General features: G+C 40.5%; 7 protein-coding genes across 14 annotated transcripts in view; 3 read left to right on the top strand and 4 right to left on the bottom strand.

The window, feature by feature from the left end:
- Positions 1-2,074: 2,074 nt before the first annotated feature.
- npas2 (neuronal PAS domain protein 2) lies at positions 2,075-53,541 on the bottom strand. 6 transcript variants are annotated; one of them, XM_038707942.1, is made up of 22 exons: positions 53,494-53,541; positions 20,131-20,329; positions 18,288-18,344; positions 15,889-16,043; positions 15,615-15,706; positions 15,262-15,351; positions 14,798-14,918; positions 13,092-13,205; positions 12,750-12,868; positions 11,331-11,413; positions 11,124-11,230; positions 10,859-11,006; positions 10,567-10,651; positions 10,341-10,467; positions 8,465-8,562; positions 8,249-8,335; positions 7,637-7,825; positions 6,812-7,015; positions 6,206-6,390; positions 5,729-5,821; positions 5,415-5,625; positions 2,075-3,287 (listed from the first exon to the last, which is right to left on the bottom strand). In XM_038707942.1, the coding sequence occupies exons 2-22, from the start codon at positions 20,184-20,186 to the stop codon at positions 3,072-3,074; spliced, it is 2,637 nt and encodes an 878-aa protein (XP_038563870.1). In that variant the 5' UTR covers positions 20,187-20,329; positions 53,494-53,541; the 3' UTR covers positions 2,075-3,071. The 6 variants fall into 6 exon arrangements, with proteins under 6 accessions (XP_038563870.1, XP_038563869.1, XP_038563871.1 ...); XM_038707941.1 differs by lacking the exon at positions 53,494-53,541 and adding an exon at positions 53,309-53,484; XM_038707943.1 differs by lacking the exon at positions 53,494-53,541 and adding an exon at positions 28,739-30,654 and having other exon boundaries at positions 8,465-8,559.
- A 3,996-nt stretch (positions 53,542-57,537) lies between these two features.
- brwd3 (bromodomain and WD repeat domain containing 3) lies at positions 57,538-74,881 on the top strand. The gene is made up of 40 exons (XM_038708742.1): positions 57,538-58,086; positions 58,263-58,321; positions 58,428-58,457; positions 58,644-58,703; positions 60,051-60,201; positions 60,379-60,477; positions 60,563-60,723; positions 61,416-61,637; positions 61,819-61,919; positions 62,060-62,130; positions 62,401-62,501; positions 62,616-62,656; positions 62,749-62,853; positions 62,945-63,095; positions 63,207-63,341; positions 63,432-63,560; positions 63,888-64,113; positions 64,227-64,367; positions 64,636-64,813; positions 64,935-65,028; positions 65,134-65,304; positions 65,555-65,628; positions 65,718-65,910; positions 66,093-66,203; positions 66,287-66,394; positions 67,370-67,494; positions 67,594-67,676; positions 67,769-67,880; positions 68,022-68,083; positions 69,064-69,219; positions 69,303-69,423; positions 69,545-69,670; positions 69,787-69,862; positions 69,962-70,012; positions 70,124-70,267; positions 70,392-70,544; positions 70,653-70,822; positions 71,117-71,205; positions 71,658-71,792; positions 71,888-74,881. The coding sequence occupies exons 1-40, from the start codon at positions 58,053-58,055 to the stop codon at positions 72,721-72,723; spliced, it is 5,385 nt and encodes a 1,794-aa protein (XP_038564670.1). The 5' UTR covers positions 57,538-58,052; the 3' UTR covers positions 72,724-74,881.
- Positions 74,882-76,922: 2,041 nt separating this feature from the next.
- On the bottom strand, positions 76,923-84,662 carry LOC119895735. Its single transcript, XM_038709029.1, has 2 exons — positions 84,090-84,662; positions 76,923-81,292 (listed from the first exon to the last, which is right to left on the bottom strand). Exon 2 carries the CDS (start codon positions 81,281-81,283, stop codon positions 78,974-78,976), a length of 2,310 nt encoding a protein of 769 aa, XP_038564957.1. The 5' UTR covers positions 81,284-81,292; positions 84,090-84,662; the 3' UTR covers positions 76,923-78,973.
- A 106-nt stretch (positions 84,663-84,768) lies between these two features.
- LOC119895736 (charged multivesicular body protein 1b) lies at positions 84,769-88,037 on the top strand. The gene is made up of 8 exons (XM_038709030.1): positions 84,769-84,944; positions 85,955-86,052; positions 86,170-86,316; positions 86,433-86,501; positions 86,612-86,719; positions 86,816-86,859; positions 86,978-87,050; positions 87,330-88,037. Exons 1-8 carry the CDS (start codon positions 84,929-84,931, stop codon positions 87,372-87,374), a joined length of 600 nt encoding a protein of 199 aa, XP_038564958.1. The 5' UTR covers positions 84,769-84,928; the 3' UTR covers positions 87,375-88,037.
- A 2,539-nt stretch (positions 88,038-90,576) lies between these two features.
- On the top strand, positions 90,577-94,854 carry rraga (Ras-related GTP binding A). 3 transcript variants are annotated; one of them, XM_038708959.1, is made up of 10 exons: positions 90,577-90,656; positions 91,046-91,168; positions 91,724-91,823; positions 91,930-91,996; positions 92,113-92,335; positions 93,467-93,562; positions 93,646-93,768; positions 93,864-93,955; positions 94,053-94,168; positions 94,265-94,854. In XM_038708959.1, exons 2-10 carry the CDS (start codon positions 91,142-91,144, stop codon positions 94,366-94,368), a joined length of 948 nt encoding a protein of 315 aa, XP_038564887.1. In that variant the 5' UTR covers positions 90,577-90,656; positions 91,046-91,141; the 3' UTR covers positions 94,369-94,854. The 3 variants fall into 3 exon arrangements, with proteins under 3 accessions (XP_038564887.1, XP_038564886.1, XP_038564888.1); XM_038708958.1 differs by having other exon boundaries at positions 90,584-90,741; XM_038708960.1 differs by having other exon boundaries at positions 90,629-90,741; positions 91,105-91,168.
- Positions 94,855-96,937: 2,083 nt separating this feature from the next.
- Positions 96,938-104,171, bottom strand: cnga2b (cyclic nucleotide gated channel subunit alpha 2b). Its single transcript, XM_038708957.1, has 7 exons — positions 103,249-104,171; positions 102,022-102,130; positions 101,469-101,579; positions 100,220-100,396; positions 99,410-99,517; positions 99,173-99,279; positions 96,938-98,470 (listed from the first exon to the last, which is right to left on the bottom strand). The coding sequence occupies exons 2-7, from the start codon at positions 102,120-102,122 to the stop codon at positions 96,984-96,986; spliced, it is 2,091 nt and encodes a 696-aa protein (XP_038564885.1). The 5' UTR covers positions 102,123-102,130; positions 103,249-104,171; the 3' UTR covers positions 96,938-96,983.
- Positions 104,172-113,165: 8,994 nt separating this feature from the next.
- Positions 113,166-121,896, bottom strand: part of LOC119895563 (plastin-3-like) — a 15,897-nt gene continuing 7,166 nt past the window's right edge. The window contains exons 4-16 of the mRNA XM_038708743.1: positions 120,470-120,599; positions 120,128-120,260; positions 119,048-119,129; positions 118,795-118,960; positions 118,542-118,684; positions 117,519-117,614; positions 117,220-117,415; positions 116,954-117,032; positions 116,680-116,797; positions 116,454-116,584; positions 115,437-115,560; positions 114,547-114,671; positions 113,166-114,450 (exon numbers count right to left, since the gene is read on the bottom strand). Of these exons, the coding sequence (XP_038564671.1) occupies positions 114,318-114,450; positions 114,547-114,671; positions 115,437-115,560; positions 116,454-116,584; positions 116,680-116,797; positions 116,954-117,032; positions 117,220-117,415; positions 117,519-117,614; positions 118,542-118,684; positions 118,795-118,960; positions 119,048-119,129; positions 120,128-120,260; positions 120,470-120,599 (1,656 nt within the window). The 3' untranslated portion in view covers positions 113,166-114,317. The remainder of the gene's footprint in view (positions 114,451-114,546; positions 114,672-115,436; positions 115,561-116,453; positions 116,585-116,679; positions 116,798-116,953; positions 117,033-117,219; positions 117,416-117,518; positions 117,615-118,541; positions 118,685-118,794; positions 118,961-119,047; positions 119,130-120,127; positions 120,261-120,469; positions 120,600-121,896) is intronic.

Here is a 121,896-nt window from a genome sequence, read left to right as displayed (position 1 = left end):
AATATTTCAATGATGAATGTACAATTGCACTTTTTCTTTTTTCACTTTTGCTACATAACTGAAACCCGTTCAACTGAAAAAAAGGAAAATAACTTTTTTGCAGGTTCACTTCAGTATGATTTGGCTGAATCACCTCATGACGACTTATCACTAGCAGTGACAACACAGCTGGACAGCTGTTCCTGCGCCCTGATCTGGACTCTTCAAGTGTCTGAAATTCTGCTTGACAGGGAATTGAGGATTCAGATTCTTCATTTAATCTTTTTTTCATCATCATGGTGAACATCATGAGCCTTTGCTCCAGAGTTTGTGCTTTGTGATCATGTCAGGGGGGAAAACTACCACTCTGCACCACATTCCCAAGCAGAAACAGTGTAATCACTGTAATCATCTTTTCACTAGACACATCTTGCACCCTTAAAAAGATACTGCTGATATCAACGGCTGAAGGAATGTTAGGACATTTGCATTACAAAAATACTTTCATATAATGTACATGGTACAATGGCTTATTATACACCTCTATATACATCGTACATCTGTTCTAAAACATTTAAAACAGTATAAATTAACATTCGTCTTTTCAAATTGACATTGCACATAGGAAAAATGTAAAACGGCACTGAACGTACATGTTGAAAGTGTTCTGACAGTTTAGTCTCGTCGTCCAAGATGAACAGCACCAGTCTTGAAAGGGACTACGACGTAGCTAATGTGAATGTGTACAGCGGAGGCGGCTGAGACCAAACTGTCACATCGAGTGTGAAGGACTGCTTTTTATAAAGTGGAGCACAAGTTCCACGGTGAGAATGTCAGGAGGGACAGAGTCACAAGAAACTGTTTTTTCATGCTGAGCCATTTGGGAACAACTTGTGTAACCCACGAACAAATTTAAAGATAGAAAGATTGTCAGATTCTGGCACAGGCAGTTTCTATCCTGCATACTGTTACAAGTTGTCTGTCTGATTGTCACTAACAGAAGAGACATATGTTTTTTTAATGTGTTTTCTAGACGCGTTCACCTGCTAAGCCGGCTTCACCAATACCTCATTCTGTTACCACTGTCGTTTCACCGTTACCGCAGTGCTGTAATCTGACAACACTGTCTTTAAAGAACGCAGCATTGCACCTTGAGCCAATAAATATGTTACTTTTTTATATTCGGTATGAATGTTTGAGATAGGAGTGCAGTTACAAGTGCTGATTAGCAGTTGCACTTATCGCAGCACGATTCCCTCCACCAAACCAAAAACCACATAAGGTGGACTGCAAAGATTGTCACACAAAGAGGTAAAACTAGCATAGTGAACCAAGATTGGAACATCTTGAAATACTGACAGGACTGACTCTGCAAAGAACTTGAGCAACTTCCAATGAAATATAGTGTTGTTAGTTTGTTACCACTGCAGCTGTACAATAGTTTGCTCAGAGATCACATTCATAGTAGGAAGCAGTGTATTGTTTACTTGTAAATGAGTTCATATGGTCATAATTAGAGTGTACATGTCGAGACTTCTCAGATGGTCAGATAGACAAAACAAATGAAGGACCAGAGCAGAATAATAAACGGGGCAATACTGAAGAGAAATAACCAGGCAGCAGGAAGAATCTCTCCCAAATAATTTCTCTACCAAGCTCACACGTACATGGGGATAAGACATTAAGACCAGTGTTGACCTTTAAATGTCTAAATGAACACATAAATTCAAATTATAACTTTTGGGTATAAAACAGATTTCGTAATCACATTTTTTCTTCTTCAAATTTCTATGAAATAAATCCGCATGAAATGATTTCATTAGGGTTTCAGTAAATAGTTAAATGAATCTTATTAGATACTATCATTACACAAAGAGTTTGGACTGACTAGTGTGAATGTTGCAAATAGCATCTTGTAATATATCCTTTACAAATCTAGATGTCTTTTGTTTAAATCTGATGTGGAAAATAATAAATTATGATCTATGAAAATATAAATTTATATTCCAAATGGACCTGAGCTGGATTTTTAAAGCCGTAATCAGACAAAAACCATCAAACTGCATGGACCGTGGTTAAAGGCACAATTCCCCCCCCCCCCCCCCCTCTGGTAGCTTGTTTATCACTTAAGGACTCGTGCTGCAGAGCTCATCAGAAGAACCTAAAATCAGGACTTCAGAGCTGTGTTGTTGTTTGTTCCCAGTGAGAAGTGATGGGATGGCTGTAGCACCCCTTCTTCAATCCCAGATTGAGGCTTTAAAAATCTAGATAGACCTTTCTACTTATTTAAGAACATCCCCCCACCCCCAGCGTAGAGTTTCACATCTAAATTATTACCAAACCTTTTTTTCAGATATGATGGCCATCTCACCACTGCATGTTTAATAGTAAAGCTCCTCTCTAGTGACTTGCCCTGAACATATCTGCAAGTAAATCATTGTTTTTGGGACAAAATGGGAGCGACGTCTCTAGTCTGTCGACTGAAATACACACTTGAGTTCCTGTGTACACAAATCCCCTTATGAGATGAACCACTGGAGCTAGAAATCTGATCAGTGATTTCATGTGACTGGGGAGGGGAGTCAAGCTGTAGGTTCGAAAAATAATCTCACTATTAAACCATTACAAGTGATTAAAATAGAATATTAATTCATGGGCAAAAATAAATATTCTGCTTTTGGGTAGGGGGTGGTACCAAAGTGCAACAGACACTTAGAAGGAAAAACTTCCACATGTAAACATGTGAAAGCGGTGTCTTCTTGAGAGCTTTGATAATCCACTTGTTTCGGCAGTTTCGCTGATTGACACGTGAGTGTGATCTGGGCCGCTCAGACGCTCCTCAGGTCCTGCAGGTGACGTCAGGTCAGTGCAGCCTCTGCTTGTGGTTTTCACTCCTGTGGTGTACACACCGGCTTCTTCGGAATGGGCAGCTTCACATCAGAAGTTACGTCACTAGAAGCAATTTGCCGCTCTCAAGCTTTTCCACTGCAGAACTTGGCATCAAGTTTGACTTCCAAACGCCACAACATGCTGCTGCCTACACGGCGAAAACACAACGGGGCAATCTCAGCGCTCTAACGTAGTTCACAGCGCTACCGAGTCAGCATATTTCCGAAGTCTGAAACACTGCCAGTCTGGTTTTGGGAATGTTGGTATTGCCTTTGTTGTTGCGCCTGTTGCTGCGTTGCTTGCGGTAGTTGCTGTGTTTGCGGCTGCTGCTGGATGTATCCCACAGTGCTTTGCTGTGGGACATTAGTGGTGTGTAAAAATGTTGGAGTAGATCCGCCATGTACGAGTCCTTGAGTCATCTGTGGACACAAAGGAGAATATGAGTGGCCAGTTGACAGAACAATCTTAACCAACTTTTATCTGTGACATTTATCTTGAACTGTTGCTACCTCTACATACTAGAATATCCAATAACAATCAGAGTGTAAGACTAGTGCACCAGACAAATCAGTGTGTAGTACAAATTAAGCCATTCCTGTCAGGTGAGGACATTGTTTTGTGTTGTAAAAAGAAATGTAAAGGTGTCACAGGTTTGGGGTTTTTGTATTTCCTGTTTTATTTTGTGAATCGTTCCTCATGTGTCTTTGTGTATTTCACTTCCTGTCTTTGTGTTTTCTTGTTCTGTATTTGACTTTTGCCCTTTTTACTTTATTTACCGCTCCTCTCAATTTTGGTCACTTCGTGTCTCTGGTTTTCCTGCTTGTTGTAGATGTTTGCTCCACCCTAATGTGGTCCACCTGTGTCCCTTGTTATCCTCATGTGTCTGTATATTAAAGTCAGCGTTTTCCCCTTGCCATTTGTTGGATTGTCTTCGTATCTTGTCAAGTGTCTCTGCCTGTCTCATGTGTTTGGATTTATTGTTGCCTTGCCTTTTTGTTTTGGTTGTAAACACTGTGAACTGAACCTGCTCAGCCTGGGTATCCTGCATCTGGGTCCTAATTCTAGTTTTCCTGTGTCAGTGCTTGTCAGTTGTGACAAGGTGTTTACCTTAGGGACTGTACAAACAAGCAATGTTTGACAATGTTTGACAAATCAGCAATGTTTTAAAAAAAAAAGCAAGACCTTTATTGATATTTGCTTTTAACTCTCCCCTTGAATAAAATGCATCTTAATCTTGATTTCAAGCTTAAAATGAGAATGGAACAATACTTCTTACAGTACACATAACGTCTATGAAGAGTCTCAGTCATACAGGTCATAGTTATCCAACGAAGGTTAAAATCAAGGGCAACTGGACTTGGTTGAAGATACTGGAAGACATTTCGTCCCTCATCCAAAGGACTTCTTCAGTTCTGACTGACTGGCAGTGAAACTCAGCTATTTAACCTCAGTGGGGTCGTTATCCCGGGTCATCGATACAGCTGGTTCGTTAGTGTTCCTTGTTGCTGATTTCGTCTGTCCCTGCCAGTCAGTCAGAACTGAAGAAGTCCTTTGGATGAGGGACGAAACGTCTTCCAGTATCTTCAACCAAGTCCAGTTGCCCTTGATTTTAACCTTCGTTGGAGTACACATAAAGACATGTCATTTGAGTGAATGAGTGAACAGGGCACAGGCAGCAGCTCTGACTGCTGAAGGTCCTGTAATATTTTTGTTTCACCCATTAGTGGAATAGGTGCTAAACATGCATTATATTTTAGGTTAACTCTATGACAACTTATAACAGAGCTGCTGTAGTTCTGTTATAATGCAGAATAAAGTGAAGTGAATCTTATAAAACTGACATAGCTATTAGAAAATAAAGCCCTGATACAGTCCCCAGTGCGCAGCACACAGAATTAATGTTTTTCATGTAAAATATCAAAACTGTTGGTTTTCTGGCGTGCAAAAAAATGAAGAAACTAAAACCCTTCTAGCTCTCCTTTAAAAGTTTAGGCCATCTTCCCTTCAGCAAAAAGAAGAAATGCATAACCCCCTACATCCAATATTCTTTGTACAGTCTCTTATGACTCTATGACTTAAACAATAATTTACAACACTAAACATGAGCCCTTCAGAGACTAAAACCAATAGTCTCTAAAGTGACTCCACAGTGCGACTCTTTAAGTTAGCTGATGTAATACTGTAGAGAGATTTAGGTAGGCTACTAGCAGACTAACACTGTTCATCTATGGTAAATAAATGTAACGGCTGGTCACTTGTGTTCTCAAAGACAAAATGTTTCAATGCCTGACCTAATGAATTTCAGATCAAATCACCGCCTTGTTACAAAGCTGAGGTTTTAGAGTGGTTGTAAATAACGCAGCTCTCTTGGTTAACAGCCTGTGGAGACTGCACAGTAGCTAAATGATCATGACCTAAAATGATCATAAATCGGTAAATATAAAGCCTCGGGTACTTACACTGATCAGCCTTATGCAAAGTCAAAGTCGAAAATATAAAACCTGAGGACAACAACATACACGCGCTAAATCGGATGGGGGTTGTACCTGAAAGAACTGCTGGGGCTGCTGTAGCTGCAGGGAGTGCTGAGAAGCCTGAGTCTGAGCGTGGTAGGCTGACTGGGACTGGTTTGAGATGAAACTGTTGTGTGGGATCATTATGGGGGACGTGAAGACCGGGGAGGGCACGAGGACAGCGTTGCAGTTGACCTGTTGCATGGAGAATGAAGGAGCGATGATCTGCTGCTCCAAGGTGTATCTGTGTGGAAGGCACAGTGAAGAACTTAGCCACAATATGAAATAACACCACACAAACAGATGTGTGTGTGTGTGTGTGTATTGTGTAATTAAACAGTCCTCACATGGTTTGGGAGATGCCCATGTTGCACTGGGAAGGCTGCGAGGTGACAGTGCTAGAGGGAACCAGCGTCTGCATTGGCTGGTTGAGGAGCATGCTGCAGGAAATACAATGTGTTACTGAAAGAACGATGATGTCAAAGTTTTCACCTTCACACTCTTTAAAAAGTAAGCAGTACAACACATATAACACTTGTTTAATCAAGGAGCTGAAGTGTATCTTTGATCTTAGCAGAAGATATTCATTTCTGTATTTGGTGCCAGACTCATCTACTTCAGATTCAGAGGTTAGAGCTAAAGTATGTGCCCCGCCATTTCATTCTAATGCTAAATTTATTTCCAGTTTATTACCAGCTGTAGCTAACTCTGTGCTGCTGTGTGGGATGGTAGAAAACTGACTGAATTTTCCACAGTGTCTGCCGCACCTGTGGTTTTGAGTATCAGAATGTGAAACATACTGTGTCTTTTTTCAGGGCTCTCACCGTAGTTGTCCGTCTTGGCTGAACTCGCTGTCTGTGTGTCTTTGGTTTGCGTCCTGCAGAGACCTCGTGTTGGTCTGAGAGAACATCATGGGGTTGCTGTAGAAGGGCATTGTCAGACTTGTGTTTGTCTGCACGGGCACACTCACCGACTGTGCCTGCCCGCTCTGTGCAATCCTCTGCTGGACCTACAAAAAATTGAAGGAAATACACAGCATGAAAAATCATAGAACCCACCAAATTAAATAAATATATAATATGCCAATACTTCCTTCCTACATGAAAATGCAGGATAAAGAGGCAGCAACATAAGCAGCTGTGTATTTCTGACAATTTAGGTTTCAGGTGTATTTGTGCTTGTTTACAAGCTGCATAAGAAACTGATAAGATTCTACCTGTTGTTGTGGTGTTCATATGTTTCAGACTGATATTAACTGCTGAATCCATAACCAGCCTACTTGTTGTGTTGTGAGCACAGAGGTAGGCTACGAGTTGCTATTTGCTAATGACTGAAGGTAATTTGATGCTATATCATCCTCTCATCATTAGTGGGTTTCTGACAGTTTTGTTGTCTCAGATTTGGATATATTTGCTTGTACCGCCGTTTACCTGTGATGAGGGTGAGCTGCTTTCCCTCAGGAGTGAGTGAGGGGATGAGCTGTGGACCCCGCAGGATGGTTGTTTAGGGTGGCCTGAGTGCTGCCTGATCACCCCCGACTGGCTCTGCTGGGCCGGCCTGCCCGAGCCCTGCTGCTGCTGGGGCTGCTGCTGGGACTGGCCAAAGTCACTGTGGGCAGGCTGCTGTAACAACATCTAGCGCACACATTACCGCAAAATATTTAATTTATCTTCCATTTACTAAGTAAAAACAGTTAATTTATAAAACTTTATTTTATTATAACATAGACAGTGAGTTCATTGTGTTTCAAAATCACATCTGTAACGCCTCAGATTTATTCATATTTAGGTGAAGTAACATTGGCAAACAAAAAGGAAAGTGTAGGTATATTTCTGATTGGCTAACGTTAATGTCTTGCACAAAAATGTGTGTTTGTATTCAGCTTCCCTCATGTCGCCTTCACACCCAGCAGGAGGCAATGACATTTGACAATTTGTATTTATTATACAAACACTCCCAGAGTCTCTTCTCTGTGCATACCACAGGATGTGGGTCATGGCTAGAGTACTTGTGGCTGAACCGGTTCATGCTGGCCTCATGGTGGAGCTATTCCACCATTACCGTGAGGCAAGCTTGGTATATGATGTTGACTTTCCTTAACAGCTGATATCTACAGCATATGCCCTAAAGTCTGTGGCTACATTTTTCTTTAATGAATTTTCCCAATGCAGAAAACACCACTTCACTTTGGGTTCACTTCATCTTACTTAGCTTGCCATGAGTAGTTTCTTTATTTTATCTTGGGGGAGTGTTACCTGGAGATTAGCGAGGTGAAGCTTCTCCTTTATGTCATGCAGCTCCTGCTGCTGCGTCTTAATGTCAGCTTGCAGAATGCGCGTCCTCTCCTCCAGCTGCTCCTTAAGCTGGTTCATTACACAGAGCTGAGGCTGCTGCAGCTGATACATGGACGACTGCTGCTGCTGCTGCTGTTGTGTTTGCTGTTGCTGGAAAGACATGATACAAAACAACAGTTGGGAACAGAGATGATAAAAGTCTGGCAGTTTTCTCTTGTACTTTTTTTCCAGTAGAAAAAGCTACTGTAAATGTGACATATGAGGAGAAAATCAGTTGCATCATAATGGCTTATGGATAAAGCTTCCCACCTTTTTGAGAAATATAGAAGCAGTGTGTAAAAAGATGCAACAAAAAAAACACGTTTCAGATTTATATCTGAAACTTTTTCCAGATTCAACTGTCTTCCTCACTTGGTTTTCTAACACAATCTTATAACTAGGCCTGGGGGCCCTGTAGGCACAAGCAACAGATGAAATAAACACATACAGTAGCAGCAGTCATAATAAGATATTGTATGTACACAAACAGAAGAGAGGAAGGCAACAGGCAGGAGGAGAAGTCTAAACACTAACCATTGCGGAGTGCTTGCTGCAGGTAGGAGAAAGGGGAAGGCTCATTTGGGGAACGAGGTCAAATGAATTTTGTCTTTGTGCCAAATTCTACAGGGGAAAATGACAAAGTTTTAAAATTTAGCACAATCTTTCTGCAGTTTTTGCTTCTAACCCACTGACATATTATCTCCAAAAAAAAGACAGACATGAAGAAGGAAAAAAAGTGTATAAACTGACCTTTGAACTACTAGGTTGGAGTCTGGCAGGTGTCTTCTCTGTCCCAATGGAAGCAGACTGCCATGATGGCGTGCAGGCCTCTGTGTAGGAGTTAGCTGCTGCAGAAGAGACAACAGGTGACCTCTAAACACTTCGGTAATTGTAGACTGAAGATATGTTAATTTAGATCATAGTCACTGTTTTTCTTTTGTCAAAAGAAAGATGATAACCACAACAAATGCAGAATATATTCAAAGTCTTGATGTCCTACTCTTGTCATGAGTGGGATACAGTTACACATCCTTTAATCTGCCAATCATCGGTGCAAGAACAAAGTGACACTCAAATTAAATAAATCTCAATGCTTACTTCAAATGCTCCTACTATGGATTTTTCTGATAGACAACAAGGGCATAACATAGCCCCACCTTCAACAGAATTTGACAGTTTCACTTTGATTTCCTCACTAAAATCTCTGTAAACAGGGTCTTATTACTGTAAAAAAATTCAGAGGAGAGGAGGAAAGAGGTAATAAAATTTGCTTCCAGTAATTGTCTTTCCACACAATCTTATTCCTTGCAACAAAACTGACGACACTTTGGCCAGGGATTCAGGTGTGTTATGCTAGTAGCGGCTAATGTAGCCGCTAGCTGCAAGCATCAAGCAGAGATGAGGAGCGGGCTACAGAGGTCTGGTAAGCTCACTTCTTTCTAACTCCACACTCCTAGATTTTCTTCATTTTCAAACATGTAGTCTTCAACCCCATGTGATGCTAAGATTTATACTTTTCTATCACATATGCAACACCTGTAAACAGAATTTTATGTGTAAAATCAGAGTTCCCCTTTAAATTTAGATTTTAACTAAAAATGTGCAATCTTTCCTCTTCTAAAAGGGGGGTGTCCATACTCCACAGTTTCTTCCTAAACAGAGTAACTATAGCGTTTCTGGGGAAAAGGCAGAACAACTTATGAAATGCATTTCTTTTCTGGTTGTATAACAATACTGCTGATTCACTAGCTGTTGATTGCCACCTCATTCTGCCTCTGACTTAAACCCACAAACTGTGATGAATTCAGTGGATGTCTTTTTCATCGACGCAAAATGACGAAGCAAAGAAAAATCATTAACTGACTATTTTGACAGATGCAGTTTTATGAATATGTCTGAAAATAATGATAGTGGATAAAATGTGTGGGCTAAGGGAAGGCAGCAGCTATGTTATGAACAGCAGCTGTAATAATTCTGCCATTGTGTATTGTTCATAAACATGCAGATGGAAGTGTAGTGTTTTAGTACTTTAGACGGTGGGTGGAAGAGCAACTGAAGTCAGAGAGACTGGAGGCTCAAACAAACAGTGCATGCTAAACTAAGGCTTGGAAACATTTCATTACAGATGCATTATCACCCACATACTGTATATGAAGGTCTGTGTTTTATTGACTTCTGCTCTGCTTAGTTACAGAGGTTTTACCTCAGATCAACTATAGGATTTATCAGTTTTTATTCTAAATTTTAAAAAAAGGATGATCCATCCCGCCCTGCGATGGACTGGCGATCTGTCCAGGGCCTTGCGCCCGATGTCAGCTGGGATTGGCTCCAGCCCCCCCGCGACCCTGTATGCAGGATAAGCGGTTGACGATGGATGGATGGATGGATGGATGATCCATCCCCATTATTTACACCCAGTAAAACCCTGCGTGTTATCACTGTTGCTGCAGTGAACGGCAGGAATCACATTATTTGCTGCCTTGGAAAGTGACGCCATCTATAACTCATCAACAACAGAGAAAAATCAACATTTTCCCACTAAATTTAAATAACAACAGCAGGATTTCTGTACATATTGACCTGTTGTTGAGTGAGTTAGCACTTTAGGGAGCAACGGATGACTCACATGCAGAGTCTGACAGCGCTGTGTGGGAGGACTTCCGGGAGCTGTGGGAGGATACCGAACGTGCGCTGCTGTTTCTGTCCCGTGGAGGGTCCAGTGTGGAGCAGATGTCCAGGTACAGCTCTTGAGCCTGGAACACAGTGATGTTTAACACCCAGGGTCAGATTTGAAGCTAACATAAAGACTGACCTTGTCACATACTGTACGTAGAAGAGCACATTACTCTTACCTTCACTGAGGAGGGGGCTATCTCCGGTGGAGACAGCTCCTCAAAGCCAAACGCTCTCCTCCTTTCAGCTCGCACTTCAGCATAACTGAAAAAAAACACACAGAAAGAGTATGTGTGATATATGTGTATATGTAACGAAATGTATTATACAAATAGATAAATTATATATATATATATTTTTTTTTTTTTTTTGCCTATGCTTTACACATCCCTAATCCCAGGACACTGACATTGCACACATTCCTCCCTGTGTAGACGTTAGAGGACCCCAAAGTGCAACAGCCAGGCTTACCTGACAACAGTGTGAGTGCAGACAATAAACTCGGGTTTGGAGTTCCACTGGTGGTAAGTGATGTAGTAGTGAGTCTGCAACCAAATCCACTGTTGACCTTTGGTCAGGAAGCGATAGTAGCAGGACTTGCCCTTTCCAAACTGCATTACTGAGAAGAGAAAAAAAGAGAAAGCGAACATCAATGCTGTGTTCAGGTGTCACAGAGGTCAAGGCTTTTTCTGTGCAAGAAAAATGCTTGTAACTATATTGGAGATGAGTTACTTACGCTGCTTATGACACTGAGCTATAAGCTCCAAGTCATCCACATGATAGTAATCATAGCCAGAAGTTCCAAGAACCTCAAAGGGTAAATAGCCTATGATTGGTGAAGCTCTGAAACAAAAAAGAAGATGATAAACATGTATGGAAGATATTTTCTTGCAAAAATCTACACTGCTGATTGACAGGAGAAGGAACTGTGGCAATCTTTTACCTGTGGTCTAAAAACAGGAACTTCCATTCAAGGCTGTGTCTGGATGTGAATTCATCACAAGGATCTTCCACATTACACAAGTCCTGAACAAACAAAGTCACAGTGTAAGTAAGAAATTACCAGTCTTACAATATTCTCTTTTTAGGTAATTGGGAGATTTGAAAGACATTCGCTAAATTTTGCTACTCTAATGTGAAGCAGGATTAAGTTATGCCTCATTTTGTTTTCAAATCATCAGCTTTGTTCATACGCAACAGCCAAATGGAGAAATGAAATTCTTATTGCAAGTTTGGTACAGTAGGTAAAGTTTTGCAGCTCTAGCATCAAACATTTAGTGCCTGACAATTTTATTTACACATAAGCATCTTGTAACCATAACTGTCTGCGTCACAACAGTTTGCATGTTTTGAATGTTGCCTGGGAGCTGTAACCTTGAACATTCAAGTATATTGTGACCAAAATGTTATGACAACTGAAACTAGTCTGTGGGAGAAATGTGAAAAATATTGTGTAGAGTGTGGAGTTTAAAAACTCAGTGTAATCAGTGTCTTTTACATTTTGGAATAAGTAGTGGGGGAGAGTTGAAACCTGTCCAATGGATCGGGTTCTTCTGGCATGTTGGCTCTCTGAGCTCCAGCACATTTTAAGGCAGAAAAGATGTTTTTAAAGAATTAACAAAAACGTTGCCTTTTTGGACTTTGGACTTCCCTTAGATTCTTCATAGAAAAATATCATGTGTCTACAGCTTTTGCCACACATGAGAAAACAAACATTTTAATGAGACTTTAATGTCCACGCAATACACTACTTATTGATTGTACTCTCGTAAATGCTACTCCGGCCTGAGCCATCATGGGAGATGTGTGCCATTTTATACCTTTCCTCTTATGTTTGGAGAGGGTAAATGTAAATATGAAACTATTTATGTGATCTGAGTTGATCTTAACAAGTTCTCAGAAAGGTTACAGGAGAATGATTGTGACTTTAATTCACTTCAAGAACTTGCCATATGTCCTGATTTCAACTTTGAATGTGTAGTGTACCAGAAGAGGAGAACTCCAGAGGGTGCTTGACATGATGGAGTATATTAGTATGGACCAGAATGTGGGATCCTCCAGACAAAATCCCCCTCATGATTGTTTTCAATACCCCTTTAAGGATTCCTTTGAGAGTAGCCACACACATGCAACATAAACTGAGAAACAAAGTCACAAGTTGGGGTGGTGATGGTGCAGTGGATAAGACACATGCATTTGGTGTGAGAGACCTGGGTTCAATCCCCCACTGTAACACCTGGGCAAGACACTTCACCCCTAGTTGCTCCAGAGGCGTGCGACCTCTGACATAAATAGCAATAGTAAGTCGCTTTGGATAAAAGCGTCAGATAAATGGAAGTTTTAAGATCCAAGCTGGTCTCACCTTTAGAAACTGTGGAGTGACTAATCGTACAGTAGCAATGAGGCAGACCTGCTCCTCCAGCGATGACTGCAGGCTTCTTGGCAACGTCAATTCTAGCCCGTTACAAGAAGATGTAGGCACTGCAAGACAGAAGACGAGGTACAAGGAGGGAGGCCTACAGTTAATGCGACAACTTAATTTATCCCATAACTACTTTTCTTTTCTATTTTTTCTCCCCATTCAGTTTGTTAAATGAATGCTAAATCAGAAGAATTCATGGACCTTAACCACACTGTTTACTAAATGCATTCAAGTTACACATTTTACTGAAAATTTTAAATAGAGAAAATACAAAATCCTTACCATTGTTATGAAACTTGAAATCTCCAACAAACTTGACATACTCGTATACAGGTGGTTCCTTTGGGTCAATGTTGCTTCTGGCTAGATGACAGCAAAATTCAATATGTGCCTCACCTGAAAAACAGATTTTATGTTATGTTTAGGTGCTTCTTCTAAAGTCATTTTTATTCTACAGAAAAGACATATGAAACTTTACGTTAAGACACATATTTCAGCTGTGCTCCCGATTGCACTGAAGTGAGCTTTTTTCAGTCCATAAAAGTTGCGATTATCTGGCAGGACTTGCTACGCCGACCTAACGTCATGTCATTTATTATGCTGTGCATCAACAAAGTATGCTGGAAGAGAGAACTTCTGTTTACATTCCTGGACCATGGCGGACCGCAGCTAACGCTTGAGTGTTTGGCTCAGCTTTAGCAGAAAAGATATCAACACAGCAAAATGCAACACCTGCAGTAAGAATATTTGGTGCAAGGGAGGAATCACCCGAATCTCCGATATGACAAAGTATTAAGTACTGTAGTAAGGAATACACTGTGTTCAGTCTCCCAGCTACAATGACGCCCCAGATACAGCAAACACTAACAGCAGCAACATCTCACCACAAAACATAGGTGAGCTGACATTCACCTTTTATATTGAAGGTAAACAAATGATGTCTACAAATAATTTCAATATATACATTTCTTAGATATGAGTCCCCAAAGAGTCCTCTCTAGTGCAGAAACTCCTTTCACATTAACCATGAAGGGGAAGATGAGCAACGAGAAAGTGGATGAGTGTCACCGAGCGCGCTGATAAGATTTGCAGTGAAGGGGTTGGAATCAGAACCGAGATTCGATAACAACCGTATTCGATAAAATTTAAAACCCACTCTATTAATCTGACAGGTAGAGTTAAGGTTTGACAGCATAACAAATGCACTTTAAGCTTCAGTCGCTTTCCATTGTGAACTCTATGAAGGAGAAACTTACTGACCGAATCCTTTGACCTCGACAACTTTTGAATTTCCTGCACATGTATTATGTATGTATGACTCAGCATCGTTTGCAGTCAATTTGCTTAAAAGCCAGCCAATCCTTTTTTTATGCAAAAAAGACAATAGATGGATGTTTCTTTTTGAATGTGGCCCAGAGATGCTGATCTCTCCAGACATGGCACTGTGACAGTTCGCTATTTAGGCTTCTAAAGATAGACAGAGACATTGGCGACTCTGTTCCTCAGAAAAGTCCAATAGTAACACAGGATTAAGGTCAGAGTCTTGAGCCCCTGATACTACATTGCTTTGGATTACTGTGCTAACATAACAGTGATTTAAAGTCTTAACTATGATACTAAGCTAGCTCCTATTATTAGCTAAAAGGCTAATCATAGGCACACGCTAATCAGCAATCCAATAAACTTTAGACCCCAATTCAGCAACCTGCTCTATAAATAAAAAATTTTAAGTGATGTTATCAGTGTGAGAACAATCTTTGGAGATGTTCTGAAACATTGAAATGTAAAAGAAGTCAACAAGACATATCAAGACAGATATCAAGAGTCAAGTGTTTTGACCTACAAGTGAACACTGACTATCGTGTTCAGTATTTCTCCCACATACTGAACTTCTGACCTCTTGTATGGGAGACAACCGGACACAAGTTGGTGTTAGAAACACACAAGGGCCAGACGTGTGCTGAGTGGCCACACAGTAGGATACTCACTGTTCATGAAGTCAGCAGCAATGGGGTCAGTCATCAGCATGTGGGATGATAGCAGCTTATACACCTCCCCATGCTCCCGCTCAGGGAGGAAATTCAAGATATTTTGGTCCACCATATCTGACTGGTGCAAAAGGATAACAGGTGTTTGAAGGTCAGTCTTTTTGGGGTGTCATATGCAACAATGTTGCTGTAGAAATAGCATTACAGGTGACATAATCAATAATTACACACTGGAGGATATCTATTGCTGAGCATTTTAAAGTACTTTCAGATACATGCAGGGCCTGAAGCAGCACATGCAGTGATAGATGTAATTATTTTTCATTCATTACAAATATTACAAAAATGAAATAAACATCGAGGCGGCATCAAACATGTAATTTGTTTCTAATCAAACAGCATGTATACTCAAAGTAGTGTTACCAAGAGAATAGAGGTACAGGTATTTAAGCTTTCTCACTTACCGGTAAATGGCCAATAAGTGAAGACACGCTGTCAGATACATATATGATGTTGCCATCTGTAGTTAATGCTATCAGGAAACCATCTAGGGCCTGTAAGAAGGAGACAAGGAGGTTATAATGTGTTATAGTACTCTTACATTGTAATATATCATCATTATCTGTGGTAGTTAAATGCATTACAATATTATATTGGCATGTGTTGAAAATATAATTCAGCTGAAAATTTCATTCTCATCATACCATCTTGCCCGGCTCTCCATGGACAATGTTTCCTTGTTTTATTATCAATATTAGTCAATGTCAGAGCTTAATCGACTCGGCCTGTTCTTCAAACACATCCTCCTGAGCTTTACCTCAAGCATTAGCTGAGTGAACTCCTCATTGCTGAGGAATGAAGGCTTCCAGTCCTGTCTCACATCACAAGTTTCATTCTGTGCAGTCATGTCTGAAAAAGACAAGCATGAGGATCAAGTCCATTAAATGATAGAAACAGAGAAGGAGTGTATTAGTTAATAACTGAAATAAAGGGGAAAATGTGTAAAGGTTAGGTTAGTTAGTAGAAACAGTTCTAATACAGTCTTTTAAAAATTTTCAAACATATAAAAATATGCTGTTACATTTTTCTACCTTTCTGTTTCTGCAAGAAGTCAATAGTTCTCTGCAGAATGGTGGACTTATCCATCTTGCGCGGATGACCTTGACCCTGCAGCATGGTGCACAGCTCCTTGATGAGCACATTGAATTGGTCTCTCCTTTTCTTTTCCGATTTGTTACGAGATGCCCTTCAGCAATGAGAACAATTCAAAATCAGTGGAATTACAGGTGGAATCTGAGCCAATCAAGGTGTGGGTAAAATGACTATGTTATAAAAAAAAGAGCAAAGAACATAATTTGGACAATTACACATTACGTCATGAACTCCATACAAATACAAAATTCAAATTCAGGCTCAAACAACAAACAATATGAGCCAGTTCATTAAATACAGAATATAGAAGTCTGGTTCAGTGAAATTTACACTGTACAGCTTACTTTGTGATTAATTAATTAATATTGAATCAAGTGACTGGGAGTGTGGTGTGAGAGGCAACGCTCGACGTGATGAAACCGCAGAGAATTATCAACCAACTCTGCAGTACAATAGAGCTTTTAGCCTTTTTTAGCTCACTGTTTCGGATTGACAACCCACACATTTACTGTCTAGTATGACAGCTGTTTTCAGCTAACAAGCTCTGATAAACCCGCTGTAAGCTTCCTGCTACAAACCAATCTACCGGACAAAGATAGTGACTAGCTAAACAAAACAGTCAAGCTAGCAAGACTGAGATATGTCTCTCAGGAGTTGGTGGAGAAAAAAGGAGAGGTAAAAACCTGTATATACTGGATTTACATTCAACAGGTGACCAAAAACACAACTCCTAATGAATGCTAATGTTGCTCCATGTCTGTTAAATGTGTAGGTAACAAACTCTTTGCTATCACAATAACTCAGGGCTGCGTGTCTGTCAGCTTGTTTGGGATTTCCTCTGCCCCTTGTGCCCAAAAGTGATTAATACAGCATTATGTTGTTGATCTGAGATGGATCTTTTATTATTGACTAATCTGGAATTATAGAAAGCTGAAATATTTTAGAACATTCCCATCTACCCTTTTTAGTGGATTCAAGGTTTGTGAAATTAGAAATGTATTTCTACAAATTACACAATTCATCAAATGGGTCAGAGCGGGCATTTTGTAAGAACTGGGACAAAGAGATTAGACTTGGCTTCCCCAACATTAAGGCCATTACTACATTTTTTCATATATATTAAAAAAAACAAACTTTTCCATTGTCAGACAAATGTATTACACATGGGGCTGTACCACTGAGAAATTATTTTACTATCCTATTAACAGAATAAACAACAAACTATTGGCACTAGGGTTGGGTATCATTTAAAATTTTACAATACTAGAACCAAAACCAGTACCCTTAAAGTGATACCGATACCAACTGAGTACTTCATTCGATACCTTGCATAAAATGCCACCTGTTGAAGCCATAGTAGTTGATTAGTAGCCAATTATTATTTTTATTGTTGTTATGGAAAAGAAAGGTCTATTTTATGTTTTTCTTGTTTCAAATAGGGTAACTGCTAAATGAAGTATTGGGAAATTGTATCAGATCGCTCCTCATCCTAATTAGGTCATCATCACGGGTAGTATTATCCGGGGAAAGACTACAGCTTGCAATTTGTTTTATATTTGAATGTGAGAGGAGTGACCAAACAAGCTGTGGGAAACATATTTAAGGTATTTTTTGATACGTGTGTTGAAAATTAAAAATGGAAGACTTCGATCAATAAACGTTTTAAATGACTAAAACGGCGAAAACGAAGACCTAAAACGGAGAAGTTTGGAAGCGCTGCTGACCCCGTTTTGCCTTTCAAATCTCCGGAGGACTTTAGAAACGATGATGCAGACGCTCACGCTCGGCTCTCTGATTGGGTCTTACAAGTCATGCAAAGCAGAAACACAATGCTACTGACGAAGTTCTGGAGTTGGTCTTTTTATTAAAATATTTTGTATCGTGCAAATAACACTTATCTGCCTACACTTGTACTGTGCGTGTCGCCGTTTCCTTTGCGTCAACTCCCACTCTGTTTTCCGCCGCCGCTCTCCCGTGTACATTCAGTAACAGTCCCACCTCGTTATTGGTGCATGCAAAAAAAAATCTGGTCTGATTCTTCTGCATTTCTTTCGCCAAATCATCTACGGAAGAGACCATCTGCTTCATGTTTACACCGGCACGCGCATGCCCAGTATACATGAACGGCCACTAGATGGGCGTTTTCACTCCTTTTAATGTAGACGGAGATCAACTCTGATACGCAACTAAAACGCTGGTGTGGACCGAGATCATATTCGTTTTAATTCTCCATTTGTAAACTAAAACGGAGTAGTGTGGATGGGGCCTTATTATCCGTACGTGTATCTACAGTCAGACACAAGTCCAAACTGAAAGACATACGAGCATTCACACATACCTCTTAGCCCTGTCTTTCTCATCTTCATCCATTAAATCATCCACGCAGCTGTTGGTGCTGGAAAACACAGGGGTACAAGGTAAATGTAGTTTCTTTGATAATGTAATATTGTCATCAGACAAGGCTAACAACAAATAATAGCTTATCAGGTGTTACTTATAAGGGCTCTGTCCCAGTACGCCATGACAGTGTGACAGTGAGCCAACATTTACAACACCAGGATCCTGACACTGAAGCAACTAAATGGAATTCAGCCATCATTAATGTTGTCATTTACACTTTTTTTTTCCGCTGTAACATGTCAAAATGTCCTATGAGCATTAACTTGCATCTTAACCCGGTTACACAGTTGAAGTACCTTGTTTTTCTCCTATATTATAAAGATTACTGTGGCATGTAAACATCCTACTCCATATAGATATTTTGGTTTATGCTGTCTGCACACACTGAGGTTCACACAGTTTGATAATAGCAAGAAGTGGAGAAGCAAGTTTAACATTTGGAATCACATTATATGGCACTTAAATTAGAAAATACCTTCTGCTCTGAGCAGAGGGTGGGCTTAGCCAGCGGCCAATGTTATTGTTTTTACACATTATTGCTTGTAGATATTTGCTATCTGAGGTCAGAATGTGTGGACTTTTATATAGTATTTACAGGTTTATTAAAGACAACAGAGATGATCAGTCACAAGGCATTGAAGTTTGTGTAAAAAGAAATTTCAAATTCTGTGTGAGTGCTGAAGTTATTTTTATGTTATATCAATATTAATAAAGCCACACAGGGATTCATTAAAATGCTTAATTACCCCTTGCATATGCAAGTGCTTTGATCACATCTGTGAGAAATGTTCTCTGCTTTGCAGAGAAATGGGAAATGTATATGCATCTTAAAACTGTAGCACTCTCCAGCTCAAACTGTGGGGTAATATAATGTGGAAAGGACAGATGCCTTCAATTATTCAGAGCCTAAATTTACTAAATCAATTCTTAGAATGTGTTTTAACACTTTTGCTTATTTAATATTTCCCCATATATTATAGACTGACAATTAAAGACTACAGAAAAGTGCAAAATTCTTAGAAATCATCTTATTCCTTAATCCATAGTCAATCCATACTCTCATCCATTTCTATTTAACAGTAACTTTGCACTGGTTTGACTGAAAAACGTCTTTTCAGACTTTCTGATGAGCACAACACCCCCCCTTTTTTAACGCCATTCATTTCACAGAAATAATAATCAAACTGTGCAAGGCACTGAACTATTGTTCAGCCACTATGAAAAGAATAGTGGCGTGAACATTTTTTAAAGTTCTGATGGTGCTTACCTGGCGAATGAAAAGGTGAGATGAGGTATTTTAAGGAGGAAATAACAAAAACACCTTGCTATCTATGTTAGCTTGCCAAAAGAAGCCAGTGGTACTATGCTGGATGATAGATGTCCAATTAAATTTAATAAAGCTTTGATCAAGGATATACATGCATTTTGTATTCTAGATTATTTTAATGATTAACCAGTAATTAACCATTTACACATTAATGCTTACAATCTATAGTGGAAACTGCTTAACATTTGTATCCAAAAGCCAAATAATTCTATGTTTTTTTTATTACCTTTGTCACTGGACTCATACAAGATATAAGATGGACGTTAAAGCAGGGTAAAGGAGGTCTCCAAAGCATGTCTGACTACATTTACATGCATGCCTTACATATACCAGCTTAGGTTTCTTTCACCCTTTACATGTTGACAAACTACTTACACATTTTCAAATGGGTAGTTATAAAGTATATGGAGCAGAAATAGATCACAAAGTCAAGTTAACTTGTTTTGATACTCACTCCCATTCCCTGCGGGTGGATGGACAGGGGCCACTGAAGTCAGAAAGGTTGTCCATACTCACTCCCTTTCCCAACCAGGCCCTTTCTGAAGTCTTATAAGTCCCATTCGCGCTGACCTCGTCTGAACACTCTTTTGGAAAAACCTACTGAGGACCAGATGCCCAACGCCTCCTTGAATCCACCACAGAAACGCCAAATCCTGTGAAAACAGACAAAACTGATTACAACATCCTGAAAGTGGCCATTTTGTTGTGGATGGCGACAGTTGCATAAACTCATGTTAACGTAAGCAGGTATTTTCTTTGGGCTCTGCTTTAAGTAATATACAGAGAGATACTCCATTCATCTGTAAAAAAAAAAAAAAAAAACATATCTGGCCTTTTTTTCCTTCAAGGGCTTAATGTGTTTTGCTGGATAACCATTAATAATACAATATAAAGTGCATTAACAATCTTCATGTACTACCTGGGTACAGTACTTCATCACAAAAGAAGTGTTTTTGCACAGGAGGAGCTCCCCTGACCTAGAAAAATGTCTGAGACAGAAACCTCTTTTGATAACCCATCATAAAAAAGTGAGTGTAGAGCAGCCACCTCCTTCACATCCTCTGTACAAGGCAAGCTCTAACAACATGGAGCAGACACCTCTATTATAAACCAAAGTAGGAACTCATAGACTGCTGCCTTGGCCAGCTGCAATGAAAAATCATGTGACTGTATTCAATTACAGATATTAATATAGTCTACACTTCAAAAAATTTGTTTTCTGTTTGTTTTTTACTTTATGTGGTTAACAGAACACACATCATCTCAGACACAATAACAAAGAGTAATAAAAAAACTAAACACTACTTTCCTCTAACATTAATTAAAACTTTGATTAAAGTTCATGGTTTTGTGGTCTGCTGATATTTTAGATTATGTGGCAGTTATACCCAAGTTATTATTACAGTTGGTGGGTAATGTGAATTCAAGCAGTCGTCAGTGTTTTTGTTTTCGTGCCTTGTCTTTATTCCACATGTACACTGAGCAATGCACAAGGTGCCTCAGGGGAAGCTACAAGTTATTGCATTTTCCATCATTTTCAATCAAAATGAGTCCCATTGTCAGAGGGGGGAGTACTTTCATGGAAATTCAAGAGTAATGTGGTGCAGACCTGAATAATTAACTAGGAAAAAACTTCCTGCACTTTACTTCAAAGTAGCCTGAGCTGACAGCAAGTCTTTTTGTAATGGAAAATTAGGTAACAGATGGAAGTATTTCATTATAGGAATAAGTTTTTATCTTAGGTTTCAATATCTCCTATTAAGTCCTGCTTCTCTACTCCAATAGTGTGAACACACAACTGTATGTCTTTAAGCACCACTTCGGTTAATAATCCCCAGCCAAAATGACGTGAGCCACAACTCGCTCAGCAACGCTGTGTGACTTGTAAAAATGTAAATATGTGAATGTGAGCATAAATGGTTATCTGTCACTATGTGTCAGCACTGTGATTGATTGGCGACCTGCCCAGGATGTAACCCGCCTCTCGCCGAGTGTCAGCCGGGAGTGGCTACAGCCCCTCCTGCGACCAACAAAGATAAGCTGGTGTAGCTAATGGATGGATTGATGTGCAGACTTATTTGGTACATTTCGAGTGACAAAGCAGGGCATTGCGGCTCAAGATATTTCTCAGTGGTTCAACATATGAGAAGAGGAAGAAGCACGGCAGTGACGGCCTGCTGATTTTAGAAACTAAGGGGTCAATTTCATTTACATCTGATTGATTACCTCATTCCCCATGTAACTGCTGATAATGTCTATGGATTAATCTCAATCAATACATTTTATTTCGAAAGAGTAAACTAACATATCGTCTTAATGGCAAAAAACATGTTTAATATCACTTTACCTCAGACTTCATCTTTAGTTAGTCTTAATAAACATTCACTGAAATTCTGAAATTCGTGCCCTCATATCAGGTGATATAATATGATTTCAAATCCTCATGTGTCAGATTTGAAAACTGTGAAGAATGCCCCTCACAAATTATGTAACGTCAGTTAATATGGCAAAAATGACCAGTGTCAAAATTCATATCACTTGTGTTTTGATCTAAGGCTAATTCATGTAAAATCAATTGCTGCTTTATGCTTTAAAACCAGGCACTGCTGTTCACAGTTTTGATATGCCCATATGTCCCCGCTTCTTATTTTTGATTCACAGACATAAGCATCGCCATTTTTCTGATTTGCTCCTTTTTACCATGCTTTATTACAAAATCTAGCCTATACTCTTCAGTCAGATCCTTCTTAGAAACAAAACTCCTGCTCGGCAGGCATATTCAATTATTTAGCCACATTTCCTTCTTGGTTGCTTCATTGCTCTGTAATGAAAGTGCATATATTGATTCCCGTTTTCTCTACACAACAAAATCAAATAGGTCAGAGACAGCTGAGAATCTAAAGAAATCAAACAGAAGGCATGAAGCAGGGAGACATTCCTGAAAGGCTTTTACTGTGAAGCAGCAAACTGAGGATTTTTGCCAGACATTAACAACCAGGAGACAACGCATTGCTCAACCATGTCTTCAACAGATTATGATCATATAACTAATTTGCAATTGTAATTACTTTTTCTTTTTTTTCTAAACCTGTCCTGCCCAGCAGCCTGGTATAGAATATGATGACCTGGATACCATATTGTGCCAGACAGATTTTACTTTAACAAGAGAGTATTAATATACTCCTTTGTCTGTTTTATTATTTATTTAATTATGTATTGATTTGTCACCAGGCCGGACAGAGGGGCAGACACGGGGATAGGGGGCACAAACACACAGCGCAGAGAAAAGACAAGACCTGCAAGAGAAGGGGGATAGAAGGTGGGGACAACAGGGAAAAGGAGAGGGAAACACCAGTTGCAGAAAGCAAGGAAACCTGAAATAGAACAGAGAGGGGGGCTTGGGGAAGAGAAAAACAACAACAAACAAAAACAAACAATAAAAATAATAATCATAGTAAAAGACAAGCAGCCGAACAGCAGCAATAAACAGCTGACATAGTTGACAACTAAGAGAAAAATGAAAACAAGAAACAGTCACGCACAATAAATAAGCAACACAACACAGCCACGAGAGCTGGAATAATAACAATTCATTTAAATAAGTAACTGAAAGAAAAGCATCAGGAATAATTCTACCAGGGACAACCTAAGTTTGTTTGTGTCTATGTGTGTGTCTGTGTGCGTGTGGGTGAATGTATCTTTATGTGTGTACGCATAAGCCTGTTAAAGAATGTAGATGTTAGTGAGAGTGGGGCGCCACGACTGTGCCACACCTACCCCAGCAACAGGCAGGCAAGAACCCCAGTAGCCAATAAGGGTGGGAGAAAGAAAAAACAAAAAAAAAATCAAATAAACAAAGACTTCCAGATGCACCGCGATGCAAACACCCAATGCCCAGCAGCCCCCCGCGAATCCCGCGTGCGAGGTCGGGTAAACGAGAGAGAGCAAGCGGAATAACACAACAGCAAAAGCCAGCGGAGAGAAACACCAACAGCAAGTCCCAGCCCGGCAACAAACGCGCCGCACAGGTCACCGTGCACCTGCAAATAAAAGTCCGCCGTCCCCCCAACCGCCGGAAAAAACTAAGGCCGCCGGCGCCAGCCGACATCCCCCATGCCCAGCACACCCCCAGGCCGCCGTGCAACACCAGCCAAACCAGCAAGGAGGCAAAATCAACTAGCTCAGCTGCATGCCACCACCAACCCACCCACCCGTCAAGGGCCGAGAACTCCAGGCACAAACCCAGAACAAACCGGAGCACAGCCCTGCACCCACACTGCACATCCCGAAAACTAACTTTATACTTCAGTATCCAGAGGGGTCCAACAACTGGCCGACAGACAAATGGGGAAGCATGGATCCGAGGCCAACGAAGCAAACCAGGGACGCAAACAGGTCCCTCCAAGCCAACGAGGAGATGCCTCCCCCGGACTCCAATGCACAAACTAAACGCCCAGCAGCCATCCAGAGACCCTGCCCAGGGAAAAAGCACAATGCATCAAGATGCATCGACAATTGCCCCACAATCCCACCGCAGCCTTCCAAACCGCAACCGGATCAACCCGTGCAGCGCCCAGAGACCACCACCCCCAGAAGCCAGGGCACCCTGCAACCCCCCAAAGCACAAAGGACCCCAGACCACATGTCCCGGGGGAAGCCGTACCCCGCCCCAAGAAAGAACAGCAGAAAGCCATGCCAGGAAGCTCCCCGCCGCCAGGGAGCGATAACGCGGGAGAACCAGGCCAACAGTCCCCCAGCCCAGCCAGAGGCATCCCTCCCCAGAGTGCAGGCAGAGCCAGCAGCCCCCGAGGGCGATCTCATCCCCGGACGGGGGCCCAGCCCCCCCAGTCAAGCAGACCCAAAGAGGAGCACCAAAACCTACCCCGACAACACCGGCCATGTGCCCCAGAGACTCCCGAATGCCCCCATTGTGAGAGAGCTGGCAGGGGGAAGCAGCGGGAGCCTCACCCCTGCCGAAGAGGGCCCAGGTGGGGAGAGGAGACAACGGGCCCCCAGGCACACCACCCGCCCAGAAATGAGCAAAAGCCACAAGCCCGAGTCCCCAGATCCCTAGGTCATGAGCGGGCCCCCACGCCAGGGGAGCCCCGACCACCCCCAGCCCACCCCAGATCAGGCAAGGCCGTCACCAACCCCACAGCACCCCCGACGCCCGGGGCTCCAGGGGCAGGACACGAGGCCAATGAGAATCTCCCCTACTCCTATTAGGGAGTGGGGACTGTCAGCCAAAAGTAATTGTAATTACTTTTGACTGACAGCATTTAGTTCCAATGCACAAAGTAGCGTGGATGGACATATAAAGTGTTTGAGTTAGCCTAAGCACAAGAGGCCCAGTTTCACATCCCTTCTCCTACTTCAAGTCAGCAATTTTGAACCTCGAACACAGTCTTTACCCAATTTGAAGCGTTGACCAACCTTAACCACACTTAATTGTTCTGCATTTGCCATGTTCCAAATCTTTCTCAAACCTTTCTTTCAACTGGGACCTGCAACCTTTCCATTAGAGACTTAATTAATGTAAACAAACCAATATTTCCTCCTTTCTTCCACTATCCACACAAACACACGAGACAAAAACGCAGGAAACGCAGCAGGCTGAAAGAGTAAAATTTATTATTCAATTAGGCCATTGCAATTTCTATGTCTCCCAAATTGATCTCGACATTCTTTTCATGTTCAGCAAGAAAAACATTTGCTATCACTGAGGGAAACACTAATGCTTAATCAGAAACGTAACTTCTGCATTTGTTGCGACCCTGTCCGCACTTACTGCCAAACTACCGTTTAGACAGATTGCAGTGTTGTAGTGTGAGAATGAAACCTCCTAATTCCAAAATAATAACTTCATGAAAAGTTGATACAGTAACAAAATATCTGATGTGCAAATGAATTTCCTATTTAAGCAACATAAAACTAATTATTGAACACTGATAATCTAATTTAACCCACTTTGAAAAGGTCTATTTGGAAAATTAACTAAAAGATATGTAATTTTAAGTGCATCGCTTTTTGCAGCTTTAACTGTCTGGTCATTCTGCAAAGCTGTGTAAAATGACACCTCACATATCAGCCTGCATTCTTTGAAGTATTGTGGTTAAACCACACTTTGCAAGGTTAACAGCTTAAAAACACCTGAGTCTAGTTAAACTTGTGCTCTCTGGTATTTAAAGCCTTTAACTAGAAACCTGAACTCATGACACAATTCAGTACACTGAAGTTCAAGTTCATGACCAAACTCTGTATGTAAACAGGCTGTAAAATGGATGGAGACTACTGCTCTGGCAAGAAATTACTTTCTTCCAAAGAAGGTTATGTACAGGTAAAATTAATGTGTTTCTGTAAGTTTAATTTTACAGTTTAAGTCGAGACACCAGACAGCTTGCTTGCTGCTGAAGATATAATCCTCCACTGCAAAAAAGGACATCTGAAAAGCTCTTGTTTCCTCTTCACTTTTGCTTCTTTCCTGTTTCATACTGGCACAAGTGTTTGAACATAGTAGCTATTTGTCATCTTGTAAATGAAAATTAAAACTATCTGAGAAACTACAACACCATACGCCGTGTTATCTAACAGATCCTCTTTTACGGATTATCAGCACCTGTGTGCGGCTCTTAGTTAATGATGGATTATAGCTCTGAAGCAAACAGGTGGTTTTTGATGCCATCAATAACTTTACAAAAACAAGAACTTGTAGAAACCCTGTACACAGGTAGGAGATACTGAGATCAGATATTTCCTTGTTACTGTCAAAGTCAAAATACCTGTTTGACATCAGTGATTGGGGTGTGGCCAGTGAGCCTGTCAGTGTCACCATGTAAGCATTGCAGCTGCAATGATTTCCTGTTAGATGTGATTTATTATAGATTATTATTATTATAGACTCTCTCACTTTGCACATACTGAGCATTTTATTAAAATCTGACACAGTATCGTCACACACACAACTTAAGACATTATTGTGCTGCCTTACAATCTTTCAAGTGTTACCAAAATCATGAAATAGATAAGAGCAAAACACAGACCTTTTCCCTCATAATGCTTTAAATTGTTTTAGCATAGATGGTGTTTACTGGGCAATGTGTACAACAGTGTACTTTATTCTTAACCTACTGCAAGACCACAGAAAACTTACTTTGTGGGTTAGTATCATACCGGACAAGAACTGTATTATAATCATTTATTCTACAACTCATAACTATAATTAATGTTTGCAATTAATTACATTGCATAGAAAGACCCAGTTTATAATCAGCTAGAGAATTTTTAAGACCGTGAAATGAAGGTAGCCATCCCTTTAATATCTCTGGGCATATTAAGCCATTTTGGGCAATGTTATAAATCAAGAAGCAGGACCACTTTATGGCAATACTGGATTTTTGCATCAGTGTGATGAGGCAACTGGTGTTTAATCAGATGGATCAGTCAAAAACACACAAGCTCAGACACTGGCAGCAGTTTCCAATTTCTTGTTATTTCCAAAACAAAAACTTTAAAGCTACAGGCCATGTCTGATTCTTGAAATCATAAAAATGCACAAAACATCTTCAGACCATAAGCAATCTCTATGGTGTAAATAATGGCCCATTAATTGTCCCCAGACTGAAAGCTCACAATGAAATAATTGTTTACTTTATTACTATGTTGTTATTTTGTCATGAAAGGAGCAACAATTCATAAAGCCATTAGTTATAACTTGTAAAGTTTTTGACAAGGTTCATCAAGCTTGTGCTAGTGTTTTACCTCACAAATACTATGGTATTCCAGCCAGAGAGCTCACAGTGTTTTTGCTGCTTGTTGATAGATTAATTTAAGCCACTTTCTAGTCTGGGGTGGTACTGCTACTGCTTGTGTAAAAGTGTACATTGCCTGACCACCTCCACCTGCATCTGGTTTTGAGCCGACAGCTCAAGCTGTCAGGTAAACATTAACTGGGCCTGGACAAGCTTAGTTTCAGTCAATCTGGGAAGGTTTGTTTTAACATGCATCTAGGTCTGCTAGCTTTAGTTGCATATAATCTGAAATCATGTTAGCTAATTTGCTTTACTTGCCCATGAGATGGTTATTATCGTAAAAAATTTAAATTGAGGTTATTTAAAAACTGATAATCTCACCAGTATCCAACATAAAGACAACATCTCTGCCAAATGACAAACATATCTGCTGGATCTTCCTTTTCTACATATTAATCAGTGTGCATACACAAACAAAAAATCTAAATGCTTTAAAAGTCTATTTAATAGATTCTAATAACATGCAAGGACAAGAAAAGGGCTGTGTGTGTGTATGTCAAGTTCCCCATGATAAGAAAACAGGAAACACTTCAATTGGATACACACCTACAAATGAAAAACAGGGCCAATAGGTACTCCTTGATCCTTTAACTTCCCAGTATGTGCATGGTGAATAAGTAATTCTGCCACACTTAATCCTAGGGTCAAACAAAGGAAATCTCACTCTCCATAAACCATGTCAAGTGCATTAGGAGAAACCCCAAATGCTCAAACAGAGGGGTTAGTCAGAGAAATGTGAACTTCAGCAGACTTAAAGCTGCCAGGTTGGGTAACATCAGCTTGACCTAAGCCCGCTGAGAAATTATTTAAGGATTTCTTTTCCTGTGACATTTAACATTTTGCTATCTGGCATCTTAGAAGAGACACTGACGAAAATCATTTCACTGCTATGCCATGAATGTAATCAGCAGTGGTACGAGAGAGAGAGAAAAAAATCGGTTATTTCAACCTTGTAACCAGGGCACTTCATGACTGTGAGCTAGAAACATGTAAGCAGCATTCAAGAGCGCTGGGTATATATAACGTTACTAATTTAGAGTCCTGTATTTAGTAGTTAATATACATTCAGGCCAACACAGTCTGGCTCTCGTAGATGATGATGAACTACGTCTTGAAAAGGAGTCTAATCGTGCGGTCTACATTCATTTGCAAAGAGGCCGCGCATGAACTTTGATGTAATAAACAGTGTAAACGAGCGGCGGCAACATTTTGCGCTCGTATGTCAGAGTGACGCTTAAATTAAATCTCACGTACCTTGAGAGCGGGTCTCCAGCAGAAATAAAGATCCACACTTAACTTTAATCAATCTCGTCATTTTTTAAAAAAAAGAAAAGAAAAAACTACAGCATAGCAGCTGATCGCAACTACCAGCGTCTGACTGACCGGGCGAAAGAACTGAAAGCGTTAAATTACACAACAACGCAAGTTAATAACGCGCTGTTATTAATCGCCGGTGAGCAGTCTGTGGCTTTGGCGGTCCGAACTGATCGACAACACACGACCAAATATCCAATTCGTGGTCTCTGCTGGTTGCGGGCTGTGTCCGTCTATTTTCCAGTCACTGTACTCCACATCCTCCGCTGGCAGTGGCTTGTAAACAGGACCGAGTGGCTGAGAGCAGAGAAAGTAGGTCAGCTGGTAGCTCAATACTCTGCTAACGACGGCAGCAGCATAAGCAGTCGGCTGCGCAGCACAACCGAAAGAAACCTGTAGTGACCGGGAGGAGGGGGCAGATTGTAATCTTTAACACGTGCTCAATGCAAAATAGCCCCCCACTTTATGCCACTTCGGGAGAATTACCTATATGTGTAGTATGTGTGTGTTCATTCTGGGTGAGTGACTGTGAATGCTATGGTCTTAAGTGTAGCCTAATACCACTTGGACAAGTAGCCTTTAATCTATAAGGTCGGGTCCATATTTATCCACAAACAACAGGCTCGCAAATTTAGTGGCCAGACATGATGAAAAAAAGGTGCATTCATTGATCTACAGTAAGGCAAATCCCATGCAGAGGAGGTGAGGGTGACTGGTGTCTCCTCCTTGCCAGCAAGACAGAGGAGATTAGCCTGTCTGACCCTGTTCATAAGTTTATAAACCATTTATTTCAGTCTGGGATAAAAAAAAAAAAACATAGGCCATTCAAGAAGATTGCACTCAAATTCATAAGAAAAACAAGAAGCTTCAGGCTTTTGTTTTTCCCTTTAAGTGCTTCCCCACTTCCTATGTGTGTGTGTGTTGGGTTTTTTTTTCTTTTTTTTTTTTTTTTACAACTTCCTGGTTGCGTTTCCCTAGTCCCAAATGTGGGTCAGCAGCATTCATGACTAATTTCAAGTGCTCATAATGGACCAGTTCCAAATGTTTTGCTTCTGTCAAATGGCCACAGATGCACACATACAGTAAATCCACCTGTTGGGAACTACCAAAGCTTTAAAACAACCTAAAGGGAGCATTTAAGAAAATCTGTTTACTTAAAGACACTTATTTTGAGATAATGAGGTGAAACTTTAGACTAAAGCAACCCTATCAGTATTTGACTGTCATAATTACCAGTATGTTAATCATTCCACAGTTAATCTAATTGTGCAGGCTCCGCAGAGTCCACAGAGCATGTCAACAATTGTAGACAGGTCCTGAATTGACAGTTTTGTTTTGAGGGACTAAAGCCAGGGACCCACTAATACTGATTATAGCAGTAATTTGGATGTAATACCCGATTCTCAATAGGCAGATGGCAGAAATTAACTGCTATTTTGTTATTTTTATGACAAACCTGTGATCCTGAGCTTTTGCTGATTAAAGAACATCTGAACAGAAGCTAGTGTAATCTTGGAAAGTTACTTGCTAAATATGTGAACCCGACTCTTTTTACAGTTGACACTGGAAGCCCATTTTAAAGCTGCGTATTGTTGTTCATAAACAATTTATCAAAATAGATTTTCTGTTATATTAGAATTTTTTTAATGTCAAGTTATGCAGTGTTTCATGAAAAAGCTACTTTTCTTGATTGGAAATATAACTGCTTTGCTAAGTCACGCCCCAAATATACAGCTGACCAATTACAGCGCAGTACAGGACTCGCTCTAACTGAGGTCCGACACTTTTGTGAATGTGCCCCATTGACTCTAATGCAAAAAGAGTAGTTTTCTAGCTTTTTTTGGCTGTATTTTTCTAAGATATGGTCAAAGCTGTCCCTGGAGCACTTGTAATAGTTACAGTCGCTACCCAGAGAGGTTGAAAGGAGAAGTACGATTTATTCTCTTTCCAATACCTAAAATAAATCCAGAAAAATGTCGACTGTGGATTGTTCCTAATATAATGTTAGTTAGCAAACGCTAGCTTACTTCCTACTTAATGTAACGTTATATAGCCCTACTGTTGTAATAATGAATAGAGGCCTACCCAGCTTTACAGGAACAGTGTTGATATCGTTGTCTTTTGTCTCAATCGTTGGGGGATGCGGTGGTTCACTTGTACTGTGTGATCGGTAGGCTTTTTCTTTTTATCTTAAATTTTTTTCACATCCGTTTGACATCCTGAATACAACCTTCAAATGTATAATGCAACTGCAAAACTGTCTGCTTCTTTCTGAGATCGCTTTTTCCAACAAATTTGGCAATATTTCTCCGGGGAGTGCAGTAATAGACAGTGGCAGCGGCGGCAGTTTGTCGGACTTAGCAACAGTAACTGGGGGGGGGGGCAATTATGTTAATATTACATTTTGAAATAAACAAACAAATTTAAATTTTGACTTGATGATGGCACTAGATGAAAAGTCAGGGAATCACCAAAGTGATTACAGTTGAGGAGAACTGAATGCACAAAGCCTCATGGCAATTAATCCAATAGTTGATGAGACATTATACTCAAAACCACAAATGTGAACTTCATGGTGGCGCTTGGAGAAAAGTCATTAGGATTCACTCTGTGGGGACCACTAATGTCTGTACAACATGTCATAGCAATACCATCCATTATTGCAGTGGTTCTTAACCTGGGGGTTGGGACCCCCCTGGGAGAATGCTGCTATAGACACAAAAATAGAAAAAAAATAACCAGACAGACTACAGTTGTGAATGGAATCACTTTGGGTGGACACTGTAAATATTTTGCATTGTTTAATCCAGTAGGTGGCGGTAATGCCAACCACTATAAAATGAAAAAGAAGAAAGAAAGAATCAGGCCCCGATCAGACAGAAAGCGCTTTGCAGGTTTGAAAACGTGAGGCACACAGCAATGGCGTTTTGGTTGAATTTAGAAAAGAGCAAAGCGCTGCTGGTTTTTTAATGTTGTTAGGCAACCACCGAATCAACTGTCCTGTCAGTCTAATCAAAGATTACAGCGCCAGCGATCTGTAATTTTTGGTTTACTGCTAAGTAGGCCTAATAACTGTCATACTAGCAGAAACTTGATCACAACTCACAGGTCTGTGTCTTTTAAAAAAAACAGACAAACGGAGGGCACCTTTATTGTTTTGAGGTGTACAAACATACAGGAGACAGGGAAAGGGAGATCTTTGTGGGCACATGATACCAGTTGGTCCAGGGTCTTCGTCTTAATGATGGTCGGTTTAAAGCTTATTTTAGGATGAGTCGGGGACAGACTGTTGCAGTCTCTGGACAATCTAAGCAACTGTAAACTTCCGTGAGCACAACTGAGGGCCCGTCTCTCCATTCATTAGATTGGACAATGGTAAAAAACGGGGGTATTTTCAGGGGTCAGACTGCCAGAAAGGTTCAGAACCCCTGCATTATTGGTTGTTGAGATATTTCAGTCTGGATCAAAGTGGTTGACTGAATGACAGGTTGACATTGCCATCTATAGAACCAGGCCCCTAACATGTCTACAACGCACCGTGTGGGGGGTGACATGCAACAATGGTCAAGAGTCTGATCCAAGAACATCACTGTAACTATACATGCTATGACTCTAGTGACACTGAACCAGGACATCTGCTGCTAAGCTGTTTGTAAATCAAGTAATTCCCTTTTTCACTGTATTGACTTTTTGACTAAGAGAAACTTAGTTATGTCTGACAGATTGGGTCTTTGATATTTAGACAAAGCTTGTGTTACAGTGCTGTGTGTTACAGGATGATTTTGTAGCTCCTATTTTGATGCTGCCATCTCTTATACAATCTCACGTTGTCCTTTCTTTTTTGTTTTTCTGTCTATAGATGTTTAGGTTGCAGAGAAGAGTTTCCCTCACAATAAAGGCGAGTGAAGAGCACAGACAACAAAGCACATAAGAATCGAATGTTTTGACAAGTCATAAAAAAAAAACCTAAGCACACGTTCCCAAATAGACAAACATTTTCAGCAATCATCTGTTTCCCTTTCAAACACATCCCATAAAATGTCAAGTAAAAGTTGTAAGAGTTGTAAGTTAGACATATTAGATAATATGTTTAGTGTTTACAGTTCAACCTGAGCTGCACAGGTGACACATTTTAAGTTCCCTATATATGTGTTTATAGCATTTTCCAACATTAAACTTAAAACAGAAAACAGTCTGTGGGATCATGATTTCAAAGCCAAAGCCAACCAAATGGCAGCCTCTGGCTCTGCCAGCCCTCATTATTCAACATTTTATGATTTCTTTCCAGTAGTCCATGAGCTTGAGACAGTGTATGTAGCAAAGCTACATTTGCAGACCACTTGTCTCAATGGCTGTCTTCATGTAATGAGTCACAGTTTCCCACAGCTGATTCAGACTGCAGCTGTTGTAGTAGTCCAGATTTTGATGACTGATCAGGCTTATGATGTGGTACCAATGTGATGCCAGTTTATCCAGCTTTTGTGAGACATGGAGCAACAGCAGCACAGCCGATCTCTCTGGTCCTGCAGTGAACTGAATGGCTGCTTCTTTGTGCTCAATGGAGTCTTAAATCTTTGGCAGCTCCAACAGGTACAAAATTAGAAGAATCTATGACGCCTATAACTTGTGAAGTGCGCTTAGTCCACGTTTATTATGAAAGTGTTAGCTGATCAAGTACTGTGTCTGCTTCTGATGTGGAAGTAAATGTAGACACCTGACAAAGACACAATACAAAACGTGCAGTCAGCCAGTGTAAACTAAGAGCGAAAACAAACTATTCCATTCAATCACCTCGAATAGACACAAAGAGTATGAAATTACAGGCCATGCATGTTTTAGTAAGCCTGTACTGTATCTGGTGTCAAACTTGTTACTATTAGCACTTTTTCTATTGATGTGGGACCAAAGCAACGATCAGTTGTGTACTTGTTTGTGGCCTCATATGAAAGCCATCCTTGCGGAGTTAAATGTTAATTATAGGCCTAGGTAAATGATAGGCATCATTTATATTTCAGTCAAGTGTGATTACTTACCAGAGTTTTGGCTGTTCTGCTAAATAAATCAGATTTGAAAGCAACCATTTTCTCTTCATTTTCAGATTTGTATTTTTTGTCATGTAAACCCATGTTTGCACAGTTAAATGTTTTCTTTTAGCTTATTCAATTAGTCAAATTAAAATATTTTATGTTTGGATTATAACGGACGATAATGGTTTCTTGAGGCTTTGGTTATTGTCAGAAAGTTCTTGCAACACTGCAGTACATTCCCTTGTGTTTTGATAACCATAAATCCATATCTAAACACTGCAATAACTAGATCAATCCAGAATTCACTGCTAAATTGATTTTTCCTGTGAAATAGCAAAGCATTTGCAGATTTTAAAGTTAGTTTAATTTAGTAAATAAAAAATAAATAGGTCTTAGTTATTCTCAAACTCTAGAAGCAAGCAAACTCAAATGATAACATCAACACATCTTTGATCATCAAATGTAAAGATGCTTGAAGCAAGAAGTCAGATAGCAAAACCTGACTTGGTTTATCATGCTATCAGATTTTGAAAACTCCTAAGCCCAAATGAAAGTACTGAAGTTTTCATGAGTTATAAATATAATATAATACATGTTTCTAAGACATTTCATACAGACAGATTCAATACAATTTGCTTCGTAGAAATTACAAAGTGATAAATAAGTGATGCAGAACTGCAAAAATGAAATTATAATTAGACCCCAGAGACACAGTGGCTCTATTGGGTGATGAGACGTTAACTGTCTAAAAACTATGACCTTAATCAGCCAGAAGACATGCAACGTGATGTCAATAAACTGCACACAGCACACTTTATTTACCAACCTGTCTGGTTTGTGGTTGTTTTATACCAAAGGATGCCAAACGGACGGGAAAGGCAAATGACCTATCAATTCTTTTTCAGTACAAAGACTTCCTCCTGTGGCCCTTCATGGACATAAATAAGTGTCCGTACCTGACAAATATTTTTCTTTTTTATTTAGCAAGGATGGGACCCTCTGCTCTACTACAGTTACACTTGGTGGTTTACCATGATTAGACTAGTGTACTTTAGCCACACTAGCAGCATGGCTCTAAGGTAGACAGTGTTGGTCAAGTTAGGCAGTCTACCAGTTTGGTCCACGCTTGGTCACGGCTCCCAGATGATGTATCCTAATGACATTGGCAATGTGACTTTTCCTTTCAGGTTCACATTTGTGGCTCAACTATACAAGACGGATTGCCGTGAAACTGAGTATGTTCATGTCCCTCTCAGGATAAATAGTAATAGCTAGTTATCAACACACAGTGAAATGTGCCATTTCATCAAGCGCCATCATCAGGTCAAAAATATAACTTATTCCAATACTTTGATCATGACCAAATACTTACGAAACTAATGACTTCCCCATCAGCCTAAGCTGTACTGTGTGTTTAATGTTAATAAGCAAATGGTAGCATGCTAACACGCTAAGCTAAGTTAGATCTTAGTCTTGTCACTTAATGTCAGCTAACATGCTGTATATCTAAAGTGATAGCTTTGAATAACTGGTATATTAATGCAGGAACAGCTGCCACTTGTTAACATAACAAAATCATTAATGCCAAAATAAGTAAACTAATGAAAGACTGTTTTAATCAAATGATGGTCAAAATAATAACCTACCCCATAATATGGTTGCTTACAGTCCACACTGTATACACAATATGGTACCAAAACAATGATAAGAAAGTGAACAATACCACAATGATTATATCATTCTGAACTAAACTGTTGCTATGCCAGCAACCAACAAGCATGAGACATCTAAGATTCATAAAGATCTCCCACATTTTACTGCATTATTCACCATCCGCCTACATAGAGATTAGTTCCGCTCTTTTATGTAGGTCATGCTATTGGATGATGAGATGACATTTAGTGCTCATAAGCAGGTCTCACTACGTAATAAATGCTCAGTGCTGGGCGATTTACATTCTGTACCTTTGTCCAGACTGCTTATCTTTCCTTTACATCAATAATCTACTTTATTATGATAACCTCCCATACGTTAAGCCATATTGCCTCTAGCTGCATCTGTTATACTGGTATTGATGATGTCATTGTGGCCCTCTGCTGAAGCACTGACTGTCATTAATTGGACCATGGCACTGCTGTTCGCTCTGTGTTCCCATGGTAACAATGTGTGGTGTCTACCCTACCCCACCCCCCCCAGCCAAGGCAGCTATGACCATCAAGTCACTGGTTTACATTTTCTTCAGGTCTAGGCGATTTTTCATACACACAGCAAACACCAATTTTTTTAGTCTGATGAATATTAATAAAGTGGCAGGCAACTGTTCTCGCTGTATGCTTTGGTTCCTCATTATAACATCCTAAATCTTCTCAGCACACAGTACGCTAAAGCTATACATGATTTATTACTGGAATACAAGATGGGCTAAAGAGATGATCTACTGTTGCAGCTTTGAAGTAACAATTCCCTGTTTTCTTTTTAATATTAAATAATATTTGATGTAAAGAATGTCCCAAAAGACATTAATAAAATAAGACATGAAGTGCAGCAGGGTGGTCTGAAAATATGAATAGGTAAAAGGACAATAAGTAACGTAATTCACAGTTTCTCATAGCCCTGTGTAGATGAGGTAAGATAATAATAAAAGCTTATTTTAGATAATTGCCGATAATAACTACACAATAAAAATACTGACATTGCTGATTAATGCTTCAAACTCCTGGGCTCTGTCTTTACCCAGAAAGATAAGAGCATCACATCAGCAGATGTTCTTCCTGCAGCAACTGAAGAAAATCACAAGAAATGGTGTCTAATTTTTACACAACCATTCTTCAGCCCATTGTCGCTGTTGGCTGGTTTGAAGTTACACAGTTTTCAGGTCAAGGACATTTTGCACCATGTAATTCAGTATAGATGGAGAAGCAATGGTTACAACTTCAGACGTTACCCAACAGCCAAGCAAGGAAATTGGAAAAAAAAAACAACACATAAGGGACAATTTGGTACATTCTCCTCCTGAACAGCATTTTCTTCCATAGTACTCAGTGGAAAAAAGGCACTGGTTGGAAAAGAAACAAATCAACATGCCCCTCCTTAGCAGTGCTTTCCCACGAGCGTTGTCCGTCTCAACCAAACATCAGCTTCACACTAATCCTCCCCTGGGCAACAGCTGAACCCCTGCACTCACTGAGCTCTACACACTGGACAATCCTGTCACAGTGCAGTTTAAAAGTAAATTAGCAAGCAAAAATACCAGCGACATATGCTGGCTACAGCTATAGACAGTATTCCAGCTATGGACACTTTGACCTGATGACATAATTTCTGGGCTCTGATTAAAATGTCATGTCAAATGACATTTCATAGACCAAATGAATAATACTTAAAGCAACCTTATGTAAGATTTGTTTTTTTGTGCGATTTAGAGCCCCTAATGTTTTGAGCGTAATTCACCACTGTTGTAAATAAGGACAGCCGTACACGTGCATTTGTTATGATTTGCTAACACAGCCAAACATCAAGCAAGTGTGACAACGTAAGATATAACAATATTACTTACTAGTCCAACTGTGTACACACAGAAGGACTGCCAGCTCTGTGTTGCAGCTCTTTATTTCACAAAGCTCTCACCAACATCCTGCAGTCTCTTGCTTGGTCACACTCCTTTTCTCTCCTTAGCTTCCTCCGTCAACGTCCTCTTCCGTCTCTTCACCTCTGCCATTAGCTAACGTTATGTCCATTGAAGCTGCTGAGCCTGGTTAAGGGTTACCCTAGGGCATGACACGGTAGCCACTCACCAACAGCAGCAGCATAACGTTGCTTGAAACTGGCAAGCTAGCCAACAAAGCTAGACAGCAACCGATGCAAGAGCAATTACAATAATGTTACCGATGTCCGAGTGTGTTATCTAGTACATTTACTAACATTAACTTGAGATTTATCGCTAGTGGCTTAACCTCTATCTGTAAAAACTCTGGCTGATTTTGCTTCAACAACTTTGCTAACACAGGCAAACATCAAGCAAGTTCAACGACACAAGATACAGCAAGCTAGCTAATAAGTTAGAACTTACAAGTCCAACAGAAAGAAGGCAAGCTCGCATCTGTCTTGCATCCATTCAGAGTAAAAGCCAGTCCGATATTTACTCTTGTCCAGTCTCTTGTTCATCACTCTCTCTTTTTCTCTTCCTTACTTCCTCAGACAACAGTCTTCTTCGGTCTCTTCGCAGCCTCTTCCATGATATCCATACTGAGAATACAAGTTAGTTTCTTCCTAAGAACTTGCACTGTAAATTAAAATACTTTTTGCTTCTTCTTATAGCTTGCATGCTGAAGAGATGTTTTGGTGCTGTAAAGCTTTACACCTTTGTTGTGATAAATGTCCTGACCGGGATTCCAATGTTACATAGTGCAGTAGCTGGCAAAGCAAGCCCGGAGTGGTGACAACAGAGACGCCATTCACTCTATTACTTGTCAGGGTACCATCAAAATAATTTTGAAGCTGTTATTTAAAGATATAATTACAACATAATGTTACTTTAATAACTAAAAACAAGTGAATTACTCCTAATTAGTGTGCAGTGGTCAATGCTGTTCACTCTAACAGTACATTTCATGTAGGTTTCTTTCAATAGTTCTATGTTTTCTTTTCATGCTTATACAAAAAACATTTGTGAATGATTTTGGTGATGCTTTACCCAATGTGCCTTGTAATTACACATTCACCACACAGCGCAGCCTCAATGTGGGTGGCCATATTCTTTCAATGAGAAAGCAGACCTATAAAACAAACATCCTTTCACCAGGTGTAGCTACTCTCAAATTTCCTCATAATTATATTCTCTTCAAAAATTCTAAAGGAATCATCAAATTATCCCAGGCCTTATTGTCTGCTGCTGGAAGAGATACAATTGCCTAAGGCAGTGTGTGAGCAAGTATGTGGGTCACAGTTCTAGGGCATGGGTGGAAAGGGCAATGCAGCTCTTTCTTTGTACCGCTGTCTCAAGCTCACACCTCTGATTAAATTCCTGGCTGTGGAAGGGTACTGATTATTTTACAATGCCTTCAAAGAAACATTTCTAGCTGATAATCAGAATAAGATCACTGTTATGAATTAAACAGTGAATGCTTGTGCACAGACTCTGCAAGTGAACTCAAGTAGACCTTTGCAGGCAGTCCATGGAAAAAATTACCGTATGTCTCCACTCTATCTATTGCTATTTCATTTTCCTTGTTATGAAACACTGCCGTCCATATTTCCAAAGCTTCTTCCTAAAAGCACACAAATCTCTCTTGTTAAATTCTGGTTTCTCTTTGGAGAAGAAAGCAGCTTATAATAAAAGGCACTCATCTCTTTCAAGAAACAGGTATACAAATAGCTGAATATTGAATAGCACTATGATCAAATATCCATTCTTTCTTATTTGTAATCCACAGAAACCAAAAGTACACAACTCTAGACATTTTTTCATTCCCCTGATTGAAAGAGCGGACACTACACGATCCTTTCTCATATATTTTTTTAAGGTAATTAACCTTTTTTTGTTGAACAATACGACACAAAATCAGCTGTAGATGGCATCTTTTTTCACCTGAGGGCCTGTTAACGGAAAAAACGAGTTCACTTATAATCACAATAGATGCCTGACTAAGGAAGTGGGTTAATAACATCTACATTTTTAATGATAAAAGGCTGGATCATTAGCCGTCTGGAAAGAAAATAATTACACTGACTATTTTTCACATTTGCTGAGTGTTGACTCACTCGGTTTATACTTCATCCCTGATTAAAGTATGGTGAAATACAGCTAATTTGGATGCTTAAAAAGACCACAATCTCTGTGAGTGCAATTGTGTGCACACATTATTCAGGATAACAGTTCATGCTCGCAGGGAAGCAGATTGCTGTCGTGAGGGTAGAAATCATGCTTCACTATGATAATGATTCATGAATTTTTCACCCCGCTGAAGTGTCCCTGAGCAAATCTCTTCTAACCCTTTAAAAGACCCTGTCCTCTGGCCCCACTGCGGACAGAAGAACAAAATTTCCCTACATGTTTCCCGAAAGTATCACTGGTTCTTGTGTGTGAGATACAACAAAATACTTCAATAGATGCTGAATATAAATCACTGAAATCCCCAGGAAATGGGAAAACCTGTACATTGTATTGTATGTGCCGGCATATCCATGTCACAGTATCAGTTTGTCTTGGCTAAATGTAAGAAATTCAGGTTTCTATTGATGTTTTCTGGAACCAGCCTGAAAATAAAATCACAGAGGTGGGTCACACTGGTTCAGCGTCACTAAGCATGATCAGGTTTTGCCTCTTGACATTACAGACTGCAGATGACCTACTGAACATAAAAGGAATGAGGAATCCATTTGGGAGTGCCCTTTTCATTTCAGCATCAGACCTGATATGCTCGTTTATCTATCTTCTTCGGTGTTGTGTATTTTGCTCCACAAAAACAAACAGAGTCGTAATGCACATGCAGGCAACACCCTGGGCTAAAGACGTGAATCACATCTATGTCAGACACAGGGGCCGGGCCCACACATATTGTGAAACCATTATTTTTTTCTATTTTTCATCAACAATACATAGTGTAGCCACACCCGATTCTTGAAAGTGACGTTTTGTCGTGAAAGAAAGATAAAGGGCTGAACCTCAAGTCCTGTAAATCAGCTATATAAAATAAAGAGTCTTCAAGACAAGAGAGAAAAATGACTCTGCAGCCGACAATGTAGCACTTAAATAGTGGCTAAATTGTTTTCACCTGATACTTAATGAACCTCATTTATGTAGATGAGATCTTCGCTACTTTGAATGAAGTCAACTACCTTAAAAGCCACTCAGAAAATGTCAGGTCACCGGCGTGAATTTTGTTTTTGCTTAATAGAGATCCTAGTGTAGTTCTGCAGCGTCTTTGAAAAGGTTTCACACATATTGTTCACGTTTTTCTCTGGTAATGCCACTCATTCCATGCCACAAATAAAAAGAAAGAAAGCAGATTCACATAAAGTTTTTTTTGTAAAGCAGCTAAATGTCTTAATCATGCCCCAGTGGATCTGAGCCTGAAGCTACTGAGGACAATGAGTGTGTGCTTTGGAGCAAGAGATCAGCGACAGCAGCAAGGACGATGACGTCTGTAGAGGCAGTTATATAACTGGAGCTGAACATTTTGTCTGTCATAGTTACAAGGTTAAAGAGGGTGACATGAATACCAGTCATAGTCTCAAGAGTCATGTGCAACATACTGTAGTACCACCGGCCAAATGGAGCCAAATTAACCAAGGCACACATCAGTATAGTGCAATATGGAGCAAAAGGAATATCCAAGGTTGATGTTAATAATCAGCATGTCTGTCTGTCGTACTACTTGCTTCTCTTCAAAGGCTCCTAAAATAGTACATATGTCTTTACTGGAGATTCAACAACTATTAACTTTTCAAAAAATGTATGACAAGCCATGTAGAGCCTGCAATCCAGTAGTGTGTCTCAATTTGCACCCTTCTATACTTACACTTAATATTTTGAGTTTACAAATGCGTTCACACGGAGTACTGTGGCAATATGCAGTGCACTAGGAGTATCAAGTCAAACACACACAAATTAAGATGTAAAATGGAGCAAAGCTCATAAAACAGTACTATAAACTATTTAAAGTCCCGCTCCACTCAGAAATGTGTTCTGCTCATTGACCGTCACCGTGCAGAATGATGCACTATGTGCAGAGTTTGACACCAGAAGACATCTGCTGCTTAAAGACGTGTGCATACTAATTCATTTTGTGACATCTGGTTTCGAACCAAATCAATGTCCCCTATAAAAAACTTGATGTAGAAACTTTAAACCTCCAGAATGGACTTGGAATGAATGAACAAGGAAGAAAGAGTAGATGTTATTTTGAGAACTTTTTGTGGGAAAACGAAATTAGTATTTTATATTAAAACATGTCTGGAGGGGACATTTAAGGACTACATCATTCCCCTGTCCCTAACACATAAAACCCACCACCCAGCTTCCTATCCCCTAAGTACCCCAGTGAGTCCATTAAGGGACCAAAAGATGTAGTGTATAAAGCAACTTGAACCCAATATAGAAAGATCTATGAAGAAATGAGTATGTAAATATGTTTCTTATTATGAGAAGCTTGCAGGCACTCATCATATTGTAATTCATTAATTATTATGTTGTTCCTTTGATTTCAGTTTCAAGAGGTACATAGTGTCTTTTATTCATCTTCTGAAGTTAAGTAGAGACGATTGCTTCCAGCAGAGGAGGATAAGTTCTCTAACAATAAAGTAGGTAAATGCCCACTCAAGCAGGCTTTTGATATAAATCCAACTGTAGCACAAGATGAGTTGTGAGAGACTGCATCAAAAACACTGAACCAGAATGTAACAAGGCTGGTGCAATACCAAAACATATGTATGTGGTCTGTGGGTTGGCCTTCACATCGAGGAGAAGAGGTTTTCTAAAACTTTTAGCAATCCTTATTCTAAAAGCTCAATTCAGATGACAGCCTTGGACTTACAGAGTACATGCCAATAGTATTTTATACCAGCCTCCGTATTGAATTAATCTTATTTAAACCCAAGAATTATGATGATAATAACAGCACATCACTTTATTATACTTCTATTACAAAATGCCACTGTATCATTTTTATGCCAAATTTATTGAAGTTACCAGTACTTAGTGAATTTGTTCTGTTCTGCCTTTCTTACATCAATTTATCCATCCAACCATCCATCCATCGTCAGCCGCTTATCCTGTGTACAGGGTCGCGGGAGGGTTGGAGCCAATCCCAGCTTACATTGGGCAAAAGGCGGGGTACACCCTGGACCGGTCGCCAGTCCATCGCAGGGCTACATCAATTTATGGTGGAAATATTTTCATTTATGTAAAGGGAAACACAAAATTCAGGTGGCAGGTGACAATTCAAAATCTGTAAGTATTACAGAATCTAATGCAGTGCAGCTCTCAGGCATTCTATATTGCTTTCACATATGTTCCTCCTGTAGATCAACTTTCCTCATGTAATATCTTCTCTGCTGAGTCAGCACACATGCAGGCATGATTTAGCCCCCCCCCCCTTTCGTCATGTTCACAGGGAGAGAATGGAAAATTTGGGCAAAAAGAAACGAAAAGAAGTTGCTAAAGTTACTGACTGGTGATGCACATTTTGGGGTCATTTTATAATCAGTAGCTTGTTTATTCTTACTTAAAAAATAAATAAATAAGTGCAAATAAACCTTTCTCAAAGCACTTTCATTTGTTCTTTACCATTTCATGTTGCAAGCTATTTTTCAAAGCAATTTTACCAAACATGTCCCCATCCTCCTCAGTGTAAATAACACAGATACCGACACGTTTTATCTTGTTGACGTTAGCCTACATTACATCCAGGTTGCTGCCACTGCTCTGAACAATTATCTTAGCTAACATTACTGGCAAATAACAGCGGCTATAAACTTAACAACCTTACTGTATCCGGCAGGACAGTTAACATTGTAAGCAAGCTTACTTCTGTCTTACATCAGGCTTGTTTCCGATGGACAGTTCGTTCGGCAGTCTTTTACCGTCATCACATGTTCAGCTGTCAGACTCCACAGTGTAGCGGACTAGAAAAAAACCCTGCTTTATGGTGCCTCTGATTGGCTGTTGGTTGAGGCATTAGGAGTGACGATTGGTTAGGCACAGCCAGTTGTAAAGTTGCAAAGCTCATGTTAGAGAGAGGACTCGGTAGAGACCTAAATGCGGTCTTAGAAACGACGGATCCCACCCCCTTCAAATATTTTCTCATCGGATCTGCACAAATCACGTTGATGACCCATTTTGGTTTCAAAACGGCGAATTTCCCAAGAAGGTGAGGAGTTTGCATGCCTGACAAAGGAAGGAACACAGGATGTTTTTAGGAAAGTGATGAGGTGAGGAATAGGATAATGTTACGCACAGCCTTAAAGAGGTGGAATCATGCTCATTTTCAGGTTCAAAATCTTATTTAGGGGTTGTACCAGAACAGGTTTACATGGCTTTAATTTTCAAAAAAACACCATATTTTTCTCATACTGCACATTGCTGCAGCTCCTCTTTTCACCCTGTGTGTTGTACGCTCCGCTCTTGAGCTACAGAGTGATGCATCTTACTTGTACAAAATCTTTGTTGGGAATTGCACATGCGCAGTTCCCAGGTAAGGACTACTAGCCAATCAGAAGCAGAGAAGGGCGGGTCGTAAGAAAGAAGGTAGTGTGATCCAAGTCAAAGCCGCTTCAGACTGAGACCGTAACCTAGCAGATGGTATAAGTTACTCACAAGTCCACAACATCATTGTTCCACATCTTACCATCAGGACTTAACGTTGGACTGTAGCCGGTGTTCTGACGATCTATGCTGCCTGGACGGAAAAATGCTACCAAAGCGCAAATCGATAGACTCGACTCTACTCGGCCCTGCTCCGTTTTCCATTGCAGATAGTACCCAGAGATAGTACGTAGATTGTCGTCATAGCGGCGGCACACACAACTGTCGCAACGTAATGTTCAATGCGACACACACACCAGCGATCCAGAAGTGAAGAAGTCCTTTGGATGAGGGACGAAACGTCTTCCAGTATCTTCAACCAAGTCCAGTTGCCCTTGACTTTAACCTTACTTGGATAACTATGACCTGGATGACTGAGAATCTTAATAGACAGCGATCCACACAGCTTTCTTTTTTTTAAGTTAAAACGTTTCAACATTACTCAGAATGTAAAGACAGATAAGCGGTATGAAAACCTTCCAGCTGTGTTTTCCTCTGCCGTTGTTGCTGCAGCGGTCTGTGTGACGGCGGGAGCAGAGGGCTCTGTGAGCGGGCGGCTGGCCGGCCTCACACGCTCCTCCCGCAGGTTGGCACAGGCTTCCCCCGCAGCCACTTGCGGAGCTCCTGACTTCCGGCAAGATGGCGCTCTAAGCAGCAACTCTTTCCCGAGCTCTTCCAACGGTCGCTCAAAAGTGCGTATTTATACGGGAGTTAGTCACATTTGATTTAAAACATTTAAAACAGTGAATAAGCACTCTTAAAAGAGTAAGAAAGTGCCTTTCTCTCCGGTGTATGGATAAACGGGATCATAATTATTCGCTAGTAAGTGACGGTGCTTTCAACATGAACAAGCGCAACGCACCACCAGCTACTCCGGACATGCTACAACTCTTGAAGAAAACCAAACCAGGGGAACTCAAAGACCCGGCTGAAGACGTCGGTATGAGTAAGAAAATGCTGGAAGCCGTAAATAAATTCCAAGAAAAAATAATGGAAGAACTTTCCAGAAAGGTGGAGAACTGTAGCTTGGTTGCCGGGTTACGAGAGGAGGTGATCGAGTACATGGAAAAAATGGCGGAGCTACAACAGCAAGTGGGCACACTCCGGGAGGAGATGAAGGGGCTGACAGAGAGGTGCAAAGAACAAGAGAGATACAAGAGGAGGTGGAATTTACGTGTTAAAGGCTTGAGAGAAAAGGAAAATGAAAATGTCAGGGCAGCGTTGGTCTCTCTGCTGTCCAAAATTGCTCCCGGAGTGCCGTGGAACGTGGAAGACAGCGTTCATCGCGTCGGTGAGAAAGAACTGAACCGCTCAAGGCAAGTGCAGACATGACATCTGGAAGCTTTCTAAAGATTGTGATGTTTGCAAATAAGCTGGCATTCGGTTTGCAGAAGATTTAACAAGAGATGACAGGGCTGCAAGAGAGCTGTTGTGGCCAAAGATTAAAGAAGCAAGAGATCAGAAGAAGAGGGCTTACTTTCGTGGGCCCTTCGGCTTTATAGAAAATGTTCAAATATTCCCATAAAAGGTAAAAATGGACAAGGAGAGTATGTGCTGTAAATTCTTGAAGTGACTGAATGAGACAAAATGTTTGGTCTGGAGGGACCAATATAATATTTCCGTTTCTTTAGTTCGATTTGCGTTTCTTTAGTTCGATTTGAGCACCCTCAGGGAGGGGGTGACTGTTAACTTGTATTAATTATCTGTTCTAGTTATGATAGGTTGTAAGGTTTCTTTTATTTCGTTAAATACCAGGGGACTCAAAAACAATACCAAGAGAAAAGCCATATTTTTATTTTGCAAAGGACAACAAGCGCAGTGTGTCTTTTTACAAGAGACTCATTCCAGTAGAGAGGATACTACATTTTGGGTTAACCAATGGGGAGACACAATTTTGTTTAGCCATGGAACTAACAGATCAGCGGGTGTGGCTATTTGCTTGAACAATTTCCCAGGAGAAGTCATTGAGTTTGAAGGAGATACAGAGGGACACTGGATTGCTGCCGTTTTGAATATGGAAGGAACTCCACTCATTGTTTTGAATGTCTATGGATATAATGGAGGTTCTAGGAACAAAACTTTATTGGAACAAATCTCTACTATTGGAAAATTTAAAGTTAAGTACTCAACTGATAATATGTTAGTGGGGGGTGATTTTAATTGTGTACCCGACGAATGGTTGGATAGACTCCCTACAAGATATACAAACCACGAATACAATCAAAATATAGCCAATTTTTGTATCAACAATTCCCTAATTGATGCTTGGAGACATATTAACCCAAATTTAAGAGAGTACTCAAGACCTAATGGAAGTTGTAAGTCAAGAATAGACTTTTGGTTGGTTACTCAGGACATTTTAAAATATATTTCACAGGCTACCATCTCTGCAGCTCCTACTACCGATCATTGTATTGTTACTGTTACAGTGATGCCTGACACGGAGGTAACATTTAGACAGAAATATTGGAAGTTTAATGCAAATCTTCTAAACGATGAATATTATTGTAATATGATAAGGAAAATATTATCTTCAGTGAAGGCAAATGAGGAAATTATAATATAAATGACATTGAGTGTTGTAAAAGCAATGGGTTAGATGATATAAATAAGGAAGAACTGATTAGGTTACAAGCTAAATTAGATGAGTTATATCTGAATAAAGCCAAAGGAGCATATATAAGATCCAGAGCAAGATGGCTAGAAGATGGTGAAAAAAATAGTTCCTACTTTAGTAGACTGGAAAAAACAAGACAAGAGAAATACAATCACAAAGTTGAATGTTAATAATACAGTTGTGACCAACCAAAAAGAAATATCAAATGGAATATATAAGTTTTATCATAACTTATATATTTCTTCGTTCTCAGATGCTAACTCAGAAAAAATGTTTAAGACGTTACAACCATACATCCCTCAAATTGACCCAGACTTTAAAAGGACGTGACGCTGACTTAAGTATTTGGGAGCTTGATACTTATGAAATGGCTTTGGGGAAATCACCAGGTCAGGATGGATTAACTACTAACTTTTCTAAGTTTTTCTGGATTGATGTAAGAGAATTACTCTTTGAAGCACTGAAAGAATGTTTAAACAGTAATATGTTACTAACAACAATGAAACAAGGTATAATAACATTAATCACAAAGACAAAACCATTCTAGATAATTTAAGGTCAATTACTTTACTTAATGTTGATTATAAAATATTTACTCATGCTTTGGCTTATAGGCTTAAAAGTGGTATGGATAAAATTGTCAGTGAAACACAGTCAGGTTTTCTTCAGAATCGCTTAATACATAACACCTGGCTTATTTTAGATCTGTTGGACTATGCATACTTGGTGGAAGATAACGGTATTATCTTATTTTTGGATTTTTTTAAAGCTTTTGACAGACTGGAACACCCCTTTATTTTACAGACACTACAATATTTTGGGTTTGGGAAAAACTTTGAGGTTATTGGTATGTTGTACAAGGGTATAACAAGTGCAGTCTTACTTCCTACAGGAACTACAAGAAGGTTCAATGTTGAAAGGGGAATACGACAAGGAGACCCAGTTAGTCCTCTTCTTTTTATTTTAGCAGCTGAACTGTTAGCAGTGTATATTAAAAATGAAAAATGTATAAAACCATTGTATGTTATGGATAATCCCTTGATAATAACACAATTAATGGATGATACAGCACTGTTTTTGAAAGATTCTGATCAAATACCTAATGTCTTTAAAAGCTGTTTTTCTGATGAATGGAGTTATATATAAAACAGGAACACTCTTTATGGTTAAGTTTTCCAGCCTATCTTTTTAAAGGGTAGGAGGATTTTGACTAAATCCCCTTAATTTATATTATTTTATTTATTTTCCTTTATTGATTTTTATATATATATATATATATTTATATATATATATATATATATATATATATATTTATTTTACGTATTTAATTATGTTTTTGCTTATTTACTTTCGGTTGTATGCTGCTTAGTTGTACAATGGAAGGTCTATGCAATGTTACAACGATGCCTGTTTGTTTATTGAAAATGGAAATAAAGTGATCTTAAATGAATAAACTTGCAGAGCTCCTCAACTCCGACAATATTCAAGCACATTTTTGTTCCGCCATCACTTCTCGTAAAACTGTCAATATTCGAAATCTACACAGCTGATTTCACCTCAAAACTTCTCAGAAGTGGATTTAGTGATGAAATTACATACGAAAACTGTAAAATATCAAACTTTCTGTTGCTGGCCTCTGTCTGGTGCACACAATGATGATGCAGTGAATAGTGAATATTCTCTGACCAGCCAGCAGTCTGTCGTGTTTTCACGTTACATTTTAGTATCCCTCAGCTCGCTTGGAACCTCCATGGAGGTGATATGAAAAAATGTACAACATTTCTACAATGGAAAACCAAACAAAGGCGAGTCAGCCAAAGGGCCTCTGCTCGGACTAGCTTGGTTTGAGGGCGTGCCTGACCCCGCTAGCAGCTTGGCAAGCTTTATGACGCGATTTCATTGTGACGTCACAAGAAAAGGAAGTGAAGGGCTGGACTACAAACGATTTTTTTTCAAGCAGTTCAGAGCAGAGCTTTCTGTGGGAGATGGGAGCTGGACTTTGGGCTTTTTCACTTTTCAAACCTGTTACATGCACAAAAAAGATATATAACTCAATAAAGGAGAGAGAAAAAGCATTAAGGGCATAGATAAGATGCTTGCCTTTGGTGTGGGAGACCTGGGTTCAATTCCCACTGTGAGACATCCACCATTGTGTCCCTGAGCAAGACACTTAACCCCTCATTGCTCCAGAGGCGTGCGACCTCTGAGATGGATAGCAATTGTAAGTCGCTTTGGATAAAAGCGTCAGCTAAATGAATAAATGTAAATGCATTATACCACCTCTTTAATAAATGTGTCCTCTCCAGAAATGTCTTATAGAGCTAATGTCCACGTAACATTACACTTTTGTTTGTTCACTTTTATCATGGTTTCACTGCCTTTTCTTGTCAAATTGTAGAGATTGCACATACACACTATATTGGCTGCCGGTCTCTTTTTCTAAGTAATAATAAGCATCAAGTAAAGATTCTCCACAAATTGGGGTGAAAGAATTATAATATAAGTGGCTTCTACAAAAGCAAAAGACTCTGCGACAGTGGTTCAGGGAGCAATGCAAAACACAGTGCCAATTAGAGAGAAGTTATTAACTCCAGTCAAAAATGAATGAATTGCATTAATTTAACACAGAACATGATCAGTTGAATGTATGCACCAGATGGAGATAGGTTTATGTACTTATTATTATTTCACACTAGTTTTGGAATGTAAATGTCTGTTTCCCGTGCGAATAAAGGCCCAGTGAACTGATAAAATACACAATAATGACAAAGATGATTTGTATTTCAGAATATTGTTTTTGTTCTGGTTTACTCAGCATCCAGTGCCTGTTTGTGTTTAATATTGTTGATTGTCACAGCCTGTCTCACCTTCACTCATGCAGGACACAGTAGGCTACTCCACGACTTGCTTTACTTGGAGAATTGCACACTGTGTGTTAGGGTTGGATGGAGGAGATTGAAAACACTTAAAAAATCAGGAACTATTGTTACAGGTCTATAAGGAGCATGGAAATCTAGTCTGACTCTGATGGAAATCACAAATACTTCAAATGCCTGTTAAATATGGTCAGAGTGCCTGTTTCCCATAACTCTCAGCTTTTTCTATTTTCTCACCTACTATGAAATGCCGTCTAACAGAGCATGCCCCTGATGTTTATGTCAGGTATTTCTTGTATACGGGAAAGACATTTTTAAAAAGAGCAAAGCAAATCACTGCGATAGGATGTGCCACAAGGTCAGGTTTGTCATTCCCAAGGGAAACTATTGCTACAGCCAAGCCAAGTATAAAATAAAAAACATAAACTGTAGGCTATAGGTACCACACAGGAAGCCAGAACAAAGGCATGCATGCAAAGGTTTGAAATATTTTTAGAGAAACAAACTCCAAGATAAATATCTTGGACTTCCCTACAGACAATATACCACTTACTTAGAGCCAACACCAGCATTTAATTATACTAAAAGAAAAAAGAACCACTGACGGCAATGTGAGTAAGTAAAATGTTAATATCAAAAATGGGCTGCTCACACACAAGGGGGTAAGGGGGTTATGTTTAAGGTACGTAGGGCTTAGTAATTTGCGACCTGTAACGTTAGTCAACCTGTTGTCAGATTTCACTCTACTTCATGCGTGTCTGAGATGAATCAGCATGGGTTCAACATTCATCCTATGTGGAGCGCTGCTCTGCTTTCTTAAAGAGACAGAAGGTAGAAATGATCCCATTGCTGTTGCACATACCTACACCATTTGTGCATGCCCAGTCACACTAAGCAGCTCTAGCAACATTCAGACTAGCGTTCAGTTTAAGCTTGCAGGACATGGCCCAGTAACCTACTTTCGCCACAACATGCTCTGTAACATCAGAGACGAGGCTGTGTGTCATCAGTTAACTAACCTTCACCGCCACATAGTTTCAGCAAAGAGATGCAAAACCCCAGACACAGCGCTGCTTAAGCAAAAACAGAACAATGATCACCGTCTCAGAAAATGAACATTTCCACAAAGCCTCTTAGTTTACTCATAAAGGTGAAATACATGCTATAAACTAATATTCTTTGCGTATAAAGGCAGAGGAGAAATAAAAAATTAGGACATGAAGACAGTTAATGGCAAAAAGAAGAAGGAATAAAGGGAGAAAAGGCCAGTGGACATGGGGCAAGCTAATGATGAGATACATTTTAACAACAGTGTAAATGTTAAGTCATAGAAATGGGGTCATTAGTCATAATTATGAGATAAGTCATAGGCATAAAAAAGTATGAAATAAATCATGTCCTTGACAAACTCTCTCAAGAGTATAAGATTGATAGATAGATTATGATATTTCTTGAATGGCATAGTATCTTATAACAATGAGAAAGCTTCACACAGTAGACATACTATTCATAATAAAATGAATATTATTGCCTACTGCATTAACATCAAACTTTAATTTAAACAAAGTTTACTCAAACATCCCACTGAAAGGTTAACCCTTTATATATGTTGCTGAACGCCTTGAGTTTCCTCCTTCCTCTATGTACAGCCCACACCATTAAAGTCCATTTATCAGGTGAACAGCACTAAACCCTTAAACCTTATACTGTATCTGACTACCATTTTGAAGCCTTGAGTTTGGCATATTGGCAATTGTCCATATTGTCGCCATCTTGGTTTTTTGGAACCAGTAGTGAACATATTTGGACAAAAAGGTGGAGGTGAATGAATATGCATTGCTACACCTGACAAATCACCGTGGTAGCAACTTGTCTATCACAAGGTAGCTACACCCTAAAGCATACCCTTCTTTATCATCTATTTGACTCTAAATGGGACCATAATTTACAAAACGAACATGCTGTATTAAAGAAGACTTGAGATTAGCAATTCAGACCATAAACTCATAAGGAAAGTGCTGAGTGAGGTAATAAATCAAGCAAGTAATTTTTTCATAGACTTCTGTGCAATCAGACTTCTTTTTGCAGTGGAGTCACCCTTCTGGCTGGTTGTCTTCATTTCTTAGACAAGGGGGTTCCTGCTTGGCACAAGCTTACATACTGTATAGTGCGCTACTGACACCGTTTGTGCATGCTTACTCTGCTCAACAAATTTAATGATGACATCAGTAATACAGTATGACCCCTTTCTGATCGGGCTGATTGATTGGTTGATTTTCTGGTTACATGTCATTGGTTTGTTGTATCTGTTCTCAGTTTACTTACATCAGATTAATTCCATTTATTTATTAAAAAAATTGCAAATTCAGTAAACGTGGACTGGTAAAAGACTGATCAGGTCTGCAATTCAATAAATTTTGGTCATTGCTCAGCCTTCATTTTTACCCGATAATTATTTTTATGGCCTTCTATACAGTGAGCGAGATAGCTGTCAGTAGGGGTCAGCCACAGTACAGAAAGGATATGGATCATAATTGACTCCTAATCTCGGTTTCCATAAAGTCAGACCTTACATCAAAATGAAACAAACCAGTGTGTCTAACCCACAGGGTAAATTCATTGTTTGCATTTGGTGACAGAACTAACAAATACACCTAAAAGGGAGAAAATGATAGCATGAGTCATGAGGCTGGCCCAAATGTTTAGCAGCATGATGTAAGAAGGAGCATATGGTGCAATGAACACCCCAGTTCAGTCAGTCATGGAACAGCCCATCCTGTCCCACTCAGCTGTCAGCACACATCCTCCTCACTATTCATGTCTGCTGGGTCAGCCTCAGCACTGACGCAGAAAGCCGGCAAAATGGCTCAAGTCTCAACATGAGTATATGTGGATGAAGACGCAGGACACAGACAATTAAACACTGACATGATTTGCAAGACTCTGGCACTGACTACAACTCTTGCCCAATCACACAATCCAGCATCTCTCATTAGTTCATAGAGAAGTATAATATCTTTTCATAAACAAGTACACTCTCTGCATTACCCTGTTACATTTACATACATAAGTCTAAATACATGCATAAGTCTTATAGGCTTAGATTTCATTCTCCTTAAATCACACAATGTGTTTTAATTTTTCAACAGTATCAACGTGCTTGTATGTGCCCCAAACCAAACAGCTGGTGTCCAGGGAGCTATGTCAACGCATGCAAAACTTATTTAGTTAAAAGTTCAGCATTTCATTAATAGGGTCCAGCTTCAGTTAATGCCACACAGCTTTACACATTATTAATACCAGAAAACAGCACACAGCCAAGTGATGCTTATAAATTAAACTGAGGAAAATGTTATGTAACCTACTGTTAAAAGTCATTTAGATTTATTTTTTTAGCGCATACTGCCTCCATAGCAAGAATGAAACAGTATTGTCTATTTTTGCACAGCGGCTTAAAATATTATAAAACAGATTTAGCTAACTAAGTAAAGACTTGGAGAAAGAGACAACTGTGAAAAAAACTCTGAGCCTTTTTTCTTCAGTAACGCTACGTGCTAAAGACTTAATTTAATACTTTTTCAACCGTTAATGTTAGCTAACGTTAAACTAGATTACCAACCTAGACGTTAAACGGACCCTGTGGACCGAACCGTTAGCACGGATAATAACACCCAGCTAGAAACTAACCTTATTCTGTGGAATAAAGGTCAGACGAATCCAGACGGAAGCACAAGAAAAAAACGTTCTATAATATTCCTAAAAAGTTGCCCAGAGATGAAACTGCACCGTCGACTCTGTCTGGAAATGATGAGTCCAAGGAGTGTTGGGGATCCAGCCTGTTGAGGGGGGAAATCCTGGTCCAGCCAACTCACCTCAACTGAGCGGCGATCAAACGGGTCCTGTCCACAGACACAGATGAAGGCTGAATGAAGAGTTTTCTGCAGCCGGAGTGCGTCCACATTCAGAGTCCCGCCCACTGGACTATATACTACATAAAGTTACGTGTGTGTGTGTGTGTGTGTAGTAGTAGTAGTGGTGAGTGGGTAGGTTTAAATAACACGTTTTAAAAATATCCTGTAAATTAATGAAGACTATTTAATGCACTCCAAAGGTTATAAAAGCAGTGAATGTGGTCCCACTCATGCAGGGGCGTAGCACAAAATTCTGTACCCTATACACATTGGTATTGTCTATGGCCCCTCCCTGGATCCCTGGCTATTAATTCTCCTTAAGCCCTGGACATACTTCCTTTTAACTACACGCGTAACTCGCGTATGCAAGATGGCTGCCATGCGTTCCTTTGGAGCGTAGCTTGTGCGTGTCTCCAGAAATTAACGCTACAGGTCTGCGAGATGCAATTCAGCACAGAACATGGGGTAGTATGTCGATCTGACCCGCAGGTCAGCAGCAATCTACTGTTCCACCCACCAGCCCAAGTAGTGGCAGTATATAGTTGGTTTGCCAACCACCATTAAAGAAAAAAGAAGGTGGTCAGCAGCAGACCTAAAAAAATGAAATTCATGGCGGGATGTTTACAATAAAACTCCTGGAGCTAGTCCGTAATTACTGAGATCGTTATGATGTATCATTAAAATCATATCCTCCTCGAGTGTCGCTATGTTTGGTTTGTTTACGATGTGCAAATTCGGAGGTTGTCAAGGAAGATCATCCAGTGTCTACGAGGGATAATCTGGCCCTGATCTGCCCCCCAGTGGATTCACGTTTAATCCTCCAGGTACACGCAAAGTACGCAGGCAAGTATGTGAACAATGCCAGTTGCGTCACCTACGCTTGTCTACGCCTACGCATTGTTAAAAAGCAAGTATGTAGGGGGCTTTACATGAGGGCCCTGCATACTCAGTCCCTTTTTCCCCCCCAGTCCTATGTCCCCGCACCCATTTACAGAACACTGGCTGCTGTGAGTCATGCTTTTTGCTCTCTGAGTAATGCTTTCAAAGGACATTATATAGCAGATCATTACATGTTGGTCTACGTGGCTGATCAGAGCCATTCTGAAAATGTAAAGACTAACGCAGTCGTGAATGAGATGCGTTAGCCTGCCAAATTTCACATAGTCCAACAAATCAACACACTCTGTTGTGCTCCTGCAATTCACTGGTGTTCAGAAGTTGCAACACCACATTTACACACACAAAATGTACTTACTTATTACGGGAGTGTTAATACCTGGTTAATACTAATTCATCAAAGTGTAAGTAGAATTTTCGTGGAGCTAATTTTACTTTTATTTTGTTCTTCAGGACAGTACTTAAGTAGCCTATATGTACTTTGTTACTTTCCATCACAGGAGGCAGGCTATTTAAAATATGTCCAGTCTCAGCAAAGAGCTTCGTCGTTCCATTAATCTTTTGTGCAGACTAAACAGCAACCGTGACATTTCGATTACGATTTAGAAAACAGGTAGTGATTTTTGTGGTAAACGGCATGAGCTATGAAATGTTTTGTTGTGAGTGAAGGTTTCAAATGATCTGTAGGGCTTCTGGTTGTTCTTGTATGTCCTCTTTTAGCCTATTTAGATATGTACAGTCCAACTGTACACACAAGATGCTCCTATTTAAATTACAAAGACCTGAAAAACACTGTGGCTCAGCAGCAGAGTTCAATACCTGATGGAGAAATGTATAAGTGAAATACAGTTTTCTGCATAAAAGCATGTATTATTGAGCAACCCATTAAGAGATGCAAAAAGCTATGTCTTAGATTTCTGAGATACAGATTTATATAAAATAACATATATAAAGCATCCTTGTGATTGGCACAATGGTGCAAAATTGATGCAGAAGAGGTCAAGGTATTGCAACTTTTTGTTATGCATAAATCTCCTGACTGTTAAATGTCTTAACCTCTCCAGTTGCAGGTTTTCTGTGAAATGTAGCCCTTAAACCCATTCAGCTACTCAAGTTGTGTCACTTGAGTTTTTTTAATTTGACAAAGCTCTTCCAGAGCCACAGAGGAGATTACACAGTTGCTTTCATAGAACACTGAGTGATGCACTTCACAACTAGTAAACTGACTTTGACATGTGTATCAATCTTCCATAATTCAAAGAAGCAATTAGTTAGTTCTTAATTCAATGTGCTTTTGAATTAAAAGGGCCATTAATGGTTTATTATTTAAAAGAAAACCCTTGAGGGACCTTTTCAATCAAAAAAAAAATTATTCAGGACCAAATGGTTCTAGATATGATTTTTCTTTACAAAAGAGAAAATAACAATTTTCTTTCTCCAATTAGAACCTATTCATGTGCGGTGTGTGGTGAAGACTATGTGACATGTGAGCCGAAATAAGTCTATTACCTGTAGCGTGTTAACACCCCCGGCACCTGCCTGGGTTGTTGATTACACTGGCCATTTCCTGCATTGCTCAGAGGTTTTCTTACGTTTTGTCATAAGAGCAACTCACATAATCTTTCATTGCTTGGCAGGCAAACAGAGGGACACCATTTTAAACCTGTGCTTGTTGTGAATCAGGATGCCCTCCAGGAGGTCTGATGGCTACAGTGAAGTGTCAGATTGAATAACACTAAACCTATTAGGAGTCTTTTTGCCTCCATGTGCACAATCCAAAAACAAGTCTGGAAGGATTTAAATTTGGGAGTCCTTAAAAAGGGAGACTTGCAAGCTTCTGGCACTCTGCTGACTTTGAAATAGTAGTATGTGTATACCCTATGTGAGTTTAGTGTTGTGTAGGTGAGTGTAACTTCAACAGTAGTGACAACAAGTAAAGAAGGGCAGCTCTAAAAATGTCTGAGTCTACGGGTACGTGGCTTGGTTTTTAGTCAAGACTCACATGCACTTAAGATGACTGTTGACTGTTTATGAATGCCTGCAATAGTAGATTATTTAGTTATTTAGGAACTGATTGGGGTTTGCAGTATATGCATGCTTCATCTTCACTGTTGTATCACATTGAGAAAATCTTAGTGGACAAATGTGTTCGCTTATTAACTCGTGTTGTCCAGAACAGTGGTTTGACAACTTTTTCACGTCAAGGACCCCTAAACTGACCCAAAAGGAGACCACGGACCCCCATCCGATAGGGTTTTGGCTTTTAGAGATTTTATTACAGGAAATGTATGAAACCCATGACTATAAAATAGTCAGATATTCTGCCACTGTGTTACTCATGGATGGTCCACAGACCCCACTTTGAGAAAGTCTAGAATATGATTGAAGATGTTGTCAAAACTACATCTGAATGTACAGAATTCCGAAGCATGTCAATGTTTTCTGTAACTGTATTTATATCTTATAAACATTTCAATAAATATCCACCCAGTCTAACAAGACTAAAAACTGTAAATGTTCCTCATAGGTGCACTTTAACATTCTTATTAGAATCATATGGCAACATTTAATAATCTAAAATATAGAAAGTCCACAATGTTCAATTGCCCATGAGTCATTATTATAGAGGCTCTCTCTTTTAGATAAAAATTTTGGAGGGGTAATTTGGTTCCTACTGTCAAGCTTGGAAATGTATGATTTACCACTTTACAATATAACCTGCACCTTTTCTTTGTTACCGTTAAGGTCAAGGAGGCCTCTTCCACAATGAAACCCAGATGCTATGCCTAGAGTGACATCTCAAAATACTGCCCTAATATCAAACAGGAAGGCTGTATAATAGAAAAGTGTTTTTTTGTACAAATTTTGTGTCCAAAAATTTAAAAATGAGTACAATTTCCCCAACAATTTCAACTTGATATATTAGATACTTTGTGTATAGGTAGATTTATTTTGGCACAATACAACAGGGTATAGAGTGAAATTGAGTTTGTAACTCCCTTCTGCTACGTAGCAGACAATATACATTAATATAGAAGCAATTTTAAAATTGGTAAGCAGAAATAAACTATAATCAATGGAGCATGGAGGATGAATATGAGTTCAAAAGTCTGATAGCTTGGGGAAAAAGCTGCTCTGCAGTCTGGTGGTGCAACAGGCACATGTTACCATGTTGTAAACCTTAGGGTAAACAAAGTATTTTTTTGCATTCACAAGATGACATTGACTACCTAAAAAACAAACATCTTAAAAATCTTTCTCATAAATATGGAAACTTCCTTTACCTCTCTTGAATATTCAGAAAACAAAACCAGTGAAATGTTAATATTTAGGCCTATCTGACCGTTTAATACAGAAAATGATTCCTAATGTCTATGTGAAAGTTGTACATTTGAATATTTAAATATTTATTCATTTTCCATAAAGAAATCAAACCGTCCAGTATTGCATTGTTTCACTGGAGGGCGCTAACACAAAGCACCAGGTGGTCTGGGAACAACTTGAGAAAGGAGGCCATTCACTAGCCTGTTTTAGCTACACACACCTAGCTACTGTTAGCTAGCCGGCGGCTAACGCGCAAGCTAATCGTCAGTTTGTCTTAATGTCGCCCATCTTACCAAGTGATGGCAAGAGAACAGTGTTCACAAACCGAAGCTGGTGAGTGCTTGGCGTCCCTTTGACTCGCGATAAGACATTTTGTATTTTCACAGTTTGCAGTTGTGTGCCAGCTAACGAGCTAAGTAACCGAGTACATCCCAAAGCTAGCCAATGCTAGCTCGGCTCAATAGTAACATTAGTTAGTACCAAGCTAACACACCTCTCTTTCTTTTTAGAACTGTATTACCTCATTGCCAGATTTCTGCAGTCTGGACCTTGTAAAAAATCTGCACAGGTAACACTCTACAGTAACCAAGATTTTTAACTCATATCGGTTTTAAGTCGTGTAAATAAGTAGCTGGTGCTAGCAGCTAACGCTAACTGTGTCTGTCCGTTGTTAGATTCTGATTGAGGAGCTGGAGGAGTATGAGGTGAGTTCAGCTGGACCTTTCTGTGTTTATTCTCCTGTGTGGTTTCCGTAATGCTGCCTATCTTTCCGCTTTTGGGGGCAACTTTTCAATAATTTTGGCTGGTGTGAGATAAGAGAGTGTGTTCCCGATCCGGGACAAAGCTGGCGAATTTAGTGCTATCTCTAACAACGTGTGTTTTAACTTTAGTTGGTCCCTGAACGATGGAGTTGGGACGGGAAGAAATACAAGCGGACCTTCCAAGAATGGGTGAGTGTGTATCGTCATAATTAACTTTTTGATCAAATGAAGCATATATCTATAATAATAGATAATTGCGTCTTAGCTGATGTTTATATTTTAAATTCAAGTAAACATCCAGAATAGTCGCGACAGTGGTATGTTTATGTTTAATAGAACACATTTAAACATTTATATTAGTATAGGCCTGTTGGTCAATAACTGTATACAGGCTTTGCTATTGTGTGGGCTAATGGGCGGAGACTAGAGACAAGTGCAGGCAGTGATAGGCTGAGCCATATTCATAGAACTGTCAGTCTTATGTCGTAGCCAGTGAACTCACTTGTGCTCGCGAGCGAACCGGAAGAATGGTAAGATAGTCTTTTGGTTGGCTGTGAGCTTTTCTGCCCCTCCTCTTTCATCCCATCACTCTGCCTCTCTATTTAGTTGTTTTTCCAACTAGCTGCGTTACAAGACCATGCTGCAAATTATAACAGGAAGAGTGAAACACAATTGTTAAACTTAAAAATGACTTGCAAACGTGTTTGAATTGTATGATAGGAATGTATGTTGTGAATATATAAAAAAAAATCCACCCTATCATGATTAACTGTAGTTACGTACATTTTAAATGGTGTTTTTTCAGTGTCTAGATGAAATCGTTTCTGTGAGAATGTTATGTTCCAGGCTCATATCTTGAAGGAATTCATTGGAATGTGAAGAAACAATAGAAGAGAGAATATAAACTAGTTTAGATGCCAGCTGTCATTTTGACTTTCACACCAAGCGAGGCCACATAATAGATGTGAAGCAACCTGAAGCTTTGTGGTATGTGAAAATGTGAAAACATTAATTGATGTTTTGCTGTTGTGGACACAATTTCCTTTAAGGGAAAAATAAATGTATCTTTTGACATAGAACTAGATGGGTAAGTCTGTTGGTCCAACATATGGGACAATATTCGCTTATAGCTGATATATTTGTATCGATGTCTGCTAGTAGATAACAAGAAATTGGAGTTCATATGTTTGTTTTAATTTAGAAAGTGTCTCCATTTCCACAAGTGTAAAATGTCCCAATTGGTACACATCACAGTCACACGTTTTTTTAAAAACATTTGTGTAACAAAATGATAATCAACTAACATTTTATTGTCTGATTTTTACAGATCTATTGGTATCAGCCTCAAAAATCCAGTATAAATGATTGTGGTGCTGTGTGTAATTAGCACCAGGCTGTTTAATCTGCTTAACAAAGCTGCAGTTCCTTTTATTCCTTTTATTTTTTTTGTCGTTTTATCAGTTCTTCAGTTTTTGAGAATGAAGTTGAGATGATAGTATTCTGGTGTTATTAAATGCCTGTCTCTGACTCCTGCAGGTGATTGTGAACCAGCACATTCCTGCAGACTATCTGCTCCATGTTTGCCAGCGCATAGGCCCTCTTATAGAGAAGGAGATCCCACCCAGCGTTCCTGGAGTCCAGACACTTCTGGGGCTGGGAAAACAGTCCTTGCTTCGTACCACCAAAAGTGAGCATTTCCCTCCCATCCACCAAAGCTTTTTTCTTCTCTTCTTCCACATATCAAAACTGATGTGATTTATTTTGTGTTTGTATCGTTTGTTGGCAATAGATCCGTTTCCAAATCAATAATCATTAAATTTTCACAATACTGTATATATTTTAATTCACTACCTGTGTAATTTAGGTTGTAGCCACAAAGTATGCAGTGGCTCAGCTGTCGCTGCACTCCACCGAGGACGTCCACCAGAACCTCCAGTCAGCAATGGAAATCCTCCCAATGTTGGTGTGTGAAACTTACCATTAAGATAACAAAAGGGCTTTTAATTCTGTTGCTTCCTCTAATCATTCTCATGTGTCTTTGTATCAAGTGTCCATCATGGGTGCGCGCCAGGCCACAGGCACTGCTCGTTTTGGCCAGGTCCTGCCATCTTCCTCCTACCAACACATGAAGATACACAAACGTATCCTTGGCCACCTTTCTTCAGTCTACTGTGTAGCCTTTGATCGCACTGGTCGTCGGATATTTACGGTGAGTGATGATGCCTGGCCAGATAAATATTGCAACAAAACTTTATCTGTAGTGTCTCACTAGTTGTGTTTCCATCAGTTGAGTCAGATTTAAACAAACAATTTGAATGTTGCAAAAGATAAGCTGCCAATCGGGCATTTCTTCATTGGTAGGGTTGAAGTGCGTGCAGAAATTCTTCCAGATCATAGAAAGAAGTTCTGTCGGAAAACGCATTAATGTTTACTCTAGTTCAGAATCTATTTTGCAAATACATTTAAGGGGGTTCTACAGATTTGTGCAGGTGACGTAACACCCTAACAACACAACATTTTTACTGATTAACATTAAATGTGTGATAATGAAAGGAAGCTGTGTCACTTAGCATCTAGTTAGCTTAAGATGGATCTGATTACTGGCACATGATGCAGTGATCTTATGAGGTCTGCCACACAGGTGATTCAGAGAAGCAAACGACTAAGGAAAGAATTAAGAAATATTGTTGGGATAATATTCAGATAATATTCATGTTTTTATCAGTTATATTCAGAATAGTCAATTATTTATGTTTGCATAACCACATGCCACAAATTATGTTCCCAATAACTCGCAAGTATGTTTGTTAATAGTTTCGTGGAGCTTGACGATAGTCGCTTTTCAGTCGAAGGTAGTTCCCAAAGAAGCTGTCTTATTTATTTGTTGCCTATGTGTTTTAGGGTTCTGATGACTGCCTGGTGAAAATCTGGGCCACAGATGACGGACGACTCCTGTCAACACTCCGCGGCCACTCAGCAGAGATCTGTGACATGGCCGTCAACCACGAGAATACTCTCCTTGCCTCAGCCAGCTGTGACAAAACCATCAGAGTTTGGTGCCTACGTACCTGTGCACCCATCACTGTTCTGCAGGCCCATGGTGCCTCCATCACATCCATACAGGTGAGACTGATGCGTTGTAAAGGTATAGGTACCAAATTTTAAATGAACCTTATCACCTAGATTCTGTGTTCTGCACCATATTAACTTCTCACAAAACCACTTGTTTGCTACTATTGCATTTTGTTAAATGTCACTCACTCCTTGCCTGTGACTAAACAACAATGACATTCTATCCCCTTAGTTTTGTCCTGCTGTCAAAGGGACAACGCGGTACCTGGCCTCCACCGGTGCAGACGGCATGGTGTGTTTCTGGAAGTGGCACTCGGTCAGCATGAAATTCAAGTAGGTGTTTGAAACATCTGTCGTAGCTTTTTTTTCTCCATGGTTTGTAGCGCTACTTAAGTTGCCATATTTCAATGAAACAACTGTAGCTTTTGTGTGTTTTTTTTTTTTAATTTATTTATTTTTTCCTCTTACCTCAGTGATCAACCAGTCAAGTTTGTTGAGCGGTCACGTCCAGGAGTACAGGTCTCCACTTCCTCCTTCAGTAGTGGTAAGTGTATTTCCCTGCCTGGTAACTTTTTTTTTTACTCTAGTTGCTGAAAAACCCATTTTACTTTTACGGCATTTGTTGTGAAGCACAGAAAGTGATAAAGTAGGTTTATTTATTTTTTTAAATCTCTAAAATTCTGTTTGCAAAATGGGAAATGTTTTAAGACTTACTGGGCAGATAAAATTAACATATATAAATAGCGACAAATCCAGAGGATATGGATGTACAGACATCGTCACTTCCATTTCATTTTATGTTTACTGTTAATAGGTGGTATGTTCATGGCTACCGGTGGCACTGATCATTTGATCAGGGTCTACTACCTTGGTGCTGAAACACCTATGAAGGTCTCTGAGATGGATGCTCACTCGGTAAGAAACAAACCGCAGTAGCTGCATCATTCTTGTTCCACTCTGTTTTACTTTTTATTTAAACAGGATCTTTGTAACTTAAATACTTATCCCTTTTTTTTTGTTTTTTTTTAGGATAAAGTTGTAGTCGTCCAGTTTAGCAATAACAGCGACAGGTGAGTGTGTTAACTGAGATCTACACAGACTTCAAACTGTTTTTTTGTGTGGTTTTTGAGCCTTTGACAGTTAAATGTGTATATGTGTCCAGCCTAAGGTTTGTAAGTGGCAGTCGCGACGGCACAGCCAGGATCTGGCATTACCAGCAACAAGAGTGGAAGAGTGTCACTTTAGACATGGCTGCCAGGCTGCCTGGGTAAGAGAGTAAACAGTATTCCAGAGTTTCATGATGCCATTCTGTCTCAAACTGCTTAGAATTTCATGTCTGATGTGATATTTTCTTCCAGGAGTGCTGCTGTCAATGGAGATGATAAAACCAAGCTGGTGGTGACCATGGTGGCCTGGGACCGTGCAGATAGCACCATAATCACAGCAGTGTCAAACTACCTGCTCAAAGTGTGGAGCACAACCACTGGACAGCTGCTGCATGTGTTATCTGTGAGTGGCTGAAGCTCTCTACAGCGCAGCTCCTTTTAGAATAAAAAAAAATTAATAAGACAGCTGTCGACAAACTGACCGCCCTGAATGTTTGTGCTCTCCCTCTTCAAGGGTCATGATGATGAGGTTTTTGTGATGGAGGCTCACCCGTTTGACTCCCGCATCATGCTATCTGCCGGCCATGATGGCAACATTTACATCTGGGACCTGACCAAAGGATCGAAGATCCGCAACTTCTTCAACATGGTAATTGACTGACAATGAGAATCACCTCCCTGTAGTTTTATTGTTTTTTTTACACCATGGTTGAGTTCATATTAAAATATTTGTTTCCAGATTGAAGGGCAAGGCCACGGTGCTATTTTTGACTGCAAGTTCTCAGCCGATGGGCAGCATTTTGCCTGCACTGACTCACACGGCCATTTGCTCATCTTTGGCTTCGGCTGCAGCAGACCATATGAGAAGGTAAGATCACATTACTGTATAATATATATTTTACTTTCTATCATCCATCTATCTAGTTCCTTTTGTGAAAGAACAAAATTCAGAGTCAATACAGTTAGGCTGCATGGTGGATTTACGGTTTCACAATGTTCTTTAATCATGACACCTGAATTTAAGCCAAAGTGTCACCAAAGATCATTCTGATGTATTGAAGGGAAGACTGCTAATAAAGAAGCTCTCTTTTGTAACTTTCTCTGTGTCCTGGTCTGCCCTGTGGAGGGTGGCACGCTAACAGCAATTTGAAAGTATTTTTACCTCATCATCACATGTATCCCTGGTTCCCTCCAGATTCCTGACCAGATGTTTTTCCACACGGACTACCGACCTCTTATTCGTGACTCTAACAACTACGTGCTGGACGAGCAGACGCAGCAAGCCCCACACCTCATGCCTCCACCCTTCCTGGTGGATGTTGACGGGAATCCTCACCCTCCTCACTACCAGCGCCTGGTGCCAGGGAGAGAGAACTGCCAGGAGGAGCAGCTAGTACCCCAGCTAGGATACATGGCTAACAGTAAAACCCGCTCCCTCATTACTCATACCAATCACAATGCTTGCACAGTTTGAACTTAGCAAATATATATCAGTGACAGAGTTTGACCCAAGGTCTGCCTTTTTGATGCTTAGGCGATGGAGAGTTGGTTGAGCAGGTACTTGGCCAGCAAACGGCAGAAAACAGAGAGAGCCTGTTGGACAATCTCATCAGACAGTTGCAGAACGAGCAGGACGAGCTTCAGAATGCAGAAGTGCAGGCAGAAGAGGCAGAGGGTATGTTGTACTTTACATCACGTAAGCAAATCATTTTTGTAATTTTCTTCGTTTATTTGGTTTGTCCAGTGTGCCTTTTAAATTATGCATATAAAATTCTACTGTATATCTACTTTAGTATACTTTAGTAAAGTCTTCTACTTTATTATAAAACAGTGAGCTTGACTGTTGTATGGATACTAGATGTTTAACTGTGAAGTGTAGTCAACTTATTTTTCCAAAAATACCATATTTCCCAAATAACTCCACATTTTTTTCTTATTTTCAGCTGATGCAGCAGAGACGGTGGCCTCCTCCCCAGCTGCTGGATCACGCAGAAGCGGGCAGGTGGATGGCGTGTGGCAGATGCCGCATAATGCCCTGCGTAGTCAAGTGGCCACCGAGAGAGACTTGCTGGCCTGGAGCCACAGAGTGATGGTCAACGAAGTGCCGCATGGGACATTCAGGTGAGGCATTACATTCCTTACTCTACAGAGAGCAGATTAGATTTTTAAACACATTTATATATTTTATATAAATTGTTCTATTGTGTACAATCTATGATGGAAATTATTATTATTATTCTAGAGCTTTTGAGGAGTGCAGACGAGCAAAAGGCGACATGGAGTGTTCTCTATACAATGCAGAGAGGAGGAAGAAACCAGTAACGTGCACTCCCAAGGTACAGTATTCTTCCCTTCACAGTTGTTTCAACAAGTCAAAAATACGATCTATGCCAAGTCATTCCTGCTCTCCTCATTTTCCACCCTCCTTCCACACTTTGTAGAGCGATCCAATGAATTCCCGCCTGCGCTCCCTGCGGCCGACCAAGAAGAAGCAGCAGCGACACGCCTATCAGACGCGCTCAGCCCAAGTCCGCCGTCCTGGGACCAGGAGTCGAGTTCCCAACAACCGACGTAACTCTGACAGCCAGATAGACTCTGACAGTGATGGAGATGTATGTTACTTCTTCTTCTACTCCACATATCAAAATATGACCTGCACAATTTTGTTGTGCATATGTAACATGCACAACAAAATTGCTGCAGCTACCATCTTCCAAAAAGTGTAATATGATATTTTGAGTATATATTTTTATTTTATTTATATACATAAAATAGAAATTATGTCATAAAGTTAGAAACAAGCACTATCTTGTTAACTGCCATTCATAGTAGTAAAGTTGTTTTCTGGCTTTTTGTTGACAGGCAGCGGAACAGGTGGAGCAAAGTGAAGCCTCTTCTGATGGTGAAGCTCAGTGGCAGAGTGAAAGCAGCTCCAGGTAAATAAATGTCTTTTGACTGAGCTGTGTTTTCAAGATGTAGTTAAAGTATAATCACCCAACTAACAACAACTCTCTTTAATTCTCAGTAACTCCTCCAGTGAATATTCTGATTGGACAGCCGATGCTGGGATCAATCTCCAGCCGCCAAAGCGACCAACCAGGAGGCCCGTACAGCCCCAGGGTTACAGCAGCTCTGAGGAGGAAGAAGGCGATGACAAGGCAAAGGAGGCCAAGAAGAGGGACAATGAGAAGAGGAAGAAGCCCAAGGAGACCAAACAGGTGAGCTAACATGATGTGCAACTCCTGCACTCACAGTAAAAAAAACATCTTGGTGGGAACATTAGTTGTGCCCCTGGTTTTAAATTCTGTCCAGCAGCTCTGTGCTCACTGCAGCCTGACCTCACAGTACAGGAGAAATCTTGTATCTAAACATTTTCTTTTAACAAACTGTATATACTTAGAAACCCACGTCCTCTCTGGCTGGACTTGATGCGGAGGAGTGGCTGCCACCATCGTGGATAATGGAAACTATCCCACGCCGCTCTCCTTTTGTTCCACAAATGGGAGATGAGGTAAGGAGTGTCACTCCAATAACCAACAGACAAATACTCTGCATTACATGCATTTTGATCGTGGTTCTCCTGTCGTCCTCCAGCTCATGTACTTCAAACAGGGCCATCAGGCCTACGTACGGGCTGTCCGCAGGGCCAAGGCATACAGCATCAATCCTCAGAAACAGCCGTGGAACAAACTCGACATCAGGGTGAGGCACAGTTTTATTAAAAAAACAGTGTACAGTGTCTCTTACTTCCTCCATTAAACCAGCTGTCTGGAGAATAACTTTCTGAAACTGGTAATCCGATGGCCATGCCCACTTTCCACTGCAGTTGGCCCTAAGCAATTTTTTTTCCTCCACAGTCTTACCTCCACACAGCTGAACCGCATACTTCACCTTTATATTGGTAAAGACTAGTAAATATTGCAGATTTATTAAGTTGCAGGATTATTAGGTTATTAGATCTTAGCATCAGTTTGTTTTTAAGCCATGCTAGTGACACCACTCTAGGGAGGGCAGTATCACAAAATCCCACATTTTGGGGTATCCACGGTGTCCAGAGAATGAATCTTAATGCCCCTGATGATCCTCTGACTTTTGAATCAGTGCCATAATCAAATGTCAAAATTTCATAATCTTCTTAGTTTTATGTCCAAATTCAAACATAATGACATTCCCATCAGCCTGCTAGGTTTAGTGCTAACTAGCACACTTTAACAAGCTAAACTAAGGTGGTGAACATGGTTAACATTTTGCCTGCGTAACATCAACATGTTAGCATTGTCACCACTGTGAATAAGTATGGCCTCACAGAGCAACTAGCATGGTTGTAGACTTTTAGTCTTGTTAATTGAGCATTCGAACGTGACTTTTAACATAGCATAATAATTGGCGCTAGGTCGGCTGCTTAAGAATCTCCCATACATCTGGTGTCCTTGGCTTCATGTACAATTGTTGCAGAATGGGAAAACAATTTGTGGAGAACAGCAAGAATCTATCATTTGAATTCAGTATAATTGCAACTTATCTGAGTCCCACAACCAATCATACTAAACGTGTTAAGAGCTGTGTGCAGCTGTAATCTTAACTTCTTTTCATATTTCTTTTTGAGAAGTTCTATTCTTCATCATGTTCATTCATCAGGAGTCATACCTTTTGTTGGAATTTCTTCTGCCCCTTCAGGACCAGGAATCTGTGAAGGTGGTTGGAATTAAATATGAAGTGGGACCTCCCACCCTCTGCTGCTTAAAACTGGCTTTCTTGGACCCAGTCTCAGGGAAGATGACCAATGATTCTTTCTCCTTAAAGTGAGCATTTATATACAGTATATACAGTACAAGATAATAAAACCAAATTTAAGTGTGTTTCACAACTTCTTTTTTTTTTTTTATTCCCACACTCCAAAGGTACCATGACATGCCTGATGTCATAGATTTCCTGGTACTGCAACAGTTTTACAACGAGGCTAAAGAGCACAACTGGCAGCCAGGTTAGTGTTGGTGATGTGTTTACCACTCACGTTCATTGTTGTGGACAGTCCTTCACTTGTATTTGATCTTGTCTTCACTTTGCTCCCTTTAGGTATGAGGTTCCGGAGCATCATCGATGACGCCTGGTGGTTTGGCTCTGTGGAGGACCAGGAGCCTCTGCAACCGGAGTATCCAGATAGCCTGTTTCAGTGCTTTGCAGTAAAGTACGTCTGTTTGTGGCTGCTGGAGCACTACTCTATTAGCAGTGCTTTCTGTTAATATCATGTTCTTTGCTCACCTGCTATCACTTTTCATTAAAGTAAAAGCAAGTAACCTTTTTTTTTTTTTTTTTCTTGATTCATCAGGTGGGATAATGGTGAGCGGGAGAAAATGAGTCCCTGGGACATGGAGCCTATTCCTGAGGAAGGTCAGTAGTATTATATGGTTGTAATCCTGTGCAATACATTGTTTTTAATATGATGGTTTGTTAAATTACAAGCACAATGTTGAAAGATTAGACAAAATAAGAGCACTTTGGTGAAATATTCTGTTTCTATTTACTCCAAATTTAGGTTAGTCTCACAGAGAATTTTATTCTTTCATTACAAAGATGTCATAAATTATTTTGTACCATTCCTCTACTGAAGGGGTTTCTGGCTTCAGCCATTTCTTTGTCATTACTTTTCTAGCTGCAAAAATTATACTTGAATGTAGAGAATGTTGAATGTAGAAACCCAAACAGTTATTCTCACCTGTAAGACATTATTGTCCTAAATACTGCCCAAAATTAGTGTTCCAATTTAGGGACTATTCATGAGACTGAGCTTGATATCCTCTATTGAGACACAATAATTAGACCAAAGTTCCACTGACATAGTACTATTTGTTTCCCTTTCCCATTTTGTTTTATGTAGTAGTCTGCATGATTTTACTTACTTTAAGTAAAATTAAAGTCAATTTTATAGCTTTCTTCTGTAAAAATGGAGCAGTTTGGCCAAAAGTGATGGTGAATCACACATCCATGGCCTCATTAGAAATCACAATGAGGTAAAGCAGAGAAGGTGTTCAGAAAAGACATTGTGCTGAGGGAGTCGAGTTGAAATCTCAAGTAAATAATGCAAGCATACATCAAAATGTTGCAAAATATAATGGTAAACTGTATCAGTATAGACAAATCAAATATATATTAAGGAAAACACAATTGAAATTACAAATATTATATTCATTTAACTTCCGTCAATATTTGCCATCAATGTGTTTCGGTTCAGGAAGTCCTGGGATTTTGTTTCAGGTGGCATTGTTTCCGTTATTGTGTGGCTGATAATAATCTTATTTTTGCTTAATGTATGCTTTGAGCAATTAACTTAATACTGCTTCATTTTCTGACACATTCTGGGGCTCCATTAGCTGCATTGCCAGAACAGGTTGGTGATGGCGTGGAGGTGGCAGAGGAGGAGATAAAGGCTCTACTTTACAGGCCTCAGGAAGGAGAATGGGGGGCTCACACACGAGATGAAGAGTGTGAGAGAGTCATCCATGGCATCGATCAGCTTCTTACACTGGGTACGCCACCGAATGCTTGATGCCGGAAAAGTTTGACCTCGCTCATGTCTGCCATGTTTAATGTCAATTCTGTCTGTCCACAGAGGTGGCCAAACCATTCGCGTCACCAGTAAACCTGCGGGACTACCCTCTGTACTGCACTGTGGTGGCTTACCTCACTGACCTCAGCACAATCCGCAAACGACTGGAGAACCGCTTCTACAGGTGGAGCAGCGCACATGACCTCACACAGAATGGCATATTTTATATTCACCAGAAATTCAAAGTCCTGATGCCAAAGTGTTGAAATATGAGCTTAAAATGTGGATGTTATTCTCTCCTGCAGGCGGATTTCTGCATTAATGTGGGAGGTGCGCTACATTGAACACAACGCACGCACTTTCAACGAACCGCAGAGCCCCATTGTAGCATCTGCCAAGGTGGTGACTGACGTTCTCCTGCACTACATTGGGTAAGACTCCATAGAGTTCAAGTTAAACTCCGTATGTTATAGCCACCTCACTGATACTTCAACGCAGGAGTAACATTGATGAATTGACTGATTCCTTGGCCCTCTGTCTCCTGCAGGGACCAGAGCTGCACAGACATCTTGGATCTGTATCACAAACTAAAGTATGAGATCAGCAGCGGAGGAGAAGCTGAGGTGAGAGAGTTGGGTTGTGTTGTTTTTACATTTTGGTGACTGCTCTTTCTTCTTATTGTTTTTGCTGTAAAATTTTGGTTTCCATGTGTTCGTCTGCAGGCTGAGTTGGATGTGGACTCTGACACTCCAGGAACATCTACAGGACATCGGGTAAGAGGGACCAGAGTCCAGTGTAACACAACATTCCACCTTAGACCGCCACAGATTTAAAATCCCCTGCAGTAGCTTCACTCTTAGTCTTTTTAATTTTCTCTCTGCCAGGGATCTAACCCGAATTCTAAGAAACGTGGTGTGGCTTTGGATGTGAAAGCATGGCGAGGTCAATGCCGAGAGCTGCTGCGTCGAATGAAGGCCTCGCCGGATTCAGAACCTTTCAGACAGCCTGTGGATCTCTTTGAGTATCCGGTAAAACAGCATCCAGAACAACAAACTTGAAATAACATTAGAAATGCATGTAAAAGCACAAGTTAAATTAAAATGGATCTGTGTACATGAACACTTCTACTCTCTACCTCTACATTTTGTTCAGGACTACCGAGACATCATTGACACTCCCATGGATCTGGGTACAGTGTCAGAGACGCTGGTTGAAGGGAATTATGAAAACCCAATGGAGTTTGCCAAAGACATCCGCCTCATTTTCAGCAACTCCAAAGCATACACTCCTAACAAGAAATCACAGGTGAAAAAACATCCCTGAGATTTAAAAAAGGACTGCCACTACAGTAGTAAAGTCTGAAAAAGTAGTAGTCTAGTCGTTTACATTGCAACTCTCTTGTTATATGTCTAGATCTACACCATGACCCTCAGCTTGTCGGCCTTCTTTGAAAAACACATCATCGCCATCATCTCTGACTACAAGTCAGCCCTTCAGAATGAACGGCGGTCTCGTCAGAGGCTCAGTTACAGGGACAGATTGCACAACGGAGGCAGCTCCCCGCCTATTAGTCCATCCCCCAGGTACTGAGCCTCTTTCAACAAACCCGTTAGTCAACATTTCACATTATCAAATGATCTTTTCCGGTGTACACAGGGTGTCTGCAGATCCTAGAAATAGCTCAAATGTGCTGCTTTAGAAATACATTAGAACTCTTCTGTGTTATTTCTGCTGAGAAATAAATTCTAGTCCTGGTCTAAAAGGGTGTTTCAAAGCCTGACATTTAAGCGGATGAAAGTTGCAGGCACCCTGCCATTATGTAACGTAAGTAATTATTCTGAAATGTTGTTTGTTTTTTTCTGTTTCCATTCATCCAGTCATAAAGGGAAGCACAAGTCAGGGAAGGTGTCAAAGCCAAAAAAATCCCAGACCTCAACCAAGAATCGTTCTCAGAGACCACATCAGGGTATGACTGCGCTATTGTGGCTTCATGTGTTTTTAGGTCCCTGTATTGAGTAGGGTCTTGCTGTAAAATTGTTGTTGGTATCAGTGTTGGAAGTAAAAACAAAAATTATTCTTCCAAATTTGTAATTGCATTAATTTAGTCATTAATAGAAAAGTATTCTCCTTGTATTTTGCATTATTTTCTAGAAGTCTCATCATCAGCTCAGCAAAAGTTGAGTCTTACTCAACTTTTCTGCTGGACAACATTTACTTTTTATACATACAGAATTGACGCACGTTTAAATTTAGCATTGTGTAGCAAACTGTAATTTATGTGTAAAGCAATAACACAATTTTCAACGATACTTTAGTTATTACTGAAGATGAAGTGTAATGTATTACACTACTGATGTACTGTGAAAAGTAATATGATTACAGGCCTGATGAGTAAGTAGCCCTGTGTTGTTGCTTTAGCTCAGCAAAGCAGCAGTGTAGCAGAGGAAGAGGACACGCAGCCTTCTTCTCCAAGTTCAGGGACGAGCAGCGAGAGCAGAGACCAGGGGCCACACCGCGTGACCCGCAGCCAAGCAACTCCAGAGAAGAAGTCAGGTATCTTAAGCAGAATGTATTTACTTCTTTCATTTTTATTTGACTTTGGAATCATGGTGCAGAAGTGAACCATCGTCGTCTTTGTGTTGCATCAGGGCACCAGCGTAACTTGCATCTAAGTAACGGCTCCAGACAGCGCCACAGGCGAGAAGCGCAACAGTCTGACGACAATGAGGAGGCGTCCGGATCCAACAGCTCCTCGTCAGAATCGTCTTCCACCTCATCATCATCATCCTCTTCCTCGTCGTCGTCGGTCAGTGACAACAGCTCTGATTCTGAGATGGAGAAGTACGTGGAAGGTGGAGATCACGACTACAGCAAAGCCCCCTGCCTTTCAGTACGCCTCTCAGCTAAGGGTAAGGTGGCGGCCTCAGGGAAGAGGAGACACAAGGGAGAAAAGGATGAGGCACAGAGACCTAAAAGAGCACGAGTGCAGCTGCCGGTAGAGGATGAGGATGAGGATGAGGATGATGAAGAAGAAGAAGAAGAGGAAGAGGAGGAGGAGGAGGAGGAGGAGGAGGAAGAGCAGCTGCAACAGCAACCAGTGATTGTAAGACAAGATGAGGATGAGGGAGAGGAGGAGGAGCCTGAGGAGGAGGAGGAACCTGAGGAGGAGGAGGAGGAGGAGCCTGAGGAGGAAGAGGAGGAGCCTGAGGAGGAGCCTGAGGAGGAGGAGGAGGACAACTCTGCGGTGCAGAAAGGTGCTGCAGCGGCAGCAGCAGCTAGCAGTCCGAAAGGCAACCAGTCCAAGTCTCGGCGGGTCAATACACGCAACCAGGGCCGCAGAACAGTTCTGTACAGGGACGACTCAGAGGACGATGGCCATGGGTCAAAAGAAGACCCCCTCAACCTGGGTATGTCCCGCTCAGGACGGGTACGCCGTATGACTGAGAAAGCCCGTGTCAGCCACCTCATGGGCTGGGGTCACTGACACCTCGCCCCTTTTCAAACCTCAATAAAAACAGCTGTTAAACATGAGTAATACTTCAGGGATTTTTTTCTTTCTTTTTGTACAAGTGTGTATATATAAAATATATATATATGGTTTTCTCAGACTGCTTATGACTGTCAAACTGATAGCTGGTGCTCATGAGATGTTGCCAAGGAGTTTGCTTCCCTGGTCAACAGAGCTACTGTTCAACACGGACCTTCTCCAACTGGACTAACTCACCTCGGCCTTACTGCTCGCTGGAGGAGTCTTTAAGACACGGCACTGCTCTTCTTCTCCTCCTCCTTGTCCTGTGCGTTCCACGTCCAGTACTAAACACTATACCCCGCCTCCTTTCTACTCCCCTCGCCCCACCCACAACTTTTCTTACTCCTGGTCACCAAAGAAGGATGCGGAGATGCCAAAAAATGGTGCTCATATTTTATTTCTGTTGTGTTGATTTTTCTCAACAAGTAAATTTAACAAAGCGTTTCATGCCAGTGGTCACTAATCCAGACTCGACCACCATGTAATCACTTAAGGTCACTGATGTCAACTTTTTTGGTACTTGGTCTTTCCACACAACCACAAGCCTTAGTTTTCAGGGCTCACATCAGTCAGATTTTATTCTTTCTGTGGCTGGAGTCATGACAAGTGTAGTTCGGGCACTAGCAATACTGAGGAATCAGACTGAAGTCAGTAGAATACAGTACTATAGTAATACCCCAGCTCCTACAGCCGTCGGTGGACAACTTGACACCCTTGGCCTGTGAATGTTTAATGTTTTCCCTTCTTCCCTTTTGGTGGTGTTGACTGTTTTAGGCTCTTCAATTCTGGTTTTTGGTTAGAATTGGGTGCTTGTATTTTTTGTTTCTTTTTTTGATTTTTGTTTTTTTTTCTTGGGTAAAAAAGCCACTGCGTCCAGTTTGTGTTTGTACTGTTGTGCGCCCTTGATGGATCAGAGTTGCATCTGTTCATGGTTGCTTCCACAACACCTTCTCCACTCAGCATGTGCAAAAGCAAGGGGTCCCTGGCCTACTCTCTTACACAGAAATATTTATTTTTCCATTGTACTATACCTGGGTTACTTTAACTATTTTGTACATTAATAGTGATGAGAAAAGGAAAATATTTGCACATTTATCTACTCCACGTGGCAGCTGAGTAATACAAATATTAGAGGAGGAGAGACCTCATGATTTTTGTGTAAGATTGTTTGAACTGTGCCAGCACACATTACTTTGGTCTTTCTTTTATTTTTAACAAGTAGCAAGTTAAACCTGTGTATGATGAAGATGAAGGTCTCATCTGATTGGCAATCTTATTCATGCTTTCTTTTGGTGTAAAGCAAAGGTAGCAACCATGGATAAGCCCTTTGTTATTATGTTGCCATCCCCCCCACAACCTCTTGTTTCTTATCATCTGTGGTCTGATGGGTTTTCTAGCTTCGGGTAGATCAACTGCACGCATGATTGCTTTTCCCATAATGTACTACAATTTTACAAATTTAGTTGGTGTCAGAATCACTGTGTCCAGTTTAAAGAGTGATTCTAGGCCTCCCTTGTGGGATTACAACAAAACGGGTGCACCCTTTTTTGTTTTTCTTTTTTTACACCAATAATGTTTACTTTAAAGCTTGTGCAGTCGTCGGTTGGTAAATCAATTGAGTCAGTGTCCAGTCAGGAGAAACCAGGAAAGCTGACTCTCAAAATCTCATTTTAACACTGGTTGCTCTTATCCAAACACACCACCTCATCAGTCTGCCTCTGTGTGGTCACTGAAATAAGAGAGGCCTCAGAGGTTATTTTGTTGTTTTGTCTTTATTATTTTTTGGGGGGGGCGAGCTAAAGAGTTTGGTTTGTGTTGGTTTCTCAGAGATAAAAAAAAATAAAAAAATACTAGGGTGCTCCGAGCGGCAGCATTAACTGGCGTCTTGAAATTATTCTGGTTGAGTGTGAGAAGACTAAGATTCATATTTTGGAATCTTATTTTCGTATAGTAGATGGCTCTTAGTCTTGCCTCAATATCAGATTAGTTGATGACAAATACAACAGTAAGATTCTACTGTAGGTGGAATGAGCTTATGTGACTGTCTTTTATACACAATGTTTTGATTGTATGTGTTTTCTTTTTTAATTAAAAACAGATTTCTCAAAATGAATTTGTTGTTCCGATGTTTCCGTTCTTTCACGAATTCTGACTGTGGTAAGCACTGGGACTTGGGAGTCAGCTGTAGTCTTTATAATCGTACGGTCATAAAATGCACCTGAAGGCAAAGATCCAAGAGTTGCAGAATACTGGGATTGCTTGACCTTGATTGACAGACAGCCGTAAAACCTGACTGTACCATTTGTGACTGCTGAACTGCATTAATGCACTGAAATCTGGGGTGAGTCAGACGTGGAACAAACAAGGTTGAGCTGTGACGCACCATGCTTTGCCACACCTAGAAAATGCAGACACTGGAGGATCATGGGAATTGAAATGGATCAATGTATAAAGAGGTAAAGGTCACTTTAAAGGATGCTGAAAGGGCAAAGCAAAATGTGGCAGCTGGTAGAACAAATGATGAAAATGTGACTGTATAAATTAGTAGTGCTGTTATATCAAAAACAGACTGATTATTAATATCTATTATGTGATTACTGAAGATCAGAACTATCTAAATTCAGCCCTGATTATTTTAAGTGACTAAAATGTGACAAAAAGGCTGAGTTCTCACAATAGTAGAGACACAGCAGTGTGCAAACCAGACAAAGAGGTGAAGGTGAGGTTACGATGTATCTTACTTAGCCAGCAGGACATTTCTTCTTTTTTCAGTGTATATACAATATTTCTATATTTAACATAATTAAAATATCTTAATATTTAATAATAAAATAATATTATTAAAAGTGGCCTTGGGGAACCATAGAACAGCATATTCTTATTGTATGTCAGTACTGAAGAGGACCAGCAGGAAGGTGGGTGTGCAGGCTGACATGCTTGCAGGCTAATGATTTAAACAACAACAGGCTATTACTGTAATTCTTACTCACTCGCTTGCTTTGCACCAGCTCATACCTTGAGATCCTTGGGCAAAGGGCTTTTGTTTGTTCCAGAGACCCGGCTGAAATTGAGAGCGGTCAGAGCATTTTCAGCCAAGGCACCGAGGCTCTGGAACAATTTACCAGAGGAAGTAAGGTCGGCTGAATCAGTGAACGCTTTTATATCCCTTCCTTGTTTTTACATGATTTTATTTGAAGTATAATTTTGGAAATGGCTTTTATTTCTTAAATGTGTTTTGTTTGACCTGCCCTTATGTTTTAAGTACTTTACAACTTATATTTGATTCTTGTAAAGCACTTTGTAAGGTTGGTTTTAAACGTGCTCCATCAATAAAAAAAGATTATTGTTTTGGAAATGGATGAAATTAACTTTTAAGTATAATTAAAATGGTAATGGTTAATGTTAATGGACGGTGGCCTTAGCTGTCAGCGCAAGACTCCGGAAAGATGAGAGGAACTCTGCGTTTTACATCGGTGCTCAAACGCAGTCAAGATGGCTTCCTAAATGTCAGACTGTTTATTGTGAAGATGAAACTTTCATATTATCATCTGCTTGCTGCTGTTTACATTCATCCCAGATGCAAATTCAAAAAATGCACTGGGGAATGTTTGGGGTGTTTACGTGTATAAATATAACTGCACACGTATGTTGTTTTATTTTATTTTATATGTTCCTATATTTTAATATAGGACTATACTTGATCACATGTTGTGTGTGTAGCATGAAGGAACTACAAATTTCAATTCGTTATGCAGCCTTGTGCTGTATAATGACTAATAAACAACCTTGTACCTTAATACAAACATTTAACCATATACCAGATTGCTGAAAACAGCAGCACTTCAAAACCAAATGCTGCAAACCGGCCTCAAAATCAATTTGTATTTACGTGTTTTGGGGACTTACAGATAAGAGCATATGTAAACAGTGATGATTCTTTCTGTAGCAGCTTATGTCACGGATGAGTATAAAGGTACAAATCAATTCCCAGTATTTCAAGTATTTGTGTGATAATACTAATAATAATTTAAAGGAAAATGCATGCAAAGACAATTGTACAAATGAATGGCATAGCAGTTGAAGTGTAACTCCACCAATGGAAGACTCCAGACAAAGAGTGTGTGTGTTATATTTATTACCACAATTAACACAACAATCTCAGCAACTAGATATCATAACAGGAATACTTTAATTTATCTACTGGTGAAACACGTCCTTAATGATACACAACATACTCAAAGTCTCAAGATACACCACGTTAAAGCTACATAGGGCACTACCGCACACAGTACTGTCTTCAATATTTAGTGGGAGATTCACAAGCATTTCAGAAACACCTTTATAACTTGACAACAGCGATGTGCATTTACATTGTGCTTCAGTCTCAGATTTAGTGTGAATAGCCCACGTATCCTAACCTGTGCTTAAAATGTATTTTTTTTATTTTTTATACTGAGTACATGTACTGGAGTTATGCATACACAATGAACTAACAGGCAGAGACAGGGTGCACTAACTTCTGGCTGCATCGTAGACTGCTTGAATAATTGAAATGTGCAGTAACATTTTGGCTCACAACAGCAGGCAAAAACCCCGTCAGAGCTGACATTCACTACGTCCACAACAACAAACAACTGTCACCACATAATACACACAGAAAGTCTATTCAGCCTGTTGAAGACGGTAATGGCAGGTTTGAGGGGAAAAACAGAATTCAACATGCTCTCTGCATTTTCAGCAGTTCACACATTATTTTCGTAATAATTAGAGACAGCCAAAGCTTTCTTCATAATGCCGTCAACAGGCAAATCTTTGACTTGATAAAATGCAGGTTGAATTGGCCACAATTCCTGGATTATAACTTCTAGTACTATGCCAAAAGGATTACAATGCAAATGGGCTGTAGGGAAATAATTTTTTCCTTTTGACTCAAGGCAGGGGAGGGTGTTTTGTTTCTCATACTAATTTAGATGTTTCAGCTTTTCTTTGCAGTGTAGTTAACAGTTAGACAAATAAGCTTTTCAGATAAAAGTGATGGGGGTCCAGAAAGAACACATTTGTCCGCCCACATTTGAACAGTTCTGGTTATTTCATACAAGAGATTTCTGAATTTTGTTTTTTTGCCATTGCTTTTCTCGCTGGAGAAAGGTGACGCCGTGTATTTCTGTGCACCAATCAGGATTTTGCAACATTTGAATGAAAATCTGTTAGAGTTGGTGGGTTGATTGCTCATGTTGCCAGGCCACTGTCAATATGAACTAGTCAAATTACAAATTAAGTTCTGACGAAGCAGATTAGCGCTAATGTGCAAAACTCTGAAAAAACAATGAATAAAGATGCTTTTCTAAACTTTAACTGATTGTTGCTTAATTTTTCACAATTATTTCATGGTTAGAGAAATACTTTTTTTCAGGGGCCTTAACAACCCTTGGGAGGCTTACATTTTTTATTTTATTTTTTTACAAAGTGAAACATTAGGTTCAGCCCCCCTCACCACCCTAATAATTTAATAGTTCTTTATGGAACTGAATCTCTTGTTTCTACCTTTGACATTCACAAATACAGAACGCACAATATCATGGAAAAGCCACAGCAACTTTGTTCTAATGTATAGCCTCAGTAAATGCTGTACTATACAGTGAATACACAGGTATAGCCACGTGCTAAAATTTACTCCACAAAGACTGATGATTCACAAAACAGCTATATGGGGTTTTAGCCCCTTCAGAAACAGAAAGGATTTATCATTATTCAAACTTAAACCCAACTTGGACTTTTGCTGCCAACAGGTGTTTCATAGATTATGTTTTTAAATGTTAGACAAGTTTATCTTCAAGCCATAAAGAATTATCACATTACAACATTCTCCAGTATAGCGACCAATACAGAGCCCTGCCAAAACTGAGCTGAAACAGCCACAAACAAAGTCCCTCCACTTCAATGAACTGCTCTCTATGAGCTCTCTGAAAAGTGGGCTCTTAGCGTTTCTTTCCTTTTCAAAAGTGTTCATCTTGAAAGGGTGGTGTGCTTTGCCTCCAAACCCCTTTCACTTCTGATCTTTCATGTCATAAGCAGGAGGGATTTCAAAGCATTAAACAACACTGCGCCTGTGGTTGTTGTTGTTAAAACTTGCATTTGTGCCTCTGCTTGCAGAGCACCATGCTGAAAGCAGCCTACATGCCTCCCTGTGGGCGTGTCACAGTAGCTACACCAGGCCAGTCTGCATGTGGACATGCAGAGGGTAAGGGTGGTAGACGAGCGGGGGCTGGGCCTGGGTGATGAAGTAGCTGTTGTAAATTGGCTCTGTCATGTATGGAGCCGGCTGATAGAAACAGGTGACGTTGGCTGTGTTGGGGATGGCGTTCTGCTCGCCCAGCACCCTCAGAGCCAGGACAGTGATCATATTGAGCGTCTGTCTCCTCTCGTGTCCCATCAAACACACCGTGCTCTCATCTATCACGCGCCGCAGGGTCATCAGGTAGTCGTACTTGCTCGCCTCCTCGTTGCCAATGAAATGGCACTGCAGGTAGGCCTCAATCTTCCGCTGCTGCTCGCTTACGTCAGGAAAGTCGATGAAGAAGCGGGAGCACATGTACCGCTCCAAAGACTTGATCTCTGTCTCGCTGGCTGGTCTGAAGTTCCTCACCAGCAGGTCACTGTATTTCAGCAGACCCCCTCCTCGGATCTCCTCTGGGTTGCGGGTGGCAATGAGGCGGTGGCGGAGGTGGTCCATCGCCTGTTCAAAGTCACCGTACATGCACTCTGCTTCAACAGTGATGGTGTGCTCCTCTGCTGCCCCCACACACGGGCTTGCCCCGCAGCTGTTGGCGACAGTTTCTGCCAGCTTAGGCGTGTGCTCATTGATCTGAGGATGTGAGGCTACGTTTGCTGCACTTGTGTGGCCTTGAGTCTCTGAATCAGGAGGCTTCTTCGAGTGTTTCGGCTTAACAGTTTGTTCTACAATTTCATTGGAGCCAGTCCCATCCTTAAGTGTACAGGCTGGACTGTGTTGGGGAACTGTAAGGGTGTCTAAGGTGTCTGGCTCGGAGGCTGGAACATTTGAGCAGTGAACTTGAGTGCTCTCCTGTAAAGGAGGCTTTGGCTGAAGTGGTTTTGGGATTTCTATGGGTGGAAACAGCTGTGTTGTAAGATCTGACAAATCAGTCAGTATAGACCATTTCTCTGGCTTACTGATCATCTTCCGTGACATTTTTCTTTGTAATTTTGGTGAGGGGCAGTAGTCTGGTACAATGTCCTGTGATGTGCTGCAGGTTTTCTTCGCTGGAGGAGGAAAGGAACATTCAAGATGTGAATCTTGAAGGCTTGGAGCGGTTTCAGTCCTGCAGATTACAGAGTCGCCTTTGAACTGAGTCATTTCTTCACAATGGACCTTTTCCTGCGGAGCCAACTTTTCTGTATGCCGTACAGATGCCTGCTGGGAAGCTTGTGACGCAGACATCTCTTCATTGCTCTGTAGCTTTAAACATGCATGTGTCATCAGCGGATCCCTGACATCTGTAAATAAGGTTTTAGGGGATGAAACCAAAGGGTAATCACTGTGAAACTGTCCTTTCTCTTCTCCATTTTCTTCACATAGCTCAAACACAATGTCCTCCTCTGAATGAACATCCTCTATGCTACCCACTTCCTCTTCCTCCTGCTGTAAGTTAATACTCACAGGTTCTGACACCTCCTGTTCCTCGTGCTTTCCATCTACATGCTCAACCTCAGCCTGTGGAAGCTCTTTCTCAAGCACAGAAACTGCTTCATCCTGACATCGACTTTCTCGGCTGGTTGCCATTGACGAGTCTTTTTCAATATCTGCTTCTACATCCAGAGGAACGCTTGCTTGCTCTTGCTCTTTGTTCCCATCCTCATTGTCTCTTTTAGACACATTCCCAGCATTCAATGCCAACTTTCCTCCTTGTTTCCTTTCAGTCTCCCAGTAAGACTCCAGCATGCGATCTAGTATTATCTGGAAGGAATCCACGCTGAACTCAAACTGTCTCCGAAGGGAACTTACAAATCTGAGCCCCACGGTCTTAGCTCTGTTGTTAGACAGCGAGATAAGGCTCCATCTGTCATGCTCATTGAAAACTTTCACCATCTTTTGCACGTAAGCCTCCTTCATCGTTAGGCAGGTGATCTTGCGTCTGTTAACTCCACAAGGGAGGAGGTCTCGGAGGCTGCCCAGCACCACCTCCTTAATCACCTGGAGGTCCTCCTGCCGCGGCAGCTCCACTCCAAAAATGATGTCTAGGTCTCTATAGCCCAGGACGTTATCCCTCACCAGGACGTGGCTGGCAGTCGCGCCATTAAGCCGTATATCTTTCACCTGGATGTCTCTTTCGACCAGCCGATCCTTCACCACACGTATGATGTCTTTCGCTCTCACCTGCAGTGTAGGAAAATTTCCTCGTCCATGGATGGGGATCACCTCAGTCAAGACCTTGTCCAGAGCTTGGATTTGCTCGAGGGTCAAGTTATGAAACCTCTTCTCTGTTTGCAGCTCCATCACCCTTACCTGTGAAAAAGAGGTCTGAGATGTGTATCACATTCACATTATGTCTGATGTGAGGAATAATGGACAATGAAAGGTTGAGGCAGTGCAATGGGGCAGAAAACATATTGTAATCTTAAAAAAAGCAGGTTTTTCATAATCCACTAGCCTTTCCCTTTTGTCTTCTGTGCAATATGCCCTTTTCAAATAGCAATGTGTGCAGAAAAAGCTATTTTTCACTTTACACATTGTCTGTATCACCCCAGCACCTTGTCCTTATCCTTTAGAATATGTTTCACTCGTTTGCTCTTTTGTTTTCGTCTCTGGAAAGTCTCAAATGTAAAAGTGTAGTCAAACAAATACAAAAACGCACTGTTTAAGGCTTTTGTCAGAGATGTTTCCATCATTATTCCTTTCTGGCTGCAGTATGTGCTAATGAGATATTGCTTATTCGGCAAGATGTGAAATAGTCACTGCTCAGATTTTCTTCAAAATACAGGACAGCAACATACTCAAAGTGAGTGCTACCACCAGGTGGCAACAGCATCATAACATTTGGCCAAGTCAACTGAATGGCATTGCTTGCAACAGTTTAGCTGTAAAGTCTGCAACTCATTTATTTTACCCAAGTTGAAATTATTTCTTAAACAGATTATGAATATTCTACCACATGGTAATAACAGATATTTGCTTCAACCAATCTAATGCAGACAACAAATTTCTGAGATGTGACTTTTTGAGCTGTAAATAAGATGGATGTGTCTTCTGTATTGCAACCCCTCCCACAATGCATTGTGAGTTTTGAAAGGGATTTTTTTTCTGACAGCGATTCAATACATTCCTATAGTGTTATGAGTGACGTCACAAGCGGTTTCTCACGCCATTTTGTTTAACAAACACTGATTGGCGTGTCATGTGCTGGTCTGCTGGTTACAGGTGACTCACCTGTCTGTCATTCTCTGGCTGTCAGCTGCGGGGACAATCTGGCTGATAGATCTACAGAGGCAGGCTGGACTTGTCTGTTTCTGTTGCACCTGTATATGCTCTCTTCCTCTGAAGCAGGAGTACTGAATCTAAGCTTTTCATACCAAACAAGGCATGTAATGCTGTGGTTATACACTGGACTGAATTATGTTGCTATTAAACAGCATGCTGATGATTGACAATGTGCTTATTCCTGCTGTATATAATGTTATAACATTGTATTTGTAAGAGTGAACAAGGTACGGTATCATTAATGTACGCTGACTCACTCACTACAAGCCAAACATATTTTTGGCCCATTGCAAATAAGCTTTAAAGGACCTTTATACTCTCAGATATGTTTATGACACCATTAGGCTTAACGGATCAGTTAAGGGTCCTCAGGGTGCTTTGAAAGATGAATGCTGTCATCATCCTTTACATTGTATGCAATAAAAGATATGACTTGTAATGTGCTTTAAATGATCTACTTTCAGATTTGTTTTGCCTTCCTGATTTAGTCAGCAGTGGTTGGACAATTTACACTGGATCTTTTCTGTGTGTTCAAAAAGCAGTCAAAAACACTACAGAGAAGAACATGAGTGTGTGCACATTTAAGTGTGTCTGAAGCTACAGAATAAAAAAATGGGAATATTTAGCATATTACATTTTTGCACCAGGCTGCACTGCTATTGTTTTGTGTCCAGCTCCACCCTACTACTACTAGAAAAGAAAATTCTAAATGTAATCAAATTCAATGTGTATGAAATTTAATATCTGAGTTAGAGGTCAGTCAATTATTGCAATTACCTAAAGCCTGACAGAAAATGTGAAGACGCACCAGTTTTTTTAGGTCTTCAGGTGTATGGGGCTGTGTGTCACGATTATTATTATCAGAATAATTATACTCACTTATTTTGTGTATAAATGAAATTAAATCTAGCCAGAGTGACTAAAGATTCATGTAAATAGGCTACTTCAAAACATATGTTTTATGTCAGTGGGGGGGAAAATAGCAAACCATGTTTTTTAATTTTATTGTTTTCAAAGTAGCCTGGTCATGGAATGGAATGTACACAGCATTTGATCGTCTGCTCAATGCCCAGTATGTGAACAGCCCCAATACATCCTCAGCTTGTATTAGTACTTGGCGGGCGTCAGTGTAAATGCTCGCAGTGGCAGTAACCCGGGGCACAGGGAAGCATGGACCACAGCAGCCTCTAGTGAATCTCAGGGGTTACATCAGCTCGGTCCTGCAGCAGGACTGCTCTCCTGCCACTTGGCTTCTTTATAGATAAGACTATATGAGTCATACAGCCCCTGAATGAAGCATCACTCGTTGGCTCTCCGGGATTATTTCCTTGTGCGCAAAAAAACGACACAAAATGCACCACTTATGGTGGTGTTCAAGGATATGAAAATAAAACATCTAATCAGCACGCCTGGTAAATGGATTACAGCACACCACATACTATATTATTCAGCCTACAGATTGTCGTGACATTGGTGGACATTTTTTCTTAAAACACTCATATGACCAACAACATTTTGCACAGCCCACTTTTGCTCTTTTCTCTTCTCAACAGCCTCAACATGTTTCCCCCTGAACTCAAAATGTTGCCCATGTATCAACTAACTAAATCACCACTTACTTCAAAATGAGCCGAGCATCTGTATTTTATGGTGGCCTACATATAGCCTATCCTCGGTGAGACATAAACGCAGATCACAAGTTGACTTTCGGTCTAAGTACATAAGCAGGCAGATATTTTGTCTGAAACTGGAAAATAAACAGTAACGTCAACTGCGTTTAGACACAATGAGATAACACAACAGCCGCACAATGATAAAAACTCACCTGGCCTGTGGGCAAATTAAAATGGAAAGTAAAGCCAGAGACAGCAATGCAAGAAAAGAAAAAAAAAACAGTGGATAATCCAACAGGTTTATCCGACCCCGTTGGAGAGGTTGATGCTGAAGTTAACACGGACAGTTTCCCCTCAGCAGAAGGAGCACTGTTTCCATGGCAATCAGGCGTCACGAAATTTACGGTAAATCACGACGCCCGGTCTCTCTCTCTAACTACCCGGTGACAACAAACAAGGTATCTTTGCGCCGTCCAAAACACATCTTAACAGTTTAATAAAGTTTGACTTTTTATTGGTGGCGCACACCGCTGTGTCAGGCTGGACTACCGGCGTGCCACCGCACTGCTGCCGAGCTGTTGCGGGGTGAACATCACATCAGACGGAGTGAGTCATCCTCTCTCCCCGCCGTGATCCACACCGTAAATCTAATCATCAATCAACCACCTTCACCGCCCACTACTTCGCCTCTACAACGCCACGTCCACTTTTATCTGACTGAAGACACTCACATAATAATAACAACGAGGAATGTAAGAATTACAACATTAAAAGTGCCGTGTTTTATTACTGACGGTTAGTTTTTTTTCTCTTTTCATTCACATTTTCAGAAGAGGAGGGGCGCGGGAGAGCAGCTCCCTCGTGACGTCACCACGTGATGCTGACGTCGTTCATATTTTGGTACAGCGTTAGGAAGTGCGGAAGAAGGACGAAGACCGAAACCCAGACAGATTCACTGGCAAGTTTTAGTAGACTAAGTTTTTTTACACCTCCGCGGACTAACCGTGAGGATTTCATCGTGTAGCTGTTCATACCGAAGAGTCGCCTCGAGATGCCGAGCATGGAAAGTATCCTTTAAAAAACCGTGGTGAGAGAGAAGACTGGTGTGACGTTAATAGCTTGAAAACCGAATAAACAACACGACGGGAGCTGGTGATATTTATGTGCGACAGACATGCAACATTGCTAAGTAGGTCAGATATCCACCGCAGGCACAAGTGCTGCCTTATTGAATCACCTGAACATTTCCTAGTGAAATTCAGGCGTCGTAAAATGGGACACAACTGGGCTGAAGGCCTTGGAAGCTCATTGCTAATAGCTGGAAATACACAACAACTGACACTTGGGGATTTATAGTGTAACCATATAGTCCAGGTGTTAGTTACTAATCCACATAAACGTAAATAACCAATGTGTGCTCGGCGCGGGCCCACGTCTTTACACATGGCGTGTTTTATACAGGTAATCTTGTGATTTAACACAGCGCCATGAAGGCTTCACAGGAACTGCATTAAACACAGGCAAATGAAAAGGAAACAAACAATACCAGTTTCATAACCTGTATTTGTCACAGCGTGTCTACTCAGCTAAAGTTAATAGTACAATTGTTATTGTTTTAAAGTGTAAGTGTAGTTTTAATTAGCAGACCAAATGCGGGCTATTTATTAAGAAAGTGGGAACATACAGCTGAGGTTGGATTACTAAACAAGCAAAGCAGGGAACTTCCCAGACCCTCAGGGTTCAGATTCAATATGTGGGTTCAATTTTTTGGCTATTTGTTTATTGAACATTTGTACAATGCACTGATCAGCAATTTACAGGGGCTCACAGTTCATAGTTGCCACCAGAAAGGGGTAACACATCGTATAGTCTTGAGCAAATGTATTTCCAACAATGATTAACAGGTTCTGAGTTGAGAGAACTACATGACACATGAGGACAGAGATTTAGTCAGCAATATATGAGAAGACCTCTCACTGCCATTTCCTCCAGCAGCCGTTTTTAGAGTTATCCCCAGCTATATCATTTGTCATCCAATGTTGTTTGTTGTTTGGACTTCTTTAACCTTGTATCACAGAAAATCTCTTCAATTTAAAGTTCGCTGCCAAAGAACTCCAAAGAAATGCCAAGAAATGTGATAAAGAGGAAAAAATAGAGAAGTCTAAAGTCAAGAAAGTAAGTTGCACAACTGAAGCCAGTCATCAAGCTGGAGCATCATGAAAGCCCCCTTGGCTCGTGTTGGCTGCAGAAGACTTTTTCTGAACCACTTTGTATTTTTTGTTTAATTTCTAGGCCATTCAGAAGGGGAATATGGAAGTGGCAAGGATCCATGCAGAAAACGCCATCAGACAGAAGAACCAGTCTGTGAACTTCCTGAGGATGAGCGCTCGGGTCGATGCAGTGGCAGCAAGGGTCCAAACTGCAGTTACAATGAACCAGGTACATTGAATAATACTGGGTCACTGCATACTGCGGGTAGGCCTCGAAAATCAGTTACCGCTTGTCTGTTGTCATTGTGGTTTCCATGTTAGTGATGCCATGTTTTATTCCTAAAGGTCACAAAATCTATGGCTGGAGTGGTGAAAGGCATGGATGCCACTCTGAAGAGTATGAATCTGGAAAAGGTAAAGTGGCATTTTATGTGAGATTATATGACCTTCCATATTTCTTTTTAGCAACAAATACCTAATAACAAGAAATAAAACAATGTCTCAATCCCCCACTTTTCCTCCAGATTTCAGCCCTCATGGACAAATTTGAACACCAGTTTGAAACCCTGGATGTTCAGACAGCCCATATGGAGGACACCATGAGCAGCACAACAACCCTCACAACACCACAGGTACATTTTTCTGCTCTACTCATTCTTTTTTTTTTTTTTGTTCCGACGGTGTGTTAACGGCAAGCACATTCACTGTAAATCTAATGTGTGTTTCAGAATCAAGTGGACTCGTTGCTGCATGAAATGGCTGATGAAGCAGGGTAACCTTCTTTTTTTTTTTGTCTCTTTTTTTGGAGAGTATTATTCAGTATAATGTAAGTAAATACATTGTAAGTACACAAGTAAGGTTTTGAATATTGGTGTGTGCATCATGTTTAGATTGGACCTGAACATGGAGCTCCCTCAGGGCCAGACGGGATCAGTGGGTACCAGCGTGGCCTCTGCAGAACAGGTACACATGTGTTATAATCTTTTCACATCTACTGTATATATCTCACAAATTGGGTGGGCAGGACATAGGAAATGGGATTACAATAACAACATTTCAACTGAAAGAAATGTCACATTTGTCCAAATCTCTACCTATAATACTGTGTATTTGTCAAAAAAGAGACAAAAATGCAGTGTTTGCAAAAAGTTTAATGGAGTGGATTCTCCAAATAACCCTGAATCTTCTCTCATCTCCCATCCTCCTCACTAATGCCTGTCTTTTCCCTCTCTGCGTCCAAAGGATGAATTGTCTCAAAGGCTCGCCAAACTCAGAGATCAAGTGTAAAGGATGGCTGCAGAGTTTTAGGATGCCTGTACACTACCTGAATCTTACTCGACGCCTTTTCTCCTCATTACAACTCACCTGTCTCTGTTGAGGAGCTACTGTTTTGTTTTCTGCAGATAATGGCCCTTGTTGGTTCTGTGTTTTTAGTATCTTTGGATACCTTTTCTGTAAACTAACAGAGATGCTGGTTGTAGAAAATGTATGTATTTCTGAAATATACATATTTACCCATGAGAAATGTGTAATGTAATGCAATTGTTTCATATGTATACTTAAGAACTCAATGCATTTTTTATTTTAAATATGGAGCATCACAGTTATTACCTTCTATTTATTGGCCAATTTCAAATACTCATAGTGAAGAATAAGTTTAAGGTTTTGGACTAGAATTACATTTTTGGTTCATACGTGCATGATTGCAGAAAACATTGGGGTTTTTTTTCTTGGTGTCAGAATGTAAAAGACCTTCCCCACCTTAATGTTGAATTGACTTCCTGTGTTGATTTGTTGTATTTTCCTCCTGACAAATATTTTAAGAAGATACCGGATGTTTTGCGTCTGTTGGTCTGGTCATCTTCAGTATTTTCACTGATCATTTGGGAAGGGGTTACTGTCTGGAGATTGCATACAGAAAGTAAACAATAAAGTTTTATAATACTTTTATTTATTTGCATTTTTGAAATAACTTGTCGTTTTCAGTGATTATATATAAATTTATTCCATCTGTAGTGAAACCTCCATTTTGAAAATTAACTGCAAAACAAAGTGACATACTGTACAACCTTGGCTCTGTGACATCTCAGAAATTGCAGTGTGTTTTTATGTTGAAGTAATGGCACCTACATCTGTCGGGTTGAACACAAGAGGAAGGGTCTTGTTCATGATAAAGGTGCCAATATTTATAGGGGAAAATCCATAAGAAACCTTGTGAGAAATTTGGTGCAAATAAATCACATAGGGCAATAATATAAATGTAATATAATAACATAAGAGGTATTTCAGGTGTGTCAGGTTTAGTAAAAGGTTTCCTAATGCCGATTTTATCAGGTCACGTCATTGCCAGGGAACTCTCATTTGACGCTCTGGCTTAAAAGAGCCCCGAGATACCGGCAGAAATGTCAGAAATGTTACAACCATCCCAGGTCTCCCGAACCTGCTCCCAGGACGAAAAACTCACTCGTTTTAGTGAGATACAATTAGTTACAATTGTCTGCTATTAAATGTTACATGTTCATAGCAGACATGTAACAACCAACCCCGGTCTCCTCTGCTGGTTGACACAAAACACCCTTGAAAGTCTTAAGACAACATAACATTATATTGACATCTTTATTTAATAACTCTGGTTATGACTCTTAACTTTTGTTCTTTCATGAACAGACTGAGGAATGGGAATCAATTTTTTCCTGTTTCAAACACTCTTACAAACGGAGACTGGATGAAAACACATATAGGGCCCATCTATGGTCCGTTGTTCACCGTGGCCCGGCCTCTGTCGTGCTGCAGCCGCACTTTCTCTTTCTGTCCACCTGCTGTTGTGCTGCTCTACAGGAGGGAGGTTATTACATCCATGATGAGGGTGCTTTAACCCCTCCATACCCATGACGTTTCATTGCCATCTAGTGGGCATTGTGAGCAATAGCCACGCTTCATCATATTCGTTGATCGGAACAGTGTTAATGTCTGTATATGTTTTGATGAAAGTCCATTCAGACCAGCAGTGAATTTCTCTAGAAGAGGTTTCCAGTCAGGCTTATTACAGAGACACTAAAATAGACCATAGCAATACTTCATGTAGCTTACCTTACCTTAAAATGGAGCCTAAATGGAGTCTAAATTAAATTACAGTTAAAAGAACTAAGAGTGTTTATTTCCCACTATGGATGAATTATTGATGACAGCAACATTGCTTGTAAGCAGATCATCATGCATAAGGTGAAAAAGAAAACCACAGGGGTTTGGGTCCCAGCAACAAGCATCCCTAAGAAGGAGCACAAGTTTCTCCTCTCACATGGTCTGTGAAAATAGTAGTGCAGAGATGCATACGTTCTTTCGTTGTCACCTATATGTGTTACTGTGGTCTCTGAAGCAGGTGTCTGTATGCTTTACAACAGTAAATGTTGATGCAGATGGTTCATATTTAAACAGCATGCAGAAAAAACAGTTTAGGCTACCTATTCATACAAGTATATTATTTTAATTTCACATCTTAGGACTTACTGTGATTACTAGACACAAGATGGAAAATCTGTTGATGTTAAGTGTTTATAGTAGCCTAATGATCATTTACTTGTTAATAAGTTCCCTAAACTCATTCATAAATTATTCTACCAACAATTTAATCAACAGTAAGACATTTAACTAAAATGTTTATTTTAGATTTAGAATATTTACTTGAAGATACCCACTCATAATTAACATTCAAACAGAGAGCACTGAAATGTTTTAATCACCTTAAATCCAGTCCCCTAGACAGCATATACCGGAAAGCCCTCCAAACCCAAGAGCTAAGTCCAGAAAAGAGTCTCGCTGTTCTGCACCCACTCAGACCATGACCAGTCTCACAACATCACCAATCAGATTAAACAACGCAATGTAAAGAAACACTGGAAAGAAGAAACTAAAAGCCAAAGTAGATTGAATCGGTAAGGCGCTAAAAAGAGATTATAAATTTACATTCATAAAAAAATGTTGCAGTGTGTATATATTTAACAGTATTTGCTTAATTTCTTCATTTGTATTTTTATTGTTAATACAATTAATTATACATTTTAATAGCACAATTCTTCTGTTTAAGGAGGCCTACACTTGCGCAAAGTAAACAGCTGTTTTCCATGCTAATGAAGTCCCGTTGAATTAAATTATCTTATATATAACATTATATTGTTGGTTTCTTTGAGTGTACCTATGAGGGAAAATTTAGACTCAGATGAGATCATTAAACATATTATTTAATAAGAAAAGGAATTTTAAAAAACAGATTCAGTTTTAAAGGATGGTGAATACAACTATTCCAAATGCCTTCAATAGTTTCTTTAAACAAAGTATGTGGAATTAAAAAATATATATTTTAACAACATATGACCTAATATTTCTCTCTCCGTTTTTAACTTTCTGCTTAAGAGATCGATAAGACTGCGGACCCTAACCTAATCTACAGTCCCTTAACGAAGCAAAAACTGCCTGTGAGACAAAACTCAGGGCTTAAAGCAAGACATCGTCATGTGACATTGGCGTAAACAGGAAGCAGCTGATCTTCACTCCACTGCCTGCTTCTACCAAGTAATGTATAACGTTACAACATCTTAAAAAATAAAACTGTAGTGTAAAATTGCTTGAGTTTAAGTAACCGCTCCAGCCTGTTGGGGTAAGTACACTATTGAATTATAACTTTGCTAGCTAGCAGTTTAGCTTGGTGAAGCTGCTTGACATTTATCTGGATTGTCTGTCGTGCTAGCTAACTTAGCATTAGCTTAGGTGTTTGTCCGGAACAAAGAAAAGAGTTTTAATCAAGTTGGTAAACTGTTTATATATTCTTTTGAGTCTAATAAACTCATGACCGGTTATGTGTTGTAATTGTTTTTCATTTAAGCTTTTAAACGCGTAGTTATATCAGGTTTTTGTTTCAGCACGTGACAGCTAGATGAAAAATATTTGTGTTTGTTGAGCAGTTGAAGGAGAGGAAGAGGAGAGCTGCTGCGGACATTGACTAAAGTCATCTGACTTGCAGCTCAGACAAATACTCTACATCGTGTCTGCTGAGGGGGATGTCAAGCACAGCAATGAAAAAAAAGGTGAAGCATTGAGGCTAGTCACTGACTCTTTGTAGCATCGCAACTACATTTATTTTATATTGAGGTGCTTTACTCAAGGATTTTCATTTCATAAACAGTCTTTTAGATTTGGTGCTTTAGCTGTTCCCAAGCCTTAACATGATTCTGTCAGCTGTTGTTAAAACCACCATAATAATGGAAAATTCACGTTTTCAGGTCAAATTGGAATATGATACATAGTTATGGATTCAACAACCTTGCAGTATATAAAGAAATTACAATGAGCTCCCTCGACTAGCTACAATTTAAAAAATAAAATATGATTACACATTAATGTACCAATGATCACAAAATATAAAATAAAGCTGATGAGTTATTCTCCTGCATGAGTACTTTTATTTTTAGTTTCTTCAGTAGGACTTCTTCTAATTAAGTGTTTTAAATGACGATATTGTAACTTTTTTATTTAAGGAAAGATTCTGAATATTTCTTCCACAGTTAGCCATGAGAGTAGAGGAGAGGATAGATAAGGTTTTAATTTCAGTGGTGTCTAATCTGTTGCATTTATTCTTTCAGGTGTTACTGATGGGGAAAAGTGGGTCTGGAAAGACCAGTATGAGATCAATCATCTTTGCCAATTACATAGCTCGAGACACACGCCGCCTTGGAGCTACAAGTAAGAGAACTTTAAAGAAAAGGACTACTTGAAGATAAGTTTTTGATGCTAGATCTTTCTTTAATCTCGTTGTTAAAAAAATCTTTTCATCCGGTGTTTAATGTAGTTGACGTGGAGCACTCCCATGTACGGTTTCTTGGCAATCTGGTTCTAAACCTGTGGGACTGTGGAGGGTAAAGTACATGTGTTTATTATTTGCCATCTTCGGACAAAGCTTGACAACTCAAAGTCTTTCCCCTAATCTGAAAGCCTCTGTGAAACGTTGCTCTGTGCTTCCTTTACCCATCAGACAGGACACGTTCATGGAGAACTACTTCACCAGTCAGAGGGACAACATTTTCAGAAACGTAGAGGTGCTTATTTATGTATTTGATGTTGAGAGCCGTGAGCTGGAGAAAGACATGCACTACTACCAGTCCTGTCTTGAGGCCATCCTGCAGAACTCCCCCGACGCTAAAGTGTTCTGCCTCGTTCACAAAATGGATCTGGTGCAGGAAGACCAGAGAGATTTGGTAAGTTTAGCAATTTTTATTTCATTATTAGTAGTAGCTCTCCCCTCTGTGGTTTATCTTTGGCAGATTTGGTAGTGGTAGGACTTTATTGAAGTAATTTTACCTGAAACTGACATAACATGGATTTGTTACCAGCATGACAATAAAGTGACATTAAACCATTTTGAAATTTTTGGCTCACAAGATTAAACCTTTATTACACACAAGCTGTACAATTAAATCATTACTGTGCCATAAATCAGCCAGCCATGACACTAGGGACAAAGTAGATACATTGAAAGATTGTACAATATTACAATATTTTTAACTATTTAACAAATTGAGATGTGCCGATGTAAGCTGCTTACATCTCAATAAGATGATGATTTTTTAAATATGCAAAACTATTTTAGTGTTAACAACAGCGTGGTTATTGTTTTGAAGGAAGATGCAGAATGAAGGCAAGATGAGGTGGAAACAGATGATTATGCTTTTTTTTTTTCTGTCAAAATCCTGTCACTTGACCTAGGCAAAGATTTCCCCACATACACTCACATGTGCGCACAAGTTATCGACCAGCTCTGCCTGAAATCTGGCGCACACAGCTTCTATGGTGTAGGTAAATAATACTGAAGGGTGGAATAATGAACAGTTGGACTTTTCAGGGTGCTTTCTAACATCTGGTAAATATGAGAAATGAAAGTTGCCCTTTTGCTAATTTTGCGTGCCCATTTGACAGTGTTTTTTCTTTTTTTCCCCCTGTTTGTCAGTGGGTACTTTCTCTTTTGAAATAAACTAAGCAGGGGCGCAGTTGGCTCAGTTGGTTGAGCAGGTTTGAATCCTGCCTGTGGCCCTTTGCTACATCAATCATTTCCCAGTTGTCCACTCTCCCCAAAATGCCCCAAAAATACAATAAGTATTAATATTATATTAGTATTATAGTGTAGTATTATTGAATAATAAATTAAAACTATGCAGCAGAGCAACACTGAATCCTGAGGTGGTAGTGAAACATAAAATAAACAATATCAATTTAGCTACCAGTTTTAATAAGAAATAAACTTTCTTTGTTTGATTTATTTATTAATTTATTAGTGATATTGAACCAAGGAAAAGTCTTAATTGTTTCAATACTTTCTATGGTTTCCACAGATCTTTAAGGAGCGGGAAGAAGATCTGAAGAGACTGTCCAGACCTCTTGCTTGCACTTGCTTCAGGACATCAATCTGGGACGAAACCCTGTATAAGGTTGAGACAATTCACTGGTTGCATGTTCAGATGTCGAGTAACAAAGTTGACACCGTAAGAAACATTTTTAATTGTCTTTGCAGGCCTGGTCTAGCATAGTGTACCAACTCATCCCAAACGTCCAGCAGCTGGAGACAAACCTGAGAAATTTTGCGCAGATCATAGAGGCCGATGAAGTCCTTCTGTTTGAGAGAGCCACCTTCCTGGTGAGAGCAAACGCTTTCCTCTGGCACGACAGCGTCTGGGCAGAACATCTGAATCTAGTAATGACAGTTTTTGCATGGTGTTTTTATAAATGCAGGTGATCTCCCACTATCAGTGCAAAGAGCAGCGTGATGCCCACCGGTTTGAGAAGATCAGTAACATTATCAAACAGTTCAAACTCAGCTGTAGGTAAGTACAAAAAACATCACTGTCACTCCACACATCACCTGCTGAATCTTTATGGTGTTTCTGATTTAAAAAAAAAAAAAAACCTTTCTTTTTCCAGTAAGCTCGCAGCCTCTTTCCAAAGCATGGAAGTGAGGAACTCCAACTTTGCGGCCTTCATTGACGTCTTTACCTCTAACACATATGTCATGGTCATCATGTCGGACCCTTCCATTCGTAAGTAGAGAAGATAGCGTTTCTCTGCAGCGAATGTACAGTCAAGAAACCGAATCAGCATAATTTAAAAAAAAATCCATGTTTCTGTTTTCCCAGCATCTGCAGCCACTCTCATCAATATCCGTAATGCTAGGAAACACTTTGAGAAGTTGGAGCGGGTGGATGGACCCAAGCACAGCCTTCACATGCGAATGCGCTAGCCGGCGCATTTGTCCCACTGGATCCTCTCAGCCAATCAGTCCACAGACTGCAGACAACATGTTGCGGTCTTCCAGCTCTGTAACCTATGAGCAGCCCTGCACTGTTTCCTCTCTCTCTATATATATATATATATATATATTCACATTCAATCACAGTTACTACGGGAGAAATCGCATCTTCTTTTGGTCTAATTTCTACAGTGATCACATATATCTTGAACCACGATATAGTCTGTTGAAATATTTGCCCTGTCTCTATGCATTAAAGTAAAATGAAAAGTTACCTTGAAGGGGGGGGGGGGGGCTACCTTTGCTGTCACACTTTGTCTTATAAAGTAGTTCCATTCACGATGTGCAGTGAATCCCAGTGATCGGGGGATGTTATCTCCAAATGATAAGCAGCAGATACTGTTTGATTTTCAAATGCAGTTTGTAAGCTGTTAAACTTTGAAAAGTACGAACAATATAGTTATATTTCAAAAAGTATCATTTGTAATGTGTTTTTTCTGCTTTTATCTTTGGATAGTGCTCGCCACTCAACATTTACAAAAATTTAATTTTTATGGTACTTATGTTATGAACAGATATACATATTAGTACACTTTTACTTCCTGTGTGATTTGGGGTATGGGTAGGTGCGGAAGGGTGTACAGGACAGTTCAGTGCACCTGACAAGCTAGTTGCATTGAGTTGACAGCAGTGTATGTGCAGATGGAGCAGCATGTTACAAGCACAAGACAGTCAGTTCATTTCAGTGAAAATAATACGACAAATAGCTGAGTTAAGATGGTTTTAATTTTCTTTGTTAGTAGTATCTGAATTAGTACTTTAAGAATACTTTAGAAGCTTTTCTTTTTACATTAAACATTCATGACTACATGAGAAATTATAAAGGTTACAAAGAGGTATTGTTTGTGAACTCCCCAAAACTCTGCTAATCTGCTTCATCAGGTCTGTGTGGGTGTGGTTTGATCAGATTTGATTGACACTGAGAGACAAATAAGTCAAAACCTGTCATCTTCTGATTCTAAATGGTGCTCAAATCTGATAGGTGCACTAAATTTTATGACATCACCCTTTTTGACTGAGCCCCTCCCAGCACAAACCTGCTAGAAGAGAAAAATGCAGAAATATCTCATGGAAAATATCCAAACTTGTTCTAACTTTGACAGAAAATAGTGCTTTCATGTGGGGACCCCATCACTCATAGGAAGAAGCTGAGTGAGAAAATCCATTTTCAAGGCCATTAAGTTTAAGAGATTGGCATGTTGCCATGTGCTGTAAGTGCTGTCACTTCTGCTTTTCATTTATAGCAAAACATTGTTTGAGCCAAAACTAAATTTTGTTGCTGTTCAACCACAACCTATATCTAACTAAGTAAGCATGGTTCTGGTGCTTTGCGGGTGAATAGACGTTTGGGCCTCTTGGTTTAAACTGGGAAATTTAGTTGTAAAGTGAAAGAGTTGCAGACGTCTATATTACGTGAAACATTCTTTCAACCGCATTTCAGTGATATATTTCAATTTAGTCTACCCTTACATTGAAATATAATTGTTGAAATACTCTAATAGAAATCTAAAAAGTTAATATTATAATCAAATCTAGCTCATATAGATTTTGTTTACTGGGAATTTTACAGCTCATATTAAGGTTATATTCAGGCTGAGACTGAGCTATGTACTGCTGACATGCTCATCAGTCATGCTGTTTGTCCAGCCTACAGCATGTACATTAACTGGCCGATTGTCCATGGTACTCGATCCCACCCACTCCTTCAGGGGCTGCCGGGGATATGCACTCATTACCTCTCTTTATTATAGCCTGCTCTGCTGCAGAGGCATTGTTCCAGCTGGTCTTATCGACACTGCTCATGTGGTTGACTTGTATCCTGGAATGCAAAGGCTGAATAACTGGAAAATCCCCGGTCCCCGCTTCAGAGAGTGAGTCTGCATGATAGAAATGGGAGTAACTAAGAGACAAAGTGGCTTAGACATTTTAATACTGCCCCGGTAAAGTAAATCTTAGAGCAAATAAAACTCTCATTAAATTGAAGCCCATTTGTGGCAGAACTGAAAAAACTACAAGCAACTGCAAATTGCATGTGAGTCATTTCACAAAAGCCCATGTCATTTTCAATGCAAGAACTCTCCTGAAATGTTTCACAAAAGCCAATGTAGGGAAGAAAATGTCAAAAGATTGTGGTAAAAATCGTCATAGTATGCCTGATTCAGATCTATCCTGGAAAATAAGGACACTGGAAAAATAATTGTTTGTGTATGTAATCTCAGCAAATCACCTTCTACCGTCTCTCCTTGGACTTTTTCCCCAGGAGGAGCAGCAAGAGACAAGGTGTACAGGGCCAGAGCACAATATGTCGAGAGAACTGAATCTCAGCTGACGCAACAAAACACAAGATGTTTACAAGTGCATGGGCATAGCAATGAGCAGTGTTTTCATGTTTACTGACATGCTGATATCTCTTTACACTCAGCTAAACTGACAAAAACAGTGACAATGGAAGTTAAAAAAGGGTCATGAGGTTTTTATACAGTCTTAATGAGTCTGAATCAAGGTATTTCAGGAGATATGGATCTAAAATCTCCTTAGTGAGACAGTTAATGTCTTGTCTCTTTGTCCTTTATTTGTACATTATTTCGATGTGGAGACCCATCTGTTTGGGCAACAGGCCCAGGGTCTGTATCATTCACTGCTTCTGCATCCATGTCATCGCTTGCATCTGCGCCGCAGTCTGTTTGATTCTGCTGCCTCTCCAGCAGAGTGATGCGCTGCTTCAGCCGTTGCTGAGTGTGTGTGTATTCGCTGAGTAGGCGGGCAAATCGAGTCTGAAGGGTATCCAGAGAGGACTCTAGCCTCTCCACCTTCTCCTCCGTGTCCTCTTTGTGCAGCCCGCCGCTTTCTGCATTTTCATCCAGCAGACCCTCCTTCATCAGGATCTCCCGGCCCCTCTTCTCTAGCACAGTCTTAGCATCTGGATACTCGGTGACTGCCTCCATCAAGTCATCCTTAGAGAGGCAGAAGAGATCAGAGTAGCCCAAGCTGCGAATGTTGGCTGTCCGGCGATTTCCCATTTTACTGCCTTTTATGTTCAGAATGCTGATTTCCCCGAAGCAGCTGCCAGCAGTGAGAAGAGCATACTGTGTGACTCCGTCTTCAGCCACCACAGCCAGCTTCCCCTCTTTAATGATATACATCTCCTTTCCTATGTCCCCTTTTCTGCAGATGTAGTCTCCTGGACTGAAGACCTGTGGGCGTAGTTTGAGCACGAGCTCCACCAGCAGTCCTGCCTCACAGTCTTGAAAAATGCGTACTTTCTTCAGGGTCTCCAGGTGTACATTGATAGCAATCTCAGCCTGCAGTTTGTTTGGTAAGTTCTTTAGCACCTCCTGCTCATCCACTGCTTTCTTGTTGGTCCATAGGTAGTCAAACCATTTAATGACACGTGTCTCCAGTTCTCTGCTGACTTTGCGGAAGTGCATGTAGTGTTTGATGGCATCAATCCGAGCTTGAAACTCGGCCCGTGTGGCATTCATGTTGGCAATCATGGAGCCAACGTTTCCCACAATTGTGGCAAAGATCAGCACCCCAACAAGAAAGTCAAAGACCACAAATAGGTACTCTTCATCTCGCACGGGTGGAGGCACCTCTCCAATTGTAGTAAGAACAAGAGTCGACCAGTAAAGACAGTAGATGTAACTCTGAGTCAAGTCGGAATAGTGAGAATACGCAGATGTGGAGATGTTTGGGAACACCCAAGTGTCCGAGCCAAATCCCAAAGACTTCGATATGGCATAGTAGATGCAGGCATTCCAGTGAATGATGACCAGGATGTAAAGCACCAAGTTGCCGATACGGAAGATGTTGGGGTAGTTGGTTCGTGTCTCAGTGCGGTCGAAGAATTCGAACATGCGCGGGAAACGCAGCAGACGGTTAAACCTAAGTTGCGGTGTGTGGATACCGGTGGAGATGTACGCCAGGTCAGTGGGCAGGATGGACACTACATCCAGCTTGAACTGTAACGTTCGGATGTAGCTGTCCCTAAGTTTGGCTTGGTCCTTCACCAGCAAACCTTGCTCCAGGTATCCTGAGACAAGAAACACAGAGCACATATTAAGTTGCACCAAGGGCGCTACCAACATCCAGCGACTACTGAATTGTCCCTGGCAATAAGTTTGATATAACCACTTTGGTCTGTCGAGCATCTAATCAATGCGCTCTGTAGAGTTTGTCTTTTAGGCTACTGTAGAAACATGGCGGTGCAACATGGTGACTTCCATGTAAGAGTACCTGCCGTTATGTTGATAGAAATGGCTCATGCTAAGGTAATAAAAACATAACGGCTCATTATGTAAGGTCTTTATACACCACTGAATACATAGTTATGGATATTATATTGCATTTCTGTCAATAGATCCTACTAAATATTACACACTGAACCTTTAAAGCATAGACTCACTTCACGTGCCAAATACTATAAATGTTGAAATTGTAGCTAAAATGTTACATTTGTTTACTGAAGGTAATGATCATACCAGTTTCTAGAAGTGCTAAGTCAAAGGCAATTAGGTTATCAAAGCATTTGTTAATCGGCTGAAAGTGACATAAACTACGCCTATTTCCACCAGGATGTTCGTATTTTTCCACAGAATAATTTGAAAGATTATTATCTTTGAATAATCACATAAAACAAATAAACGCATTGGGGCTTTTAATGCTTAGCATTTCTGTTGTGTAATACAACTACACTCTGTCTTGATGCCAGAATCTGTATTTTGAAATAGGTTACCTGTGCGAAGACGGATGAAAGTGTCTGTTATGTACACAAAATCCGAGAGGTAGTCCAGTACCAACCAGCAGATGTAATTGTCCACCTGTAACATGTCAAAGCATGCCCTGTGAATATAAAAAGAAACAGGATTTACTGCTCTAGTCTAAGAAGTGGACAGTACACCCATTCTCTACATCCATCAGCCAACTCTGGAGGCTGCAGGGCCCAAACAGATAACGAGTGTGGTGTTATTACCTCGCAACGACAAGGCACCAGTTGTAGAGCACTGCTGTGGCGATGACAAATAACCAGCGGTAGTAGGCATTATCAGATGGGGATACCACAAACAAATCCCACTTTTTCCTGAAAGCATGGATAGATTGCAAGTAATACACTGAGACACAACTGTGGCTTATGTTTCTGTAAAGTCGTACATATTACTGCAAAGATATACAGAAAGATAGAAGCAGCTGCAAGATTTAAAGCAGTGCAATACAATAGCTCTGCAATAAATACTAACTCGTCTGTGGTTGTGATGTGGGATTGTGCTGTATTATATTAAAAGGTGTTTTAAATATTTTGCCCTCCTTGTTTTCCTTGTTTAGTGAAGCTAAATTATTAGAAACACCTCACAGTCTACTGCAGTCACAAACACAGCAACATATACTACAACTCAAAAATGAACAACTCTGTGCTGAAGTGCCCTTTTTTCTTAAACCTTTATTTAATCAGGACATGTCTATGACCTATTGTACACTTCAAGGGTTTTATTTTTGCCCTGAAGCACCTCTGATTTTAAGTGTAGCTCTGTTGTGACCTCTGGACAAAATGAACCCTAAACCCTAACGCTGGGTGCTAAAGAGGTTCCCCATGACTGTCTAAGTCTTCATCTGGTACCAAAAGTATTTTAAAAGTTATTTAGGTTTTTAGAAAGGTAGTATTATTATAGAACTGTTGTACTGCACTGCATTACACTGTGCTGGTGTTTGTATTCTTCTAGTCACCATGTGTATGTAGTGGGTATCAAAGTGCATAGTAATGGTTCAGGGTAACAGGCAGGCATACCTAAAGATACCTTTGGCATTGTTGCCATTGGCATCTGGTTGCGTGTTGCTGATGCGGCTGGGGGCTATTCTCAGCTCAGGGCCACGAAAGCGCTCCAGGAAAGAGTCTGGCCGCTCTTCCTCCTCCAACAGACTCCTGTGTGCCCATTCCCTCAGTCTCACCACCAGGCCCACCAGTCTGACACACACACACACAGAAAAGAAACACACAAGCTCTATGAAATATCACATGCGAATCAGAGCTTGAGTTAAAACTCCAGTAATTTAGTCTGGCAACAGCTCGTAACATTTTAAATAACTTTCTCAGCATGTATGAAAACAAAACCATGACAGTGACACACAAAGGGACACATCTTCAAGGAGCCGTATAACAACTAACAACCATATAAAAAACATCAAATGAATTTCTATTCATTTGCGTCACTATCAGAGGCACAATTCCTCCAGCACAAACACAGCTGCAGCTGTCAGTGGCTCTCACAAAACCAGACAGTGGAACAGGAGAAAGGGAGATGGAAAAATCACTTACAACATGTCTTTCCCCTCAGAAAAGTCAAAAAAATAACCTAGAAGTAGTAATAAATGTGCAACATACCTTTTTTTTTAACCAAAAGCACACAGGTGAAACCGATACCACTTATGTTGACTATAGTCTCATTTGGTTAAATGATTCTAGCAAAGAATCAAAATTAATCTTTAAAATTATACAAGTAAGCTTTAAACATATCAAGCTTTTTGGGGAAAACATCCTCAAAGAAGAAGTATTTTATCGTGGCATCCAGTGAATGTTTTTGGAAACAATAATTATCTTTACTGTCAAATATTTCCATTTTTAAACATTTAGGTTTTAAAACCTTTCTCTAAGCAAATGAAATAATCATCTGTCAAACAGGGCTAGATCACTTCGGTCTCTTGAATTCTCTTCAACGGATTTTCTTGGTTTTCATCAAATGATTCTGGGAAAGGCACACCAAGAAGAAGTTTTACACAATGACCGAACAAGATGAAAAACCTTTTCTCTGGGTTTATGCTCCTAGCAAATGCGTTTCACCAGAAAAATATGACCAACAGTTTGGTCATCAAGGTCTTTGTGAGCTTGAATGTGTACTTTACTACTTTTATTTATTACTTTTTGTACCTAATTTAAACTCATAGGCTAAGTTATTAAAAAGCCAGACTCCGATGAGTCAGGTTATAAAAGCCTTGTGCAGGGGGCTGACGTGCCATGGCTGGTGCTGTAAGAACTTTACCTTGACATAGCCCCGCTCCTTTGAAAAGAGTTCCTGGAATTGCCTCTATGAGGGTCGAGAGCGGCGACTCTTTGTAGCTCTGATGATGTGTCATCACAGACAGATGGCATCCTGGGAGATAAGAGAGAAAACACAGCAGCTTTCAAATGCTTTGCCACTCCTGGGGAAATTAGGCTGGCAGGGTCTGCGTGGCGGGATTTTCTTTTAAATGTCTCCTAAAAACGTAATTTTACCGCAAAGCATAACCTGATTTTAACTGAGCTGTCAGTCATTTGTTCTATTGTTGCCTGTCAATTTATCATTCCTTGATTCATCTTTCCTTATGTCCTTCAGAACATATTTGTTAAACTCTACTGTGATCCTTGTTCTTTCATGCTGTATTTTAACATCATGTATCTTACTACCCATTGGGGTTATGTGTGACATGTTGTGAAGCACTTTGTACTCTGTTTTGATATGTGCTATATAAATAAAGCTTATTATTATTATTATTACTCTCAAACTGACCTCTGAGACAAGCGCATCCTAATACATTTTTTTAAATAGTTGTCACCTGCTGAGAATACTCTCGGTTCTCTCCATCTCCTCCTCCAAGGTGGTCTTTACTGACAGATTGTGTGGCGACCGGTCTCTCTCCGCCGCCTGGCCCGTCATCTTCAGATCTGCAGGCGTGGACAAGCACTCACGTTACGGACTCCTTTACAGTTATCTGCTCTATGTGACTGGGAGTGTTGAACATGTTTTCAGTCGACTTTTCCTGCAGTAACACTATGGCACCAAGTGTTCATAGTTTATAGAGAGTCTCTGGGAGTGTTTATGGTGTGTATGGCAGATTATAGTCAGGGGATAGGCGGGGGTGCACAACTGGGACTGTCTGCCACGGTCCCTCACCTGGCCCGTCACACAGCAGCTGGTTGCTGTAGGGACTGAAGCAACTACCCAAGAAACTCATTGACATGCTACTGATGCTGCATTGTTTGAAATACAATTTGACGTGATGGAAGTTCGCCAATCCATCCAGCCAGATCCATTTCCAAGCACAAAAAGTAGCAACCCTTACTCCCAAACCGTGACGGCAGAGACACGCTTTCACCCTCTGTAGTGCAGACGGGTGACGAGGTGTTTAGGTGACTGTTACCATTGTGTGACTAATTGGTGGATCATTAACGAAAACACACACACAGTCAGCCAAAGCTCTGTGGCTCAGCAAGCCGATCAGCTGCTCTCCCTCAGGAGCAGCATCACTTAGGAAACCAGGGTGCTGAGTGAAAGCAAAGTGTGTCCTGAAAGTGACATAACTGCACGATGGCTGCTGGGTTCACTGAAGCCACTGCAAAAACTGGAAAAGCAAGAATTTGGAACTAATGATAGTAATAATTCCAAATAATTGATAGTGTTATTTAGATATTTCTCAACAGGCAAGCAAACAGTTTAACATATATGGAGAATTAATAAATATTTACTACTAAATTAAGCTTTTCTTTCAGGGAAATTCCTCTTTTCCCAATAATTAGCGTCAAATGACATAGTCATATCTGGTAAATTAATAATAGACCTCTAGAACAAATATTTACCTTTTTTATTTAAACTTAAGTAACATGGAGACAAGAAATGTTCCCTACAATTGAATATAAATATTATGTATATTTTATTTAATACTTCATGAGATAGAGCTATTTCTTACTAGCTCTATCTCATAATTTGTCTGCCAAAGCAGGAAAGTACAGACAATCATGGAAAAATCACACACATCTTACGTCTTACCTAGTTAATGTCTTACCTTTACTTTCCTTCAGTTAATCCAATAAAAATCTTTCCGGTGACTTCACACAGACACACCCAGAGCAGCTCTTCCCCGGCCAATCCATCCTCAGCGGACACAGTGGATCTTATGAGAGGAAAAATCAAACTGCATCCAACACTCCAAGAAAACAAGTCCTGCTCTTGCAACATTTTCTGCGAGCCTCCTCTTGAAGAGTGCAGGCACACGTGGTCCACCTGATCCTCAGATGGACATGCAGGAGGCTGGCAGAATGGGAGATGCAGGGCGGGGAAATCTTTGAATGGTTAACAGTCCAGATGTCAGCTTCAGACTGAGGAGTCTTCTGGGAAAGCCTCCTGGCACTGCCTTTCCTCTGCACGTCTCTTCCACTGGAGAATAGTGAGGAACAGAACAAAGAAAGCAGCAATTCTACAGATGATCTCATTTGTTGTGTTTGATATTCAGCTTTCTTTATAAATCATATATTGATACTGTTGTATATATTGTACTATTTATATATTGATAATTTCTTGGCCTTACATAATGTCTTATGTAGGGCTTTTTACTTGATATTTTCTTAAAATCAATTGTTTTGAAAATGTTTACATTTGTCTTCATTTGTAGTGCACTGACATATTGGCCTAACCTACTATTACTAACTCACTAATATTACTGATGTTATACTATTTACAGATTTCACTAAATAAATACATCATACACTGGTGGTGGTTGAGATGAGTCCCCCCCCCCCTTCACTCTGAAGCACTTTGAGTTTCTATGATGAATCGTTATATAAATGTAATGCATTTACTATCTACTCTGTACTAAAACTAACTTCTCCTCGACCAGTTTCAACAGTAAAATGCTGCTGATGCATTGATGCATCAGTATTAATGATCTGCTGTCATACATAATAATATACATCAGTCAACTTTTTTCTGCAGCATGAGTATATTCTTTTATAATACACATGTACTTTGTACATGTCTACTTTTACTCAAGTAAGATTTTGAATGCAGGAATGCGACCCTAACACACAACAATGACTGGACCGAGACTGAACAGAAACACCAGGCACGCACACTCACACACAAACGAGCAGGGCAGGAGTAACACAGGTTACAGGGATCAAGGCTAACGAGGCAGGCAGGCAGAGAGACAGCAGGGGGGAACAGAGAGGCACTTACAGATGCAAAACACAAGACCATACATTAACTAGAACAAAGTATTTAGTGGACAAGCAGGCAGAGGAATTACTGGGGGAACAGACACCAGCAAACAGATCACAAACTAACACCAACAAGGAACACAGACTGAAGCTAAGATTAAACAGAACTCAGAGCAGACATGGGCAAAACAACAAACACCGAAGTACACAGACCAGGACTAAACACTAAGACATTGTAGTGATCAGCCAGTGTGGATTTGTTCATTTTATATCAAATAAATTTGGAGACTCCAAATTCCTTCTCTCTCCCTGAGAGAAAGAGGAGGTGGGTTGAGATATCCACACCCTCTGGTCCCTCTGCTCTGCCCTTGGGACGTCCGCTCGAACCCTTTGGTCCCCCAGCTCTGCCCTCGGGACGCCCGTCTGGCCCTATTCCCTCGGTTCTACCCAGCCCGTTCGCCTGACCCTTCCCAGCCCTGTCCCCCTCTTTGAAACCTCTGTGTCTCATTTTGTTTTGGACCCTGGACCCCCACCAGCCGGACCCCTGTGCAATTCCCCCCCCCCTGACTGACTTCTGCCAAGCCCTGCCTAGCCAACCGGGAAGGCCGCCGGGAGGCGTCCGTTGAGGGGGTGCCCTGTTGTGGTGGCAGCCCGGCTGACGGTGAGTGTCCTTTTTGTCTGTGATTCTGTTTTTTCCCTGGTTTTCTATGTTCTGCCTGCCTCCCTGTGTCTCCTCCCCTGTGTGTTCCTTCTCTCTCTCTCTCCCTCTGCTCCTGAGCCCAGCCAACGACCCGCACCTGTCGTCGTTGCTCCAAACCCGGTGCCACTCAATCACTGAAGCTCTCGCACACATCCAGCATCTTGTTTATTTCCCTGTGCCTTGTCCCTGCAGTGTCACTAACCCTGTCTTTCTGTCTGTCTCTCCCCAGGTCCACTCACCCTCGTCCTCTGTCTGGTCAGCTGGGCTCGCTCACCTGCCCTCTCTCCTCGGGCTTCCCCCCACTGTGTCCTCCCGTGCCTCCTCTCTTCCTCGGCCCCCAGTGTTCCCCGGCTCTCTGGTCTCCTCGGTTCCCCGTGCCTGCGTTTCCCCGGCATTCACCTCTCCGTCGACTCCAGTCCATCACCCCTTTTTCCCAATAAAACCAGTTAAAACTGAGCATTGAATTTGGGTCCACTCTGTCCCCACACCACAACCGTAACAGTTTTGGGCAGTTCGATCGTAAAACTTGCCACCTTTGGTGCAGCCAAGATAAGACTCGGTGCCAGACAAATTAACACTAACCAGGAATTAACTTTCTCCTGAACAGCCTATCAGAACTCTTTTTGAAAGAGGGCAGGAAACCCTAAACTGCCCCCCACACACGTAACCATGGCAACTGACCTTCCTCTTTGTTTAATTACCTGACATCAAAGGATATTCTCCTCTTCACACCCAGATGGGAATTGGTGAGAAACTCCAGAACACCCGAGGAGGACAGCTCACATTCCTTTGTGTGGACAAAGGAATACTGTCTCCTCAAAAACTTGCATTACCTTGTTTAATTAAATAATCTTTGCTAAGTTACTAAACAGGTCTCTCCGCTCCATTAGAGTAGGCCTAGTTATATTACTGTGTTGTTGCTATTGAAAAAAAGAATCCATATAAGTTAATTCCGCAGTGTTTTAATTTTCAGCAATGATTCCTGACATTCGTTTAAGTGATGTTTTTAACTAATACTATATTTCCAGCTCCTTCTGACCTCTTATACTTCGAAATGATATATACCGAAATGTTATCCTGTGTTAAATAATTAATTTCCCCAGCTCCTGAGCAAATGATTGTTTAAAGAAATAATCATTTGCTATCTTCAGTCTCCTCATGGAACCAGAGTTCAAGAGGACAAAATAAGTATTACATGCCATCGTTCTGAAACGCCGTTTTTAAAGAGGTGGTATTATGCTTTTTGGCTTTTTCCCTCTCCTTTACTGAGTTATATATCTTTTTTATGCATATAACAGGTTTGCAAAGTGAAAAAGCTCAAAGTCCAGCCCAAAGGGAGTTCCCATCTCCCACAGAAAGCTCTGCTCTCAACCGCTTGAAAACAGCTCGTTTGTAGTCCAGCCTTTACTTCCTTTACTTGTGACGTCACAATGAAATCGTGTCATAAAGCTTGCCAAGCGGCTAGCGGGGGTCAGGCACGCCCTCAAACCAAGCTAGTCCGAGTGCAGGCCCTTTGGCACGACTCCCCTTCGTTTAGTTTTCCATTTTGTACCTGTACCTGCTTCCAGATTGCTGATTGATCAGAGAGAATATTCACTATTCACTGCATCATCATTGTGTGCACCAGACAGAGACCAACAACAGAAAGTTTTATATTTTACAGTTTTCGTATGTAATTTCATCACTAAATCCACTTCTGAGAAGTTTTGAGGTGAAATCAGCTGTGTAGATTTCGAATATTGACAGTTTTAGGAGAAGTGATGGCGGAACAAAAATGTGCTTGAATATTTTCGGAATTGAGGAGCTCCGCAAGTGTCTGCGGGGGAAGCCTGTGCCAACCTGCGGGAGGAGCGTGTGAGGCCGGCCAGCCGCCCGCTCACAGAGCCCTCTGCTCCCGCCGTCACACAGACCGCTGCAGCAACAACGGCAGAGGAAAACACAGCTGGAAGGTTTTCATACCGCTTATCTGTCTTTACATTCTGAGTAATGTTGAAACGTTTTAACCGTAGATATATTTTAAGAGCTGGTGTGTGTGTGTCGCATTGAACATTACGTCGCGGCAGTTGTGTGTGGCGCCGCTATGACGACAATCTACGTACTATCTCTGGGTACTATCTGCAATGGAAACCGGAGCAGGGCCGAGTAGAGTCGAGTCTATCGATTTGCGCTTTGGTAGCATTTTTCGGCAAGGCAGCATAGATCGTCAGAACACCGGCTACAGTTCAACGTTTAGTCCTGATGGTAAGATGTGGAACAATGATGTTGTAGACTTGTGAGTAACTTATACCATCTGCTAGGTTACGGTCTCAGTCTGAAGCGGCTTTGACTTGGATCACACTACCTTGTTTCTTACGACCCGCCCTTCTCTGCTTCTGATTGGCTAGTAGTCCTTACCTGGGATCTGCGCATGTGCAATTCCCCACACAGATTTTGTACAAGTAAGATGCATCACTCTGTAGCTCAAGAGCGGAGAGTACAACACACAGGGTGAAAAGAGGAGCTGCAGCAATGTACAGTATGAGAAAAATATGGTGTTTTTTGAAAATTAAACCATGTAAACCTGTTCTGGTACAACCCCTAATTAAGACTTTGAACCTGAAAATGAGCATAATACCACCTCTTTAATGTATAATTGTCACTCTGTATTTATCTGTTCGTAATCTGATGCCATGTTCGTGTAACTTGCTTATATTCTCCAAGTAAGAATGTGTAACAGCCAATATTATCCAGGAAGCTAGATAAGTTCCTTTCATCTGATGTGATTCCTATGAAATGCTAACCTTTTAAGGTTTAACTACTGACCATTGTTTTCCTATTTATCAAATGCTTAAAACTAAGAATGGTAGAACCGTTTGACAATTAAGGTTTGATTGTGGGAAGATATTTGATTACAATACACGCAAATAGGTTTTAGAATAGACATATTAAAAGTTAAAAGACAGTCTCTCAGGAAACCGGAACAAACCCTCAGGGGACCTGGCCAGGTGCGTCCGTTACGGGAGCAGTAACAAAGGACAATCAAACCTTTAACCTGAGCCGAGGTTAAAAGCCTCCCACTGCAAGTTTTCTTCAATAAGCTGACCAAGACGGACCTCCGGAGCAATTCCCTGGCAGAGAAAGCGACCGGCCGACGGCTTTAAGCCGTCCTAACCGAGAACACACGGTACTCAGCTGGCGTGAGGCCGCAGCAACCCGGCTAGGAGAAAAGACAAGCAGTAAGACTAAAACCCTGCATTCTGTGATCAGTGATGTCCAATAGTTTGTTAATCCATTATCTTTAACCCTTAAAACTCAGCCAAATTATTATCATAGCTTGCGTTTATTACTTGGCCTTATGAATCAAACTCTCCCCACAAGAGAACCCAATTTACTATAGAACCCCACATTCTCCTTGTTTTCCCCATGTTTGTTTAGCCATTGTTTATTTCTTTGATGTATATTTAACCGCATTTATATCCACCTTTAGTTAGTTAATAAATTTCACCATAATCACAGGAACTGTGTGTGTATTGTTTAACTCCAAGTCCCTGTCACAGAGAACTTACTCCTTCGATATGAGATTGACTGATTGATTTGAGCGATTATTAACTAACTGATCACTAGTGAATAATTGTGTAATTATTAAACATTACTCAGGGGGCTGGAGACCGCTTTCACCTTTCATTCCTCCTAAATGACTTGATTGAGTTCACCTGTTCACACAATTTAAGGACTGCACTCCCTTTCACTCACTCTTTCACTTCCACATGGGGCGGTAGGTTCTGATTGAACAACTTATGTGTGTCTTTTTTTCCTAATTATGTTGACAAATGCATCCTTTACATTGGAAGAAATAAAACGTTCAGAGGACATTCCAAGTTTCCTGGCTTACTTCTACACATTCTGACCGATGCGCCCAATGACGATAGTAAATGTACCTTTTGAACCTCCTACTTTACACAGACCAATAAACAAAACTCACAGAGACCTAAACAGGACCGATCAGGCAGAATGTGACAGTAGCCCCCCCTTGAAAGGACATGCCCTGATGTCCTTAAACAAAAGTCACAAAAGAAAAATAAACTCTCAAGCCGGCCCAGGGCTGGTGGAGGGAGGTCAGGTGGAGGGCCAGAAAAAACAAGTCTCTCAGGCCAACTTCAGGCAGGGCAAAACATTTCAGGAGGCCGACCTGGAGGTTGACTCAGCAGGCTGGGCAGAACAGGGGGATAAAACAGTTCAGGAGGTCGCCCCGGAGGTTGACCCAACAGGCAGAGTTCAGGGGGTCGGCAGGACAGCCAACAGTGAGATGGAAACCCACTGACCCACCAGTGGAACCTCAGGAGACGCAGCTTGGCTGTGGTCCGAGGACTGAGTAGCTAGGCTGAGGTCCACGGACAAGGCATGTGGAGCTGGGCAACGGCCGGACCACTGACTAGGCACGTGGAGCTGGCGTCAGTCGGAGGGGGGCTAGCAGCGCTAGCAGGCCGTGGGTCTGGCAGAGGGCTAACAGCCAAGGGGGTAAGCCAGAGATCGGACAGTGAAGCCGACTAAAGCCTGCATGAAGGGATCCATGTAAGCCCAAAAATGACATGAAAACCCTGTGACACCCCATCACGCATGAGAGATGTAACCGTATTGCTTAGATTATAAAAAACTATACAGCGATCAGTGATGCTGCATTGGTGTTTGGCAGGTGAGCCTCGTAGGTGGGCTGATTAATCAGTGACGACAGACAAACACACTGAGCCATGAGACTTTTAGTTCGCGCAGCTATGCAGCTACAAGAATTACGGTGTTTCTGCCGTTGTTGTGCGTCATTAAACCACGTTAATGCTGCGCGATCATGCGCAGTAGACGCTGGTGCCAACAGGAAGTAGCCCTGTAGTAGTATTTTATTGGTCCAAAACTAGCTTCACTGCTCTCCATTCAAATCAGCGGGGTGGCTTCATCCAGTAATATACTGTCTATGCTAACAGCGCTAGCAGGCCGTGAATCAGGTAGAACTGGCAGGGGGCTAGCAGCGCTAGCAGGCCGTGAGTCTAGCAGGTCTGGTATGGAGCGCTAGCAGGCCAGGGATCTGGCAGGACAGGCAGAGGGCTAGCTTCACTACTCAGGCAGGATACAGGTGGAGGGCTAGGTCAGGACAGGAGGATGCTTTCCAGCCTGCAACCAGCAGGCCAGGAACGAGTCCTTTGGGGGCTAGCAGCCCGGGGAACAGTCGGCCTGAGGCTAGTTGTTCGGGCGTTAGCCGCTTCCAGGCTAACGGGCTGAGGAACTGATGTTGGTCTGGCAGGTAGATGGGCTGAGGTGTGGAGGAAGTCAACCACCCACTCCGGGAAAGAGTCTTCTGTTCCTGGCTTTGCAGCCAGTGTCTTCCTGGTGAGGGACACAATAGCTTCCTTAAGGTAGCTATGAATGGCCTCCAACCACATGTTCCTCAGTTCCAACAAATCCCTTAATTGTTCATACTGTTCCTCGGAGAGTGTGTCTGCTGGGCTCTTTATTGGTCCGGTAATTCTGTCACCAGTCTGAGATGAAGTGCAACAGGAGAGAGTCCAAACCCAAGACACTAGAGCAGAGATGTAGTTCAGGGATTTTAATTCCAACTAATGCAGCATCTCAGGCTTACAGGCAGTTGAGGCATCCAAAATCCAACAGACTTATACAGCAGAAGAACAGGCAGAACACTCCACACACAAGACACGACTGAGTGTAAACACACCGGACCGGACCGAGACTGAACAGAAACACCAGGAAACACCAGGCATATATATACACACACACACAGGGACTAATGAGCAGGGCGGGAGTAACACAGGTTACAGGGATCAAGGCTAACGAGGCAGGCAGGCAGAAAGACAGCAGGTGGGGAACAGAGAGGCACTTACAGATGCAAAACCCAAGACCATACATTAACTAGAACAAAATCTTTAGTGGACAAGCAGACTGAGGAATTACTGGGGGAACAGACACCAGCAAACAGATCACAAACTAACACCAACAAGGAACACAGACTGAAGCTAAGATTAAACAGAACTCAGAGCAGACATGGGCAAAACAACAAACACCGAAGTACACAGACCAGGAGTAAACACTAAGACATGAACTGAAACGCAGTACTAAGTAGTAGGATAGGAAAACAGAACGACAACCAACACAACCATCCTCACAAGAATAAATGAGGCGAAACAGTATAACACAAGAGATGGACCAAAAACACATACTAAATAACAGATACCAAACAGACCAATGAACAAAACTCACAGAGACCTAAACAGGACCAATCAGGCAGAATGTGAAAGCTATATAAATAAAGTGGATTGGATTGGATTGGATTATACTACATCACATTCCCTTAATAGTAATTGATTCTATTGTCATGGTCTTAACTGTTTTAATTGACACCATCTTTATAAAGCCAAACTCTCTTTCCAAGACCAGACACACTCTGATGCAAATGGAGCTTGAAAATCCAGATGATGTCGAAGGCCACGGGGGACAGCCTCCTCATCATCCAGCTCTAGACTTACTGAGAAACCCTTCAGGGAGTGGGACCCAGAGGACTTTACATCTGACTGAGATTCAGACCAGTGAACAGTAAACTACAATCTGCCACTATCTGCTGTTGTACTACAAGACTGTTGATGGGCCGTAAAGGAAATCCTGCCTGTTAACAAGAGAGAAGAGAGTTAACGGATGAAATGTGTCAACAGAAATCTTTTCTTATTATGGAAACACAGACATTACAACTGAGATTCTCCATAGAATACCACTCTGGTTAATCACAAACCCCAATATAATATATTACTTCTTGACAAGTGTTTGTAGAAATGATTAGGCTCAGTCCCAGAGCATGTCCTCTTGGGGTAGACATAGCAGCTTAGCAGTCATGCATCAAAAAGCAAAAGGGAGGAAACACAAATATATAAAATATAAATTATTATATATATATGTGTGTGTGTGTATTTTATGAGGTGCTATTTAAAACAGGTACTGTGTTTTACGATGAAAAAGAGGGAAGAACATAAAAGCATGAGGGCCGTAGGAGACATAACAGATAAGAGAAAAGAGAAGCAGGCAGCTGTAAAAAGAAAATTAGGATCATATCTGGGATCACAGTGACACAGGTTGTTCTACACTCTCATGGTTCCCAGCGCCTGTTGGTTTTCATTTCACATGAGTTTTGAATTTGAAAAAAACAAGTAAATGTCTTCCTCTAAGTCGACATGTCGAAAAGGAATAGTTTAACATTTTGGGAACTACGCTTATTCACTTTGTCGCAGAGAATTAGATGAGAAGACAGATGTTAACTAACTTCTTTCCCTAGGTATTTACCTCATTGATGCAATATGTGCCATTAGTGCTTATTAGTATTTATTGCTGCTTTTATTAATATGTATTGTCAGTTGTAGATCTCGTGCTGTATTTTATGCTCTGTTAATGATTGTATGTTGTTCCTCAAATTGTCTGCCAAATGAGTAAATGTGAATGTACAGTGACAAGACTCCAGAAAGTCACTGTGCCCCGCACAAAACTTCAAAATAAACCCTACTAATTAGCGTGTTTATGCTTTGGTTTCTGTATGGATTAAACAAACAAGATAAAATGTGTTAATTATGTGTAATATGAGACTGTTCCTTTAAATGTTGACAGACAGTTGCCAGTTTTTAGGTACACCTAGCTAAATCTAATGTAGTCTAAACAAAAACAGACCATTAAAACTTTCACGAAGGTATGATTTATTGCTGAACTGTTGTTTTAAGCAGATAAATTTAGTTTAACATGATCATATAGTTGAATTGAAACATTTAACCCGTCAGATAGATATGAGACACTTGTCACAGCACAGGGCTACTGCACGGTATGCTGTTTATGATAAGATGCCCGGCTTGTACGGCTTGAGAATATTGACATTTGTCTCATCTTGCTCTTGTTTTGCTGCAAATATAACAAGGGGTTTTCCCCATTAGATGTAAAAGTCTTTCCAAATAGCATTTAATAGCATTATTAAGTGTCTACAAATGTATGCTATAATATTAAACTTTACATTTAAGATATTGCTCTGACAGAATTCAAGTTGTAATTGAGGAATTTGAACATTTTATTTAAAAAGAGATTCAAATATATATTGGAAACACCCACTTAGATCAGATCAACTTTGTGCATTAAGACAAATAAAATCAGGGTATTTGATTCACCATTACTACTTGATAACAGCGGCAGACTGACAGATTCATTTGCCCTTTCTAAAAACTATCAACATAAAACATGATCATTTTTCAAAGTCGTATTTATTGTTACATGTAAAGAACTTGAGAGTAGATGTGAACACAAAACCAAATACAATTTGGCCACTGTCACAGAATATCATGAAACTGGAATAAAGTTACTGTTTATATTTGGTATTGTTGACTACAAAACAAGAAGGGAAAACCTCAAAGAGCGAGTACAAATTGTCTCTGAGACAAGAAGAAGGCACAGCAGAAGCCAGGAGAGTCCAGTCAGCTTGTTCCTCATCCAACGTAACAGACAAAACACAACAAAACAGAAGCCCAATACAACAAAGACTAGACACCCCCAAAAACAGCATTTAACTCATGTAATAATCCCAAGAAACAAACAAATGACGAGTACAAGAATACAGACAGCACATCAGGCTGGTCATTTCTATAATTTGACCATATGGCTTCTGTATACAGATATGTAAAAGTTTATGGTGCCAGTTATTAAGACATGCTTTTACTTCATTAAGTGAGAGGGAATGTTTAGGTTTTTCGAGATGTGCTCCACCTAAACATCCCACCTCCCTGACTTAAAATAAAAAAAAAAAAAAAAAAAAAAAAGGTGTTCATAAGTATGGTATTCAGGAATGTGTGTTGCTTAGTCAAGGATATAATTTACTTATCAGTCTGGAAATATGCATACTTACTTTATAAAAAAACAGCATTGTTATACATTAATCAAGAGTTCTGCATATCGAAAGTAACAAGCTGTCCTCCGTAACATGAGACCCATCTCTTAAAAAATGTTAACATTTTAAATAAGAGGACAGCACAGAACATTATTCTTCTTCAGTAAACACCTCAGAAGAGGCAGGGATACATGCAAATTTCATCCCAAACAACAAACAAACAAACAAATCATTCTTCTTCATTCCTTCAGTTGGAGGGAGCTCTTTCAAAATGCTAATGGCTTGTGGGTATGAGTTTAGTAAGTGTCACAATGATCCCAGTCAATCTCTTAGACTCGCTTCATCCCCCGACCCATCAAGCAGGCAAAGACTGTCATCACCATTTTGGGCTTGACCTCCACAAGGTCTTCTGGGAGAGCATAGACACGGGCTCCGATCTTCCTCGCCATAGAGACAGCGTACCTAGGAATGAGGGAGAGGTATAAAACTGTTCACACAGAGTTTCCAAAATCACGGCAACAGGCTGCTGGTCTTCATTTTAGTCACAGGAAATCTTACTTGGCGTTCTCCAGCTTGTCGGCTTCAGAGAGGCTGCCGGTTTTTATCAGCTCGTAGTTGATGCTGCTGGGCTGGATGGCGTCTATTAGTTCCAATACGGCCAAACTGCTGCTGATCTCCTTGTCCTGATCGCCACACAACAAACAGACTGAGGATCTAACACAGGCTTGCCAGACTGACAAGAAAACATAGTGCCTTGTGGTCTGTATGATACTGCATGCACTTCTGTCTTAAATGGCTAAAAGTTGACAGGATGATCTCTGCATTTCTACTTCCAGCACAGAAAGTTTTACAATCCAAAACTCATCATATCATTACAGTCAAATAAGGCAAACACTAATTTCCTTAAAAGCACAATAGTATATAGAGGAATAAAAGCATCATTGGACATCATATTTGTGGGATGCTATGCATGCTGGGATTAGTAGTTCTTGCATGGAGAGTCATCACTAAGGTTTTATTTATACATACACAGATAAGAGTTAGTTTTACTCAAACTTTACCAAAAACATTTTAATTATTAGTTATTAAATATTATAATTATTTTATTAATAGTTATTCTCAATATATGTCTTATGTTTGCCATTTGTGTTGTCTGTGGAAGCTGCTTTTCTTTCTCATTCTGAAATAATCTTTCATTTTTCTTTAACATGGAAGTTCATTCTTGACCTTGTATCAGATACAATCAGATAAGCTCCAAATAGGTCTACTTTCTGCTCACTTGGTTTTTCTGAGCTTTCATCCACATCTCATGGTCTTCATCCACAAACAGGGGCGGACAGAGTAATAACACACGAGATGCAGTTGAAAGTTCAGAAAAAGCTAAAAATAAAGTTCCATATCAAAATATTTTAATGTAATCTAATCAAAAACAGCAAGGACTGGTTTACCTTAAAGCTTGTAATCTTGGTTGATTTTCCAGCCTCTGCCAATGTTTTGTTCACCCACTTTACAATGATGTCATCATTTACTTTCTGTCCATCACCCAGTTCTTCCAGTACATTCAACGTATATCTGAAAGAGTGCAGAAACAGGGTGTTTATTATGGAAAATGACCTGAACCCTGCAGTTTGATTATTTTTCACTGGTGCTCAAAGACTTGGCAACATTGGAACATGACTAAAAATCTGGAGCATTTTTTTTGCAGTTTAAGAACAAACACCGAACTTAACATGTACACGGTCTGAACAGCCTGGACGTCTGTACTGTTTTGATGTTTGGGACACTCGAACCTTGCAAACTCTAACACAAAACACATGAAGTAGTGGGAATATGTCGACACACACCCTTTGTGACAGGGAGACAACTAAGTATATGGAAATGTGGTCTAGATTTGGAGTAACACACACATTAACAACACCACTGGCATAAAATGAAGGGTACCAACTCTCACAATGACGACGATGGTGATTGTAGTGTTTCAAAATACCACACACAGACATACTGAAAAACAAAAAGTTCTTCGGATGCAGCCACAATCATTTAGCATCAATTCATTGTCATGTACCCAAATATCAAAAGCATTTTAATTTGTGTTTTTACCAGAAAAGCTCTGTAATTCCTTTACGGTAACCTACTTTTACATCTCCTGGTCCCAGAAAAATACTTTTGAGTGCCCTCATTTGCCACTTTTAGTTCTTCATACATTTCATACATAAAAGTCTTACTCATTTTCATTACATATAAAAAAAATAAAAACAAAACACGTGACAATACCACTGAGATACAACAGAGATTCCAGGAAAGAAAATCCACCACACATTCCAAACTGCAACCACGCCTGGCATGCTAGCCCGTTTGATGTTTTTTCTTGTAGAACAAAAATGGGATGTGGTGTTTTACATGTCAAAGATGTATTTCTATTTTGTCCCTTTGTGAAGTGAATACTGATGTAGTTTGTTCTTCACCTTCTCATGAGCTGCCACACCAGCGCCAGAGTCAGGGTAGCGTTGCCATCGTTCAGGTCCTGCCCGCCGATGCCAACAAGGGAGAACTTGGCTGTTTTGCCCAATTCCACTGCATAGTTACAATTCTCCAACTAGGGAGACAATAGAAAATAGTTAGCAAAAGACCGCCAAAAAGGTTTAAATTAAAAAAAAGATTTAAAAAGAATTGACCAACTGAGTAACTGACCTTTTTCATGTTTGTTCCCAGCTTGGGGTAAGGCGGCTTGTTGACCTTGTTGTTCCAGTCAACAGGCACTTTAATCTTCTCATAGAGTTGAAGGATGACCATGGCATCCTGAAGGTCTCTAGAAGACGAGAGCGTGTTTGATAATATTTACCATTAAATAAGATATAAGAGAAGAAAATATATATCTGATATGCTAGTTGTTAAAACTCTTCAGATGCCAGCATATACAGGAGTGAGATAAACTGTGTCTTAGTATCTTGTTTGTGGTACATACCCGTACAGATGATTGACATGTGGGTTCACTCCCAGAGAGTTCATCCAGTTTCGGAATGTCCTCTCCTCCCGTGTCTCACCTAGACAGCAAAGGATCATGGGATTTAGGGGGATTTCAGGTGACAAAGCTGGTGGCCATAATGGAGGTCTCGGTAATAATCAAATGCTCTAAACATGCATCTTGCCCTGAAAGGCCCCTGTGAAGCTCTGTAGTAACAGAGCAACAATTCAATCTAAAAACAGAGTTCTTCTGCTCTCCATACCCACCTTCCAGCAATCCCCAGTCAATGTCCTCATTCTCAGGTTTGGTTAGTGCTGGATATTTGTTGAATAGATTGGCCACAAAGGCAAGGTTGAGTTTGGGGTTTCCACTGACGACGTCAGCTGGGGTGACAAACTGTCGACAGCCGAGCCGGTCTGCCTGCTGCAGCATGGCCTCTGCCCTCTTCATGTCGTCTTTCTCCTGAACAACACACAGACCACACGCTCCGATCAGAAACACTGTACAGCTGTTACCATGTGGTGAGGATACTCAGCTGTGAGTGCGGACTGTCAAGAGTACTTACACTGAAGCCTGCCATGTTAATGTCGATGCGTGGTTGATCTTCTACCGTGCCTTTTGGAGAGATTTGATTCAGGAGGTGGAAATAGGCCCTTGAGTCCTGGAAAATAATACAAACAAACAATAAGATTTATACTAATGAAAGAACAAGACAGTCCACGGTGTAACAGAAATGAAGCGGTACAGTAAGTGAGGTTTTGATAAACTTCATACTGCTTGAGGGGAACTTCTACAGTTCACATTATGTTTTGTATTGCTTGCTTAAAAGAAGTATTTAGATGTTTTGGGTTTCTCTAAATTAATGTATTTACATTAAATTTCCTTTATGAACACTACATTTGATATATATGAAGTAGAAGATATGAAAATATAGGCAAATATAAAAATTACATTTAAGAATTAGATTGCAAAATGTTAAAATATTTTGTTGAACACCAATTAGAACAGAAAGAACAAAAATATCTCAGAAAAGCTCTGATTTCTATGTACAAGATAGTCAAGCAAGAGAAAAACAAATTACAAGGATAACCAGACAGGCAGGTGCAAAAGACAGATGCAGCAGCTACTCGTATACCTGCCTGGTTGATTTATGGCATGGCCTGACACTGTAATAAAATTTTCCAACCAACAAATATTGTACATCTGCTGATTGCTTTTATTTATCTGAACTTCCTTAGTAATAAACATGTTGGCAAAGAAACTAAAGCACAATTTACCTTTTTAACCACAAAATGTTCGCATAATATCTTAAATACACATTTGACAGGTTGCCAAAGTTAGGTAGACACTATCCATTCAATCCTATTATTGAAGCAGTGGAAACGGATATTTAACCTAGTTTGTGCAAACACAGACATGCACTGTCTAGCCCAGTGTGCTGATAGACACCCGTGTTGGTGGACTAGTGCATGGGAATAAAAAAATAAAAATAAAAATACCCTCCAGACTCTTCCAAAAATTTTGAGTGGTTTTCCTACCTGTTTAGTGTTTAAATACACCTGGACTCAATGTTAGTGAGTGGGCCCACCTTGATGTCAGAGCTGAAGTTGTTGATCTTCTGCCAGCCAGCATTTTCCAGATGAAAGTTTGCCCAGCGCAGCAGCAGTTCTTCTGGAGACAGCTTCATCAGGTCCTCCAGGGTTTCCCCGTCTCTCAGCAGTGCTGCCAGAGCTGCGGGAGGGGTGTTAATGATCAGTTAAGCTACCTGACAACAGACCAGCAAACCCTAGTGATAGGAACACAGACTCTTATCTACTGGACCTAGCAACCATGTCCTGTACCTTCATTTCTGCTGAGCTCAATGTCAGCAAACAGACCGATTTTGATGATCTGCCACAGCAGGCCCAGCACCAGATGTGGCTTCCCTTCTTTCAGGTCTAAAGCACCAATGTTCACCACATGGCAGCCAATAGCAGAAGCGGAGTTCAGGGCCAGGTTCAGATTCTCCTGTAAGGTACAAAGTATCGGCTATTGGAAAATTTGCATAAAAAGTAAGAGAAACAGCAGCAGTGACATACAGTAAATTTAATTGACCTGTATTGTAAACGGTGTCAACTTCTTCTTATTTATGGTCCTCTCATCGATGGTGTCGGGCACCGACAGGTTGATCATTTTGCTGTGAAAACATGCAAAACAAAACGGGATATTTATCAGACATTTGATGCAGCATTCGTTGTAAAAGAAGACAAAGACAGCATGTTTGTGAAATCTGGCATTTAGCAACTTGGTGTCAAGAATTTTTGTGGCGTCCTGGTAGCCAACCAACCAAGTATTTGCAATGTCCCCAGAGTCCAGGCCTACAAGCTGCACAAAAGTCTTTAATATCCTGTTAACTTCAGCACGTGAACAGTGTTTCACTTTGTCTTGGCAGTTTGCCTGTTTGGAATATGTTCAAACAAAAGATGATTTTGTCTCTTTGCAGCTCTGCAATTTGTTTTATGACCATCTATAAACTAACATGAGAAAGTGCAGATTACCTGTAAGTAAACTAAATGATAACAAATATGATTATGTTACTTTTGGGGAGAGGGCCTTCTCAGTAGCTGCACCAAGACATTGGAATAGTCTCCCTGAAAATATAAGGACAGCAGAATCTCTCGACTCATTTAAAAGGTTTCTTAAGACCCAGTTTTACATGGACATAATTTGCATTCTTCATTGACATACATGAATGTCTGTAAGCGTGTGTATGTGTGCACTATGCATCTATGCATGTATTTCAGTACCTATGTCTTGTGATAATGTTTTTTGCTCAGTTCTGTTTGCTGTAAAGCACAAACCTGGTTTGTATTGAAAGTGCTCGATAAATAAATCTAACCTTACTTTACTGATCCAACAGATATACATTTGTGAAGCTGAACTGGTGACTTAACAAAATGCAACATATACTTGGAACAATACGTAATACTTTGAGTGTGCTGAAGGAATGGAGTACTATTGTATTGCAGAATGACTTTATGGTTGATTGGCATTCCCCAGTACAGGCGGATATTTGACTTTTTTCCCCAGCCAGAATGTGATCACAACATTAATCGCAGTGAGATACAGGTAGGGTAGCTAAGTGAGGGAGGGGGGGTTATGTTGTTGGCTTGAAGTAAAAACAAGAACTCTCACCAGAGCACTATACCGTCTCCGACAGACGTGAAGAGAGAGTCTTTGTTGGGATCCATGGGCAGGACATGTTTGCAGTCAGGGTCGTTTTCCAGAGCAGTGTTGATCCAATTCACAAAGGCGTATCGCTCCTCCTCTGTAACGATGAACATATACAGGCATCAGTTAAAAGCAAAACACCAACAATATAATGTGGTTGTATTGCCCATAATGACTCATTTCAGCAGGACACATTGTCCATTACGGGTTTCTTCAATGGCAAATGGAGGGTATAAAGTCAGCAGTTTATGGCAACATTAGCAGCAACTGGAGGGAGGAAGGCGGAGATGTCCGTGTGTCTATTACCAGAGAACGAGTGTTGTGTTCCTTCGCTTGACAGCTCAGACGTCCCTCCAATAGCCAGGATGCCTTCTTTTCTGTTGAGGACCTTGCGGAAAGTCTTTGCTATTTCACTGCCCTTCAGCTCCTGGACGATCTAAAACAAGACCAAAGAAAACTACAATCACCAATATGCCTCAAAACTCCTACATTGTTGTTTTGGAATATTTAAGACATATTTATGTACATTTGTTTTGAGGATAAGACACAGGACACTTTATTAGGTACACCTGTTCAATCTAATGCAATTCAATACAGCAACTCTGCCGCAGATGCAGTAAATTCATGAAGTTCAATAATGTTCAGTTTTTGGTGACATTGTCAAATGTGTAACTTTATTAATATTGTTGTTATTGAGGTGATATATAAAGCTGGTGTTTCACTATTTGCATACATTAGGGGGGCAAAATATTCCAAACCCCTCTAAATATAATGCAGTCCAGCACAGCACCCGCACTAACTATGACCTCAGTGCTAAAATATAATTTAACAATTATGATAATAAACAACATTTCTATGACAGTGTCAACAATAAACTGAACATTATGAGCATCATAAAAGTAGAGTTTACAACAGAACAGTCGTATTGGTGTGCATAATAAAGTGCCCAGTAAGGGTGTGTGTGCGCAAATCTATTACAAAATCACAACCAGATCAACCACTAATCACTCATGATGGGTATTTAGTATTTATATTATTATATTTCTTTGCTTTAAATGTCAACTTAATCAAAAAAATTATCAATAGATGAATCAATAATCAACTCTTTAGTTAAAGTCATACTTCTGTGCAAAAGCCAAATAATGTTTTCTCTGTATTTTGTTTTATTATTTTTTTTTTTACTGTTGTTCAAGTGCCTTGTTGTCTAATCACGCTCCTGTTACACATCATGACAGCCAAGGTCACTCAGCAGACACAGCAGCACAACTGCTGGAATTCCTCCTCTATGGCATGTAAACATAAAGCCAACCTGACATGGAGGAGACATGGTGAACATCGAGGCTAGTGACGTGCGTCTTTGAACAATATAAATGGGCTGAAAAAGAGTGTTTATTAATATGAAGGTGAGGTTGATGGGTTCATAAAAGCAAACTGTAGAGACACTGTAGAGAGTGCGCATTCACTACCCATTTAAGTATTACAGTATTGAGCGTGTGAGTGCCGGTACGTCATTAGGCTTATCAACAGTAACAGAAAACCCATCAGGGCTACAGCCGTTTTCAACCTCCACACTAACAGCACCATCAGGCTTGTCCCCACATCCCAACATTAAATAAGTATCTCTAAATCAGTCTCGGCAACAGCTAAAGGCACTGCAGAGAGGTCTGCTCTGACAACACGTATATTATGTGCGATACTTCCTGAACGTGAAGTTATCGCTGCTTCATCAGTGA

The sequence above is a fragment of the Micropterus salmoides genome, unplaced genomic scaffold (genome assembly GCF_014851395.1).
Source record: "Micropterus salmoides isolate LMB-PRFRI ecotype aquatic unplaced genomic scaffold, ASM1485139v1 Ms_hic_scaffold_9, whole genome shotgun sequence".
Lineage (NCBI taxonomy): Eukaryota > Metazoa > Chordata > Actinopteri > Centrarchiformes > Centrarchidae > Micropterus > Micropterus salmoides.
This window is presented reverse-complemented; position numbering and strand designations above follow the sequence as displayed.

What these genes read in the sequence shown, in the direction of transcription:
- rraga (XM_038708959.1), top strand. Translation starts at nt 91,142, where the DNA reads ATGTCAAGCACAGCAATGAAAAAAAAG. An exon ending in AACCTGTGGGACTGTGGAGG is followed by an intron (nt 91,997 to 92,112) that starts GTAAAGTACATG and finishes TTTACCCATCAG; the next exon opens with ACAGGACACGTTCATGGAGA. An exon ending in CATGTCGGACCCTTCCATTC is followed by an intron (nt 94,169 to 94,264) that starts GTAAGTAGAGAA and finishes CTGTTTTCCCAG; the next exon opens with CATCTGCAGCCACTCTCATC.
- LOC119895736 (XM_038709030.1), top strand. An exon ending in CTGCAGTTACAATGAACCAG is followed by an intron (nt 86,317 to 86,432) that starts GTACATTGAATA and finishes TTATTCCTAAAG; the next exon opens with GTCACAAAATCTATGGCTGG. An exon ending in GCGTGGCCTCTGCAGAACAG is followed by an intron (nt 87,051 to 87,329) that starts GTACACATGTGT and finishes CTGCGTCCAAAG; the next exon opens with GATGAATTGTCTCAAAGGCT.
- brwd3 (XM_038708742.1), top strand. Translation starts at nt 58,053, where the DNA reads ATGGCAAGAGAACAGTGTTCACAAACCGAAGCTG. An exon ending in TGGAAATCCTCCCAATGTTG is followed by an intron (nt 60,478 to 60,562) that starts GTGTGTGAAACT and finishes CTTTGTATCAAG; the next exon opens with TGTCCATCATGGGTGCGCGC. An exon ending in CTGAGATGGATGCTCACTCG is followed by an intron (nt 62,502 to 62,615) that starts GTAAGAAACAAA and finishes GTTTTTTTTTAG; the next exon opens with GATAAAGTTGTAGTCGTCCA.
- cnga2b (XM_038708957.1), bottom strand. Translation starts at nt 102,122, where the DNA reads ATGACGGGCCAGGCGGCGGAGAGAGACCGGTCGCCACACAATCTGTCA. An exon ending in AGGAGCGGGGCTATGTCAAG is followed by an intron (nt 100,397 to 101,468) that starts GTAAAGTTCTTA and finishes TGTGTGTGTCAG; the next exon opens with ACTGGTGGGCCTGGTGGTGA. An exon ending in TTTCATCCGTCTTCGCACAG is followed by an intron (nt 98,471 to 99,172) that starts GTAACCTATTTC and finishes TTCTTGTCTCAG; the next exon opens with GATACCTGGAGCAAGGTTTG.
- npas2 (XM_038707942.1), bottom strand. Translation starts at nt 20,186, where the DNA reads ATGGACAACCTTTCTGACTTCAGTGGCCCCTGTCCATCCACCCGCAGG. An exon ending in CACTTATTGGCCATTTACCG is followed by an intron (nt 14,919 to 15,261) that starts GTAAGTGAGAAA and finishes CTTTTGCACCAG; the next exon opens with TCAGATATGGTGGACCAAAA. An exon ending in AGCCCCAGCAGTTCTTTCAG is followed by an intron (nt 3,288 to 5,414) that starts GTACAACCCCCA and finishes TTGTGTCCACAG; the next exon opens with ATGACTCAAGGACTCGTACA.
- LOC119895735 (XM_038709029.1), bottom strand. Translation starts at nt 81,283, where the DNA reads ATGGAGCTGCAAACAGAGAAGAGGTTTCATAACTTGACCCTCGAGCAA.